Raw genomic sequence first — 144179 nt, forward strand, 5'->3', positions numbered from 1 at the left:
GTGCCCAAAATATAGGAAACTAAAAAACCATCGCTTCATTTTATACCAAATTAAACTGTCCTTCCATATTATTTTTTTTATTTTTTACACCAAATTAAAGTGTTCAATGAGTACTTTAATTTGGTGTAAAAAAATAAAACAAATTGTAATATATAGAAATATATTATTTTAGGGTTTGAAAATGCACGGGATCTCACGTTTAAAGTGGGACGGAGAGAGTATAATTTTTCAATTTGTGCTGTCCATAGAAATTTATTGTCCTTATCTATAACTCATGGTTCTATCCCATGAGTTTTTTATGCTTTGCGTTTATCTCAAAATGGTCCCTATTTGTTTTTGTTTTGATCCGCAAATGGTCCCTAGTTGTTGATATGCATGATTTCTGCGTCACCTTATTGACAGCTCATATAGATTTCATATCTGACACACACAAAAAAAAAACAAGAACGTCACAGATATTTATTTTTATCTTCTTTTCGATCCTTTTAAAAAAAATAACTCGACATGTCTCGATTTATTTATCTATTTTCTAAACTACTACGAGTAGTACTTTTTGAAAGAACACGAAACATTGCTTGGTAAAGGTTTTGAGGGAGATTTTTTAGATTTGGAGATAGATAAATAGAGATGATGGTAATAAGCAGAGAAAAAATATATATGGAGAAAGAAAATCTCTAATGGTTGATCTAGTACTTTTTCAAATTTATTTTAAATAAGCAACAATAACTCCGTTTTTGTAAACTTAACTTATTTTTTTAATTTTTACTTTTCGTAAATTTAGCTTTTTGTCTGGAGTTAATCGTTCATGTCGAGCGAATCGAAAAAATATAAAAATATAGACCATTGTTGAAAAAATTCAAATAAGACGTCACTTTAGACAAGTAAACAGTTGTTTGATACTTTTTTCATCTTTTGTGAATTTTTTTTTTGTTTTCAGTCATAATTTTCATCCAGACAGTTGATTAATCCGAAAGATATCACCCGAATCTATCAAAAATTAAAAAATGCGAACAAAACACACAGAACGAAAAAGAAATTAAGTTTAAAAAATGGACGGACAAGCAAATGGGACGGAGGGAGTATGAGATTATGATTTTGCTTGCGGACAAGTGTTGATGAAGATTAGAAACGAAGTGCAGTAGGTGTAGGAAAACCATTAGTCAATAAAATTAGAAGTTCATTATCATTGATGAGGGATAACATTTGTAAATAAAGTTTTTTTTTTCAATCTATAGAAGAGATCATTTTTGCATTAGATATGAGGTACAGAGTATAAACTCGGGACACTATATTAACTGTGAGAGTCCACGAGACAACCAAACCCAACAACTCAACCATTGCGAGATGGCTATGAGGATATGGTCGGATTGGTTTGAAACTCGTGTCAATCTCACCAAGACCAGATTTATTTTCATCAGCTTCTCACCCATGCACTCATGAACGGTTCGTTTCATCCACTTTTTTGTTCCGAATTTTTTTTTCTAACTTGTGAATTCAAATATCGTACGATGCTCAGAAATAGAAGGAACGAAAACAAACACGATTAATTTGGTTTATTGGTTTTTAACTCTTTGCCACTGAGAAATGAAATGGAATTGAACTGATTCTGTAGCTCAAATTCTTTTCTGAATCCTCAAAATTCATGTGCATCTACAACCTGAACGCGATTTCCCGGAATTTGGATGAGGAGTTACGGAACCTAAATGAAAGTAGTAGATTTCAAGTTATTGTGATAAATTCGTTTCAAGAAAAAAGTTATTATGATAAATTTAGAGTAAAATGATAAACATTCATATTATAGGGCCGAAGAATGGGGGAAGCCTATGGACCAAAACTGCTACAACGAAACGAAGCCAATTTAGAATGAAGGGTATTGGGGACGCGGATCAGATCCTAAAATGATGCGAATTGTGGAGAAATCAGTATTCGAATTACAAAGGAAAAAAAAAAGCGTGGAGATACAAATTCTCAACATAACACAGCTCTCAGAGTATCAAAAAGACACTCATTCGTCGATTTATAGCAAGAAGCTCTGGAGTCCTCTTACCAAAGAACAATTAGCGAAACCCCAAACCTATGCAGATTGTATCCATTGGTGTCTTCCTGGAGTTCCTGATGTTTGGAATGAACTCCTCTATGCCCACCTTCAAAAATATTGATGTTATTCAGAACAAAAATCGGCAATCTTCTTGGAGTTCCTAAGTACCGTTCGGTAAAGGCACTTATTCTTTCAATACTTATTTTCTGCTTTACGAGACAGGTCATTCTCTCACAATACATCACCTCTCATTCAAAAAACAAGTTATTTCCATCTAACAAAATGGGGCCTATTGTTTATTCCTTGTTTTGCTCTCATTCATGACCTTAGTCAAATAGTCCTTCCAAAAATAATCCTTCAATCATGCTCTCAATATTCCTTGCTCTTGCGAATTTTAGTAGTTCGAGTTGCTTTTGAAAGACTTTTTCATGCTTGCGATCACGTTCATGCACGCGCACACACATTATTGTGACTTGGGTCGTGAAAATGCCCACTTTTGTTTGAGTTTGAGCCAAGGCGCGGACACGGGGAAGAACATAATCATGCGATTAGTAATGGCCATTTCAAATTTTTAGTTGAGGACTTTTCCGTTTCCGAAACCTTTCCTATAGTTTGAAATAGGGTTGCACACGGTTCAAATTGGTTTAGTTATCTAGAAAATTAGTAACTTGACCATTTCAAACGATTCCGGAAAATTGGAAACAAGAACCTAACCAATATATGCAGAGATGGATTTACACTTGGTCTTATGGGGGCCAAGGCCTCCGCATCGTTTCGGGTTTTTTTTTTAATGTAAGAACACATAGATATTATATTTTGTATGGGTATTAGATGTTTTTTAGGCATTTAAATGCTTTACACGGATATTTTGTACGGGATCTCTAAACAAAATCCCTCACTCTACGCACGGTTTTTCATAAGTTTTTCTTTCAATTATTTATCTCATTTCTCTTTTTATCTCTCTGCACTTATTACCCAAAAAACCTAAATCAAACAAACTATTAAATTTCTAAACCTTGAAATTTTAAAATCTTGTTGTTCATAGTTTGGCCTCCACGTTCACCGAATTCTGGTTTCGTCCCTGAATATATGTATGGAACCTAACCGAACCAAACCCCAAGACCGGTCCGATTTTGGTTTGGTTCCGGTTCTATCCAATTATCAAACACTTATATTCATAAAATATGAACTCATAAAATTAAAGAAATATGATGTAATCTGTTGGAATAGGAAAGAAAAGAACAAAATAAAAAGCTTTCCTAACAAATGAGATTTCATCTCTAACTAAATTAGATTTAGCAAGAAAAATACTAACCTACCAAATCAAAATATATATTTAACTACACACACATATATATTTTTATATTTATCTTAGTTTTAAACGGTCTGATTCAGTTCTAATCACGGTTCTTTAATTGAAAACTAGTAACCGAACCAAAATTAATGATTCTTATTTTTTTGAACCTTAACTTGACCGTAGAACCGCAGAACCTAGACCAAATAGGATGGTTCGGTTCAGATCCGACCGATTTTGCGGTTCAGGAGATTTTCTTGAGCACCGCTAGTTTGAAATCGTATCTCTACATGAATTACAAAACAACAATTTAATTTACTAGTTGTTTCCTTTCTAATTAGCTTTGAGTTCGATCCCTTCTAAAATTCAGAAATAAGGAATCAAAATAAGATATATATATATATACACACAAATTATCAAGTGAGGGATCCCTCACTTTGTTAAAATGCGGGACTTTCATTTTTCGATCAAATTTTGAAAATCCAAACCGTTCAATGTGTGCAGAACGTGATTTTAAGGGTCCTCGCGAGAAATCAGCAAAAAAAATGACCGGGAAGAGCTTCATCCGAGCAGTTTTTTTTGAACCGTTCAATGAAAACTGCTCAAATGAAGCCCTTCCCGGTCATTTTTTTGGTTGATTTCTCGCGGGGACCCTTAAAATCACGTTCTGATCACTTTGAGCAGCTCGGATCATCGAAATTTAATCGGGAAGGAAAGTCCCGCATTTTAAAAAAATAAGGGATCCTTCACCGGAACCTGACGTCATCCCGCATTTTAAAAAAATAAGGAAAGTCCCGCATTTTAATATGTATATATATATACATACATATTGCCAATATTGTATAAATCACAACTCCACCCCTCGCGGGGCTCGAACTCCTGCCACCGCTAAGGGAGGAGGTGAACTTTCCACCTGTGCTATCATGAAAGTTCTAATTAGAATAAGATTAGGAAACACCAATTTTAGGTTTTCTTTCATTCCTCTTCCAAATATTCATTTTTTCCAAATATAATTATAGTCCTACTACCCGTAAATCTCAGCTATAGAAAAGATGTGTGTACAAATCCAAGTGTCAAAAATATAGAAAATTCAAAAATCGTCTCTCCATGTTATACCAAATTAAACAGCCATTCTATATTTTTTTTTTTACACCAAATTAAAGTGTTCAATGAGTACTTTAATTTGGTGTAAAAAATAAAACAAATAATAATATATATAGAAATATATTATTTTAGGGTTTGAAAATGCACAGATTCTCACGTGTAAAGTGGGACGGAGAGAGTATAATTTTTCAATTTGTGCTATATGTCCATAGAAATTTATTGTCCTTTTGTCTGACTCATGGTTCTATCCCATGAGTTTTATATGCTTTGCGTTTATCTCAAAATGGTCCCTATTTGTTTTTGTTTTGATCTGCAAATGGTCCCTAGTTGTTGATATGCATGATTTCCGCGTCACATTATTGACAGCTCGTATAGATTTCATATATGATAAAAAAAAAAAGAACGTCACACATTTATATATATATATATATATATATATATATATATATATATATATATATATATATTATCTTCTTTTCATTCCTTTAAAAAGAAAATTGTTAGAACTGTAACTCATATGTTAAGTATGAAGAGATACTAAGGAGTTTCAGAAAGAAAGCCAGATGTCGGAGCAGAGTGGAACGAGTGGAGCGTTAGGTTACAGGCCAAATAACTGGTTAGGATTAGAATAGAGTATGTATAAATACTTTATGTTGTGAACCCTATTTCGATACTTTTTATTTTGCTCTTTGTCGTAATTTTGTAAATCAAGACTTCTCCTTTTCCATAACAACCTTTCCTATAGTTTGAAAATAGTATCTCTACACGAATTATGAAACATCAATTTTAGTTGTTTCCTTTCTATTTACCTTTGAATTCGATCCCTCCTAAATTCTGAAATAAGGAATTAGAATAAGAATTTTTTTTCTTCCAATATATTGTATACATCAACGGGAGTTAGCGAGGTGTTAGTATGTTAGTCTACAGAGGTTCAGAGGTTGTCCATAATTCTGAAACTCAACTCCACCCCTCGCAGGGCTCGAACTTCTACCTCCACTGAGGGAGGAGATGAACTTTCCACCAATGCTAGCGTAAAAGTTCTAATCAAAATAAGATCAGGAAACACCAATTTTAGGTTTTCTTTCATCATTCTTTCAAATATTCATTCTTTCCAAATATATTTTTAGCCCTACTACCCGTAGATCTCTGCCGTAGAAAATATGTGTACAAATCCAAGTATCCAAAATAGAAAATTGAAAACCTGTTGCTCCATATTATTATTTTTTTATTGTTTTACACAAAATTAAAGTATTCAATGAGTACTTTAATTTGGTATAAAAAAATTTAATAGTAATATATAGAAACATATTATTTTAGGGTTTAAAAAAGCACAGATTCAGTGGGATGGAGGGACTATAATTTTTCAATTTGTGCTACCCATAGAAATTTATTGTCCTTATCTCTAACTCGTTTTGGGACTGCTTTATAAATCACATGCATATCCCAGAGTTTTGAGAAATTTTTCGGTGCTGGGTGGGTATATTCCACATCGTCCCGCTCGGCACATTCGGGCTATCCAATACATTTTTGGACGGTTTGGATTGAAACCTTCTCTCTCCTCTCACCCTAACACTTTCTCTCTCCGAATCCGAGCCGTCCAAAAACGTTATCACAAAGGATGGCTCAGATGCGCCGAGCGGACACCACGTGATACCCATCCGACATTGAAAATTTTTCCATGAGTTTTATATGCTTTCCGTTTATCTCAAAATGGTTCCTAATTGTTGATATGATTTCCACGTCACCTTATTGACAGCTCGTATAGATTTCATATCTGATAAAAAAACAAGAACATCACAGATATTTTTTTTTATCTTCTTTTTTATCCTTAAAAAAAAAAAAAAAAAACTCGACATGTCTCAATTTATTTATCTATTTTATTACTTTTTGAAAGACAACAGAACGTTGCTTGGTAAAAGACTTGAGGGAGGTTTTTTGGGTTTGGAGATAGATAAACAGAGATAATGGTAATATGAGGAGAGAAAATATATAGAGAAAAAAATCAATATCTTTCTAACAAAATTGACAGCTCGCTAGCAGAGACGGAACCAAGATTTCTTCAACGCGAGGGCCAAACTATGAACACTAACTTTTGAAAATTTAGGTTCGGGAATCTAATAGTTTATTTGATTTGGGTTTGAGGAGATTTTTTGGGTAATGAGTGGAGAGAAATAAAAAGAAAAATGAGAGAAATAATTGAAGGAAAAACTTATTGGCGAACATGCACAGAGAAAGAGATTGGATTGTGAGAGCCAAAACAAACATAGTCTAAAGCATTTATATTTTTAAATAACACCATATACAAAAATATATATATATGGTGGCTCTTAACAAACAAAAAATAACTAATCTGAATATTTTAAAAACAAGTAGAGTATAGTGCGGATGGTGCATCCCTTATATCCCATGCAAATAAGAAGAGTGCGATTTTCGAAAGCACTTATTCTCTTTCTTAAGTTCTCTAGAATAGAGTAGATTAGATTTAATGAATAACAAAAAAATTATTTTAATATATATATACATATATATATTTAAATTTTTTTTTAAAAAAAAAAATACCCGAAACTACGCTGGAGCCGTGGCTCCCATAAGCCCTCACGTGGTTTCATATCTGCTCACTAGTACTTTGGGACCTAAAAGGTATAAAAGCCGTCTCTGATTCTTAACATGTAATGGTGAGAGTGAAATACCAAGAATGCCATGTCCTTTGACGGAAAGACTAAACAGCTTTATGTAGGGTTCATGTAGACACACATTTTAAATATTGGGGCAAAAGTGGATAAATGTGTCAGGATGACATTGACAGCTCATTAATAAATTGGGACCAAAAAGGTAAAGAATAAAAAAATAAAAAAAATAAAAAAAATAAAAAAGGCCCTTAAATTTACTACTGGTTTCACTTGTCACAATTGACATAAATAACTTGAGGTCGAAGTATGCTTAAAGTTCATAACTCAATGTATTCAGATTTCAGCAACTAATCACCAAATTCAACTACTTTATACCTTTTTCGTTCTAATTTAAATGCTTCCTATTAAAATTCATACAATTTTAAACTCAAAAAAAAATATTTTTATATATTTTTATTTTTATTTTTATTTTCTTACACCAAATTAAAATATATTGCCCAGAATAACTATAATTTGGTTCTTCACTTCCGAGGTCACCCCACATCTAGATCGAGCTACGAGTATGTTCACTCACTCTCCTGTGGTAACTCAGAGCTGCTTTTCTTCTCAGTATGAAATGAGTTGTTTGCAACACAGGGAAAGGGAAATGGAGAAGAAATCCAACGGTAAATTAAATACGGCAGGGAGCAATCCCACGGTAACCTCCAAGCCCTGGTTAATTGGCTACTGACCGACTTCGCTTCATTCACTCAAAATTAAGGGAATCCGGATCCGTAAGTGACCGTTTTTCCCGCGAAAACGCAATGAGGAGTAGCACCTTTGACTGAACTTCCCTGGTATAGCCCGACGGTTCTATATATCAGCTGACTTTGATGCTTCCTTGGGTCAGGTGAGACAAGTCCCTTCTTCGCTATGCATGCGAGACTGGCAACAAGCCTCGAATACTTAAATTTTTTGTAAGAAAATAAAAATAATAATATGTAGGAATATGTTTTTTGAGTTCGAAATTGCACGAATTTTTGTATGAAGCATTTAAATTAGGACGGAGCAGAGTACCATATTTTTCCCGTAAATACAACACATTTCCAGCACGTTACACTCAATTCCTGCACTTATCAGTGGTTTCCAGCTGTTACAAAAGCGATTTTGGCATCGAACCTATAGTTTTCAGCAACCAGTACACAGATTCAGCACACCTCAAATTCATACTTCCAGCACCTAATTTCAGTTTCAGCAACTCTAAACCCAGTTTTCACAATAAATGATTTGATTACAGCAGTTGAGTTCATTTTCTCACACAAAACCAGATGATACCAATTCCGAAAACCCAATTCCCACTGTCTAGCTAACCACTTGAGTTTTAATTCTTGAGAAACTTACAACAAACCAAATCCCCTTTATTTGCGTCATGATTTTGTTCTTCAACATTAATGGTAGAACTGTGGCTCATATATGAGAGGTACCGAGAAGTTCTATAATAAGAGTCACTTGCGAACGTAGTGGAGTGGAGCGAAGCAGAACGGAATGGAGCGATAAAACAGATTAGGGCAAGAATAGAGGAGGTATAAAAGTTCTCTATTGTAAAACCCTATGTACTGTGATCATCAATAAAAAAGATTGCTCTCTCGCTCCCGTGGACGTACCCGGTTGTATATTGCTGTGTTGATTTTTTTACTATTTTATACTTGTGAATCGTGCGTGTGTGTGTTTCGATTCTAACAATTGACATCGAGGGTTATATATTGGCCTTAAATTGTTAGAACTCTTTTCTTTTTCTTTTTTTTCCAAAACGATAACATGTGATATTATAGATCCAAGAAACAGTACATCAAGAGGAAACTCCATCCATAAATAAGGGATCAAGAAACCCAATTGGAGGGGGCTCAGTCTAAATACTACACCCAACTCCAACTAAATCCATCGCTCTTAACAGACGGAGCATTGCAGAAAACAATCAAAAAACACCCACACAAGAGTGATAGAAGCCCCATAAACGGGGAGAATCCCACACAGGGAACACCAAAGAAGAGAACCAAAAAGAAAAATCGGTAACGAAACGTGACGGAGTCCGCCGTATCAGAGCAGACTTCATCCACCAACCTAGATCTCCCACTCCGGCAGGGGGAGGACGACTTTGGCAACCACGATCTATAAGGCACTACCTCCATAAGCCGTTAGAGGAGGGGAGGCGGATGGTGGTTTGATGAGGAGGAGGATGAGGGTGAAGGGGGAAAGAGAGAAAACCTCCGAGATCTAGGATCGGGAGATGGAAAAACCCCATGAGAGGGAGAAATCCTATCCCTCACGTCACCTATTGGAGAGTCAAACCCTGGGAGGGAGGGAAAAGAGGTAGATCGGGGCGGCGGCTTCTTTAGGATTCGAAAGAGAGCGAGGGGGGGCCTTCTCACAAATATTATTGGTATACATAAACATAGAAACGTACAAACAAGTAAATATGAGAGAATATGAAAATAGTAAAATTATAAAGAGGAGTGCTGGGGACAAAGAAAATTGGCAAAGAAAATACCCTTAAAGTGTATACGAACGGCTCATATTCACTGTGCAGTGCATCTAAGCCGTTCATGTACACTTTAAGGGTATTTTCTTTACCCATTTTCTTTGTACCTAACATTTCTCAATTATAAAAGATGTTATCTATGAGAATGAGAGTAGCTATGGTTTTAGATTCTTTATTTCTTCAAACCTTCAATTTTTTTTTTAGGAATCTTCTTTTTCCAATTGTATTTTGGGTTCTTGAAAATGAATATTACTCCTACTTTTTAGCCTCTATATATAGATGCAGAATATTCAACAAATGAAAACATTCTTCAACTTATTTGGCACTTAAAAATGTAATTTACTTATTCTGTCTGTACTCAATTGTTATGAAGTTACCACGTACCATTGGAAATATATTCGTGATATAATTAGCATGAGATTAATGTTCAATATTTTTAGGTATTGTTTCAAACAGTTCCAAAGATAAATATATACTGCATAATTTTTTTAACAAAACAAATGAGTATTTGAAGAGTACAAATAGAAATTGAAAATTGTGATTGAAGAGTTTGTGTGTGTGTGTGTGTGTCATAATGTATACTTTAAATGCACTTTTCTGGAAAAAAAAATTATTTAGTAGAAATCTTCAAAATAAAAAATTTGTGTTGCAGATTCTCTTATCAACGGTATGGCACTGATGAATTTTTACTCTCTCGCTCTCTCTCTCTTTCTCTCTTTGTAATTGAAATCCAAATTGTGACAAAAGATGGTGGCAACACGTAAAGAGCACGGATCTTGCTACTGGTATAGCAGATTTTACAAAGACAGAGCGTACAGCGCGCGTTTGGGCCCGTTTTGGGTCCAACAAAGATAATCGGAGCCGCTCATTTTGTTCAATATATTTTGTTTAAGATCCTTGTAAAAAATCAGCTTCATCCGAAAACGATAAGAGTATTTGCAAAGCGTCCAAAATTCCCATAAAAGAATTCTAAAGTGATTTTGGACCCTTCGCAAATGCCCTTATTGTTTTCGGATGAAGCTCATATATTTTTTACAGAGACCTTAAGCAAAATATATTGAACAAAATGAGCAGCTCCGATTATCTTTGTTGGACCCGAGACGGGCCCAAAAGCCGCTCCGTACGCGCTGTCTGTGTAAAACCTGCTGTACAAGAAGCATTTCTGAAAGAGCACTTAGCCAGCATAACACGTAGGAGAGGAGTCCTGAGGGTTAGTTTAGATAGTTGGTAGGTGTGGTCTCCACACAATTGTCAGGGTTCAACTCTTGAGGTCGAATTTTTAATTCGGGTATAAATGACTTCTCTTTTACCAAATCGGAGTGAGAATTAGTCGAAATGCGTACGTGTAAGTTAGTCGGACACTTCTGACTGGAACCAACAAAAAAAAGTAAGAGGGGACGTACTAAGCATGTTAACTGCATTAGAATTCTCCATGGGGAAGAGTCACAAGCGGCTCTGAGCTGAAACCACAAAGGCAACAGCTTTAGAGTATCCGTACCAGGCTTTTTATATTTTGAACCAATTTACCTTTTAAAAAGCTACTTTATTACTTTAGCTATCCAGTTTTAAAATGTCTCCTGCATCAGACTCTCCATATAAAAACTATTCCATTAAAATATTATTTCTTTATTCTAAAAAGAAAAGACAATAAAAAAAAGTGAAAACCTTTTTTTTTTTTTTTTTGGTCAAACGGGAAGGAAATTAAAGTGGGCAAAAGCATTTTCACCAACCCAACCAGCAAACAATTCTCTCTCTCTCTCTCTCTCTCTCTCTCTCTCTCTCTCTCTCTCCCACAACCCAAAAAATTCAGCAAAGAAAACCCAGCCCTGGTTCTTCTCATCGAAGGCAGGTGTTCAAAGGCGTTCTTCTCATCGAAGTAATCAGACCCATCAAGCCTAGAAGGATCAAATACCCCTCGATCGTTGGGCTCCAACTCCCCCAGTACCCGATCTAAGATGAAGGTCAAACTGAACCGCCGTGGATCACTTCGAACCCCTCTCTCAAAGTCGAACTGTTGAGAGTTTGCATATATTACAGTATTTTATTGGCAAACAGGTGAACAGTTCCTCGTGTATTTCAATGAAGAACTGTAGCTTTTCTACTTCTTAGGCGACTTCCACGAGCCTGATAACGCTGGGTTTTGGGGGATTTTCTTGGAGATGGCTCGTTACTTTATTTTAGAAGAGATAGAGTAGAGAGAGATGTGGATGCCCTTAAGCCCCAATTTTTTTTTCAGATTTTAATGGCCCCTCCGATTTTGGCGTCCTTTATCTATCTATCTAATTAAACACAAGGATGTGAAGATCATACAAACACAAGTTGAAAGAAAGACTAATATTCATTTGATCCAAGGGTTGATAAGAAACTTTGCAAATGTAATTTAAGTGCCCACATTCTTTGAAGTAATTGCACAAATGAACTTTGCAAATATAATGTAAATGCTCATATTCTTTGTAGTAATTGCACAAATGTCACCGATATTCCAATTTCAAAACCTTATACGCAAATTGATAGTTCTTTGTAGCTAGCTTAAAAATTTAGTTGGAGAGTGCCGTAAGCACGAGTAATTATCTTTCGTGCCACTAAAAAAAAGATCACATACTACACACTAATGAATCGATTTAGTGTTTGAGCCACTAGCTGGCAAATGCCTCAGGTACGAGCAATTTCAACCGGGGTGCGTAGTGCCATAAGTATGGACAAGAACTAGTACTATATATTTTAAACAAAAGTTATGGTTAGTGAGAAGGGCCGTGGTTGTGACACGTGCTACTAATTTAGGAAGAATGAAAAATCATTTTAATTCAAGTTCTTAAACACACGTACGTTAAAAATCATGCATCAATTGAATGAATTTTCGATCTCTTCCATGAATTTTATGTCCTTTTTCCAGCTTCACCATCTCAGAACCTAATGGACAACCTTATGAAGGCCCGAGAAACTTTTTTATATCCCAGGTATATAAGGCTTTTGGTATCTCTTTTCGGTCCGTTTTCAATTTTTAGGTCACTTCCCAAGCACAATTTGATAATCGGCTTCGTTCATTTTGTAGGGCTTGACGAGAACATTAATCCTGTCAAAAATTATGATTATCGGACTTTAGTAGATATATGATCGGCAAATGTGAAAAATGCCATAAAACAAAATTTGGGTTCTGATCTAGTGTGTTTTTGGATCCAATTTTTGTTTTTTTGCATTTTTCATATGTGCCGATCATGTATCTACTAAAGTCCGATAATCATAATTTTTTGCAAGATTAATGTTCTCGTCGAACTTTACAAAATGAACGAAGCCGATTATCAAGGTGTGCTTAGGAAGTGAACTAAAAATTAAAAACGAACCGGAAAGAGATACTAAGAGCCTTGTATACCTGGGATATAAAAAAGTTTCTCATGAAGGCCCATAGTGAATTGGGAGATGGTGCTGCGCACCTTTGAGCCGTCGGATAGTGCATCCGACAGATCGAATCTCATCTCGACAATGAACGGCTCTTGATCTTTATCACTAGTTTACTGACAGTTTTGTCAAATGAGATATCCAGTACTCCGGAAATCCTAACTCTTCATGATATAACCCAATAAATTAAATGCAATCAAGATGAAAGAGCTAGCTTTTCATGTGAAGTCTAGCTATTAAATCCAACAGGTCAGTCCATGTGAAGTCTAGCTATTATATATAGTATATATATTCTCCATACCATTAGCTTCAAAGAGACTAGCTAGATGATCAATTGAATGCAATCAAGATGAAAGAGCTACTTTTCCTCAAGAGAGAAACAATGATCCTTTCGCGTGCGATCGATCCGAGATGGATAATATCATCATGAACCTAATAAATTAACTTCGGTGAGATTATGCGCGTAATTTTTGTCTTATAAATAGGTCTATCAATGGGCCGAATCCAATCCGGATCCGACAGATTCGAATCTGATCCGGATTCGATAAGACCCGAATCCGATCTGAAAACTTTTTCACTTCAAAAATTTTAGGCATTTTTTTTATAAAAAAAAATATTTTCCAAAAAAAAATAAAAAATAAAAAATAAAAATACAACTTCTTAAACATTTTTTTTTCAAAATAAAATTTTACTTTTTTTAAACAATAAAGTTCGGATTCGGATTTAATCTGATCCGATCCAAATCCGATCCAATCCGTATTTGGATTACCGGATTCGGATTATCGGGTTATCGGATCAACGTTATCATATTCGGATTCAGATTTTTTAGATCGAATCCGGTCCATTGATATGCCCACTTATAAATATGGCATTAATTGTATCGATCCTATGTATCCACCATCTCCGGTATAATTTTTGGTCTCTAAAGTAAGCTTTTGAACCACATATTACGTACAAAGTTCACTATTGTAGAGGTTTTTTTATTTTTTTTTATTTTTATCAAGGTTCCGAGTTAAAATATGTGCTTTTCGCGAGAAATTATTCTGTGTCAAGTGGGTATCACGTGGTGCTCGGCACATCCGAGCCGTCCGATGCGATTTTGGATAGCTCAAATTTGGAGAGAAAAAAATGAGAGAGAAAGAGGAGGGATGAGAGGAGAGAGAAAGTTTTAATCTGAACCGTCCAAAAGTGCATCGGATGACTCGAGAGTGCCGAGCGAACACTATGTGAAATATATCTGCTCGGCACTGAAAAATTTCTCACATTTCGCTCATGTTTCATCATGAAATAATCTTGAACGGGCTCACATTTGTTGCACAGGACAGGCCCGGGGTCCCATCGATCCAATGATTTGTATAGGTTTTGAGGAAAAATCAGTACAACGTTTGGAAAACTAGCACCGAGGCTGCCTCCATTGCCTATAAAAGGCCTTCCCATTTCCCCACATCTAACACACAAGCCATAACCAAAAACAGATAAAACAAAGACACAACCACCAAAAAAATGAGGATTGTGGCATTAATTTCCCTCTCTCTCCTCTCCATACTTGGAGCCTTGGCTCAACATGAGCAATGTGGTAGCCAAGCAGGAGGAATAGTCTGCCCGGGGGGACTATGTTGCAGCAAATGGGGCTTCTGCGGTACCACACTGGCTTACTGCGGCGATGGGTGCCAGAGCAATTGTCCCTCCCCGCCCCCGCCCCCACCCCCGCCAGTGACCCCGCCCCCACCCCCGCCAGTGACCCCGCCCCCGCCCACACCATCGTCCCCGCCCCCGCCACCTAGCGGCGGCGGCGGCGAGCAATGTGGTAGCCAAGCAGGAGGAATAGTCTGCCCGGGGGGACTCTGTTGCAGCAAATGGGGCTTCTGCGGTACCACACCGGCTTACTGCGGCGATGGGTGCCAGAGCAATTGTCCCGCCCCGCCCCCACCAGTGACACCGCCCCCGCCAGCGTCCCCGCCCCCACCACCGTCCCCTGGCGGCGGCGGTGACATCAGTTCTCTTATTAGCAAAGACTTGTTTGAGAAATTGCTGGCGTACAGGAACGATCCGGCTTGTGAAGGGAACGGGTTTTATACTTACGAGGCGTTCATTGCTGTTGCCAGGGAGTTTAGTGGTTTTGGAACCACCGGAGATGATGATACCAAGAAGAGAGAGATTGTTGCGTTTCTGGCTCAAACTTCCCATGAAACTACTGGTACTTTTTTTTTTTTTTCGTCCAAGCAATTTATTACGACTGTTTGTTTGACGGGACTAATCATGTATCTATTTGAATATGTAGGTGGGTGGGCAGGAGCTCCGGGTGGACAATATGCATGGGGATACTGTTTTGTTACGGAACGAAACAAGGCGGATTATTGTACACCTAATCAACAATGGCCTTGTGCTCCTGGGAAGCAGTACTACGGCCGCGGTCCCATCCAACTTACGCAGTGAGTACCCTGACAGGGATGGAGCTAGGGAGAGGCCATTAGGGGCGGTCGCGCTTGCAAGATGAAAAAAAAAATACTCAACTATAATATTCAAAAACAAAATTTTCCTATGAAAGTATATGTGCTAGCCTAATGGCAGAGCCAGAATTTTGAACCTAAGGGGGCTGGCTTGATAAACATATTTTTTATCGAAATATACACTTATTATATCATAAGGTTTTTGCTTTCCTATACATTATATTACATTTATACATTAAATTGATTCTAGCCTAATGCAGTTAAATTGTATACCAATCATTTTGTTTTTTTTCCGTAAACTACTTCAACTGTCACGTGCTTGTTTTTTATTTATGAAAGAATTTGATAAATGAGAATGTAAAATAGCCGATTTTTTATCCAATCAAATCAAAATTATTAATATTAAAAGTAGTTATCCACAAATATTTATCAATAATATTCAAATTCAGGTATATACAAAATAAAAATTTTGAAACTCAGACGTTTGGGGAGTCAGGGCTCGCCCCTCTAGTATTTTGGAAAAAAAATCAAATAGTAGTAATTGTTGAAATACAAGGATACCATAAATCTTGGGGGCGAGCCCAAAAAAAAATTTTAATTTCTAAAGGCTAAGGGTTTAAATATAACAAAACATAAATCTTAGGGGTTAAAATTGTGAATACTCAATTAATAAACTCCCAGTATGTCTCCCAAAAAAATCTCCAATCGTTAACAGTCCCTTTGGATGGAGAGATTTCATGAGAAAAGAAAGAAAAGGCTTATGGTTTCTTGTGAAATTGCTAGTTTGGATGAAATATTTTGGTGAAAAATGGAGGAAAAAATTAAAAAAAATGTTTTCATTGACACTTCTCCTTTTTACACACCATCTCACCAAAAATGGTGTGATTTGTTGTAAGAGGGTTTCACACGTTTTATTTTTTGTCCTAAAATCTCTATGGAAAACTAGACCTATCTCTCTTAGCACAAAAATCCCTGATAGTTATGGGAATTAAAATAGGAATGAAGGAGAAGAAATTTTGGAACCCTTAGGAATCCTGGTGAAATCTAAACTGTAATTATGTTTTTACCCATTGTTATGCTAGACTTCTAGTTCTTACTCAATTTTTTGTCTCACATTCGCCCCCGTGTAATGAAATTCCTGACTCCGTCCCTGGACTACCCCCTCTCTCTCACTCTTCCATCCGTCCCAAATTTAGGTCTATCTTTACATTTTAAATGTCATAAAAAATCAATTTTAATTAGTCAACGAGAAAAAATCGGTGTGTGTATATTCCCTTCCTTCCATATTAAAAATTCAATCGTAAAAGTGGTGTAAAAATTAAAGTATGTTTAATCTTTGTAATTTTATGATTCGGAGATAATTAAAATTCTTTTGCCTAGCAAAAAAAAAGTACATTAAAATTCAAAAATCACATTATTGCCTTTCAAAAAGAAGGATAATTTTTTTAACATAAAAAGTACGTCATACTTTGTGAAGAGCAATGGCGTCGGCTAAAAATGTTGCAATCCCACAGAGGGACTTTCTTTCTTGAGATGAATGGAGTAGTTTTTTTAGTGAAACTAATTCTAATACGTGACACAAATAGGAGCCATTACGGTCTCATTTAGTGATCTCCAATCCATTCACTTTGTAATTAAGTCTAGATGCATTTTTATCATTCGGATGCAAAAATCGAGTTAATCGAACATCTTTAAGGTCTTGATAAAATCACATTAATGGTCATAAGAGCAAATGACAGTTAGTCTGTGACCGTCTATTTCTTTCATGAATATTGTGCTTCATTCAGGTTTATCCCCGAAATACAAAATATAGAGAAATATTACCACAAAGGTTTGGCTTACCAAAACTCCCAAAACAGGAAACCTAACCAAGTTTCTCTTGCTCTCTCCATATGCAAAAGGAAAAACCAAAATCAACAAAATTTTTGTCAAAGAACGGGGCTAAAGACAAAGACAAATCTTCTTCATAAATTTGACCTAATCTCAAAAACTGAGCAGATTCCCCAATTAATTTGCCTATGTACTGACTTTTTTTTGGCCTTGACTTTGGCAGCAATTACAACTATGGTCCAGCTGGAGTAGCCATAGGAAGCGATCTACTAGGCAACCCAGACTTGGTCGCAGCCGACGTCACCATTTCTTTCAGAGCAGCCTTCTGGTTTTGGATGACCCCACAATACTCAAAACCCTCCTGCCACGATGTCATCACCGGCCAATGGACCCCGTCGGCCGCCGATTTGGCAGCGGGTCGGCTCCCGGGGTACGGTGTCATCACCAACATAATCAACGGCGGGCTCGAGTGTGGACAAGGGTTTACTACAGCACAACAAGTGAGCCGGATCGGGTATCTTATGCATTTCAGTGATATTGTGGGAGTTGGTTATGGACAAAACCTTTATTGCGACCACCAAAGGCCCTTTGGATAAGACCCAATAACATTGCAGAAAACTGTTCCGTGAGATAAAATAATATTGTAGAGTCCAACTGTATGGACCCTACATAATACTGTGATCTAAGGATGAAATAATGCCACGGCCGGCAGGAGTATTGAAAAATTCTTAAGTAGTCTATGTTTATCGCTGAATAAAGATGCATGTAGGAATATTTCAGAATATTCCAGTTAGGTTGTTTGGCTGTGTGTAAGCTTGTTGTTATCTTTGTTGGCTTGTTCTGTGGCTTGATGTTCTAGACTCAAGCTTTGCTTTCTCCTGTGTTGTGTATTGTGGGTTTTCTAATAAAATCTTCGTACCAAAATAAGAAAAGAAAGAATATATTTCAGAATTAATGATGGAGTGTAGCTCCTGCTGCTGCTGCTTCTTCAAAATTTCCATCCTTTTTTTTTTATGTTTTCCGTTCAATATACACATCACAAGGTAATTTGCTTTTGGTGTCAATAAGTGAGATTGTATTTATATAAGCCCAGTGACACTAATATAAAATAGTTCATTTCAAAATTATTGGACAAAATCAAACTCATCATCTAACTAATGCAAAAAGATAAAAGTATAAGGCAATCCTTCACGTCAACCCGGACGATGAACCTGCATGGCGCACATTCTGCCAAAACTTCATCAATTTCTAGCAGTCTCAAAAAGAGATAAAGTACTATCCAAAGATAAAAAACAACAAGTATCTAGACAATGAAGTACGAACACACCAATGAATTTTTAAAGCTACAGATCTGATTGGTTACCACTAGTTGTCCCGCCAAAAATATCATGTAGGCTAAGAGCATTGTTGGCATGGATATAATTGTGAAGCAACATCATCTCCGAAAGAACCTGACCTATAAACAAAATATTCATCCAAAGAAGAAACTAATTACTCTCAAAAAATCGAGACAAAACTCTCTCAAATCAGACAACAAATTCGTTGATCTGAAGAGACAGAAGAAAATAAATACTAAAGTGTAAAAGAAGCTATTTGTACTAGTTCCATGGCCTTCCCCTTTCACCGCCATCCAAGAGTACATAGTGAGGGGAAAGAGGGAAAAAAAATATTCTTGACGGTTAGGGTTTTTATGGATATGGTAGATCAGTGTACATACATTTTTCCTTCTCCTCTATAATAAGAACCACTTTGGTTCACTTTTTCGCTTGCCAACATTTGCCTATTTTTCCAATTTTACCACCTGATTGGGGGCATGCAGCTGCAGTCACTTTGTTTGGTTGAGATTTTAGAAAGTTATTTTTGAGAATTGAGTGGTAATGAGTGGAGAGAGATAGAGAGAGAACTTTATTGAAAACTGTGTCGAGAGTTAAAAGTTACTATCAAAATGGTGAACCAAGCGGAGTGACTGTGTTGTCCAGTTGGGCGGAATTGTAACTTCGCAATGAGGGGCAATTTCGTATATTTTAATTCCACGTGTGGACAACAACGGCCACGTTGCGTGAAAACTGAAAACGTCAAGCTGTCCACTTCTCTCTCTTTCACAACACACCCACACACACAGGAAAATGGAGAGAGAGAGAGAGATACCAAGCCTCAGGCAGATTCGACGAGGTGATCCGGCTGGGTGTCGAATTAGATGCATGTGTACGTATGAAGGATCCTTCAACATCTGTACAATTTCTTCACGAACTTCTCCCTCAGGTCAATCTCTCTCTCTCCCTCTCACTCACGCTTCTGTGTAGGACTGTAGCAGGGTTCTCCTTTCTGATTTGTGGTTCAAAGCTGGTGTGTCGCGGCCACCCATCCATCGTCCTCTGGTTAACTTGTACAAGTTTTCAGCCTAGGGTTTCCTAATTCCTTGAGCTCGATTCGGTCGGGATTTCGGAGCACCCAGGTATCTCTTTCTGTGTGGTAATCATATCTCCGGTGTGTTGATTCAAGCATTTGTGTGTGTCCATTTTCGACTGCTAGTCATACGAAAAAATGTATTACACTGGCTTTGTGTTGAGTTGGATCAGAAGAAAAAAGGGGGTTTGTTTTGGAGTATCTTTTTGGGTGTTGCCTTTGTCCATTTCTTTTTTTGTTGGGATTTACTTTCTGGGTTTCAGCGTCTTCTACGTGCTTGGTTTTTGGACTCGTGTTGTCGATCTTGGCTTACTAGGTTTGGTTTGGGTTGCATGTGCTGTTTTAAGCACTTATGTGGGTTTGATTTTCTGTTCCATGTGCTGTTTTAAGAGGCTTATGAGAAATTGAACCCAAAAGAATGAGGCTTATAAGCAAAGAGAGAAGGGATATTTCCAAAGGTGGTTATCCTCTCTGCAGAACAATGAGCAGATCATCTAAGCCAATGATTTCAGCTCAATCAACAGCCCTGTGTGTGTGTATGTGTGTCCACCCGCTCGACGTATAAAAGAAGATGTCCACTACTTTTTTTGCTTTGACAATCTTTTCTGGCCCATTAAAATGTTTCCTACAAAGCACCGTTACTTGGCATTCAAGCGTAGTAGGTCCCCATTGTTATGGAAAGCAATCAGTTGTGTTCTGACCTTGAATTGAAGCTTTTAGGATTTGTTTGCTGAATGATTAAGCAAAAGTAGCTTCATCTCAACTAACCCATGATTTGCATTTGGGGTTTACTGTCATTGGTTAGTTTAGTGATTTGTAATCAACCTTTTTGTTTCAGTTAAGCCCAACCCACCTGGGTTAGGATCTTAATTGTTTTGCACGGTTGGAAAGCAGGATAGTGGGGAGTGATCATGCTTGATTGGTTCAGCTATGGATATTTCGATTTTGGATTAATGGAGGTAGGTTTGTGAAAAAGGAGGACATAGGTGGGGTGAGAAATGGGGGCAATTGGTGGGAGGAGTTGACTAAGTAGGAGAAGATGCAAGGGGAGGTGAGAAGTGGTGATGGTGAGGAGAAGATTCTTGTGTTGGTTAGATTGAAGCCTTTGAGTGAGGAGGGGATTGCTAAGAATGAGGTGGTGGATTGGGAATGCATCAATGAGAATACCATTTTGTTCCGGAACAGCCTGCAAGAGTGGTCCCAGTTTTGGACTACTTTTATATTTGGCAAGAAAATTTCCTAAATTTCTTCCAATTTGCTCCGATTCACATGTTTATTTGCATTTTAAATGTGAGATAAACCGGTGATGAAATGATCTAGGTTATTCCTCTGTCAGGACACTAACGCCATATGTTTCAAAACTCTACTCATGATTAAGCATTCATGAACTACTATGTACCCAAGTTTTCAAACAGACTGAAGGATAAAAATGAATAAGGGTAATCTGTCATGGCTCGATCAGAGGTTCTTAATTCACTAACAATTTGTAGAAAGAAGGCCCTTCGGGCAGTTTTTGATGATAAAAAAAGTGTTGTAGAAGTAGATGTTTCATAAGTGCACAAAATTTTATTTTTCGTTGGTCGTATTGTTTTCTTATTCCAATCTTCATTGTTCTTGTTTCTGTTTCATATTGGTATATAGATAGAGTATTTGGTGGCGACAGCAAGACCAAGCACTTTTATGAGGAAGGAGCACACAAAGGAAATTGCTCTTTCAGTGGTCAGTGGCATTAACTGTGAGTATAATCTTCATGCTGTTACTTTCTGGTTATTATGACCTCATTTACAAATTGAATGAGATGAGAAAGGTTTTCACTTCCACATTTTCTCCATTCAGCAAGTATTTTTGCTTATGGGCAAACAAGCAGTGGAAAGACGTACACCTTGATTGGTATAACCAAATACACAGTAGCAGACACCTGAACTCCATTGGCCCAGCTGATTTTGCACAGGTTTGTGCTCTGCTTCCTTGAAGTTCTTATGTTCCCCCTTACAGAGTATGCACAACATATCACATAATATAAGATTGTTGTTTCACTCCTCTTTTCAGGCATATACCAAATGGTCTTCGCAACTACTTCCCTAGTGGTGGTGTAAGCACATGGATTCTAATTAGGCATGGTTTCAGAGCTTGGCCAATTGAAATTGTTAATTTCCAATTTGGTGAAGGTTGGGATACTTTCTCTGAAACCCATAACCTAAAGTCGGGTTTAAAATCACCATCGCCGTGTCAACGAAAGTTAATTTTCCATACTGCAATCTTTGATGAAAGTGATCAAGAACTTGTTTACCGGTGGGCTGGTCCAAATCTACAGTGGCGGGAATTTCACGATCCACCAGGTCATCATGCTTCCATTTGTTGGGATAAAACATTCTGTCATCAATAAAATACAATAGTTCTGCTTACTTTAATTCTGTGAAATTTGATAGTTCTGCTTGCTTTAATTGTTTAACCTCATTGATTATCGTCATTATCTTTTCGTTCCTTTTTGTCACTTCACTGTAGTTAACTTGCGTACTGCTTGCTTGCCTTTTACCATTGCAAAAGAGCAAACTATGTTGAAATTTGGGTATTGGTATCTTCCAGGGTAGAAACTCCGCGTGGTATTTAAACAATCTCATCTTTACTTAGTTTTGCCTGGTGTGTTTATCAAATTGTACAAACATGGAAGGTCCTTTAGCTCTCCTTTTGTTTGTGTATATAAAGTTCCAGCCCGTTAGAATTAGAACTTCTGTCATCCACTAGGCTTCCTAATCTTATGCACACTTCTGCGGTTCTTTTGTTTGCAACTGCTACGTTGTTGGTTGTCTAAACCTATTTTGCTTTGTTGTTGTTTGCAACCGCTAAGTTGTTGGTTGTCTAAACCTATTTTGCTTTGTCTACTCACTTTTATGTTGAATGCAATCTGTCAGGGCAACTTTCCTTGTGCAATATCCTTGCACCTACATCCTTCGTTATGTGAACCTATTTTGCAATTTTAACGCCATGCATTTGACAAGCCATTTTCCTAGCGTTGTGGACTCACATTTGTGGTTAGGGCTCTAGCATTAATTTGTGCACATTAATGGCAATAGCTACAGTCTGAGTCCATCCATCATATATTTTATTGTTCTACTCTTGCATTAATTTTATGGTTCTGCTAATATAATGCATGCTTATGATTTTCCTTCATGAACCACTTCATGTTCATAGCGACATCAGGGACCATATGAACTGAAGCATGGTTTTCCTTCACACTCATGAACCAGTTCTTATTCAGGATTTCCCTTTACGAACCACTCGATATTACAGTTTTGCATGCCCTTTTCCCCTCCTTTTACACTTTTGGTTGTAATTAAACTTCAAAAATCCAGTTCTTACTAATCTTGCCTATATCATAACACTCAACATTCACCCATCCCATACGTATAACTGATGCAAACACTTGGTCAAACTAATGCTTATAACTTCTGCTATGATCAACTACATCTATAATAGTAAGAACCACCATAAAAAGATCACCACAACGGAAATGATGGACGTGCTTTGCACGTCGCCATGCATCTAGTTGTGTTTAAAAAAAACACTTGTGTATGTTTTTGCTTTCTAATGCATGCATCTAGTTGTGTTTAAAAAAAACACTTGTGTATGTTTTTGCTTTCTAATGCATCCAATTTGTAGTTACGATTGGAGACTTGTAGTCGATTAGTCTTGTAGTTGATTAGTTACATATCTTATACTGTTAGATTCTACACCCAATTGAAATATTGGTGAATATTTTGAGGGCTAGCCCTTTCAAACAGGTTTTACCTAAGCTTTATCTAGAAGGGCTGTCATTAATTAAGGGCCAGTGGAAAAAAAAAAATTATGACTTTTAATTGGTAACACTATTTGTATGCAATATAGATTTTGTTTGATAGATTTCAATGAGCTTTTTTTAATGCAAAATCATCTAAATGAATATAAGTTGTAAGATATAATCAATTGAAAAATGACACGGACTCTCAAAAGAGTCTAAAGAATTGGGACGGAGGGAGTAGGAATCTTTGTCAGTGGGGAAAGAAAATCAACCGATGGCGTGCATATGAGCATCTATATCGGTCTCAGCTGATTTTGGACCAAAAACTACTGTTTTTACTTTACCTATTCATTTTTTCACAATTACATAGAATTAGGCTCTCTATTCTAACCGCATTGTATTAAACTATACCGGGCAAGAAATTGATGATTTTTTTGATTTTTGCAGGGCCCATTACGGGTCCAATAAAGATTATTCAAACTGCAAGTCTTTTTTAAAATATTTAGAGACACAAACCCCCACTACTCCATTTAGTTGTCGGCAATGTTGTGTGAAAAATAAATACTCAAGAAAAGTGAAGTGATGTGAAGTAAATGAAAGCGAAATAAATTTTAGTATATATGTTATCTTAACAAGAAATGTTTTAAGGGAAAAAAAAATTCCTTCATTCTAGCCAAACCTATTTTGCAAGAAAGTGTTTTGTAGAATGAGGGTGTTGTGGTGCATCCGTCGCACTACAAATGGCACGAACGGCTTGTATTTAATCATTGTGGTAATTATTACTTAAAAACACGTCGTGTGTGTCTAAATGTTGTCGCAGTTTCCCTAGACTACTATATAGCGAAACCATGTCGGTTGCGACTCTAAAACATAGCCCGCCCTTATTGAACAAGTAATTCTCACTCTGCCCTTGATACTTTTTTTCTTGATAATCGGATGTTCGGTTCAATTTGCGCATTCCTCGACATGCATGCCCCTAATACTTTTCACACTAAGTTGTTTGAGTCAATAAGAGTGCTTGAGATGGAGCTTCTAGACATTGGTTTCTCGTACTTATCAATTAGGCGTGGGGCTGCGGCTTGAGCTTAAATCACTGGACTTTAATTTAGCATCCTTCAAGTAAACATATGCGAAGATTTTACAGCTAATATGTTCAATTTCTTTATACCTAACCAGAAGCCGCCATTCTTTGGGGAAGGAAAAAAAAAGAAAAGAAATTGGGGCTCAAGACAAGAAGTTTCAATGCAAAGGTTATTTGTACTACACTCATATGATGTATGGGCTCCACCCCATTTAAGAGATGCGTTACAAATAATCGTTGCATTGAAATTTTTTCGCTCAAGACAACCGCCTTAATTGCCCAGTTTTTCGTTGCGCCTACTTGTCCCAAACTCCTTTTTCCATGTAGTAATTTCAGCTGATAATAGTAACATAGCTAACAAGGGAAATGACTAGTGGCAACTCTAGGAATTTTTAATACAGTATTCAAAAATTACCTTAACTCTACTAATTGGGCATATGTTTGCAAAATTTCATATACTAGTGTAAATTCGACCAGAAAATACAAAAGTACATAAAATTCAACAATTTCTATTCTCAAAATTTCATATTAATTTTGAGCCAAGCAAGATTAAAACAGCGCATGGTTACAATAATATTTTTTTTTAGCAAATTGTGTACCGGATAGGGTCGAATAGATCTTTTTAAACATATGCTCTCGTTTTTCGAGATATAGAGTTAATTATCGTTCAAATAAAAGCCAGTGCACGATACTGATCCCAATTAATACTTGAGTGGTGCTAATAAATCCCGACCAAAAGGGATTCCGATCGGATCCCGACGCCCCGCCAGGCACATTCCGGTCACAAGGCGGCCGATCCGCGCCGTCCAAAAATTCTAAAAATAAAAAATCGAGTGGGCCTTTGCGAGAATCAACGACAGCAGATGTGTGTAGGTGCTCGATTCATACACTCCATGTTTTTGTATATATCCGGCCATCGGACGGCCGATCTGAGCCGTCCAAAAATTCTAACGATCCGAGCCATCCACCGAAATAATTGGATCGAACACCTAAATACATCAAATACCGTTGATTCTTGCGAAGGCCCACTCAATTTTTTTTGAATTTTTGAACTGTTCGGATCGGCCGTCCGGTAGCCGGAGTGTGCCCGGCGAGGCGTCAGGATCTGATCGGAATTTGGGAGTCGGGAACCCTAGACATTTCGTTGATACTTTTCTCTGTCGCTATTTTTCTAACATTCGTCATTAATAGTATGTACCTTATTTAAAGCTAACGTAATAGGTGTTCAATTATAAATTACTTGAATTGATTGATGTTCATAGCATATGATATGACTAATTGTTAAAAAAAAAATCTCCATGTTTAGTACATGTGGAGCCGCCTAGGGGAATGGAGAGTGCTTGGTGGATGGCCCATGCGGTGGGCGTAGTCCGACTGATGATGCTTACTACTATAACAGGGAAGATTATCCCACGATTTCGGCTCCTATTTAGGCGTTAGGTAAAATATCCATATAAGATAAGGGACAGCTCAAAATAAAATACTGAACACTAAATAAGGGATAGAGGGAGTATTTAGAGAATTCTTGCTTTGAGCTTAAATTCGAGGTACTACTATTTTTTTTTTTTGGATTAGAGGGTTTTCTTTTCTTTTTTTTTTTTTTGATAAGTAAAATTTTTTATTAGAACTCGACAAAAGGTACATCGAGTTAACCAGAGGGTACATCTGGTTGACATTATCTGCTCCGTTTTCGATTGTCATTTATATGGGTTCATTGAAATCCTGGCCAGATGGTTATCTCTATTATAAAACAGAAGGTGTGGGGACAAATTGTTGAAATAGCTTAGATTCATTTGATCTAAAGGCTGTAGTACATCCTCCCACTCTCCGGTTAAGTGTCCATGATTTTTATCTAAATCACACAACTATCATCCCTTTCCAACCAGAATACGTAATACCGTAAGCACGGGATAGCACTAGTTTTTTTATATGACAGCTTCTTACCGGAAGTCAAAGGTTTTTGGCATGGACCTGTCACTTCTTAGACTGGTCCAATACACTTAGCTTTTTGTTTAATGTGGATTACGGGCCTCATATTCAATTGAGGTATTATTTTTTGATTGGAGGGTTTTCTTTTCTTTTCTTTTGTTTGATAAGCACAAATTTTTATTAGAACTCGACAAATGTTACGTCAAGGTAATCAGAGAATACATCTGGTTGACATTATCTGCTCCGTTTCCGACTATCATTTATATGGGTTCATTGAAATCCTGGGGGTTATTTTTTATATGACAGCTTCTTCTCGGAAGTCAGAAGTTTTTGGTATGGACTTGTCCCTCCTTAGACTGGTGCAATAAACTTAGCTTTTTGCTTAATGTTGATTACGGGCCTCATATTCAGTTGAGGTGATTATTATTATTTTTTGATTGGAAGGTTTTCTTTTCTTTCTTTCTTTTTTTTGGATTGGAGGGTTTTCTTTTCTTTTCTTTTTTTTTATAAGCAACAAATTTTTATTAGAGCTCGACAAATTAAGGGTACATCGAGGTAACAGGAGGGTACATCTGGTTGACATTATCTACTTCGTTTTCGAATGTCATTTATATGGTTTCATTAAAATCCTTGCCATAGGGTTATTTTTTATATAACAGCTTTTTCCCGGAAGTCAGAGGTTTTTGACATGGATCTGTCCCTCCTTAGACTGGTCCAATAAGCTTAGCTTTTTGCTTAATGTGGATTACGGGCCTCATATTCAGTTGAGGTGAATATTAATTTTTTTTATTGGAGGGTTTTCTTTTCTTCTTTTTTTTTTGGATTGGAGAGTTTTTTTTTCTTTTTCTCTTTGTTTTTTTTGATAAGCAACAAATTTTTATTAAAACTCAACAAAGGGTATGTCAAGGTAACCAAAGAATACATCTGGTTGACATTATCTGCTCCGTTTCTGACTGTTATTTATATGGGTTCATTGAAATCCTGGCCAAATGGTTATTTTTTATATGATAGCGTCTTCCCGGAAGTCCGAGGTTTTTAGCATGGACCTCTCCGTCTCCTTAGACTGGTTCAATAAGCTTAACTTTTTGCTTAATGTGAATTACGGGCCTCATATTCAGTTGAGGTGAATATTATTATTTTTTCTCATACTAATGCTAAGTGAACCAGTCTTCCAAGGATCATTTCTTTCCTTATTTGTGTGATATTCTTTTCTCAAGAGACAACTTTGATGTGTGTGTTAAATTATCAGTTTGTCACTAGCAACCCTTAGTTATAGATCTTCATCAAAGCACCGTTCTGAATTTAATCTTTTTTATGGTATGTATGTTTTTTTCGCAATCATGGCACATCATATATCCAATTTATATAGTTCTTTGTTTTTTCTAATTATCATCCAATTTATAAAACGAGATTGGTTGGTATTAACTTATGTTTATCAAGAGTATTACTGTATAATTTAGTTTTTCCCTGTGATCATATATCATCCCTTAAACAAATGACTTGGCATACTAATTGAGCTTCTGTATACATATCATTCTTTTTTAGGATTGGAATTGAGAAGCCTCGAAACTCAAAAGGATCAATATGCTTGAAGATTTTAGTCTTGACATATTTCATTTTTTTTTAAAGATGTCTCCTCAAGGCATGCATGTTCGTTAATGTCTATCATTTTTTATTTTAATCGGTGTTTTTTTATTTGATCAAGTTTTATGCGTTTGAGTTTGTTCTATGCATCTTACTTGGTTGAATTTGTTGTTCAATATTTATTTGCGTGTGCTAAGTGTGAAGGCACGGGCATGCGCTAGTGTGTGTGTGTGTGTGTGTGTGTGTGTGTGTGTGTGTGTGTATATATCGGGGCGTTTCAGTTAAAAACTACTCAAAACAAGCACTTTCCGCTCATGTTTTTTGCTAATTTCTCACGAGCACCAGTAAAATCACATTATGCACACATTGAACAGTTCAAATTATAAAAATTTGATCAGAAACCATGAGATTGAGATTTGGGGTGTTTTTTTTAGGAGTTTAATTAGTTGTCCGTGAAACCGCCCCTTCCGAAGATAACTAATTAAACACCTAAAAAAATATCTCATAGCTTCCGATCAAATTTTAATGATTCGAGCTGCTCAATGTGATCAGAACGTGATTTTAAGGGTACCTGTTAGAAATCAACAAAAAAAAAACCGGGAAGGACTTGATCTGAGCAGTTTTTAGCTTAGATTTGATGAACTATTCAGTTAAAAACTGCTCAAAACAAGCACTTTCTGGTCATATTTTTTGTTAATTTCTAGCGGACACCTTTAAAATCACATTCTGCACACATTGAACGGTTCAGATCATAAAAGTTTGTATGTATATGTATTGATATATACATGATTTAGATACACCAAATAAAACTAGCCTAAGTCATAGTCAATTAATTTCTTAATCTAATACTCGAAATTTCGATGATGAAACAATATTCCTATTCGATCCAAACAATTAAACAGAAATTGGCAAATTGTATTCATCTCATTCTTTCCTGGTCGATATTAGGCACTCTTTATTAGCCACTATTTTCTCTCTTAATAATTCTTTCTATACTATATTCCTTACATAAGAAAAGAGTTGGTTTTAATACTAATAATGATTGATTTAATGTCTCTCGGAACTCAATTTAAATAGTTTATGAAGATAAATATCTTAGTTTCATGCGAACCATGGTCAAAACCGAATAGTATTTTTATGGTTTGGATTGGTTTGGTTTTATACATTATATGGATTGATTTGGTTTTCTAAATTCACAATCCGTAGGTATTGATTTGATTCTTGGTTTACTATAAAACTGAACCAATCTGAACGATGCTCAACCCTACAACAAAGTGGCATGTATGCATTGTGCCTCACTGACACAAATTTCTGGCTTCGCCATGACGATAAGATTAATTATGTGGAAATTAGTAATTGAGATGCGTGAATATAAGATGGTTGAATAGTCGATGTGGGACATATCACAAGATTAGCCCTTCCCCCTCCCCTATCTCCATTGCCTATAAAAAGCCTTCCCATTTCCCCCCATTTAACACACAAGCTAGAACCAAAAAACAGATAACAAAAACACAACCAAAAAAATGAGGATTTTGGCACTAATTTCCCTCTCTCTCCTCTCCATACTAGGAGCCTCGGCACAACAAGATATCAGCTCTCATATCAGCAAAGCCGTGTTTGAGAATATGTTGAAGCATAGGAACGACGCAGCTTGTCAAGGGAAAGGGTTTTACACTTACGAGGCGTTCATAGCTGCTGCCAAGTCGTTTGGTCGTTTTGGAACTACCGGGGATGATGCTACCAAGAAGAGAGAGATTGCTGCGTTTTTGGCTCAAACTTCCCATGAAACTACTGGTAACTTTTTTTTTTTCTTCTGTCGAAAGTGATTTATCACGGTCTATTTGTCTGCTAGGACTAGCACACAAAAAAAAAAAAAAAACTCATCATAGATGTTACCGAGTTAATGGCAATTGGATAAGTAATACCACACAGCTCTAGTAGTATCGTATACCGTAAACTTCATTGGATTTAACATGCATGTTGAATTAAGTCGGGTCGTAAATATTTTAACCAAATACCGGGTATTTTGTGAACACCGATGGCGATGGATTAATTGGATTAATCATATGTGTATTTGGATATGTAGGTGGGTGGCCAACGGCTCCGGACGGACCATATGCATGGGGATACTGTTTTGTTACGGAACAAGGAAACCCCCCGGATTATTGTGTTGCTAATCAACAATACCCTTGTGCTCCTGGGAAGAAGTACTTCGGCCGTGGTCCCATCCAAATTTCATAGTGAGCACCATCTCTCTCTCTCTCTCTCTCTCTCTCCAAATTTCATAGTGAGCACCATCTCTCTCTCTCTCTCCAAATTTCATAGTGACCACCATCTCTCTCTCTCTCTCTCTCTCTCTCTCTCTCTCTCTCTCTCTCTCTCTCTCTCCAATATTTCGGTCCATCTTCTTTTCATAAATGTCCTAAAATAATTCTCAATTTTAATTAGTCAATGATATATATGGTGGGTACATATTTTGTTCTCCTTCTACCAATATTCAAAATTCAATCAGAAAAGTGGAGGAAAAAATATATATATATACTTTGTGATGATAATATTTTTAAAAAGAAGGATAATTTTTTAAATATAGAAAGTCATACTTTGTGAAGAGTGCAATGATGTCGCTTAAAAATGTCGCAATCCCAGAGAGGGAATTCTTTCATGAGATGAACAGAGTTGTTTTTTTTGGTACGTTTGGATTTCAAATCAAGAACTTTCCATGTGATATTCTCCTATGTGACACAAAATTGGAGCCATTATGCTCTCCTTTAGTGATCCAAGTCATTCACTTTGATATATTTAAGTCTAGTTGATTGAATATCGTTAAGGTCTCGATCGAATAATTGGTCATAAGAGCAAATGACAGTTAGTGTGTGGCCATTTATTACTTTCATGAAAATTGTGCTTCATTCAGGTGTGCCGCGAAATTCGAAATATAGAGAATCCTGTTCCGCTAACGAAAATAAGAAAAATAAACACTATTTTTCAGTTAATCATGATGTATTGTGAGAAAATGACCAACCTCGCAAAGCTAAATGAGAAATAAATACTTAAAAAATAAGAACCTTAGCAGAACGAAGCCTTTTGGCTCACCAGAACTCCCAAAATAGGAAAGCCAACCAAGTTTCTCTTGCTCTCTCAATATACAAAAGGAAAAAACCAAAAATGAATAAAAATAATTTCAAAGAAAAGGGGCTATAGGCAAATCTCTTCTTCATAAATTTGATCTAATCTCAAATCTCCAAAGTCTTACCACTAGCAGCATATTTTCCATGTGCAAAAAATGAGCACATTCTCCAATTAATTTGCCTATGTACCGACTCTTTTTTACCTTAATCGACTTTGGCAGCAATTACAACTATGGTCCAGCTGGAAGAGCCATAGGAAGCAATCTACTAGCCAACCCAGACTTGGTAGCAACCGACCCCACCATTTCTTTCAAAACAGCCCTCTGGTTCTGGATGACCCCACAATCCCCAAAACCCTCCAGCCATGATGTCATCACCGGCCGATGGACCCCGTCAGCCGCCGATTCGGCAGCAGGTCGGGTCCCGGGGTACGGTGTCATTACCAACATAATCAACGGCGGGATCGAGTGTGGCAAAGGATCTACTGCCCAACAGGAGAATCGGATCGGGTTTTTTAAGCGATACACTGGTATTATGGGAGTTGGTACTGGAAATAATCTTGACTGCAATAACCAAAGGCCTTTTGCGTAAGACCCAATAATATTGCGGAAAACTATTCCGTGAGATACAATAATATTGTAGGTTCCAACTATATGGGCCCTACATATTATTGTGAAATGACGAAATAATGCCGTAGTTGTACTGAATAATTCTCAATACATAGTAATCCCGTTTTTTTTTCTTTGAGATAAATTGCGGCCGATAAACAAATAAATAGAATAAGAGAATTATAATTCTCTTCTTTTGAACACGAATGTGATGCTTCGCTGAATAAAGAAAAATCAGTCTAATGTGATGCTTCGCTGAATAAAGAATTATAATTCTCTTCAGAATAATGGAGTGTGGCTGCTGCTGCTTCTTCTTCTCCTTCTTCAAATTTTCCATCATTTTTATTTTCTGTTCTCCGTTCAATATACGCAGCACATGGTTATTAATTTGCTTTTGGCTATGGTAGATCAGTGTACATATACTTTGTGTTTTAAAAAAAGAAAAATCACAAGTGTGTATGTTTTTGTATCCTAATGCATTTTTTCTTCCGGCGAATCCAATGCAGGGGAAGGGTTGATGTACGCAGCCTTACCTCTACAAGTAGAGAGAATGTTTCCGCGACTCGAACCCGTGATCTCCAGGTCACACAACTTTACCGTTGCGCTAGACCTATGCATCTAGTTTGTAATTGCGGTTGGAGACTTGTAGTCGATTACAAGCAGGTTTTACTTCGGCTTTAAATGGGCTATAGGGGCCGGTGGGATTGGTTTAGGATTGGTTTCCCAACAGTGGCTAGGAATTTTTTGAGAGGGGCAAGAAATTCAACCGATGGCATTCATTAAATTTTCAATTGGCAATAACAGCAGTAAAAACATCCTCAAGAACACCGCTACCGGAACTTGCATCTACTTTTGTGGAAAAAAATAAAGCCACCAAATCAAATTTTGTTGAGCAGAAACTCAAACCCAACCAACTATCAGAACCAAGAAATAGTTTATGGTGATCTGAGATTAAGTGTGAGAGAGTAAGAGAGATCAATGAAATAATAGTTCATGACCATTGCAAAAGGATTTGAAAGAGAGAGAGATTAGACGGGGCTGGAAAAAGATACTTCTTAGGCTTTGTTTGTTTGGATGCAAAATATTTTTCTGGAAAATATTTTACTTATTTTTTGGTGTTTTGTTGTGCGAAAAACAGGAAAATATTTTACCTGGTAAAACTTTTTGCTTCATATGACCTAACCCTGTGTTTTCTCATCAAAGACTACAAAATTTTGTATATAATACATACGTACATACATATATATAAACATACATACATACATGCATCATTTTAATTACAACTATCAACCAAACACCAGAAAATAGAAATGAAACTTTTTATTTTTTGCAAAATCATTTTACAAGAAAAAACTTTTATATCGAAAATATTCTATTTTGAAACAAATGGAGCCTTAGTGTTGGTCCTCTAATTGCTACCTCCAAGAAATTTAGAGGGCTCTTCGATTAATTTCGTGTTGTCTATGGGATCAAGAGTGCGGAAAACATGTAAATTAAATCTCATGAAAGCCATAGGAAGCGATCTACTAGCCAACCCAGACTTGGTTGCAGCCGAAGCCACCATTTCTTTTAGAGCAGCCCTCTGGTTCTGGATGATCCCACGATCCCCGAAACCCTCCTGCCACGACGTCATCACCGGCCAATGGACCCCGTCGGCTGCCGATTCGGCAGCAGGTTGGATCCCGGGGTACGGTGTCATAACCAACAAAATCAATAGCGGGCTCGAGGTGGACAATTGTATAGCTAGCACTGCTCAACATGTGAGTCGGATCGCGTTTCTTATGCATTTCAGTGATATTATGGGAGTTGATTATGGAGATAACATTGACTGCAACAACCAAAGGCCCTTTGGATAAGACCCAATAATATTGCGAAAAACCGTTCCGTGAGATAAAAGTAATATTGTAGGGTCCAACTGTATGGACCCTGCATAAACTGTGATCTAATGATGAAATAAAGCTGCGACATGCTGATGTATTGAAAAATTCTTAAAACATAGTTTTTCGCTGAATAATGATGTAAGAATATTTCAAAATATTTCAGTTAGGGTGTTTGACGGTGTGTAAGCTTGTTGTTAGCTTTGTTGGCTTGTTCTGTTGCTTGACGTTTTAGAGTCATCAAGCTTTGCTTTTTGTTGTTTTTGGGGTATGCCTTTGTGCTGTGTATTGTGGGTTTTTTTAATAAAATCTTATCTTGCCCAAAAAAAAAATAATTCAGAATTAATGATGGAGTGCGGCGGCGGCGGTGGCTGCTTCTTCTCCTCCTCCTCCTCCTCCTCCTTCTTCTTCAAATTTTCCATCCTTTTTACTTCTGTTTTCCGTTCAATAAACATAGCATAAGGCAATTTGCTTTTGGATATGGTAGGATTTTCTTTTTGGTCAATAAGAGAGATTATATTGATAAGCCCAATAACACTAATATAAAATAGTTCATTACAAAATTATTGGATAAAACCAAACTAATCATCTAACTAATGCAAAACGATAAAAGTATAAGGCAATCTTTCACCCCACCTTCAAAAATGTTAATCTAAGTCAGAACAAAAATCAGCAGGGTGATAGTTACTTATTTGTTTATTCCTTAGTCATATAGTCCCTCAAAAAAATCCTTCGATGGCACTCTCAATCCTCGCTCTTGAAAAATTTTGTAGTTCAAAATGTTTTTGAAAGACAATATATTTCATGCTTGCAGTCTCATTAACCCACACAAACTAACATTATGTGACTTAGGTCGTGAAAATACCCACATTTTTTTGTTTGAACTAGTAACTTCCTTTATAATGTCCTCTCTCTCTTCATCCTCTCTCTTTCTCTAAACCCTTTCATTTGCTTCCCTTTTCTCGGCACCGCTGCCTGGGGGGAGGTGACGCCTTCTTCCCTCCTCCCCCGGGCTTTTGTTTTTCGTTTCTCCCCGTCCCTTTCCTCTCCGATCGTCAACAGGTTCACTCCTCTTCCTTCCCCCGTTCGCGACTGTCAGTTCTCCTTTTGTGGTTTCCAGTTCTGCTTAACGGCGAGGTTGTTGGGGGGGGGGGGCGGGGGGTGGGGGTTTGTTCGTGAGGCCACCCACCGTGTTCTACTCTTGGGTAGTTCTGGTCCGGGCCTAACGGCAAGTGGTGGTCTTTCGTTTCAGGTGCTATTTTCCGGTCCGAGTTCATGGGTGGCGGCAATAGGCGGCGTCCCAATGCTGATCATTGGTACCACTGTGGTCAGTTGGCTTAGATCATTTATGGGAGCCGAATCGATGGTGTCTCGGTGGTCGTTGTTGGGTCTCCGGCTGCGCACGGGGGCTCTTGGCAGAGGGCTTGTTTGCTGTCGTTTGATGGTTTCGATCTGCGGTTGGTCTGTCGGTGCCTGAGGTGTTGGTCGGCGATCTGGATCCGGGAGAGGGTTGGGGTTTACTGTGTTGGCTTAGCCAATGTACCCTATGGGCTTGGTCGTTTGGGGCAGGGCCTATGTTTCCTATGGGCCTCGCTCCTTAGGTGGTGTTTCAGTGGCGGGGGGTGGTAGGTGGTGTTGGCTTCTGGCGGTAGTCCTACTAGCGGTGGTGTATTGACTGGAGTGGGCGGCAGCATTGGATGTAGGCGGCGATGTTTCTGCTATAGGGTTCAAGTTGTGGCTGTGGGCAAAATAGTTTGGGCTTATTTTGTTTGGGTTAGGCCCAGTTGTTGAGTTGTGTTTGTATCTCTTGGGGCCTTGCCCATATTGGGAGTGTTTGGGCTTTTCCAAATGGTTTTTTTCTTCCAATCCTTGATTGGATTTTCCTTACCTTCCCCCATCTTGATGTACCCTTTGTCAAGATTTCTAAATAAAATTTTGTTGCCTATCAAAAAAAAATTTGCCATAAAGGCTACAGCTTCAACATTGGGGCATAAGAAACAAGAAGATAACGAAGAAAGGGAGGGGAGGGGATAAGAAACCCAACATGCGGAAGTCAGCTTGAGCCCAAAAGAGGCCGCTTTAAGCCCCAATTTTCTCTTCCAACTTTTAAGGGCCTCGTCGATGCTTCAATTCCTCTGGCTCAGAAGTTTGTGAACTTTGAACTCAATGGCTCCTTATTTACCTTCAAGGCTACGTACTGTGAGTTTAAATTTTCTTTCTGCACCAATACTGTTGTGCCGAAAACGAAATTGAAAATATAAACAAAACAACAAGCGAAAATCAAGAACATAAGATTTACGTGGTTTTCCAAACTGGGTACGTCCACGGGAGAAGAGCAAGAGGATCTACTATAAACGGGGAGATAACACACAGAGCCGGCTATACCCGTAACTCTCGTTGAAGCATCCAATTACAGATATCTAGGGACAAATGGAACCCGATAGGGATACTAAAACCCTAGGTGGAACCCAATAGAGCATAAACCAAAACCCTAATATCTAATCTTCAACATGAGAGACCCCCTGGGGGCCTCTCCAAAGGGATTCACTCAATAAATCCAAACCCTAATGAAGAGAATAAGGCTATATTTATAGCCACAAAGTCCTTCCTAAAATCAATATATGCCCAAACAAAATTTCTTGCACCCAAAGTCTAAACCAACAAGGAAACAAATCTTTTAGGAAATCAAATATCTTTTCGACCATCCTAAATTCAAGGCATATTTTCAACAAATCTCCACCTTGACTTGATGGGAGGTGCCCATTGGAAGATAGATGCTCAATTTGGAGGCATGTGCGACTGGGTTTTCTAAGTCGCGTTTACAAGGTCAAGCAGGCATGCTTGAGCGTTGCTCGTTTGTAACATTGGTGATTGCCCCGTGAGGGGCTTTTAGGGGAGATGAGTGATTGAAGGAGAGGATTGCCTATAGTGTTGAGTTCGAGGATTTGGAGGCATGTGCGACTGGGTTCTCAATACTATAGGCAATCCGGCAATCCTCTCCTTCAATCGCTCATCCCCCCCAAAAGCCTTCCACGGGGCAATCACCAACGGCACAAACGAGCAAAGCTCAAGCACGCCTGCTTGACCTTGTAAACGCGACTCAGGAAACCCAGTCGCACATGCCTCCAAATTGAGCCTCTATCTTCCAATGGGCACCTCCCACCCAAAGCATCCCTCCCGGATACACACGAAGATCTGATCAAACTCCACATGGAGTTAATTACCGACTCCACCACAGAGTTACTTACCGAACGAGTATATCGATAAATATAGTCTCCTCCTCTAACTCTTGACAAACTTTATACATCTCCTCCAACAAAAAAACCCTTGAATAATCCTTGTTGAACAAACTTCTCAACTTTGTAACAAGTCGCCATTGAAATGATCACCAATTGCATAGTCCACAATGGAAAACGAAAGCCTTGAATTGAAAACCTGGAGCTCTGATACTAGTTTGTTGTGTCGAAAACGAAATTGAGAATATAAACAAAACAACAAGCGAAAATCAAGAACACAAGATTTACGTGGTTTTCCAAACTGGGTATGTCCACGGGAGAAGAGCAAGATGATCCACTATAAACGGGGAGATAACACACAGAGCTGGCTATACCCGTAACTCTCGTTGAAGCATCCAATTACAAATATTTAGAGACAAATCTTTGGCAGAATCCGATAGGGATACTAAAACCCTAGGTGGAACCCAATAAAGCATAAACTAAAATCCTAATATCTAATCTTCAACATGAGAGACCCCCTGGGAGCCTCTCCAAAGAGATTCACTCAAGAAGTCCAAAACCCAATGAAGAGAATAAGGCTATATTTATAGCCAAAGAGTCCTTCCTAAAATCAATACTTGCCCAAACAAAATTCCTTGCACCCAAAGTCTAAACCAACAAGGAAACAAATCTTTTAGAAAGTCAAATATCTTTTCGACCATCCCAAATTCAAGGCATATCTCCAACAAATACTATGCAGTTTTTTTTTTTTTTTGGGGGGGGTTGTCAAACACTTTAGTTTCTTGGATTAAGGAGATAAAATCCTAAAGAATGAACATTCTAATATTTAGCTTGATTCGGCTCGTTTACATCATGCTGAATGAGTAACAATTTTAAAAATTCACATCGTCGTTGGACTATATACTGAGGAAACGTGAACGAAAGTCCCAGGTCCAATTTGACGGATCAGAAACTACAGAACAGTTCGGTTCACCCACTTTTTTGTTCCGAAATTTTCTTTCTAACTTTTGAATTCAAATGTTGTACGATGCAAAGAAATAGAAGGAACGAAAACAAACCCGATTAATTTGGTTTATTGGTTTTTAACTCATTGCCACTGAGAAATGAAATGAAATTGAATTGATTCCATAGCTCAAATTCTTTTTCGAATCCTGAAAATTCTTGTGCATCTACAACCTGAACGCGATTACCGGAAACCTAAACGAAAGTAGTAGTTTTCAAGTGATTGTGATAAATTCGTTTCAAGAAAAAAGTTTTTGTGATAAATTTAGAGTAAAATGACACGCATTCATATTAGGGTATCCACAATGCTATAATCAAAAATTGATAATCAAAAGTTGTCATATCAACTTTTGATTATTCATTTAAGAGATTGTTAAGGTTAACAATATGGATGTCTACAATGACATAATCAAAATTGGATAGCTAAAACTTGTCAAATCGTCTTTTCAAACTACAAAAAGCTAAAAATAGTGAATAGTAGAAAACAATTTTGAAACTAATAAAAATTATTTACTAGAAATTGAAAATTTTTTTGAAACTTTCTTTTGGAAAAAAAAACTATTTTTCTTATAAAAAAAAAATTTTAGTAAAATATTTTTTTCCCGAAAATATTGTTCGAAAAGAGAGGAAAAGGGGAGATAAAACATTTTTGTATAATGATTAATGTATTTGATTGAGAATATGTAGGATCTATTAAATTTGGTTATTTTTAAAAGGTTGCTAGTTTTGTTTATCCAAAACCCAAAATTTGATTATTTCTAAGGAGGTTGTTGAGTTTGATTATAGCATTGTGAGTCATATTTTGCACCAATATTGTTAATTTTAAAAACATTTTTCTTTTGATTATAGCATTGTGGATAGTACTCTAACAGGGCCGAAGAATGGGGGAAGCCTGCAGACCATAACTGCTACAACGAAACAAAGCCAATTTCGAAAGAAGGGTGTTGGGAATATGGATCAGATCCTAAAATGATGCGAATCATGGAGAAATCAGTATTCAAATTACGGAAAAAAGGCGTGGAGATACAAATTCTCAACATAACAAAGCTCTCAGAGTACCAAAAAGCGCTCATTCGTCGATTTACAGGAAGCACTGCTGCACTGGAGTACGTCCGCTTACCAAAGAACAATTAGCGAAACCCCAGAACTATGTTGATTGTATCCATTGGTGTCTTCCTGGAGTTTCTGATGTTTGGAATGAACTCCTCTATGCCCACCTTAAAAAATATTGATATGATTCAAAACAAAAACCGGCAAGAGTCTTCTTGGAGTTCCTAATGTCTCACTCCGCTAAAGTTCTTATTTTTACGAGACAGGTCATTCTCTCATAATATATCACATTTAATTCAAAAAATAAATTATTTTTCTTAACTGAACGGGGCCCATTGTTTATTCCTTGATTTGCTCTCACTCATGACCTTAGTCAAATAATCCTTCAAAAAAAAATCCTTCACTCGTGCTCTCAATATTCTTCGCCCTTGCGAATTCTAATTAGTAGTTCGAGATGCTTTTGAAAGACCCTTTTGTAGGGGGATGAAAACAATTGACGCTTCGGATCAACTGGATTGCAACGGCTTATTCGTGCCTCTTCACCGGAACCCTAGCTCGACGTCTGAACCCTAATCTGCAAAATAGACAGGGGGTGAGTGCACCTTTGCCTCTCGTGGCAAAGGCCCTCCGATGCCTTTGTTAGTATCACGTACTAGCAGTTAAACCCTAATTATCAGTAGGAAAGCAATAATAATGCAACGTATTGCGTACCTCTCACCTCTAGGTTTTCCTCATATTTATAGATTCATGGATGCTTGCTGTCCAAGCATCCTTATTGCCATAGGATCCCTAACTCGTATAGGAAACCCAGGATATCAAGGAGTCTCGTTTCCTTTATCAGTTTATGGAAAAGAGTCCTTTTAGGATTCTTTTCCTTTAAGAGCCGAACATCCCATACTCGTTGGGTATCTTTCTCAGATCCTATATTCTTGGGATCTTTATCCCTATATGAGACATGACTATTCTGGAATCTTCCAGAGTATTCTCTCTGCTCCTACTCTCGATTGGAGTTCCATCTTTGTTCGGCCGTCTCATAGCCGAACAGACGGCTTGGACCAGTTACCTCACATGTAACTGGTCCTTGAGCCCGTACAACCTTCCTGGACCATTGACTTCTCATGTCACTGGTCCATATTGCTGAACACTTGTTTAGCATGATGACTGTCCTGTCTATATTCAAACTATGGTCCTACGTACCATTTATTCGGATATCGATTGCATTGTTTTCAACCCGTGATCACTCGTATCACGTGCTAGGTTTTTTACTACAACTGTTCGGCTGTATCATAACCGAACAGTCTGCTTGAAGCCATGACTTCTCATATCACTGGTCCATATCGCTGTTCACCGAACTGCCCGGCGATAAGTCCAGTCGTATTTACCTCGTGTTCCCAAACATCACGTGTTTGGTAACTAAATGTATCTGCTCGGGAATACCTCCCTACAATTGCTCCCCAGCTTCATGTATTTACCACTGTTCGGGGGTAATATATGACGCTTAGAATCAGAATTCTATCAAGACCAAACTCTTTTGATCCCGTGCAGTCATAATTTCAATACTTCATTGATGCCTTTTGGCGCCTATGTCATTATACCATTTCGGGATAAACGACTCCACGTGGCACGTTTTCGTATGCCTAGCATTAACTTCGAACTGACGTTCTATGAAACGGCGTCAGAACGGTTTCTGCTTTCCGTTACTTTTTCCTGTAACGGTGTGAGAGGAGACGTTTCGTCTCCGTCTCTTACCCTTAAACCCCTGAAAGGGCTCTCTTTGGTTTTTCATCCAAAACATTCAAACTTTCAGTTTTTCTCTTTAAAGCTTTCCGCCATTGCCGCCGCCTGCAAACTCGATTGCACTCCAGGGAATCGTCACAATATTCTCGTAAGATTCTTGCTCTCATTCCCCTTCTACTTCTTAGGTTTCTATCTGAGATCTCATTCTCAGATTTGGTGGGTCATTTCTAGGGTTTCAATTCGAATTTTGCAGCTGAAAACGTTAATCATCGTCCCAGACGTACACCAAGCAACATCCGAACAGAGGACATTAACAAAGTTCTGAAATATAAAGGCGTGCCTGGTACCCGAACAGCTGGTCGGGGTCGTGACGCTGACGTACTTCTGGGATACGATCCTGCATACAGAGGTGTCATCGACAGGAGGCTCGCTCATCCTAGCACCAGCGCTGCCTTTACATCGACTGCTCCTCAGCCTAGGAGCACAAGAGCTAACGCAGGAGTAACTGTAGCTGGTCAATTGGGTGAAATCCCTATTTCCGAAGGTGTTCCATTACCTCGAGTTAGAGTTCGAAGATCCAGACAGGTCATTCCTCTTCAACCCGAACAGCCAGTATTGAATCTTGACACCAGTCAATCATCCTCTTCAGGTTATTCTCAATTTTCTCCTAACTCAAGCACCATGACACGTCAGCCTTTAAACCTCAGCTCCCTCCTCACCGTCTCTTCTCGGGGACGGGGATCTGGTCGGGTAGCTTCCACAGGGAACGCCCCCCCTGCACCCCGTCGCAACAGAGGAGGTTCGAACCGCTCCACTTCATCTCGTGAAGTGGAGACTACCATAGAGGCCAGTGATGCTCACAGAGACAAACGGCCTAGATCAGAAGACCCAACTGGTACTGCGTCTCAAGCAGATACCGAAACACATCACCCCGTTTCACCAACTACCCAAGTACTTCCTCAAACATGGACTCCTCTATTCACTAGAGGAGACCGTCCCGTTCACGTCGGGGACAGTGCTAGTTCGTCGGAAACAGCACTTGCTCTGGCCCAAGGATTGTTACTCCCTGTTGACTTACAGAAAGAGTCTTCGTCTCCCCCTGATCGGCTTGTGTCCACTGGTCTCGTCAGTGGAATCAAGGTAACATAAACTTCTCTTTTTAAAAGCTCCAATGTTGTAATATTTAAGAGAAAAGTTACTTACGTTTTGTTATTTGCTTTAGTTTATCCAAAAAATGGTCGTACTGGGCCAAAAATTCCAGGAAGCTGAAGCCGAGAGGATCAGGCTTTTAAATGACAACACCAGGCTAATCCGAACAGTTACGAGATTAGAGAGGGAGAGAGATAAAGCTAAAGCAAATTTGTCTGAAACAAAGGGCAAGCTTGAGACCACAGAGGAGAGCCTTCATCATGTTTTGGCCGAGATGGACAGCACCAAAAAGGCATCCTTTGAAGATGGTTATCAGAAGGGTTTCGACGCCACAACATCAAGTTACGTCGAGCAGATGCCTGATATTCAAGATCAAATCTGGGTTGCCTGCTGGGAGGCATGCCTTACAAAGGCAGGAGTTGCTGAGGACTCTCCCCTATGGGTTGAGAATGATCTACCAAGTCGCCAAGTTGCAGCTCAAGCAGATGATGTTGATCAACAGATTGACAATTTTGCAGATGTTGATGAAGATATACAAGTTGAATCACAAAATGACGTGCAACCATCTGTTCAGGAAATGACCACTGAGATAGTTATCCCAGAGGTACAAACTGCTGCTGCTGTTGCTGAGGCTGCCGTCCCTCCTGAGGTTCAGAACCTAGATTAAGATAAATCATCCGGCTGGTCTTGCATGACCATAGCCTTCTTTACCCTGCGTGGTAGCAGTACTATCAATACTTTATTTTAAAACAGGTATTCGGCCCTTCGTGGCATAACTTTTTTTGCTCGGCTTCCATGTTTGCTGCATCTGTTCGTATGCAATTTCAATCTAAGTATTTCGTACTGTTTAAGCATCGTTTATGTGCATAAGTATTCGTACTTTAAGCAAATCCTACAAACACGCTTATTTTGTATTGAGTTTAAGTTTCACGTACTTAAAAACATTTGTTTCCCAGTGTCTCGTACTGTTTTAAGTTTAGTACTTTACAAGTGTATTCATACTTGTTAAGTATCACGTACTCACACAAAATCGCCTAAGTATCACGTATTTAGAACATCACACAAGTGTTTCGTACTTGTGTTTAAGTTTCACGTACTTAACTAAATGTGGCTTACATTTAAGTCAAGCCAATATAAGTTCTTAAGTATCACGTACTTAAAACACCATATAAGTATCTCGTACTTTGAACGTCCATACAAGTATTTCGTACTTGTATTTGTTAAAAGAAAACACACAAGTATTTTCATACTTGCTAAGTATCACGTACTTTAAGAAAATACATACAAGTGTGTTCATACTTGCATTCAAATGTATACCCAGGTTTCACATACTTGGGATTCTATACAAGTGTTTCGTACTTGTATTTGTTAAGTGCCACGTACTTAAAAATGTATAAAACTTTTAAGTTTCACATACTCAAAAGGTATACCCTGCTCCCCAATACGAATAAGGAGAACCAAACTCGTAGTTCGTATTTAAATACCACAACAGTTATTCGAAAGAAGTGATTTTATTCATAATCTGTAAAACGCAAAAGGGCGTTACTCGTACCCTTGTTTTAAAAAATAATCAAAACTAGAACAAAGGAATTATATTCGTAATTCCCACACAATCACGTAGTGTAAATCCAAAACAGGATTTAATACTTCTAAACAAAGAACTTTCGTAAATTATGAACATTCCAAGGCCTTGGAATTGGATCACCATCCAAATCCGCCAATCGATAGGCTCCTATGCCTATAATCTCAGTTACTCTATATGGGCCCTCCCAGTTGGCCCCCAGCTTGCCTTCGTTAGCCACCTTGGTGTTGCCGAGCACTTTTCGTAGCACAAGGTCCCCAACACCAAATTCTCGAGGGTGAACATGCTTGTTGTAGCTTTTCATCAGCTGTTCTTGGTAAGAAGCAAGATGTACCAAGGCTTTTTCTCTCCTCTCCTCGGCAAGGTCAAGCTCGATTTGAAGGGCCCTGTCATTGCCTCCACTCTCAACCAAAGCTGTCCTGTTGGTCGGCAGACCCACTTCCAGAGGTATAACAGCCTCTGTTCCAAATGCCAACGAATAGGGGGTCTCTCCCGTAGACCTCCTAGGCGTTGTTCGGTGAGCCCACAAAACTAACGGTAACTCATCAGGCCATTTTCCCTTTGCTTTGTCCAACCTCTTCTTTATCCCATCTAGGATAGTTTTATTGGATGCCTCTGCTTGCCCATTACTCTGAGGGTAGGCTGGGGTGGAATAAAAATTTCTTATTCCATATTGGGCACAAAAAGTCTTGAATTTCTTCTGAAATTGGGATCCATTGTCTGTAATCAATGAATAAGGAACCCCAAAACGAGTGATGATGCTTTTCCACACGAACCTTTCTATCATAGGCTCAGTGATTTTGGCCAGTGGTTCTGCCTCAATCCACTTTGTAAAATAGTCAGTTGCAACAAGCAGGAATTTTCGATTCCCAGTTGCTTTGTGCAATGGACCCACGATATCCATCCCCCATTGAGCAAAAGGCCAGGGACTTGTTAATGGCACCAGATCTTCGGCGGGTGTTCGAATCATTGGTGAGAACTTTTGACATTTCTCACAAATCTTTACATACACCTTTGCATCTTCTTGCATGTGTGGCCACCAGTAGCCTTGAGTAATTGCTCGGTGGGCAATAGATCTGCCTCCAGCATGGCTCCCACATGTTCCCTCGTGGATTTCATGAAGGAACTTCTGTACCATCTCAGGATGTACGCATAGCAAATAGGGACCCGTAAAGGATTTCCTATACAACTTACCCTCTGGGGACAGCCAAAACCTAGCAGATTTGACTCTTATCTTGTGGGCCTCCTTTTTATCAGAAGGGAGTATCTCGTCTCGTAAGAACTCCATTATTGGGTCAATCCAACTTGGTCCTTGGTTCACGTCCAAGACCAAGTCTACACTCCTCCCAATGCTCGGCTCATTGAGGTATTCTACTGCCACCCTTCTTTTAAACTCTGTTGGTACTGCTGCAGCCAACCAAGCTAAAGAGTCTGCATGAGCATTCTGTCCAGAACTTATTTGCTCAATATATACCCTCTCGAAGGTATCAAGCAAGTCTTTTGCTGCCTGCACGTAGGCTACCATCTTTTCATTCCGAGTCTCGTACTCTCCGGACAGTTGATTCACAACAAGCTGGGAATCACAATACACCCTGACCCGTTCTGCTTTAAGGGTTTTCGCACTTCTTAACCCAGCCAAGAGTGCTTCATATTCAGCCACATTATTCGATGCACTGAATCCAAGCCGAACAGAGAGTTCAATGAGAACTCCTTGAGGAGGAAAGAGGACAACTCCAATTCCAGAACCAGTATTGCACGCTGATCCATCAACGAATAACTTCCATTCTTTGGGATCCTGTTCGGCTACGGGTTGATCCTTCAAGGATGATGTCTTAGCTGCCTGTTCCTTTCTCGTAGGAGGCAAAGGAGCAACAGTGGGGGAAAACTCTGCCACAAAATCAGCCAATACCTGGCCTTTAATTGCTGTACGTGGCTGATACTCGAGATCATACTGACTTAACTCTACGGACCATGTCGAGATCCGTCCCGAGAAATCTGCCTTTCGAAGCAGTGATTTTAATGGATACTCAGTATAAACCACAACCTTATGGCTTTGGAAGTAGTGTGGCAATTTCCTAGTTGCTGTCCTAAGTGCCAGGACAAGTTTTTCTAATGGCAGATATCTCGTCTCTGCATCCAATAATGTCTTGCTAACATAATAAATGGGGATTTGCTCGATCCCCAAATCCCTCAATAAGACTGCACTAACTGCGTGCTCGGAAACAGCTAAATACAGAATTAAGGACTCACCTGGCTGTGGAGTTGACAATAATGGGGGTTCGGCCAAGTACTTTTTCAGGTCTTGGAAGGCCTGCTCACATTCAGCTCCCCATTCAAATCCCTCCCTCTTTTTCAGTAACTGAAAAAAGGGTCTGCACTTGTCACTTGACCTGCTGATGAATCTGTTCAATGCTGCTGCCATTCCTGTCAGCCTCTGGACTTCCTTGGTAGTTTTGGGACTCTGTAATCTCTGCAAAGCATCAATTTGTTCGGGATTTGCCTCTATCCCCCTTATGGTTACCAAATGGCCCAAGAACTTTCCTGAACCAACTCCGAACGCACACTTCGAGGCGTTGAGTTTCAACTTGTATTTCCTCAAAATGTCAAAGACTTCTCTTAAATCAGTGATATGCCCTCCTTTTTCTCGACTTTTCACCACCATATCGTCAATGTAAACTTCTAAAGTTTTCCCAATGAGATTTTTGAACATGATGGTTGCAAGTCTTTGGTATGTAGCCCCAGCATTCTTCAGTCCAAACGGCATGACACTGTAGCAGTATAATCCTCGAGGTGTGATGAAGGAAGTCTTCTCTTGATCAGGTTCAAACATAGCAATCTGATGATATCCTCGATATGCATCGAGAAAACTCATTCGCTCGTAACCAGAGGTTGCATCAACCAACTGGTCAATCCTGGGCAAAGGAAAACTATCCTTAGGACACGCTTTGTTTAGGTCTGTGAAGTCCACACAGACACGCCACTTTCCATTCTTCTTCTTTACCACAACAGTGTTGGATAACCACTCTGGGTAGTAGACTTCACGTATTGCCTTGGCCTCCAACAAACGATCGACCTCTTCAATCACTGCATCTACATGCTGTACGGCAGCCCTTCGTTTTTTCTGAATGATTGGCTTGTGTTGAGGGTCAATGTTTAAATGATGACAGATCACGTCTGCATCCACCCCGGGCATTTCCTCTGGCACCCATGCAAAAACATCAATATATTCTTTTAGAAATCTTACCGACTCAGCCTTTTCGTCTGCTGGTAATGATTTCCCAATCAAAAAATATCTTTCAGGATCAATCTCGTTGATCTGAATCTTCTCCAGGCCCTCAACTACTTTTTCAGCCGGGCTTCTGCCAACATCCTCGATGGTTGGTTGATCTGGTACTTCTAGTGTGTGAACATGGTGGACCTTCGGGGCTGTTTTGATGATGGAAATCAAGCATTGCTGTGCCACCTTCTGGTTTCCTTTAAGGACTTCAATCCCATTTGATCCTGGAAATTTCACCATCTGGTGATAAGTCAAGGAGACTGCTCTCATTTTGTGCAACCACGTCCTCCCTATAATCGCGTTATAGGAAGATGGGACATCGACTACCAAAAAGTCTGTTCTTAATACTACTGACCCAGCCCGAACAGGTAGAGTCAGTCTTCCCAGGGGCCAAACTGCTCCTGCACCGAACCCAATTAGAGGTGTTGTTGATTGTTCCAAGTCCGATTGGGCCAGGCCCAGCTTCTTGAATGCATCGTAGTACAACACCTCTGTACAGCTCCCCGAATCCACTAGAATTCTTTCGATGTCGTATTCCCCAACTCGTAAGGTCACGACCAATGCATCATTGTGGGGTATTTGGACCTCCGCCAAATCATCGTCACTGAATGCCATGCTCTCATTGCATGCATTAGTCTCTCGCCCTCTCTTGTTTCCCAACCGCATCACGTGCTGATCATGCTTGACTTGTCTTTGCAACAGCCTCACCTCACTCCTCGTATAAGGTGCAGCCAGTCCATGTATCATATGGATCACGCCTTTAGGGTGCTGCTCGTAACCCAGTTCCATGGCCTTCCCTTTCTCTTTAGGGTCCTCCTGGATAAACTCCTTGAGATAGCCCCGAGAGACCAAATCATCAAGGTGCCTCTTGTATACCTCACAATCCTCGGTCATATGGCCCCAATCCTTGTGATAACTGCAGTGCTGATTCGTAGCACGTTTTGCATCTTTGTCTCCGCCTAGACTTGGGGGCCATTTGAAATATGGCTGATTCTTTATTCGATAAAGAATCCTGTATATTGGCTCCTTCCAAACCGTTGTGATAGAGAAGAAGGACTTGGGGTCAGGAGTTTGCTTGTCCTTGTATGGCTCTTTCTTAGCCTGCCCGTACTCCCTTCTGTCTTTGTAAGACTTGGGTTCAGGCTTATCCACCTTTTTGGCAGGTGCCTTCTGCTGTTCGGCAACCGTCCTGCCATCCTCACGGAGTATGTCATCCTCCATTCTGGCTCTATCCGTTCCATCAATTTAGCCAAGGTGGCTACTGGATGTTTATTCAATGAACGGCGCAGCTCTCCCCGAACAGGCAAACCAGTTTTGAACGTAGCAATTGCATACTCTTCACTGCAACTTTCAATCTCGTTAAAAGTTTCCCAGTACTTCTTTGCATAATCCCTGATCTGTTCGTTCTCCTCCTGCTTCATGGTGGAAAGACTCTCAAAAGTTTTTGGGGCCTTTCTGCTCGTTAAGAACCGAGCAGTGAATTCTTCTGCCAACTGCCTCCATCCTCGTATGGATCGTGGGGCCAACTTATGAAACCAAGATAAAGCCACCTTGCCAAGACTGGAGGGAAACATCTTGCACAAGATGGAATCATCCCCCTCATGCATAAACATGGCCTGTTGGTAATGCTGTATGTGAGCTACGGGATCCGTATTTGTCTCGTAAAGTACGAACGCACCGTGCTTCACTCTGCTCGGCAACCTTGCTTCTTGTAGCCTCTTTGTAAAGGGAGAGGCTGCAATATTACTCAGGGCCTTGCGTGCTGCTTCTCGTGCAGTCACTGTCCCATCCTCTTGCTCCTTTGACTTGTGGGCCGAAGCCTTGACCCAATCAGCATCAGGTCTCTCGTACCTGTCTCGATGATGCTTTCTCGTGTCCTCTTCCTCGGGGGTAGAACTCCGGTCTCTGCTCCTCCTTTTTTGTGAAGAAGTCTTTCTCTCCGGTGTTCGGCTTCTACTTTTTCTTCCCCTTTTTCGTGGAGAAGCTTCGTGACGCCCTCTAACAGGACTTCTGCTCCTTCTTCCTCGTGAAGGATCCTTTCTGTATTGTACCATAGCATACCTACTGCCTCTAGAATTTCCTCGAGACAGGCCAGAATCCTCCGGATGCTCCCTAATTCTTTCCAATTCTCTGATCTCATGCTCTCGTTTTTTAATCAGACGAGCATACACCTCGACTTCTTGCCTCTTCCTATCAAGAACGTCGTCACTATGGTGCACACTCCTGGAGTGCGCGATTGATTCATCCCTTTGATGGGATTTACTCCTTCTCGTGGATCTCGAAGCCGTCTCTCCATCTCCTCTATTTTTGGAGTTATGATGCATGGTAAGGGGTCGGTCCTTACTCGTGTTCCTTCTGTGCCCACCCTGGGGCTTTCTCGGAGCCCCAGGTGGTGATTTGTCCCTTCCCTCATCTAACACATCTTTTGGTTCATGCGGCGTTGCTGGAGTCACTTCCACCATGGTCGTATTTCAAAAGGGAATTCTTTCGTTTCCCACAGACGGCGCCAATTGTAGGGGGATGAAAACAATTGACGCTTCGGATCAACTGGATTGCAACGGCTTATTCGTGCCTCTTCACCGGAACCCTAGCTCGACGTCTGAACCCTAATCTGCAAAATAGACAGGGGGTGAGTGCACCTTTGCCTCTCGTGGCAAAGGCCCTCCGATGCCTTTGTTAGTATCACGTACTAGCAGTTAAACCCTAATTATCAGTAGGAAAGCAATAATAATGCAACGTATTGCGTACCTCTCACCTCTAGGTTTTCCTCATATTTATAGATTCATGGATGCTTGCTGTCCAAGCATCCTTATTGCCATAGGATCCCTAACTCGTATAGGAAACCCAGGATATCAAGGAGTCTCGTTTCCTTTATCAGTTTATGGAAAAGAGTCCTTTTAGGATTCTTTTCCTTTAAGAGCCGAACATCCCATACTCGTTGGGTATCTTTCTCAGATCCTATATTCTTGGGATCTTTATCCCTATATGAGACATGACTATTCTGGAATCTTCCAGAGTATTCTCTCTGCTCCTACTCTCGATTGGAGTTCCATCTTTGTTCGGCCGTCTCATAGCCGAACAGACGGCTTGGACCAGTTACCTCACATGTAACTGGTCCTTGAGCCCGTACAACCTTCCTGGACCATTGACTTCTCATGTCACTGGTCCATATTGCTGAACACTTGTTTAGCATGATGACTGTCCTGTCTATATTCAAACTATGGTCCTACGTACCATTTATTCGGATATCGATTGCATTGTTTTCAACCCGTGATCACTCGTATCACGTGCTAGGTTTTTTACTACAACTGTTCGGCTGTATCATAACCGAACAGTCTGCTTGAAGCCATGACTTCTCATATCACTGGTCCATATCGCTGTTCACCGAACTGCCCGGCGATAAGTCCAGTCGTATTTACCTCGTGTTCCCAAACATCACGTGTTTGGTAACTAAATGTATCTGCTCGGGAATACCTCCCTACACCTTTCATGCTCATGCTCTCGTTCACGCATGCGCCCGCACATTATTGTGACTTAGGTCGTGAAAATGCCCACTTTTGGAACTGGTAAAGTGCCATAAAGGCTACAGCCCCAACATTGGGGCATAAGAAACAAGAAGATTACAAAGAGAGGCCTGGAGGGGAGGGGATAAGAAACCCAACATGCATGCAGAAGACAGCTTCTTTCTTCTAAGAGTTTGAGCCAGGACGCGGACGCGGGGAAGAACATAATCATGGGATAAGTAATGGCCATTTCAAATTTTGAGTTGAGGCACATCTGTGGAATAGATCAAGGCAATTTTTCAAATCAAAACTTTTCCGTTTCAATAACAACTTTTCCTATAGTATCTCTACACGAATTACGAAACAAAAATTTTACTAGTTGTTTCCTTTCTAATTTACCTTTGATTTTGATCCCTTTTGAAATTCAAAAATAAAGAATCAGAATAAAATATATTTTTTGGTGCTAGTATGTTTGTCCACAAAGGGTTCAAAAACTGTCCATAGCCTTGAAGCTCAACTCCACCCCTCGCAGGGCTCGAACTCCTACCTCCACTGAGGGAGGAGTTGAACTTTCCACCTACGCTAGCATGGAAGTTCTAATCCGAATAAGATTAGGAAATACCAATTTTAGGTTTTCTTTCATCCTTCTTCTAAATATTCATTCTTTCCAAATATATTTCTAGCTCTAATGCCCGTAAATCTTAGCTATAGAAAAAATATGTACAAATCCAAGTATCCAAAATCTAGAAAATTCAAAAACCATCGTAGAAAAAATATGTACAAATCCAAGTGTCCTTATCTAGTAACTCATGGTTCTATACCATGAGTTTTATATGCATTGCGTTTATCTCAAAATGGTCCCTATTTGTTGAATTTTTTTTTTTGTCAAATGGAAATATTATAAAACACTAGCGAAATCGAGTCATACTACGAGTAACATATTACAAACCATCCTAAAATAGGATAAACAAGAACCAACTAGGTTCTAAGATAGTCAACTCCCATGGCATCCACAAGGACAAATTCCCTCGCCACAAACGAAATGGCCTTAATGACAAACAAATCTTCATCTTCTTATTGTGACCCCAGACGAGCAAGGTAATCCGCAACTTGGTTAGCTTGTCGGAAAATATGAGAAATGGTAGCATTTGTCCTACCCGCTAGTTTCCGTGCTTCCTCAACTATATAGCAATGCGCATGGTCCAAAGGGGTGCCTTCGTTACATAATTTCACAGCAACACTTGAGAGTCCAACTCAATAATGACATTCAACAACCATTTCTCTAGCATGATGGAAAGGTCCCTACTTGTTGATATGCATGATTTCCGGGTCACCTTATTGACTAGTGGCTGTATAGATTTCATATCTCTGATAAAAAAAATAAAAAAAAAAGAACAATAAACGACAAAATCATGAGTAGAATTATTTGCTTCATCCCTTACGAGAAGGTGTTTTGCTTCCTGAAACGGCGAGGCATATCTGGCATTCTAACGACGGCGTGGTGATCGATTGATTTTCCAATTGTGTATGGTCCTGACTGCCATGCATGCTCGCACTCTCTACCGTGGCTAGCTTTGACAGTTTTTTTTTTTTTGGACCGGCTCCTTCTCTTCTCTTCTTAATACGTATGTTATATATGTACAGCATTTCATAGTCAGAAAATGTCACAAGAGTTCTAACAGCCAAGCCAATTGGAGTTGGGTGCGAGCAATATCTGGCCACCGATAAGTCACAGTAGTGTGATTTTGATTTCTAACGTTTGAGAAATGGATGGTAGTTAGAGAGAGAGAGAGAGAGAGAGAGAGAGAGAGAGAGAGAGAGAAGTAGATGGGGAAATGCATGGGATCATGTGAAAATATCCATCAACACTTCACACAAACCCCACGAGCAGAGCTACCCTCTCCCTCTCATCTCACTCACTCATTCACTTCTCTCTCTTGCCTGCCTGCCTGCGTGCCTTCTATTTCAACCCTACTCTTCACTCACCTCATTTCATCTACTCTCTCCACATCTCTCTTCTTTGTTGGGGGTAACGTTATGCAATACATTATATACTTTCTCCATCCCAAAATGACCGTCTCATTCGTAAATCGAGCACTTAAAAGTAAATCGAACACTTAGTGACTTGTGGAAAATAGTTTGAATTATTTTTGACGAAAATTCATTTTTTTAAAGTTCTTGATTTGCGTACTGGAGACTAATTTTGTAACAGAGGTAGTGCATGACAAGATGTGGTTAGTCTTAATTTAATTTGCAACTTAGATAAAAAACGACAATCACAATAACTTCTAATAAGAAAAAAAATGTCTCTTTCAAATTATCCTATTAATGTGTCATTATTTGTATTATTCTTGTTAAGAACTATTCAGAAATTCTATAATCTTATTGTAGGGCCGGTCTATGCGGGACATAATCCCAACTTAATTGGGCCATATGCCACTGTTGGCAGAGATACTTGAGGACCAATGGTGGCACAGACCCCGTTGGATTTTCAAGTTTTTTTTTGCCTTTTGCCAAAAAAATAAATTCTTTTATTATTACATCACCTTTAAAAAAAAAAAAACTTATTGAATGCTCTTGGGATGCCATACATGCCACAATGTCCTTCTCCTCCACATAGACTCAAAAATAAATGTATGAATTATCTCATATAAATATGTGATGGAGATTGATATTAAGGCTACACGTGGCGAAGACAAAAAAAAATTATTAAATAATTAATTACTCACAATCAAGTCTCAATTTACTGAAGTTTTTCCTCAAAACTATCGCGTGTTTACGGAATTATAATTATTATATAATTATCATAAAATGCAAGTCAAACGAGACTTCGTTTTACATTCTTCTTTATTTCTCTCTCTCTTACTAAATCTATCAATAACTACTCTTACTCTCTCCTTTGTGTTGAAGATAATTCGTTGAGAACTATAAGTTGAATTATTTTACTTATGAAAATTATAAATTTTTATGAAATATAATTTTTTCCCTTCGTTTCCATTTTAAGATACTGTGATAGTTTAACTCTTTTCAAATAGGAATATATCTTGAAAAAAAGTTCAAAAGAAAATCAAGGCATGTTAGATTCTTAAAAACCAAATTGATGTGGGTTTTTTTTCCACAACAAAGTGGTGTGTATGGATTGTGCCCCCACTCAGAGGCGGATCCAGGTGTGGTCATATGGGGGCCACGGTCCCTGCATTGTTTCAGGGTTTTTTTTAATAAAATTTTTAATATTAATATTAATATTTTATTTTGTTAAGAACACCAAGATATTGTATTTTGTATTAATTAAGTGCTATTTAGACATTTAAATGGGAAAATGACGGCAAAGGACATGTTTTGATAATAAATACCCGCCAAGAACAAGTTAAGAAAATTTGTTAATACTGAAAATGTCCTTAGTGAGTATTAAATATCAAAACACATCTGTGGCCGTCATTTTCCCAATTTAAATCCTTTGAAAATGTGTACGTTTTGGATCCCAAAACCCAATTTCTCTCTTTGCACGATAGTCTCCCATAAAATTTTCCTTCAATTATTTGTCTCATTCCTCTTTCTACCTCTCTCCACCTACTATTTAAAAAACCTCCCTCAAATCCTAAATCAAACAAATTATTAGATTTTCGAACCTTGAAATTTCAAAATATTGTTCATAGTTCGATCTCCGCGTTTACAAAATTCTGGTTCCGTTTCTGCCCCACTGATACAAATTTCTAGCTATGCCATGACGATAAGATTAATTCAGTGGAAAGTTGGTTGAATAGTCTATGTGGGATATATCACAAGAATAGCCCTTCCCCCTCCCCTATCTCCATTGCCTATAAAAGCGTTCTCATTCTCCCCCAAATAACACACAAGCTAGAACCAAAAACAGATAACAAAAACTCAACCAAAAAAATGACGATTTTGGCACTAATTTCCCTCTCTCTCCTCTCCATACTAGGAGCCTCGGCACAACAAGAGCAATGCGGTAGCCAAGCAGGAGGGAAAGTCTGCCCGGGGGGACTCTGTTGCAGCAAATTCGGCTTCTGCGGTACCACAGCGGCTTACTGCACCGGCGGGTGCCAGAGTAATTGCAACACGGGTGGCGGCGGCTCCCCCAACATCCCCTCACCAACCCCTAGTGGCGGTGGCGGCGATATCAGCTCTCTTATCAGCAAAGCCGTGTTTGAGAATATGTTGAAGCACAGGAACGACGAGGCATGTCAAGGGAAAGGGTTCTATACTTACGAGGCTTTCATCGCTGCCGCCAAGGCGTTTGGCGGTTTTGGAACTACTGGGGATGATGCTACCAAGAAGAGAGAGATTGCTGCGTTTTTGGCTCAAACTTCCCATGAAACTACTGGTACTTTTTCTTTTCTTCTGTCGAAAGTGATTTATTACGGTCTGTTTGTTACCGAGTTAATGGCAATAGGATAAGTAATACCACACAACTCCAGTAGTATCGTATACCGTAAACTTCATTGGATTTAACATGTTGAATTAAGTCGGGTCGTAAATATTTTAACCAGACACCAGATATTTTGTGAACACCGATGGCGATGGATTAAGGCCCCGTTTGATAACGGTGATAGATTAATGAGATTCGTAAGGAGATGAGATTAAGATTGGAATTGGTAATAAGAAGGGATTGATAATGAGTATATTTGTTTGGGACATGATTCGATAATAAGATTATAATATTATGTTTATTTGAGATGAGATTAGATGATGGGATTGGATTGATAGAAGATATTGGTAATGAGAATGGATTGATAAGGAGAAGAGGTTGGGATGGGATTATTAATACCATCTCCAAGATGGTATTAGCAATACCCCCAAGTTGGGGTATTAGCAATCTGGTGGGATTGATAGTTCGGACCATTTTTGAGAAATCAAACAAGGTATTGATAATATCCCCACTCTAACAATTCAATCCCAACCCCTTGGAGGGTTATCAAACGGGGCCTAATTGGATTAATCATGTGTATTTGGATATGTAGGTGGGTGGCCAACGGCTCCGGATGGACCATATGCATGGGGATACTGTTTTGTTACGGAACAAGGAAACCCCGGGGATTATTGTGTTGCAAATCAACAATACCCTTGTGCTGCTGGGAAGAAGTACTTCGGCCGTGGTCCCATCCAAATTTCATAGTGAGCACCATCTCTCTCTCTCTCTCTCTCTCTCCAATATTTCGGTCCATCTTCTTTTCATAAATGTCCTAAAATAATTCTCAATTTTAATTTAGTCAATGATATATATGGTGGGTACATTTTTTTTCTCCTTCTACCAATATTAAAAATTCAATCAGAAAAGTGGAGGAAAAAGTACATATATACTTTGTGATGATAATTTTTTTTAAAAGAAGGATAATTTTTTAAATATAGAAAGTCCTACTTTGAGAAGAGAGGAAATTCTTTCATGAGATGAACAGAGTAGTTTTTTTTGGTACTTTTGGATTTCAAATCAATAACTTTCCATGTGATATTCTCCTATGTGACACAAAATTGGAGCCATTATGCTCTCATTTAGTGATCCAAGTCATTCACTTTGTAATATTTAAGTCTAGATGTATTTTATCATTCAGGTAAAAAAAAAATCGAGTTGATTGAATATCGTTAAGGTCTTGATTGAATAAATATTGGTCATAAGAGCAAATGACAGGTAGTGTGTGGCCATTTATTACTTTCATGAAAATTGTGCTTCATTCACGTATGCCGCGAAATTCAAAATACAGAGAATCCTGTTACATTAATGAAAAAATAAGAAAAACAAACACTTATTTTTTAATTAATCGTGATGTATTGTGAGAAAATGACTAGCCTCGCAAAGCTAAGTGAGAAATAAATACTTAAAAAATAAGAACCATAGCGAAAAACGAAGCCTTTTGGCTCACCAAAACTCCCAAGTAGGAAAGCCAACCAAGCTTCTCTTGCTCTCTCAATATGCAAAAGGAATAAACCAAAAATGAAGAAGAAAAATTTCAAAGAAAAGGGGCCAAGGCAAATCTCTTCTTCATAAATTTGATCTAATCTCAAAAGTCTTCCCACTGGCAGCATATTTTCCATGTGCAAAAAATGAGCACATTCTCCAATTAATTTGCCTATGTACTGACTCTTTTTGACCTTGACTTCGGCAGCAATTACAACTATGGTCCAGCTGGAAGAGCCATAGGAAGCAATCTACTAGCCAACCCAGACTTGGTCGCAACCGACCCCACCATTTCTTTCAAAACAGCCCTCTGGTTCTGGATGACTCCACAATCCCCGAAACCCTCCAGCCACGATGTCATCGCAGGCCGATGGACCCCGTCGGCTGCCGATTCGGCAGCAGGTCGGGTCCCAGGATACGGTGTCATCACCAACATAATCAACGGCGGGATCGAGTGTGGAAAAGGATCTACTCCGCAGCAGGAGGATCGGATTGGGTTTTATAACCGATACAGTGGTATTATGGGAGTTGGTACTGGAAATAATCTTGACTGCAATAACCAAAGGCCTTTTGCGTAAGACCCAATAATATTGCGGAAAACTATTTCGTGAAATACAATAATATTGTAGGGTCCAACTATATGAGCCCTACATAATTTTGTGAAATGACGAAATAATGCCGCAGTTGTACTCAATAATTCTCAATACATAGTAGTCCCGTTCTTTTTTTTTTTTTTTTGAGATAAATTGCGGCTGATATACAAATAAATAAAATAAGAGAATTCGAATTCTCTTCTTTTGAACACGAATGTGATGCTTTGCTGAATAAAGAAGTAGAATATTTCAGAATGATGGAGTGTGGCTGCTGCTTCTTCTTCTTCAAATTTTCCATCCTTTTTATTTTCTGTTCTCCGTTCAATATACGCAGCACATGGTAATTAATTTGCTTTTGGATATGGTAGATCAGTGTACATATATTGTGTTTAAAAAAAAAAAAAGCACAAGTGTGTATGTTTTTGTTTCCTAATGCATTTTTTTTTTCGGCAAACCCAATGCAGGGGAAGGGTTGATGTACGTGTTACCCAAATTATGCAACCTAGAGGGGGGGTGAATAGGATTGCTAGTAATAATTACCAATAAAAATTTATCTCTAACAATATATGCAAACAATAAGTATGCAATCAAAATAGAGAGATAGAGAGATAGAACCCGTTTATAGTGGTTCGGTCCGGATTTGTCCACGGTCCGGCCCTACTCCACTTCTCCTCAAGCAATTACTTGAAGGTTAGACTAATCTTTAAAAGATTACAACTTGTAAGTCTTGCGGGTGCTTACAAGAACCGAATGCCTCTAGCTTTCCCGAAGAGCTAGCACAACCGCAAGAATTTTCTCCGAAAACTTCTCAAAAACAATAACACCCAAATTCCAACCCGAATTTGGTCTTCTAAGCTTTCAAGTGTTTGACTCAAACACTCACTTAGGAAATACAAGTATGTGAAGAAGGTATGAAAATTATCGCTCACGACTTGTACAAATTTTCTCTCAAGAATAATATGAAAGTGGAAGAACAATGAGAATTTTTGGCTTTGATCTTTTGAGAATTTGCTCTTGCAATAATATGGAATGTTGTAGCTTGTGTATCTTCTCATTAATGAGTTCTTGATGCCTTATATAGCCATCCATATGCTTCCTAGCCGTTGGAAACTAGCCGTTTGAAACTAGCCGTTGGAAACTAGCCGTTGGAACTAGCCGTTGGAAACTAGCCGTTTGAAACTAGCCGTTGGAAACTAGCCGTTTGATAGAGTGGTCATCCGGGTGGTCGTCCGATGGTTTCCGGTTGTCACAGCTTTCTGTTCAGACAGCCGGCTTGTCAGCCGGTTCGTAAACCTGTGGCTCACAATTTCATCTAAATAAATCCGTTAAAGCATGTATTGAGCTCAATAAAGTCTTTGTAAATATAAATCATGAATCCAAGAGACTTTATGCTATATTTCAAGGTCACGAAAATATTTAATTCGGGAATCGACTTTTCGATAATTTTGTATTTGCCGAATAAAAATATCATTGAATTAATCATCAAAATAATTAATAGAGATGCATATAAATTTTCACAAATTATAATGCATACATTTTTCAACAATCTCCCCCTTTTTGATGATGACACAAAATGATAGTTTTTATTCAAGTAGGAGTTATGCCAATCTCCCCCTTAATACATGCACCAAAGCAGTTATCTATGATCAACGAGTAATAGCAATAATCATCAGATCATAGCAAGCAATTTTTTAAATTTGCCCAAAATGGCAAGATAGATCAATTAAAACTTGGCTTTTTCTCCCCCTGTGACATCATAAAAAAAAACTAAAAAGAGAAAAACAATAGGGCCATGGTTCCAGCACCATGCCGCTCTTGCCCTGTAGCACTCTATCTTCGTTCATTGAGAGCTTGGCGTCCTTGATTTTCGTATTCTCGAATAATGGCTGCTACAACGGCAGCTATAATGCCAATCCAATACCACAGAGTATCCACATTTACATTCCATCCGAACCATGGTGGTATTCTCATGGTAAGTAACGCACACAGCAGAATGAAGATAAAGAGTTGCATCCAAATGGTTTGGATAAACAACCTGAACTCTGCTCGTTCGGCATCTCTTTCGTAAAACTCAAACGGTAACCCTTGCGGTATGTTTGCCATTGCTTGATGAGAGATTTAGGCCGAGAGAGAAGGAAAGATAGATAGATGAAGAGATAGAGATTGTGTTGTTGAATTTATAGAGTATGAGAGAAGTGTTTGGGGATGTGATAGAGATACGGCGCCGAATAGAGATAAGAATAGGTGAAGAGATAGAATAGGATAGGGAGTGCGGTAGAGATGCGGCGCCGAAAGAGATATAGAATAGGGGATGCGGCCGAATTGTTTGAAATTTGAGATTGAGGATAGGGGATGCGGCGCCGATTAGGACAAGAATAGGAGAAGAAAATTGTGTTCGGATAGAGATTGTGTTGTTGAAAATTGTGTTCGGACATCCGGCTGACAAATGCAGGTTAAGTCCAGAAAACGTTTAAGAGGAGTAGCATTAAAGACCATAAAACTGTTTTTCTGCATACCAAACACAGGAAAATGAAACATATGATAAAATGTTTGAAGGGTGATTTCTTTATCAAGATCATTTGTACTTTCCATCAAGTATGATATTTACGAATTCAATCAACTCAACATTGAATCCAAAAAAAAAACTTTTGACATCAAGAACACAAAACTTTTTCATAAATGATTAGACATGCCGAGTTCTCGTCGAATGAAACAAAATTGTTCTTCACCAAGGGGTTTTGTGAAAATGTCCGCCAATTGCTTGTCGGTACTAATAAAGTTAAGTTCAATATCCCCTTTTTGAACATGATCTCTTATAAAATGATGTCTAATCTCAATATGTTTTGTTCGAGAATGTTGAATCGGATTCTTGGTTAAGCTAATTGCACTAGTATTATCACATTTAATAGGAATATGATCATATTGCAAATTGAAATCCTCCATTTGTTGTTTGATCCACAATATTTGGGCACAACAACTTCCGGCCGCTACATATTCCGCCTCGGCGGTAGATAGAGCTACGGAATTTTGTTTCTTGCTATGCCAAGACACTAGAGAGTGCCCTAGAAATTGGCAAGTCCCACTTGTACTTTTACGATCAACTTTGAAACCTCCAAAATCCGCATCCGAATAACCAATTAAATCAAATGCAACTCCACGTGGATAAAACAATCCTAAGTCATGAGAACCGCCAACATATTTAAAGATACGTTTAATAGCTTTTAAATGCGATTCTTTAGGACATGATTGAAATCTAGCACACATGCAAACACTAAACATTATATCCGGTCTACTTGCAGTGAGATAAAGTAATGAGCCGATCATACCTCGATACATCTTTTCATTGACGGCCTTACCATTCTCATCTTTGTCTAGCTTAGTTGATGTGCTTATTGGTGTGCTCGTTGGCTTTGATCCTTCCATGCCAAACTTCTTAATAAGTTCTTTCGCATACTTGGCTTGGTTGATTAGGATCCCCTCATTAGTTTGCTTGATTTGAAGTCCGAGGAAGAAGTTAAGCTCCCCCATCATACTCATTTCAAACTCACCTTGCATACACTTAGCAAACTCTTTGCACATATTATCATTAGTGGCACCAAAGACAATATCATCAACATATATTTGAATAATGAGCATATCTTTACCTTTGGCTTTAATGAAAAGAGTAGTATCAATTTTTCCACGAGTAAAGCCATTGTCAAGCAAGAATGAGCTAAGTCTATCATACCATGCACGTGGTGCTTGCTTCAAACCATATAGAGCTTTTGAGAGTTTAAAAACATGATCGGGGTATACATGATCTTCAAAGCCGGGAGGTTGTTTGACATAAACTTCCTCATTTATGAACCCATTCAAAAATGCACTTTTCACATCCATTTGATAAAGCTTGAAATTTTTGAAAGATGCAAAGGCAAGCAATATGCGAATAGCCTCTAATCTAGCTACCGGTGCAAAAGTTTCTTCAAAATCAATACCTTCTTCTTGATTATAACCTTGAGCAACAAGTCTAGCTTTATTCCTAACAATATTTCCGGATTCATCTAGCTTGTTACGAAAAACCCATTTAGTACCTATAATAGAGTGATCAAGAGGCTTAGGTACTAATGCCCAAACTTTATTCCTTTCAAATTGATTTAACTCATCTTGCATGGCCAAAATCCAATTTTCATCATCTTGAGCTTCCGGAAAGTTTTTAGGCTCAATTTGAGAAACAAAAGCTTGATTTTCACAAAAATTTCTATGAGACGAGCGAGTGGTTACCCCTTTCGAAACTTCTCCAAGAATCAAGTCCTTTGGATGGTTTTGCACGAATCTCCAATCCTTGGAAAGATCTTGGTTGTCTCCCATGGCATCTTGAGGTTGATTAATAACTTCATCTTCTTTGATTTGAGAGCTTTCTACTTGAGTATCACCATCAACTTTTTCTTGAATTTTCAAGTCATGAATCTCATGTGTAATTTCTAAGTCATCATTATCAACAACATCCTTAGTAGCACAAGGATTAGATTCATCAAAGGAAACGTGAATAGATTCTTCAACAAGATTAGTGCGCTTATTATAAATTCTATATGCTTTGCTAGTAAGAGAGTAACCGATAAAGATGCCTTCATCCGATTTTGAATCAAATTTACCCAAGTTATCTTTTCCATTGTTTAATACATAACATTTACAACCGAAGGCATGAAAGTAATTAATGTTGGGTATTCTACCATTCCAAAGCTCATAAGGAGTTTTCTTGAGGATAGGCCTAATTAAAACTCGATTCAAAATATAGCATGAGGTATTAACGGCTTCCGCCCAAAAATATTTTGGCAAAGAGTTTTCACAAAGCATAGTGCGGGCCATTTCTTCCAAAGTACGATTCTTTCTCTCAACTACTCCATTTTGTTGAGGAGTACGAGGTACAGAAAAGTTATGACCAATACCATGTTCATCACAAAACTTTTCATATAAAGAATTGTCAAGTTCTTTTCCATGATCCGTACGAATGTTAGAAATAACAAATCCTTTTTCATTTTGAACTCTTCTACAAAGTTTAGTGAAATTAGGATAAGCCTCATTCTTATGAGCTAGGAACATCACCCATGTATATCTAGAGAAATCATCAACAACAACAAGACAATAATAGTTTCCACAAAGACTTGGAGAGCGAGTTGGTCCAAACAAATCCATATGAAGTAATTGCAAAGGTCTAGTAGTTGAAACAACATTTTTGGACTTAAAAGAAACCTTGGTTTGTTTTCCTTGTTGGCAAGGACCACAAAGTCTATCTTTTTCAAATTTGATTTTAGGAAGACCTTTTACCAAATTTTTTCTAGAGAGTTTTGAAATAGCATCCATACTTGCATGTCCTAGGCGCCTATGCCAAAGCCAACTATTTTCACTCAAAGCGGAAAAACATTTTATATCACAATTACTTAAATCATTGAGATTAAAAACATATACATTTTCAAATCTTTGTCCAACGAAGAGTGTCTTGTTGCTTTTGACATTTTCAATGATACATTTGGATTTTTCAAAGATAACACGATTTCCTCTATCACATAATTGACTTATGCTAAGAAGATTGTGTTTTAAACCATTAACAAGTAAAACATCTTCAATAATAGGAGAATTACCTATATTGCCGATTCCTATGATTTCACCTTTGTTGTTGTCTCCAAATGTGACATGTCCACCATCTTTAGACGAAAGAGAATTGAAAGCCCTCTTGTCACCGGTCATGTGTCTTGAACATCCACTATCAAGGTACCAACTTCCTTCCTTGAGAGAACTTTTGAAGCATACCTACAATAGCACATCAATTCTTGACTTTTGGTACCCAAATCATCTTGGGTCCTTGAAGGTTAGCATTGATACGGTTCTTAGGAACCCAAACCTTTTTTGCATTAGAAGATGAGTATCCTTTCATAGGACATGTAGGAGAAATATGACCAATTTTACCACAATAATGACATGTCAATTTAGAATGGCTAGAAGGAGGAACATCTTTTTCAAAAAGATTTTTGTGTTGAGTGGGATTATAACCAATTCCGGCCTTGTGAAAAGAAACCATTTGTTTTCCAAGAAGAATGTCTAAACTTTCTTTTCCATTAGTGAGTTTTGAAAGAGAATTAGTTAAATCATCAATTTGTTTTTCTAAAGATTCGTTTTTGGAAGTATCCTTCAAATACTCTTTTTCTTTTTCCAAAGAGGTTCTTAAACTTTCATTTTCTTCCTCCAAAATATCTTTCTCTTCAATTAAATCATCTATTTCTAGTGAAAGATCTTTAGCAACCTTTTTAAGAAATTTGTTTTTAGAAACAACCTTTTCAAATTCTACTTTCAACTCTTTATAGGCAATAAATAATTCATCAAAGGAATAGGATGAGTCGAGATCTACCTCGTTTTCTTCGATGGCCATGAAACACAAGTTAGCGACCTCTTGTTGCTCATCGTCCTCATCGGAGCTACTATCGTCACTATTGTCCCATGCGGCCATCATAGCTCTCTTTTTGTCCTTCTTTGAATATTTTTTTGCATATGGACATTCACTTTTGATGTGGCCGGGCTTCTTGCACTCGTAGCAAATGATTGGATCCTTTTTACTATTTTCTTCTTTGCCTCCATCTTTTCTTGAAAATCCTCTGCCTTTGTGAGATGCTCTATTTTTGAGGAGTTTCTTGAACGTTTTTGTGATGAGCGCCATTTCATCATCCTCACTTTCGTTGCTTGAATCCTCCTTGCTTTTTGATTTGCTTGTTGTACTTTTGAAGGCAAGATCCTTAACTTTCTTCTCTTTTTCACCATTGAGGTTGTGATGCATTTCCTCCGTCATGAGAGATCCCATGAGCTTGTCCATCGTGTATGTTGAGAAATCTTTGGATTGTAGGATGATGGAGGTGGTAGTGTCCCAATTGGTTGGCATGGAACGGAGCACCTTCCTTGTCATTTCGGATTGACTGTAAATCTTTCCAAGAGCTTTTAAACCGTTAGTAATACTAGCAAATCTAGCAAACATTTGAGATATAGATTCATCCGGTTTCATTTTGAAGAGCTCATAGCTATGCACAAGAATATCAATTTTGGACTCCTTAACTTGACTATCTCCTTCATGTGACATTTCTAACTTATCCCATATTTCTTTAGCCGATTCACATGCGGAAACACAATCATATTCATTGGGAGTAATAGCACAAAAAAGAAGGTTCATAGCTCTATAGTTCTTTTCTATTGAAGCCTTTTCCAAATGACTCCACTCATAATCTGGTTTAGGCATAGTCTCTTCTCCAACTTTCTTAGTAGGAATAATGGGACCATTTTTGATAATTTTCCATAGATCATAATCCGTGGATTGAATAAAGATCATCATTCTATTTTTCCAATGAGAGTAATTTTCTCCGGTGAACAAGGGAGGTCTATTGGACGATTGACCTTCGATACAAGAAACATTACTAGTGGTTGCCATGGATCTTAACTCTTAGATGGTTAAATCTACAAACAAGAGCCGAGGCTCTGATACCAATTGTTACCCAAATTATGCAACCTAGAGGGGGGGTGAATAGGATTGCTAGTAATAATTACCAATAAAAATTTATCTCTAACAATATATGCAAACAATAAGTATGCAATCAAAATAGAGAGATAGAGAGATAGAACCCGTTTATAGTGGTTCGGTCCGGATTTGTCCACGGTCCGGCCCTACTCCACTTCTCCTCAAGCAATTACTTGAAGGTTAGACTAATCTTTAAAAGATTACAACTTGTAAGTCTTGCGGGTGCTTACAAGAACCGAATGCCTCTAGCTTTCCCGAGGAGCTAGCACAACCGCAAGAATTTTCTCCGAAAACTTCTCAAAAACAATAACACCCAAATTCCAACCCGAATTTGGTCTTCTAAGCTTTCAAGTGTTTGACTCAAACACTCACTTAGGAAATACAAGTATGTGAAGAAGGTATGAAAATTATCGCTCACGACTTGTACAAATTTTCTCTCAAGAATAATATGAAAGTGGAAGAACAATGAGAATTTTTGGCTTTGATCTTTTGAGAATTTGCTCTTGCAATAATATGGAATGTTGTAGCTTGTGTATCTTCTCATTAATGAGTTCTTGATGCCTTATATAGCCATCCATATGCTTCCTAGCCGTTGGAAACTAGCCGTTTGAAACTAGCCGTTGGAAACTAGCCGTTGGAACTAGCCGTTGGAAACTAGCCGTTTGAAACTAGCCGTTGGAAACTAGCCGTTTGATAGAGTGGTCATCCGGGTGGTCGTCCGATGGTTTCCGATTGTCACAGCTTTCTGTTCAGACAGCCGGCTTGTCAGCCGGTTCGTAAACCTGTGGCTCACAATTTCATCTAAATAAATCCGTTAAAGCATGTATTGAGCTCAATAAAGTCTTTGTAAATATAAATCATGAATCCAAGAGACTTTATGCTATATTTCAAGGTCACGAAAATATTTAATTCGGGAATCGACTTTTCGATAATTTTGTATTTGCCGAATAAAAATATCATTGAATTAATCATCAAAATAATTAATAGAGATGCATATAAATTTTCACAAATTATAATGCATACATTTTTCAACAGTACGCAACCTTACCCTTGCAAGCAGAGAGACTGTTTCCGCGACTCGAACCCGTGACCTCCAGGTCACACAACTTTATCGTTGCGTCATGCCTATGCATCTAGTTTGTAATTGTGGTTGGAGACTTGTAGTCGATTACAAGCAGGTTTTACTTCAACTTTAAATGGGCTATCAGTAGGGGCTGGTGGGATTGGTTTAGGATTGGTTTCCTAGAAGTGGCTAGGAAATTTTTGTGGGGGGCAAGAAATTCAACCGAACTTGCATCTTCTTTTGTGGAAAAAAATAAAGCCACCAAATCAAATTTTATTGAGCAGAAACTCAAACCCAACCAACTTTCAGAACCAAGTATTATGATGATCTGAGATTTAGTGTGAGAGAGTAAGAGAGATCAATGAGATAATAGTTCATGGCCAATGCAAAAAGATTTGAAAGAGAGAGAGATTAGACGGGGCGGGGAAAAGATACTTCATAGGTCCCGTTTGTTTGTGTTGGATAAAATGAAATTCTAATTATTAAAAAATTATTTGGGAGTGAATTAAAATTGACTCCGGAACAATTAATCACATGATATTTGGTTGAAGTATGGGTGGATCTCAAATTCATGTTGGTAGGAAACAAAAGAATACATGGATTTATAGTTAAGTGGTGGACCCATTAAACTTGTAGTCTTGTAAGGGAAACTGTTGGAAAGATTTAAGGTTAAAGCTTAATTTCTAACGGTAAAGAGGTTTCCAATGGGTATGACTTTTCATGGGTAATTGCTTGGCATTACTTGGTAGGTTGCCGAAATGGTGTACCTTTTGGTTGACATCCGTTGGCCGTTAACCATCGTGTCCCAATTGATTTGGGTTTTCCGATCAGTCACTTCCCTTCTATGAAATGTCACCATAAACTCTATAAAAGGTCTCATTTGCATTCTTTTTAAACACCGGAAAAATTACAGAGCATACACATTGCATTCATATTGAGTTTGAGAGAGAGTACTGCACAAGTTTGCGTTCCCCTATTGAACAGATTGTAGTGCTACTTCTGTTCTTCGAAAATCGGGTAATCCTGGGAGGCAAACGTTCAAGAGACCTAAGAGCACCGGTGTGGGGGACGAATTTGCTTTAAGGATATAGTATTATTCATAAAAATACTAGCCTCGATTGCCAATTTCCGGACGCCGGAAATTGGTTCAGTAAGTTTCTAATCTTGTTTATTTTTGGTATGTTGCATATTTCCAGTGATAAACGGATCCCGTTTCCAACAGTTTGGGCGTAAAATAATTTTCTGAAAAATATTTTACGTACTTTTTGGTGTTTGATTGTGCAAAAACAAGAAAATATTTTACCTGGTAAAACATATTGTTTCATATGACTTAACTCTGTGTTTTTTCATCAAAAACTACAAAATTTTGTATATAATACATACGTACATACATATATATAAACATACATACATGCTGAGATTCGTTATTTTCGGTCATAATTGATTTTCAATCCGAACAGTCCAAAAACACTTTGGACGCACGTGATTGACCTCTGTAAAGCCTTCTTTACGGAATAGTTTGCAAATAAAATTTTCTGGCTTCTACAGTAATATTTTTTGTTAATAGTGTAACTTATTTTGAACTAACGTATTAGATGTTCAATTATGAATGACCTAAATTGATTGATGTTCATTGTGGATGACCAATTTCGCGTCAGGTTCATATAGTGGAGCCGCCTAGGGGAATGGATCCGGATCCCATGGGAATCTACCATTTGTGGTGGAACACGGAACCGGGTCGTACTGTGCGCAATGGCACATCACGCGTGCTGTGTAGAAAAATATGGGCATGTCGTCTGATCCACAATGGTCCAACACCCTCTGCGTCTAACTGTGTAAGTAGGCGTGGGAAATTCTGATACGACACGAGAACACGATATGAATTTGTCACAAACTTGGCAGATTAAGGTTGGTTATTTTATGACATTGAATATGAATATGACACGATACGATAACACAAAAAGCTAAACAAATCAGGTTAGGATTGAGACAATTCTGATACGAAATGAACACGAGGTGGGGTGGAAATTTATGAAAGAACACGATAACACGACACAAGCCAAACACGAAGTTAGCAGGTTAGTGTCGGCTATTGCAAACACAGAACACAAATATGGCACGATACGATAACACGATTCACACGAAAAATTTAACAAGTCGGGTTAGGATTGAGAGAATACTTGAACAAACATGAAATGACACGACACCCACCCTACATGTAGCCATAATCCGGCCCCGTTCGGCTAAATAAGCCAACTGGCTTAGTTTTTTACCCTTATTCAAATTTTTTTTGTATTTGTTAGTTTTTCGTCAAAAAACATTGTCATGACGAAATGAATCTAAAAAGTAAAAAATTATGATCGAAATTTATTTTTTTAATAAAGACGAAAAAATTGACTTATTTTTATCTTTATTAAAAAAATTAGGTTTCGATCGTAATTTTTTACTTTTTAGATTCCTCTTGTCATGACAATGCAATAATCCCCAAAAAATTGACGGAAAACTAATAAATACGAAAAAAATTGAATAAAAACAAAAAAAATAAATCAATTAACTTATTTAACCGAACGGAAAAAGTATATTTATATTAGGGGTGGCAAACGGGCGGGTTTGGGTCAAATTGGGTAAGTTGTTAGTGGGTTGGGTCTTTAATGGGTCATTGACCCATTTAGACCCATTAACTATGAGTCTAATTACCCATACCCAACCCGACCCATTTATTTCAAAGCAAACCCGACCCGCCCATTAACCCAATTACATATATACTAAAAATTCTGATCGAAAAATTAGAAAAGTAAAAAAAAATTATGATCGAAACTCATAAATTTTTTCAAAAAGACGAGAATAAGTAATTTTTTTTGTCTTATTGATTTTTTTTTGTTTTTATTCAAAAAATTATAAGTTTCGATCAAATTTTTTTACTTTTCCGATTCCTCTCATCAAAACAAATTAATAAGTCACAAAAATATGACACAAAACAAAAAAAATGCAAAAAAAATTTGAAAAAGGACAAAAAAATAAGTCAATTTTTTAATCCAAACCCTTTGCGGGACTACCATGAGAGAAATTTATTCACGGCGGAGCACAATTTCACGGGTCCATTCGCGCAATTAATAGATGAGATGTGTTTTCAATTTTGACTGGTCAAAATAATTGTTACCGGTCACAATTGATTTTTAATTCAAATCATTCAAAATATTTTTGAACACGTGTAATTTAGAACAAAATAATTGAATAAAAGAAAAAGAAGGCCATGATACTAAGGGTTTGGGGGGGGGGGGGGGGCGGCGGGGGGCAGAGGAGAGAGAGAGAGGGGGGCTCCTGTGGGGTGGGGGGGAGGGAGAGCGGCACCAATTGATGGGTTTGGATTTGGAAAAGAAATCAATTAAGAGATGAAATTTGGTGGATTACTTTCATTGCCTATTGGGTCATTTAAGTTGACCCAATTGATGCCCAATTATGACCCAACTAATAATGGGTCAGCTGGGTTTGAACCCATTCTTACCCAACTAATAAATGAGTTGGGTTGGGTCTATTTTCTAGTTGATGGGTCTGAATTTGTTAATGGGTCTGGGTTCAATTTGCCACCCCTAATTTATATATAGTCTGCATCACATTACTTGACATCGATAGACATTGAATGACCCATGTCCTCTTAGAAGTTAGAGCCTTATAAGTGGTGAATTACCGTAGATGAAAATCTAGCTCATCTTTTTCAATTTATCGGATATAAAACTCAAACTCAAATCCTTCACGCATGTTGCTTTCAAAACACCTATCTCGGGTGCACTGATATGATGGGGAAACGTTCACTTGTCTTAACGGTTCCGGTTCCATCACAAAAGAAATCTTGAACCGGCTCACATTCGCCGCACAGGACAGGCCCCGGGTCCTACCAATGAACTTCTTTGGTTCTACCTTGGTTATAATTGAAAACTATTGGCTTGACCTTGACTAGTGGGTTGATCGACACATGGCCTTCCCATCAATTCTAGTAATCGAGAGATTTTTCAGTGCCGCGTGTGAACCAGCCACGTGGTGCCGAACACACATCTCGACTGTCCAAATGTATTTTGAAAGGTCCAGATTTATTTGGACTTAAGAGAGTATTTTGGTAATTTTACACTAAAAAATTATCCAAATAGATCTGAATCAGCCAAAACACGTTTGGACGCCCGAGGTGGTGCTTGGTATCAAGTGGCCCGTGCCCTCCGACACTGAAAAACTTCTCTTTGGAAAACTAGCACTGAGGCATTGTCCGGTTGGTTGGTAGATTCGCTTCCGGTACAATTAATCTAGATTGAGTTTTTTTAAAAACCGAGCCTCGAGAAAATAATTTATTGTGAATCCGGTAAGTCCAAACCGGAGAAAGAATAAAGAGTTGTATTATTGGCAGAAATTGGTTTCGAATTTCAATAATGCTACGATGACAACAAAAAATTTACATCTTTACAATAATTGCCAAGTCATCAGTGGGACCCACAATTTCACCCAACACAAAAAATAAAATAAAATAAAAGGAAAACAAAGAAACCAATACCAAATTTGAAAACCAACGGAGAGTGAGGGAGAGAGAAAGTAAGAGGGAGGAGGACTGGAGGAGCACCACCACCGGCGACACCCATTACCACCGGCAACTCCCACCACCACCGGCGACCTCCACCACGGGCTCCACCCAACAGTTGATTAATGCATCTCCCTAGTCTCAGTCTATCCTGTCTCAAATTCCTCAGTCATCTCTTCTTTCAACCCACGAATCTAAGGACTTTAATTGTTTGTTTTTTTGTTTAATCTGCAAGGCCTTTATTGATTGACAAAAAAAAAAAAAAACGAAAACTAAGAAGACAACAATACAATCCAACCTTGTCGTTCTCTGATTTAACCAATTTTTCAAACCAAACGGAGGAACATCTCGTCTCCGGACTCCGTATATATCAGTAAAAATCAACATGAAAATTAGAATATGAGGGATGAAAATTAGACAACAATACATCTCGTCTGTTTCTATAGATTTAGAGAAAGAGAAACCCATGGCAAACCAAGAATAATCCGGAGAAAAAAATTATGGAATTAAACCCATAAGATGACGGAGGTGGAGCCGGTGTTGGTAGTGGCCGCCAGTGGTGGTCGGTGTCGCCGGTGGTGGTGCTCCTCTAGTCCTCCTCCCTCTCACCCTCTCTCTCCCTCACTCTCCATTCGTTTTTCAGATCTGATATGGGTTTTTTTATTTTCCTTTTATTTTTAATTTTTTTTTGTGTTGAGTGAAATTGTGGGTCCCACTGATGACGTGGCAAATGTTGTAAAGATGTAAATTTTTGTTGTCATCATAGCATTACTGTTCAAATTTTAAGTTACCTACTGTACAATTTATTAAGTTTTGTGGGCCGGTCTATATGGGACATAATTCCAACTTAACGGTTCCGGTTCCATGACGGAAGAAATCTTGAACCAGCTCACATTCGCCGCACAAGACAGGCCTCGGGTCCCATCAATGACCGGTTCTCCTTTGGTTTATTGGCTTGACCTTGACTAGGGGGTTGATCTACACATGGTCTTCCCATCAACTCTAGTAATCAGTACAAGTTGTACAACGTTGGAAAACTGGCGCCGAGGCTTTGTTCGGTTAGTTAGTAAATTTGCTTCCTGTACAATTAATTTGGATTCGATTTTTGAAAAATCGGTCTGCGAGAAAATAATTTATTGTGAATTCCGTAAATTTTGACCGGAGAGAGATAAATTGATGTGCTCAAAAATTGATCCAAACATCGCAAGCTGATCGTGGAACGAAGAGAAAACATTGGAAATTAAATTAGAAATGGGACGACATCAAAGCTCACGAGTCATGTTCCCATGGGCAGAAGTCACGGGGAAACTACCTATATATGCCAATAACACAACTCCTTCCAACTTTTATTCCTCCTTTTTCTTTTATGTCTCAGGTACTGTTTCACTTTCTTTTTATACCTTTTTTTTTTTTTAAAAAGAAGTAATTTCAAGCTTAAATATAATGAAAATGAAAAATATTTTTTAATTTTTTTGTACCGTTTAAAAGATCTTAATGAGATCTATCAAACGAGATTTATCATAAGAGATCCATATTGATAAAAAAATTATTTGCATAAACATATAATTTTTGAATTTGAAATTACCTTTATTTTTTAAAAATTTCTTTCTTAGAAACCGGAACGGGGCCTCATTCGTGTCAACTTCGCCAGTTCTATATAGAGCTATCTACCTTGCTTAATTGAAAACTATTGGCTTGACCTTGACTAGTGGGTTGATCGACACATGGCCTTCCCATGAATTCTAGTAGTCGAGAAATTTTTCAGTGCCGTGTGTGCACAGTCTACGTGGTGCCGAGCACGCATCTCGGCCGTCCAAACGTGTTTTGGACAGCTCAGATTTGTTTGGATTTAAGGGAGTGTTTTGGTAATTTAACACTAAAAAATTATCCAAATAGATCTGGATCATCCAAAACACGTTTGGACGGTCGAGATGGTGCTTGGCACCACTTGGCCTGTGCCCACCTGACACTGAATAACTTCTCTTTGGAAAACTAGCACTGAGGCATTGTTCGGTTGGTTGGTAGATTCGCTCCCCGCACAATTAATCTGGATTGAGTTTTTTGAAAAATCGGGCCGCGATAAAATAATTTATTGTGAATCCTATAAGTCTTGACTTGAGAGAGGATAAGTCGATGTGCTCGTAAGTTGGTCCAATCGTCGCTAATAGCCAAACAAAGAGAAAACGTTGGAAATTAAATTAGGAATTAATGGGAAGACATCAAAGCTCACGAGTCATGTTCCCTTGGGCAGAAGTCAAGGGGAAACTACCTATGCCAATAACACAACTCCTTCCACAATTTCTGCCTACTTTCTCTTTTATGATTCAACTGGCAGCGTTCTCCTGCACTTAAATTTAATTTAAATTTGAAAATTGTCTTTATTTTAATTTTTTCCGCATTTGTTAGTTTTACACTAAATTTTTGTGGACTATTGATTCATCTCAATAGAATGAATCGGAAAAGTAAAATTTAGGCACTTTTACCCAAGTATTTTGTCTTTTATTTGAAGGAGTTGTGTTATTGGCAGAAATTGGATTCAAATTTTAAGTTACCGACAATTTACTACTCCCTCCGTCCCTAAATAAGTGTTCGGCACGCAAAATTAGGCTTTACAAAATATTTATATTTTTTTATTAAAATATTTTAATTTTTTTATCACAATCTAATAGAATTCATTGCTATTTATTGATTTGTAAAAAAAATTGATTTTTTTAACGAAACAAATGTATCTTTTTAAAGGCTTAAGTTTGCGTGCCGGACATTTATTTAGGAACGGAGGAAATATTAAGTTTTGTGGGGCCGGTCTATATGGGACATAATTCCAACTTAACGGTTCCGGTTCCGGTTCCGGTTCCACCACGAAAGAAATCTTGAACCGGCTCACATTCGCCGCCGCACAGGACAGGCCCCGGGTCCCATCAATGACTTCTTTGGTTCTACTTTGGTTTTATTGGCTTGACCTTGACTAGGGGGTTGATCGACACATGGTCTTCCCATCAATTAGCGCCGAGGCTTTGTTCGGTTAGTTAGTAGATTTACTTCTCGTACAAATAATTTGGATTCGATTTTTGAAAAATTGGGCGGCGAGAAAATAATTTATTGTGAATTTTGTAAAACTTAACCGGAGAGAAAATAAGTCAATTTGCTCGTTAGTTGATTCAGATATCACTAGCTGATAGCCGAACAAAGAGAAAACATTGGAAATTATGTAAATTAGAAATGGGACGACATCAAAGCTCACGAGTCATGTTCCCATGGGCAGAAGTCACGGGGAAACTACCTATATATGCCAATAACACAACTCCTTCCACAAGACACAAGTACTTAGGTCCCATTCCTTTTCTTTTTAAATTTTTTTTTTCGAAAAAAGGTAATTTTAAACTCAAATATAACGAAAATGAATAATAGTATTTCAACTTTTTTTAGCATCGCTTAAAAGATCTCAATGAGATCTATCAAACAAAATCCATATTGGTAGAAAAATTATTTGCGTAAACACATGATTTTTGAGCTTGAAATTACATTTCTTTTCTAAAAGTTCTTTTTTTAAGAAATCGGTTTGCCATTCTTCTTCTTCTTTTCAAAATTCTTTTTCAAAAAGAAAGTAATTTCAAACTCAAATATAATGAAATAAAAAATATTTTTAATTTTTTTTGCACCGTTTAAAAGATCCCGATGAGATCTATCAAACAAGATCTATATTGGTAGGAAAATTATTTGCGTAAACATATGATTTTTGAGCTTAAAATTACATTCTTTTTTTAAAAGTTCTTTTTTTTAGAAATTGGAACACCCTTCTTTTATGTCTCATTCGTGTCAACTTCGCCAGTTTTATATAGAGCTGTTCACGGTCCGGATTGGATCGGATTCCTATGAATCCAATCTTAATCTGTATCTCACAGATTTTAGAAAATGCAATCCAATCCTAATCCAAAAGTCTCACGGTTCGGTTTCAATCCGAACCGTGAGTCACAGTTCGGTCCTGGTTTTATCCACAGATTTCCTTCCATAAAAATAAAAGGATGCTACTGCCAACTAAAAATGCAAAGTGCAAACACTTATTAGTTATGACATTCCATAACATTACATTTATTATCCCTTAAGTTTTATATATCGTCACATTAATGTAAAATTGTTTTAAAAAAATCATAAAAATTAGTAAAGTTAAAATTATTTATAAATATTACACATACACATGTGTGTGTATGTATATATATGTATATATATATTTATTATTATTTTTAAATATCTCACGGTACTGTTTGGTTAATCCACAGTTTTGAAATGAAAATCCAATCCTAATTCTATTTTAAGATACTATGATAGGAGTATATCTCTTTTCAAATAGGAATATATCTTGGAAAAAAGTTCAAAAGAAAATCAAGACATGTTAGATTCTTAAAAACCAGATAGATGTGGTATTTTTCACAACATGTGGCATGTATCAATTGTGTCCCCAATGGTACAAATTTTTGGCTATGCTATCGTTCAAGTTGACGGTATGATTAATCCTATGGAAAGTAATTTAGATACGTGTACATAAGTTGATTGAATAGTCTATGTGGGACATATCACAAGAATAGCCCTTTCCTCTCCCCTATCTCCATTGCCTATAAAAGCCTTCTCATTCTCCCCCAAATAACACACAAGCTAGAACCAAAAACAGATAACAAAAAAACAACCAAAAAAATGAGGATTTTGGCACTAATTTCCCTCTCTCTCCTCTCCATACTAGGAGCCTCGGCACAAGATATCAGCTCTCTTATCAGCAAAGCCGTGTTTGAGAATATGTTGAAGCATAGGAACGACGCGGCTTGTCAAGGGAAAGGGTTTTACACTTACGAGGCGTTCATCGCTGCTGCCAAGGCGTTTGGTGGTTTTGGAACTACCGGGGATGATGCTACCAAGAAGAGAGAGATTGCTGCGTTTTTGGCTCAAACTTCCCATGAAACTACCGGTACTTTTTTTCTCCGTCCCAAGTGATTTATTACAGCCTGTTTGTTTGATAGGACTAACGCAAAAAGAAAAAAAAAATTCTCATCATAGATGTTACCGAGTTAATGGCAATTGGATTAGTAATACTACAACACAGCTCTAGCAGTATCGTATACCATAAACTTTATTGTATCAAACTTGTTGAATTAAGTCAGGTCGTAAATATTTTAACCAGACATCGGGTATTTTGTGAATATCGATGGCGGTAGATTAATCATATGTGTATTTCGATATATAGGAGGGTGGCCAACGGCTCCGGACGGACCATATGCATGGGGATACTGTTTTGTAACGGAACGAACGAACCCCCCACCGGATTATTGTGATGGAACTCCACAACAGAAACAACAATACCCTTGTGTTGCTGGGAAGAAGTACTTCGGCCGTGGCCCCATCCAAATTTCACAGTGAGTACACGCACTCTCTCTCTCTCTCTCTCTCATCCGTCCCAAAATTTTAGGTACTGTATATCTTTTCTTTTTAAATGTCCTAAAATAATTCTCAATTTTAATTAGTCAATGATAAGATGGGTAGATATTTTTTTCCCCTTCCTCCAATATTGAAAATTCAAATCGTAAAAGTGGGAGGAAAAAGTACTTTAAAGTTCAGAAAACACATCATTGCATTTCAAAATGAAGAATAATTTTTTTAATATAGAAAGTCATTGCATTTCAAAAAGAAGGATTTTTTTTTTAATCGGCAAGTAAAAAAATCAAGTTGGTTTAACATCTTTAAGGTCTTGATCAAATCACATTGGTCATAAGAGCAAATGACAGTTAACGTGTGCCCTTCTATTTCTTTCATGAAAATTTTGCTTCATTCAGGTGTGTCCCGAAATTCAAAATATGGAGAAATACTACTACAAAGGTTTTGGCTCACCAAAACTCCCAAAACAGAAACCCAACCAAGGAATTGGGGGATGATCAGGGCTGTGCAGAATCGTGCTGCGCCCCTTCGAGCCATCGGATCGTCTATTCGACGGCTCAAATCTCATCTTGCAATGAACAGCTCTCGATCGTTGGTTGCCGAAATGAGATCCAAGCCGTCGAATGCATGATCCGATGGCTCGGAGGTGCGCATCTCACTGCACAGCACCAACCCAAAGTCCCCATCGAAGTTTCTCTTGCTCTCTTCACATGCAAAAGAAAAAACCAAAATGAATGAACTTTTTGTCAAAGATAAAGGGGCTAGAACAAATCTTCTTCATAAATTGTACCTAATCTCAAATCTCCAAAATCTTCCCACTTGCAGCATATTTTCTACGGTGGTACTACGCCTACCGTTTTATTTCATTGCTCAACATTCACTGCTCAACATCTCACCATCCGTCTCGGCAATTAATAATCTGGAAGAGTTCTTTAAAATTCAAACATTCCAAAATACTTCGGGACAGTAAAATAGAGAGTGGTGGAGAAAGCTGTAGCAATAAAAGTTGAGCGGTGGATGTAAACCTTCCTTATTTTCCACGTACAAAAACTGAGCACATTCTCCAATTAATTAGCCTATATACTGACTTCTTTTGACCTTGACTTTGGCAGCCATTACAACTATGGTCCAGCTGGAACAGCCATACGAAGCAATCTACTTGCCAACCCAGACTTTGTCGCAACCGACCCCACCATTTCTTTCAAAACAGCCTTCTGGTTCTGGATGACTCCACAATCTCCGAAACCCTCCAGCCACGATGTCATCACCGGCCAATGGACCCCGTCACCTGCCGATTCAGCAGCAGGTCGGGTCCCGGGGTACGGTGTCATCACCAACATAATCAACGGCGGAATTGAGTGTGGAAAAGGGTCTACTACCGAACAGGAGAATCGGATCGGGTTTTATAAGCACTACAGTGATATTTTGGGAGTCGGATATGGAAATAATCTTGATTGCAATAACCAAAGGCCTTTCAGCCCGTAAGACCCAATAATATTGCGAAAAACATACTATTCCATGGGACACAGTAATATTGCAGGGTCCAATTATATGGACCCTGCATATTATTGTGAAATGATGAAATAATGCCGCATGAGTACTGAATAAATCTTAATACATGGTAGTCCGTTTTTTTTGAGATAAATTGCGGCTGATATACAAATAAATAAAATAAGAGAATTAGAATTCTCTTCTTTTAAACACGAATGTGATGCTTTGCTGAATAAAGATGTAGAATATTTCAGAATGATGGAGTGTGGCTGCTTTTTCTTCTTCTTCTTCAAATTTGCTATCCTTTTTATTTTCTGTTCTCCGTTCAATATACGCAGCACATGGTAAAATTTGCTTTTGGATATGGAAGATCAGTATGCATATAATTTGTGTTTAAAAAGAGGGAAAAAAAAAACCACAATTGTGTATGTTTTTGTTTCCGAATGCATCCAGTTTGTAATTGCGGTTGGAGACATGTAGTCGATTACAAGCAGATTTTACCTCGGCTTTAAATGGGCTATCAGTAAGGGCCGGTGGGATTGGTTTAGGTTTGGTTTCCTAGCAGTACTGGCTAGGAATTTTTTCAGTTTTGCAAGAAATTCAACCGACGACATGCATTAAAATTTTCAATTGGCAATAACAACAGTACTAAAAACATCCTATAGAACACCATTACCAGAACATACATCTACTTTCGTGAAAAAAAAATGAAGCCACCAAATCAAATTTTGTTGAGCAGAAGCTCAAACCTAACCAAGTATCAGAACCAAGTAAATAGTTCAGTGGTGATCTGATATTTAGTGTGAGAGATCAATGAGATAATAGTTCATGGCCATTGCAAAAAGATTTGAAAGAGAGAGAGAGATTAGATGGGGCGGGGAAAAGATACTTCTTAGGCTCCGTTTGTTTGGGTGTAAAATATTTTACTTATTTTTTGATGTTTGGTTGTGCAAAAAATAAGATACTATTTTACCAGGTAAAACATTTTGCTTCATATGACCTAACTCTGTGTTTTCTCATCAAAGACTACAAAATTTTGTATGTAATACATACATACATATATATAAACATACACACATTCATCATTTTATAACTATCAACCAAACACCGGAAAGTAGAAATGAAACTTTTTGTTTTTTGTAAAATCATTTTACGTAAAAAAACCTTTTACATCGGATAATATTTTACTTAATTTGAAACAAATGGAGGCTTAGTGTTGGTCCTCTAATTGCTACCTCTAAGAAATTCTCTAAGAAATTTAGAGGGCTCTTCAAGTAATTTCATGTAGTCTATTGGATCAAAAAAGTGTGGAAAACATGTAAATCAAAACTCATGAGAATTTTTGGACAATTTCAATGGTAGAGCGGCAATTGCACCCGTAGCCCCTCCACGCTTGTCTCCCCGCATTATTCGAAATATGCGTAACTTAATTTGGACAACTTGAGTTACCAAACAAAATAAGCCTCGAGCTATAATAAGCTACCGAAAATGTTGTACAAAATTTAGAAATTTATCACTCTTTTGAGGTCAGCTCATACATAGATTAACTTGGTCTTGCTTGATCAATAGGGACCATCCAGTGGACGATGATATTTGTCGGGTACACCTGAGGCAATAAAAAAAAATGATAGCTGTGGAAACTTTGCAAAATCATTAGTCAGCTTTTAGTGGCCAAAAACAGAGTAAAAGTTTAGTCTTCACAGGGGTGCTAGAAAATTCAAAGGCAATGACGCGTTTTGGGTGATAAAGGAGTCGCGACACGTACGCTTCAATAAGAATCTTGAAGTCAACTCCAACGACTTAAATCAGTAGTTGTGTCCATCAAACTTTCCAGCCATTGCTGTGATTACCACGAAAGGGTGGCCTATAGGAGTGTAGTGCAACATCTGATCAAGTCGTCTATTTTTACGATCGATAATTCAAATTTAAAAATTTTAAAGTATCATGAATGTAAAATAGAAGTTACCCTTTTCAGTTCACATAACTTTCTTGCTAACCGAACACCTAAAAATTACGGAAAAGTCGGTTATTATACATTTTTGCACATTCCATGCAACTGAACGTGGCCTAAAGAAAAAAATACATATGTAAGTGCGCCAACGAAAGAAGAAACCAAGGAGGACTTAGTCAGTTGGTATGTCTCTTTCTGTAAAGGCATAGTTTGAGCCCCGGGAGGTGCCGTTTGGGGTTTAAGGTTATGAACAGTCTCTGATCTCCTTTAGACTAACATATGTGCCAATATATACAATATTGGGAAAAAAATGAAAGGAGAAACTACAAAAGCAGTCACACTCTGTTTTTTTTTTCCCTCCATATTTTATAGTTAGCGGGAGTTAATGAGAAATTAGTCAATGAGAGGGCTCAGAGGCTATCCATAATCTTGAAACCCCAAACACCACCCATCGTGGGACTCGAATGACGCGGCGGAATTCACGAGAGACTAGTTAGCGTACTAGTCCAAACGAGATAAACAACTCGTCGCAACGAGCAATTCTTGCGCACAAAAAAGCAAGAGAAAATCTCTGCAATATTATTGATAAAAGTTATAAAAGTTGAATAATTGAATAGGTTACAGCCCTTTTTATAAGACCCTAACCCTAGAAATCCTACTGTAAAAGAAATAATAAATCATGCCAAAACAAGCGGCATTAAATAAAAGATATTTCCTAATTAATTAAAATAAAATTCTAATTCTTGTAGACCAAGAATCCTAATAAAGGTAGAAATCAAAATCAAACTGAATACGGAAAGTTAATAATTCTAACCTAAACGAAAATATTCCTAATCAAAATCTTATTCTAAAACAATAAAAATAAAATACAAAAATTCTCCATTTTTGTCCTACATCAGTCTCATTTTCTTCAAAAGAACTCAACCTCGAGTTCTCATTAGAAACTTGCCACTTTCCATTCCAAAGAAATAGATATTTGGAATACTTCAACCTCTTGTTCGTCTTCCAAAAATCATTTAAAGAAAAGTATTTATGCAATGATCTTTTCTCTTCGTACTTCAACTTGTTAACAAGATGTATTAGACGAATGTTCGGAACCCAATCAAATTGTTGCACACTAAGAAAATCGACAAAATTAGCATCATTAATTCTGCTTTGCCCGCAATCATGTTTTGAATCCTTTCCATGAATGTATTCTTCGACATCATCGTTGGCTGAATCTTTTGAATCTACTTTTTCGAACACCAATTTACTTTCGTCAATGTCGCTAACCAAAATCTCCTCATTGACACTAATATTAGTATCAACCACCTCCAATGGACAATTATTTTGGTCATCAACAACTTGATCACCAACATCGATACCATTTTTTTTATTATCAACTTCAATTATAGTTTCCTCTTTTTCGCTAATACCAAGGTCAAATTTCTCTTTACCGTCAGCTTCAATGTGCCCACAATGACTGCATTCAACATCGACCTCCACTGTTTCTTCGATGTTGGGCTCAACAAATATCACCTCCTCTAGTTCAACTCGATCTCCTTCCTCTTCTGCGATCTCATATCCATCATAATAGCTGGAACGTGATGAATCTGAGATTGAAAGATTTTTATCGGTTTGTTGACGCTTTGAGTGACCCGAACCCAACAGTCTCAGTGATGTGTCCCTCGAGTTTTCAGTAGCCGCAACGGTATAATTTTTATTACTTGAAAAAGAATAAGACAACTCAAGATTATCTCAGGACAATCGCTTGGACTCAAGATTTCTTCGATACTCTTCATATAACATCTGACCATGATGCGATTGAAGAAATCTATCACTCATCAATCGTCTCATCCTGAGCCATGTCTTGACTGGTTGTTTATACTGGCGCTCCCGATTATATTGCAATTGCTTCCACCATCTAGAAGCATAGCCTTGTAATTTACAAGTCACGTATCTAACTTCCTTTTCTTCCGGAATTTCCATATACTCAAGAAACTTATCAACTTTACGAAACCAATAAATTAAATTCTCAGGATGGCAATACCCATTAAAACTAAGAATTATTAGTTGTACCTGAAAAGTTGAAAAGTCGTCATCTGTGCGGTAAAACCCTTCAAACCTTGAATGTCGCTTTTTCGACTGATATCCATAATAATCCTCAAATAACTCGTTTTCAGATTCATCCTCACTATCAAGTTGATAATAAGAATATCTTCCGGAGACGTTTTGATTAATAGGTTGGTTGCGGGCAAATCCCTCAACGCTGTTCCTATCAACTTTGCGTTTAACAGATTGACCATGGGCAAATCCCTTAGTGCGAGTCCTGTTAAATACTTCACCACGACGAACGTCACTGGGTGTGTCTTCAACTTTGTTTGGTGCCATCGAACCAGGCAAAGCCTTGCTCTGATACCACTTGACGCGGCAGAATTCACGAGAGACTAGTTAGCGTACTAGTCCAAACGAGATAAACAACTCGTCGCAACGAGCAATTCTTGCGCACAAGAAAGCAAGAGAAAATCTCTGCAATATTATTGATAAAAGTTATAAAAGTTGAATAATTGAATGGGTTACAGCCCTTTTTATAAGACCCTAACCCTAGAAATCCTACTGTAAAAGAAATAATAAATCATGCCAAAACAAGCGGCATTAAATAAAAGATATTTCCTAATTAATTAAAATAAAATCCTAATTCTTGTAGACCAAGAATCCTAATAAAGGTAGAAATCAAAATCAAACTGAATACGGAAAGTTAATAATTCTAACCTAAACGAAAATATTCCTAATCAAAATTTTATTCTAAAACAATAAAAATAAAATACAAAAATTCTCCATTTTTGTCCTACATCATCGAACCTTGATCTCCACATAAGGGAGACATGAGTAAACTATCTCAACAAGCATGGTTGAGTAGCCTATATATGGGGGACATATCACAGGAATAGACCTTTGCCCTCTCATACCTCCATTAATTGCTTATAAAAAGACCTTCCCATTTCCCCCCCATCTAATAGCACACAAGCTTGCTAGAACCAAAAACAGAATACAAAATCACGACCCCAAAAAATGAGGATTTTGGCACTAATTTCACTCTCTCTCCTCTCCATACTTGGAGCCTTGGCGGTATCACCGACCCCTAGCAGCGGTGGCGGCGGTGTCAGTTCTCTCATTAGCAAAGCCGTGTTTGAGCAGATGTTGAAGCACAGGAACGACGCAGCTTGCCAAGGGAAAGGGTTTTATACATACGAGGCGTTCATCGCTGCTGCCGATGCGTTTGAAACTTTTGGAACTACTGGGAGTGTTGCCACTAGGAAGAGAGAGGTTGCTGCTTTTTTGGCTCAAACTTCCCATGAAACTACTGGTAAACTAGTTTAATTTCTGTCCCAAGAGATGTTAGACCCTTTATCTTTTCTATAATTTTAGTTACATGTTGCGCGGAAAAATATGACCATTTAAGATAAAATGATCAGAAAAATAAGATTTTCGCACCGATTCAAACGGATATATTGAAAATTAGAGCATTTAATTTTTTTACTGCCGTGAAGAAGTTAATCTCCTAAAATAGGCTTTGGTGCATCTTGTATATTTTTGCACTAATTTGAAGAACTAATCGAAGCATTTACATTAGTAAAAAAATTATGTACAAAAATACTTTTGTGATTAATCCGAAAAATTATATATAGGTGGGTGGCCAACGGCTCCAGATGGACCATATGCATGGGGATACTGCTTTGTTACGGAACAAGGAAACCCCGGGGATTATTGTTTTGCTACGCCACAATACCCTTGTGCTGCAGGGAAGAAGTACTTTGGCCGTGGTCCCATCCAAATTGCATAGTGAGTACCATTTCTCTCTCTCTCAAGTTTCTTATGCTTTGAATTATTTAATTTTTTTTTTGGTAGAAATACTGTATAAAATGCAATTTAGAGAATGGTCAGTTCGGATCAAGAAAAATTAATATCGCAATGTCTTGCATTTATATACCATAAGAGATTTGGAGCAAGCCTTTATATCTTTTTCAAAAAAAAAAAAAATATTCACGGCCAAATCTAATTATATGACCTTACACTTAATGCACAACATGTAACTAAAATTTCATTAAACGGTGCCGCCCCTATGTTTGAATCCTAGCTCTGCCACTTTCACACACACGCCGTCACAAAATTTTGGCCTCTTTTTTTTTTTTTAGAATATTCCACATAGAGCAATTCATCCACTAGTTAGTGAAACACTGTTACATAAGCATGTTGTATAAAATATTATGCACGTTGTTGCATTCTTAGCACTCCTCTTCCCAAGGCAGTTCTTTCATTCTCACCCATATTGCCACACTTTCCCTCTTGCAAGGTAATGTATGGGCAAATAACGAAAATCAAAAGGAATCAAGATTGATATATTCTATTTTGACAAATTAAGAAAGGGCTAAGACAATCTTTTTCCCCCTAAATTCGAGCCAAGGTCTTGTACACATCTTCCCACTTGCATAGATATTTTCCTTCGTGCAAAAATTCGAATACATTTCCCAAATTTGCATATGAGTTGTCTTTGTTTGACCATGACTTTGGCAGCAATTACAACTACGGTCCAGCTGGAATGGCCATAGGAAGCGATCTACTAAACAACCCAGAAAGAGTCGCAACCGACCCCACCATATCTTTCAAAACAGCCCTCTGGTTCTGGATGACTCCACAATCCCCGAAACCCTCCTGCCACGACGTCATCACCGGCATATGGACTCCGTCGGCCGCCCATTTGGCAGCAGGTTTGGTTCCAGGGTACGGTGTCATCACTAACATAATCAACGGCGGGATCGAGTGTGGAAAAGGGTCTACTACACAACAGGAGGATCGGATCGGGTTTTATAAGCGATACAGTAATATTATGGGAGTTGGTTCTGGAAATAATCTTGACTGCAATAACCAAAGTCCTGATTTCGTCGAACAAAGTAGATCTCCTGGGTCAAGCAATGTATTTGTTCTGCAATGTACTATGTAGTTGTGAATGGTGAATTGGAAGGGTTTTTCAAAGGGAAAAAGGGATTGAGAGAAGGAGATCCCAAAATCCCTTGCTTTTTCCTTCTAGTCATGGAAGGGTTCTATGCAATTCTAAACAAGAGATTTCTTTACTTGTCATCCAAACTGCAGTTCTTTGTATATACTTATCACACTTGGCTTTTGCAGATGACTTGTTCCTCTCGGTTGGAGTTGACTGTCATTCTATAGGTGTGATCAAGGATGCCCTGGACAGCTTCTATCACTACTGATCTGGGCTAAAACCTAATATACTGAAAAGCCAATGCTTCTTTTCTACGGTTACTGAGGAAACTAGAGCTGCTAGATCTTGATTTGCTTCCCATTCTAGAGGGGTCTTTGCCTGTTAGAAACTTGGCCGGGATTCCCTCTGTTTTTACAAGACTAAGATGTGAGGATTGTATTCGGTTAAGGGAAAGGCGTGGTGATGTGCTCTGCATGGTTGGTTGTGTTCGTCTTTGGTTTGGTGGGTTTTGAGCCATTGTTTTAGGGTATTTGAAATGAAAACCACAAGTTTCGGTTTTTCGTTGGTAGTTCATGCGTACGATCTGAAGCAGACAGTACTGCCACGTGTGGTCAAATACCCTAACAAATTAAACGAAGTTAAGTTTTACGTATTGAAATATATATGTCCCAAGTGTTTGAATGTTCTACCCCAATACCCGGATATGTATTTACCCAAAACAAAATACTAGCCGGATATGTTACGTGATCAGTTTAATAGGACTTAAGTAAGTTTTGACTCTTATGGCCAACCCCATTCTCCTTCGTGATCTGTCACAGCATATGTACTTCTCCGTTTTGTTGTTTCTTCTGGGATCGAGGTCTCGAGTTTTTGGGAACAGAATAGCTTAAGGAACCTATATGGTTTTATTTGACCTCTCACTTCATGGGGGTAAGCATTAAATTAAGTTACATGTCCATTTCTAAATCTCGGGCCGGGTTTTCAGGAGTACGTTTTTTTTCTCAGTTGTGACATATATTGTGATGGTGGCTGAACTTGTCCAGGACGTTCGTTACACCTTCTTGCCTTAAGGCAAATGATATCATCAGATTCTGGTGCTAGTCGTTGGACCAGTGGTAGCGTTGGTTAAGTAATTAACAGCATTCCTGACTCCTGTGATCTGTAGAAAGTAGTAACAACTAGCTAGTTTGGGGCTAGTGACCCGATTTTCCTTTTGGCAACGCGGTCGAGTGATTTTTCACCGACCGAGTAATGTTGAACCAAATATTTGTAACGTTCTGTACTGGTACTGTATTTCAGGCAAGTGTTTGGATGTAAGAAGTGAACGAATGAACTGCAGGTGATTAGATGCAAGCTTTGTTACGAACGTTGAGTCATGAACAAGCTTTTGTTTTTCCCGGTACTTCGAACTCCATTTGGCTGGATTACTACACGTATTCGGTCCGACGCCATAGTGAAAGAGCAGAAAGGAGAGAGAGAGAGAGACCAATGATGAGGGCTTGATTTAGTAGTGAAAACTCGGACTTGATTGGACAAAGTCCAGGTTCATGTCCTCATAACCAGGGGTGGAGCCAGAATTTTCGATAAGTGGGGTCGAAAATTTGAACTATGTATGATTCACTTTTTCTAGTTGCTATTTGACAGGAACAATCAAATTAACAAGTAATCAAAAAGTAGATATATATTAATAACAAGAACAACGACAAGCTATTCACGTTTTGGGGATTTTTGTGGGTGGAAATTTTATTTTGACTAATCTTTTTCCTAAGTACAAAACCCTTATATATCGGTTGGGGCAAAAATGAATTTTAAAAGGGGCTCAAATGAGTAAAAATTAGGTGAAAATTATACCAATCTCTAAAAAAATTTGGAAGGCAGCAAGGTCAGTTGTCCCCCCTTGACTCTTAATCTCTCTCCGCCCCTGCTCATAAAACTCCTTATTGGGCTAAACATACTTCTAACGCCACCATATGTGGTGAGACCTTAACTTTGATTCTGACATACTTGTAGTAGAATACCCAATACATAGTGTAGTGTGACGGAGTGATATACTTACACTTCTATTTTTTCCCCAAGAAAGAGAGAGAGAGAGAGAGAGAGAGAGAGAGAGAGAGAGAGAGAGAGAGAGAGAGAGAGAGAAGTTTATTCTAATGAAAACTCCAGCCAACTTAACTCAAAGAAACTCGCAATTATTCTAGGGCCTTTTATATTTTTTAGCTGTCTTTTCAACAAGAACAAATATGAGTCCATGACATAAGCCCATCTAACCAACTCTCTTCGGGTCTCAAATATTGGACCGGCCCAATTATTGGATTCTATGTCATTTGATGGCTCGCCCATCTATGTAACTTGCAACTTGCAAGAGAGAGTATTTACTAGTATGTAGTGCCCTCCGGTACCACGTGGCGATGCTCAAAAGCCTCTCCTCACCACACATTACACTAGAGTCTACAAATTTAATTTTGGTTTCCGTAGAATTTTGTGATTGATGGTGCCTCAGGAACAATCAATAATATCAAACCACCATATTTTCTTTTGGAAAATTAGAGGTGAGTTTTATTTTTTAAATTCGATTTCATCTCAACCCTAAATATTGTTGTCAAATCTGAATTGACTTTGTTATGGTACATTATTTTTTGCTCCTGTAAACTATGCAAATTGTATATGTGAACTGCAACTATGGGTACCACAACTGTATATAAATAATACATGTAACACGAGAAATATTTTTGTCCAAAATAACAAACCGAGAATATATCAGATAACAATAATATGTGATGTAACTAATTTGAGACGAAACACAAAAGAAGGGGCCGCCCTCTGAATTCCCCTTTTTTTAACAACGGGATCCATCACTTTTTATTACTCCATCTGTTCCATAATATTTATTTGGTTCACAAAATGGAGAAATAAAAATAATACAATTTTTGTAAGAAAAATTGGAAAAAAATTCAACAATTTACTAGATCTTGACGAGTGCTTTTAACTTATGAAAAAAATTTGAATTTTTTTTTGAAAGAAATATATTATTTTATAGTTTTTATTTTGCGGACCGAACAAATATTATAAGACGGAGGGAGTAACGTCTAAACCCAGCAAAGCCCTAACCCCAAAAAAGTGCAGAAGAACTGAAGAAGAAGAAGACGACGATCACGAAGAAGAAGAAGAAGAAGAAGAAGAAGAAGAGAGAGAGAGAGAGAAAGAGATGGGTAAAATACCTCCAGCGGTTAGAACAGTTCCATTTCCAGCATCATCTCTACTCAAGAACCGTCAAGCTGTCGTACAATCTGAAATCCCAAACCCACTTCCCAAACCCCATCGCTTCCCCAACAAAACCCCCAAGAAAAATCCCCCCCAAACCCCTAAACTTCCAACAATCTCATTCACCTCCCCTAGCCTCTCCGACGCCAAAACCCTCTTCAACTCCCTCATCAACTCCACCCCAGCCGACCTAAAATTCCACAACTCCCTCCTCCAATCCTACGCCGCCGTGTCGTCGCTCGACGATGCAACCTCTCTCCTCCGTCACATGAACAAGACCCACGCCGCCTTCTCCCCAGACCACTCCACTTACCAAGTCCTCCTCACCAAATCCTGCTACTCACCCGATCCCAACCTCGCCGCCGTCCGGAAAACCCTAACCCTGATGGCCGCCGAGGGTTTCCCACCAGATAAGGCCACCACAGACGTTGCTGTACGCTCCCTGTGCAACGCGGGCCGCCTTGAGCACGCCGTGGAATTGGTAAAAGAATTCTGCCTCAAAAACTCCCCTCCAGATTCAGTTACTTATAATTTCCTTATCAAGCATTTGTGTAGGACTAGGACTGTGAGTAGTGTTAATGGTTTTATTAAGGAAATGAGAGAGAGTTTTGCATTAAAGCCGGACCTTGTTTCATACACGATCTTGATCGACAATGTGTGTAATAGAAAGAATCTAAGGGAAGCGACCCGGTTGTTGGGGTTGTTGAGTGAGGACGGGTTTAAGCCGGATTGCTACGTGTATAATATTGTAATGAAGGGTTATTGTATGTTGAGTCAAGGTAGTGAGGTTTTGTGGGTTTACAAGAAAATGAAGGAAGAAGGCGTGGAGCCTGATATGGTGACTTACAATACTTTGATTTTCGGGTTGTCCAAGTCGGGGAGAGTTAAGGAAGCTAGGAAGTTTTTGGGTGTTATGGCGGAAATGGGTCTTTCTCCGGATGAGGTTACGTACACGTCTTTGATGAATGGGATGTGTAGGGAGGGGAATGCTTCGGGCGCGTTGGAGTTGTTGGAAGAGATGGAAGCAAAGGGTTGTAGTCCAAATTCGTGCACTTATAACACTTTGCTTCATGGGTTATGTAAGGCTAAGTTGTTGGGGAAAGCAATTGAATTGTATGGTGTGATGAAAGCAGGAGATGTGAAGCTGGAGACAGGATCTTACGGGACTTTTCTGAGGACGCTTTGTAGGAATGGTAGGGTTGCTGAGGCTTATGAAGTATTTGATTATGCAGTGGAGAGTAAGAGTTTGAAAGATGTTGTTGCTTACTCGACATTGGAAAGTATTCTGAAGTGGCTGAAGAAAGCTAAAGAGCAAGGACTTGCTGTTTAATTGGTATGTTTCTTAATTTTGAAATGAATCCATCACTGGGCTTTCTTTCTCCTTTCTTTTGTCAGTTATAAGATTTGGATTTCGTCTTTTAATTTACTATTTGAGTCATCAGTAATCCCAAACCCTTCACTCCAGTTCAATGCATTTCAGTATATGTGTGAGGTTGCTAATCTTTAAACTTTTTAGGATGGGAACAGGGAAGCATATGCAATCAGCCTTTGGTATCTTGTAACTTTAGGAATTACGTTTAAGCTTCTTAGTATAGTTCACAATATTTCAAAATATATATTTCCTAGAGCCAGTTAGTGTTCTATACGGCCTACGTACTGTGGGACCGAAAATCTTTTCAGAATGGCTGCTCTGATCTCTGTGTTATTAAGACTTGATAGTTTAATTTTGCAGTTGGTTCACGCTTGCTTTGATTATTGAATTTTATGAAGGATGTGGAATGGAGTGTTTATGTGGTATTGTTTTATGACTAAACATGGAGGGAAGAAATATAAACGAGTAAAGTGCCTGCATGAAAAGAAGTCCTTAGGATGCAATACCTGGAAATGAGATTGATAACAAAGCAATCATGGTTAATTGGCTTTTTACTCATTATCCTTAGATTCCTTACCCTCAACTGTTGTTGATTTTGCACTTTCTATGTAGCCACAATAGGCTAGTTAGTGTTCTTGTTCAACACAAAGCCTCCTGGGTTTTCTTTCTTACTTTGGGATGTCTGACAGGAATTGAATTGATTTCATCTAAATCTTGTTTATGTTGCCTATTTGATCCTTTTGCAGCTTTGTATGTCTTTTTGGTTTCATTTATTCCGTGATTTTTATTTTATGGGTGTTGCCTGCTTAGTTGGCTGGCATTGGACAAACTTCCTTTGGAATTTGGATTAGTAGGATGGAAAAGGAATGTCTGTTGCCCTGAAACCATCTTGTTTTCTCTTCATCTGGACAAGTGGAAAGTTGTTCCTAACACTCACCTAATAGATGAGAAATGATACTTAGATCTGAAAATTCTCACATGTTTGTCGTCTAATTTTCTTTTCCATGAACCAAACATGAAAGTAAACCCACATTTACATGTGTCGTGATTTGTGAGCTGCAACCATTAGCTTGTCCATCCAAAACAATGGTTCACGAGTTTCAGATGTTCAAGTTTTAGTCAAGTAGAGAAGTGCCCCTAGACCGCTTACTAAGCACCGTCTTGGTCAATCGCCTCTGACCACAACCAATGCCAGAAACCACCTCGTTGTCTCTCAACCCAACATCACCTGGCATTACCAACCACTATTGAAGAACCCAGAACTACATTACCCTCTGAACCTACTATGTCTACCACATATGACCGCCACCATAAACCACCGGATTACCTACTCCACCCCTTAGGGCCTTTAACTCCCAGTTCAATTCTGTTGCCTTGTTGGATCAACCTCCTCTGACCACAACCAATGCCAGAAACCACCCCGTTGCCTCCCAACCCGACATCACCCGCCATTACCCTCAACTATCGAAGAACCCAGAACTAAGTTACCCTCTCAATCTACCATACCTTACCACAACTTACCCCCATCATCTAGTGGATCACCAACTCAACCCCTTAGGGCCCTTACCTCCCAGTTCGACACTGTCGCCTTGTACAATCAACCCTTACTGTACCACCATCCACTGAGGTTGCACATCACGTAACAGAATCCCAATGACCACCATAATTGACCCACCAGCACACATCACATTACCCTCTCACACTTGCAATAGTTAAGTCAATGTAACTTACTCGTATACATGCTTTCTCTCTCATTACAATGATGACTCCGGAGGCTGGAAAAGGGTTGCTCATCCTGGATTTCCTTCTCCTAGATAGTTGTTGAGATCTGTTGTTGTTTCAATGGAAGTTAGGTATTATTGTCTTTGTAAACTTACAATTTCATTGGAATCCTAATTTAGTGATTACTGACACCCGTTTTGCTTCTCTTACTTTTCTTTTCTTGTTAGTGTCTGCGATTGGCAGTATGAAGTTGATTGATTCTTTTATCTTTAGTCATGTTTCTCCATAGTATTCTACTTTGTAGACATTTCCTTTCTGTTTTGGAGACGGGGTCAAAATATATCCTCAGCAAATGGAGAATTTTCAGGCCCTTGGCAGGGACTATTTGTGGATTGGGACCATACATATTTTCATTCATTACCTCCTTGGGTATTGCAGGCTTCTATTCATCTGAAATGGGGAACAGAGCAATTCGGCCATCGCTTCAGATTCACGTGACCACATCTGAAATGGGGAACTGAGCAATTCAGCCATCCATTTGGATCGACTTCTGAGCTGGAAAACCGAGCAATTCAGCCATACGGTTGGATGCACACCAGTTAAGTTGCAGTCAAGCATTGAATGCTATTAGAAGGTGTGCTGCGGCCATGGCATTCCGACGGTTGGGGTCTTTATAGTCCTTAATCAGCTTTCGGCTTGTAGTCCTCTATCAGCTCCTCTTAAAGTCATCAGACTGGTTCTTTTACCCATTTTTTGGCTTGTCTTATGGCGGCATGGCGTTATGAAGGCAATATTTGTCTTTTCTGTTTCTTATTACAACTCCTGAAAATTGGAGTTTGGAAATTGTGATAGATTTAGCATTTCTCGTAATGCAGTGTACCATTTCCCAATGAATTTTCTAGAATGTGAATTCACTGTACCATTAATTCACTGATTATAGGCCTTGCAGAATTCTGTGATGAAGTTGTGTAAGTAATACTATGTCAATTATTTGTACATGCTGTAAGGTTGAAGCACTGAACATACACGGTCAAGTGTAGCATATGGGGCATGTTTATTTCATCGGGTATGAATATCTGATTGAAATATATACTCCAGAATTATTTCATTACTCAAATTCTAACTTCGTACCCACTGATGAACTATTCTGAATACTCCCATAAGACCTCCTGGTCCTAAAAGAGAATGTCAGAGGAAAAAATCGTCACCGAGACTATCTGGGATAGACAGATGACACGATACAGGGAGCATGAGGATATCGGGCGCCTTCGTGCGAGTATGGACTAGTTCATTGCAGTACTCAAACACGGAAAAGTTTACCCAAATTCGTTTACATTTCATCAACTGCTACTGTTCGTGATGCACCACCTTGTTTGCTGGTTTAGGATTACCCACCAAATTGTCTGATCAGTTACCTACTCAAATACACCTTAATTATTGGTCATTCTATTGCCCTGCTTTGTTTTCCGGTGTTGTCATTTACCTGAACGGATACGTTGTACTTGCACTAGGGCTAGTATAATAAGAAGTTTGCGTTCTTGTAAACTTACAAGTCTGAAACTTATTTCGGTATTTTTATTTTTCGTAACTTTTTATTTAGCTTTTTGTCTTAAGTTTTGGTATTAATCGTTCATCTCGATGAGACAAATCGGAAAAGTATAAAAATACGGACGGATGTTGAAAAAATTCAAATAGGACGACACTTTAGACAAATAAGACGGCACTTCACTACTTCTTGGATAGTGAATAAGCATGGAGACAAGGAGTATCAAGGTATCTGCAGTGGTAGATACTATGCATGTGCTGCAATAGATCATGGGTATTGCATTCTGTAAGCCTAATTTTCTATTAGCTTGTGCCAAACAGTCCCCCACCCCTCCTACATGCACAGCCCTTTGTTTATTCCCAGACCAATTTCCAAAAGATACTTTTTGTAGCCTTGTCCCCTGAAAGGACCAACTTCTCTGCCAACTTATGCCATCTACAAGTCATAACCATTTTCAAATTAGGTTCCCAACAAAACCTTCATTTTTCACCAACCATATCTGGATCCTAGACTTATAGCAATTATTTGCTGACATTTAACATTCTATCTTGTCTAGACTTTGTCGTCGTTCTTGTGGGAGTGACTTAAGTAGTGGTACTGTGATACGGATCTAGATTGATATCAGACAGTACCGGTCAACATATTGATAAATTTCGGTATCAACCTATCGAAGGAAATTTTTTTTGATAAGTATCGTCTGTTACATATTGCACTGGCCATTGGGTGATCACATTTTGTATCTTCTTTGCCATTGTTCAATTACAAAATGGTCGACGATAGCAGCTGATATAAGGCCATATAATATAACCAATACTGATACGTATCTCGATACTGCAATATAGAATGCTAGTATAGATTAGCATCGATATTGATATATACGTGCATGCATTGCCAGCTATTGGTGTCTATATAAAAAGGAAAAATGTCAGTGGAAAACATAATATCTCACTGGTTGAATACTTGAGAGGGATGGTAGCAAGGCAACAGTGATGACTGAGGGAGGCAAAGAGGCATACAGCTCTCATGCCCTGTTCCCTCTGTTTCCATCCTCAGAATCAATACAAAATAAGTATTATAATCTCGACGTTTCTCAGTTTCATAACCATAATATTAAACAAAAAAAACCAGAGATTGCCGGTTGTCGGCCCGAATCGCGACATTATTGTGAATCCATAATTCACAGTTGACACTCCTTGCCAATGTCCCATAAGAAGCCTTGTCCTTTATACAAGTACAATGATACACCATTGACATTTGAAGCCTCACTTGATTTTTTCATCCTTCTTTAGCACAACCAAAGAGAGCAAAAGAGAAAATGGCAAGCTCTCCATCATCAACTTCTTTGCAGTATCAGTTCAGGTCTATCAGCTTGCCTTCTAGATTACATCCTCATAATTCCAGAATTGATGTTGAACTAAACAAGCTAAAGACCTGGCAAAGTTCATTAGTTTCGTCCATGGTTCTAACGAGTGGAGAGACTATTAGAACTGGATTGGTAGGGCTCGCGGGTTTGTACAGTTGCGTCGAAGAACTTATCCCCTCCCCTATCGCCCAAGCAGCCCTCGTCCAACATCGAAATGGAGTGCTAGTGGAAGAAGCTCTCGAGGGGTCCATCGGCTTTCTTGATTCGTGCAATGTGGCACGAGACTTGTTGTTGACGATGAAGCAAAATGTGCAAGACCTGCAGTCAGTTTTGAGAAGAAAGGGTGGAGATTCGAGCATCGACGGGAATATTACTGCTTACAAATCCTCCCAAAAGGAAGTAAAGAAGGAATCCGCGAAATGCATTAGAGCATTGAAGAAAATGGAAAAACAAAACGATTTGTGTTCTATCTTCGTTGTGAACTACCACTTATCAGATGTGATTAGAGTGTTGAGAGAGGTTCGTATTGTTACGATCACTGTCCTCCGATTTTTCTTCTTGTTCTTGTCTATGGTTGATTCGAGGCCAAGGCCATCCGGATGGCCATTGATCAAGATGTTAGTGGTTACAAGGACAAAGGGGCTCAAGAGTCTCAATCAAATTGGGAGTGTTGATGCTGCTTTGCAATCGTTGCACGGATGCGTTCGAAACAACGATCCGAATTCCAATGTGCAAATAACAAGAAGAAGATTAGAAGCACTTGGGGATAGCATGGAAGGACTTGAAACCGGATTAGATTGCCTCTACAGGCAACTGGTCCGGAATCGAGTTTCCCTTCTTAACATCTTAGCTCAATAGACCACACACAAGCCAATGTTGTACATCTTGATCGATTGGTGATTGCCGATTTTGAAGTATTTGGCAATGTTCTGAATCCATTTTTGTAAGGGATTGTTGCATCTTCGAAATGCATATACGTACATACATGGTGAGATCGAAATGGTTTTTTAGTTTTGGTTCAATTTTTTTTTTTTTAGCAACGTACGTAGTATATTTGGAAGAAATTTGCTATGATATAGAGCTCGCGGATTGGTAGGGCTCGCGGGTTTGTACGTAGTATTTTTTTTTTTAGCAACGTACGTAGTATTTTTTTTTAGTTTTCTGTTTCATGTGTATATGGAATGGAATGGAATGGATTTTAGTTACTTTTAAAAAGTTTTGGAAAAAAGATAACAAAGATTTGAATTATCCCCCTTCATTTTCAAATCATCAATTAAATCCCATTTAATTAGGAAACCATAATCACATGAAACCTAATTACATGCCACCTATTTAGGCAACATCTGTTATGCTATGCATATTTCTATGTAAGGGTACAATTGGTATTAAAAAAGAGAAAAGATAAAAACATAAGTGCAAAAAATCAAAGAATGAAAAGTTACGAGGAGTGATGCATAAGGATGAATATTTAAAAAGTCCTTCAATTAAATGACAAGATCTAGCATCTACCATACATAATTAGGGATATGAGGTGTTGTGTTTGATCTGGTGCTCTCCGGCCAGTGGATCTCGGGTTCTACTCTTGGGCTTCCCTGAGCTTGATCTGCAAGACAGAACACCGTTAGTGCCTCAATGGCTGGAGTCAGCCGGAAGACACTCCGATGCCTTAGTCAAGTCTCCTATCAACGAGAGGAAAGTACAAAGCTCTAGTGTATTGTTGCATTTTTGCTCTGTTTTTGGTCTAAAAGATAAATTCTTTACACCACCGCTTTAAACATTTGTTTCCTCCAAATCAATTATATTGCGCCAGGTCGCCATGTTCTATTAATTGGGATTACTGTTTTGCAACATGGCGAGATATAAAGAATTTATTCTTTATCGGTTAATTGTGAGTTTTTCTTTCTTTCTCCTTCATTTTCTCACCTTATTATGCCCTTGATCAACTTGGGAGAGAGAGATTGTAATTGTCGAATGTGTTTTGAGGATTTAGAGAAAAGGGGTTCCCAGAAATAAAAGGAAGCAGTTTGGATATATGGGACACCTGTCACTTTTTTAGGGCCCAAGCATATCCAATTCTAGGGGCAGATGGCAGCTTCTCACATCCTTTACAACAGTTAATTACAAGAAGGATATTGCGACATGAAACTTCGGTGAGCCGTTTTTATTGCCGAAGTTGTTCGTCGATCCCTACAAGCAAGTAGGAATAAGCCCCGGAAAAAAAAGGAGTTATGACTATTTTTTACAGATCAAAAGGGACGCATCGCAGCAATAAGGGGAATTTCCTTTTTTAGTTTAAAGATTTTATTAATCAATTGTAAAGAATACATAGATTAAAAAAAAGAACAAGAGCAAACGGCATCGCAACAAGAGCATAAAATCCCAATCAAATTGGCACCTATACCTCCAACAATCATATACCCACCCGAGCCCCAAACAGATACACGGCTGACAAGAAGTCAACAAATGAACCCAGGCATAAACTAGTCCCTTTAGACTGCCTGTGAGCAAGAGAGTGGAAGTTATGTACTCATGCTTTAATGAGTTGTAAAAGAAAATTCACTTTCTTACACTTGTATTTTCTTGCTAATCAAACACCAACAAAGTGTCGTTACTTTTTTTTCCTTGTATTTTCTATCATTTCTATCATTTTCACTCTATTCAAATGGATCATAGCAAATTGTTTATAAACCTAGGTCATCTAGGATTTTTCAAATAACCAAAATCACAGTTTGAAATTCATTTAAAAACAGCACCAACTGGTTCTGTACAGTTCGGTTAACCAACGATTCAAGCGAGATTGTCATCCCTATATTAGAGACCAAATTGACACTTCACTTAACACTCTAAGGACCAACGACAAAATTAAGCCACAAATAAACAAGTATTGAGGCGAGAAGAATCAAGGTCTCTGCAGGGCTAGATACTGTGCATGTGCTGCAATTGTGGGTATTGTTGCATTCTTTTAAGGCAAATTTTTTTTTTCTTTTTTGTTTATTCACCCGCCAATTTTAAAGAGAGAAAAATGTTGCCTTGTCTCTCTTCAAGAAGTACCAATTTATCCGCCAGCTTATGCCATCTAGAAGTCATATTAGGTTCCCAACAAAACAATCCTTTCCCATCAACCAAATAAGGTTTATATTTGTTTGTACCACAATTAAGATTTCTATTTTTACCCGTCGATCAGGTGACACGTGGCAGGGGTAAATATGAGCAAATGTGAGGATAGAATGGACTTAACTTAATGATTCAGAGTAGAGGTGAATCGATGGTGAAACTATAAAAAGTCTTGTCCATCGATTGGCCTACACGTGGCGTATTCTTTTGGCATTTTGGACCGTCGATCGGGTGACAGGTGTCAAATGGACGTGGATCCCATGATTCCACGATTGAAGAGGATGGAAACCGCAATCAACGAGACAATTTTCTCAACGTGGGCATGATCGGCAGTTGAAGGAGGTTCATAATCAGAATCCGAGAAGTTTTCAACTGCCACTTTGGGGGGGAAGTTTTGAATTCAAATGTAATGTAAGAAGGCCTATTTAAGTACAAGTTAGTAGCAGTTTCAAGGACACACAAACAACGCCAATCAGGCCTTTATCTTTTCTTTTCTAGGAGTAGAATTAACTTGTAATTGTTCACTCAATCATCTCGATTGATTGTTCTTCTACTTTGAGGGTTAATAAAGTCCATTTTGTTAATCTTCTTCCATACTTCACCCACTTCCACTACTACAATAAACCATAAAGATCACAGTTATTGGGTGTGATTGTAAGTTTTCCATCACACTCTTGCTACCGTGATGGATTTGAGTGTGATTGTAAGTTACTCTCTTTTATCACAGTTATAAACTGTGATTGAAAGAGAGAAACAATCACGGCCAAAAGGTGTGATCGTTTCTCTTTAATCACGGTTATAAGCCGTGATTGTTTCTCTTGGGCGTGATCATTTCTCTTTTTTGGGTGTGATTGTATGTCACTTTAGATCACAGTATATAACCGTGATTGAAAGTTCAAAATGATCACACAACCATAAACTGAGATGAAAAATCATTGCGCGTGATCTTTTTTTTGTATCTACTAGACCATCTTTTCTTATCATTGCCAAGTTTCGAACCCACGCACCCTTAGTTGATTTCCCAAACTATTACCACTAAGCTAGCTAAGAACTTCTGTTACATTAGGAAAAACAAAAATATTTATATTTACTTCCTAAAATGAGAAAACTTTTATTTCCTTAAAATTTACTGAATTTTTTGAAATGCAATTAACAAGATATTAAAATATATAAAAATACGGGAATGACTTCGGTGTCCCCGGTCATTTTGGGGACACCGTAACTTTTGGCATAACAAAACCATTATGAGTATAACCAAAACCTATTATGAGCATAACCAAAACCATTATGAGCATAACAGAACCATAGCAAAGCATAAATTATTTGTTATGCCTTGGTTGGGTTTGGTTATGCCTTGGTTGGTTTTTTGGATATTCCTTGGTTATACCTTGTTTGGGTTCGGTTTTGCTTGTAATGGATTTTAGTTATGCTCATAATGGTGAAGTTATGCCAAAAATTACGGTGTCCCCAAAATGACCGGGGACACCATAGCATCATCCTAAAAATACATTTATAAACATTGTTTAAAAAATTTTAAAAATATGAAAACAGATCTTTTGCCAATCAAAATTAGTTGTTGGTCACCAAAAGATTTTTTTGGGGCAAAAAATTTAGTTTTAGCTTGTAAATTTAGTAGTGTGCGCTTTATATTTCTATGAAAATTATCATAACCTACAGATTGAAACATTATAGACAAACTTTAGATTTTTTTTTTTATAAACTAACCATTTCACATGAATTTTGTGTTTATATTGAATTTCAATTTCAATAGTGGCTTCTCAATTGGATTTTAATCCTTTTTCAAATAAGGCTAAGTCATAATAATATAATTGCTTTTTTACCTAATGTGTCAAACGTATACTTGGAAGACATCCGAAATAACTAAATTTCATTACTACAGTAAACCATAAAGATTACGGCTCGCCCACGTGAAAATTGGGCACTAGTGGAACAGTCCACCCGTCGTCAAAGAAACAATTGGGCACTGGTGGAACCAAGTTGTAGGATTTGCCTTCTCTCTCTCTCAATCTTTTTGGGCATGAAGATGAAGATGAAATGTAAAGATTTTTTTGGATGGGTGTAATTAAGGCTTATCTTCTTACCTTTTGTAAAAAAGAAAAAAAAATAACTTTTCAAAGTTCTTAAACGACGTCGTTTTTCTCACATAACTTTTCAAAGTCTGCCTAAATGAGTACTAGCCTGCCCATGTGAAAATTCAGACTGCGCGCCAAAATAGGTAGGTTTTTTTATCTCACCACAAGAGTGAGATCATTTATCTCACTTTTTTTTTGTGCTAAAGTTTTTTATCATGTTACAAAGTTGAGGTCATTTCTCTTTTATCTCGGCATAAAAGTGAGATCTTTTATCTCATTTTTTTCCGCCCTAAAACCTTTTATCACGCCACAAGGGTGAGATCTTTCCTCTTTTTTATCACGCCACAAGGGTGAGGTCTTTTCTCTTTTATCTCGCCACAAGAGCGAGATCTTTTATCTCATTTTTTTCCCCCTAAAATCTTTTATCACGCCACAAGGGTGAGGTTGTTTTTCTTTTATCTCGCCGCAAAAGCGAGGTCTTTTATTTCGCACTAAAACCCACTTTTTATCTCAGCTTTGGACTTAAACTGAGATAAAAAAATTTAAGCACCACTTTTTACCGCGCTTTCAATAAAAACTGTGATCTTTGTGAATCTCCTTAGTGTGACGCATATCTATTATTGTAGTAGTGTTCATTGTTTGTTTCCAAAGAAGTCCTGAAATACGGCAAGGAACCAAACTCCACTTTTCACACCCACATTCCAGCAAGCTTACAATACAGTTTCCCGTCGATTGGAAAGAAAACAAGAATTTTTGGTAACAATTTTGGCGCTAGAAGGAGGGCCCATTACTAATTTGGAAGTGAGTAATGGCACCAAAGACTAGGAATCAATTGCCAACAGATGGCAACAATGACAATAATTCTGCCAACACTAATGGTGGAAGTGATGCAAATGGAGTCAATACTAGGAATCCAGACCACAGAAGTCCAGAAGTAGGCCAACCAATTGGTCTAGAAAATGAATCACGTGACTTGGTCCAAAAATTTGCAAGAGTTTTAAATGATCCAGAAAGTGAAGTAGCCAAAACTTTGATGGCTATGTTTAAGGCAGCAGTGGTACAAAATCAACCAACGGTGGAAGTCCCAGTTAACGTACACGTTAACCCTGGACAGACTAGTGGATATGCTAACCGAAGTACTGAAATACCTTCTACGCTGGTATTTGAAAATCCAATTTTTGAAACTGTTTTTACTGGTATGAATAAAGTTCCAAATAATGTTAGCAATGGTCAAAATCAGAGCTTTTATCAAAGTGTACCAACCACTGTCCCTATGGGAACAGAGACTGGGAACATTGGAAATAATGCCCATGGAGGGCAAAATGCGTATGCAAGTATTTTTAGGAATGATAATAGGAATATTCCAGGTATGGCTAATGGTGATCCAAATCTTTATGGATATGATCCACCAAACGTAAGAAGACAAGATTATCCATATGGATATGATATTAGGCCTGAAACTCTTGTTCCTCCAAATCAAACTGGAAGAATTCAAGAGCCTTATTTAATGGCTCAACTCACGAATATTATGCAAGACATGTATGGCCCTGGATTACGGAGAATTGAAAAACCCATGTTTAGAAAACCATATCCAAATTGGGTTGATAATATTCCTTTTCCTAGGCATTATAGAATCCCAGATTTAGTTCTTTTCAATGGAGAGGAAAATCAATCAACAATAGAGCATGTTGGGAGATTTTGCCTGCAAATAGGCGAAGCGGATTTGGATGAGGCTCTGAAATTAAAATTGTTTCCTCATTCTCTTACTAGAACTGCTTTTTCTTGGTTTATTAACTTGCCTCCAAATTCTGTTCATTCGTGGAGGGAGATGGAAGAACAGTTCCATACTCAATTCTTTAGGCATGCACCAGAAATTTCAGTAGCAGACTTGGCTAAAATCAAACAAAAGCCTTCAGAGTCTGTTGAACAATATATGAACAGATTCAAAAAGATTAGGAATCAGTGTCATTTTTACATTCCTGAATCTGAAATAGTAAAGATAGCCCAAGAAGGGCTAGATTATGATTTTAAAAAACATTTTACCGGGACTGAATTCAGAGATTTATTTGATTTTACTTCCAAAGCCATAGGATATGAGGCTATTCTTATGGAAGGAGAATACAGGAAAAGCAAATCACTTGGAACATATTACCAAGATATAGAGGGTGATGTGGAAATTGATGTAGCCCAAGTGATTGGAAAAACACCAATTGTTTGTGATACTCTGACAAAGGCTGAGAAGCCTGTGAATATGCCCTCATCTCATCCTAACAGAAGAAATCAAGCTAATTTTAGACAATACTCATTTGATTTGTCCAAAGCTGATCAATTGTTTGATGAACTAATTAATCAAAAGTTTTTGACTTTGTCACCAGGGCATATGATCCTTCCTGAAAAGGATAGAAAAGGAAAAGATTATTGTAAGTGACATAACTCTTTCAGACACAATACTAACAACTGTGTTACATTTCGGAATTGTGTGCAGGATCTGATCCAGAAAGGTCTGTTACAGTATGCTAAGGGAAATAAATAAGTGATGGGGATTGATATTGATCCTTTTCCCTTGGTAGAGGTCAACATGGTGACTGCCAGAATGAAGAAAGAAAAAATGGCATCCCACATTGAAAGAAGGATTCAAGAAGAAAAGGAAATTATGGAAGGAGAAGAGGAAGTTCAGATGAGGCAGAAGTTTGAGAATTATTTTTGCCTAAGATGTGATGAGGAAATCAAAAAAGGGGAAGAGGTTGTCGCAGAAAAAGAGTACAATGGTACCTATGCTAAAGGTTCCATTAGATTCAATACCATGGGAAGTAGTGATTTGCAGATTTATGTAGGACCAAAGTTGATTTTTGAAGGTGAAGACCCTGGAATTTTTATACCCTCTAAATCACTCAAATGGTATGGGGAAGATGATGGACCATTCCTATTTAAAGGATATCCTGTGATTCCAGCATTACCAGGGAAGCCAGATAAGGGCCTAATATATCCACCTTCATTTATGAATGGAAGGGGAAGAGGCTTTTACCCAAGAGGTATGAAATCAAGGGGAAGAATGCCTTTTGTCAGAGGTGGATATCAAGGGAGGATGGTAATTCCACCAAATATGGAGCATCATGGATGGGATACAGTAAGACATCCTAAATTCCCAAATGTAAGGGAATTTGAGCCCATTACCAATACTCAGAAAAGAAGGTTACAAAGGAAGATTTCAGAAAGAGAAAGGAGAGATCAACAGGTGATGATGGATTCAACACAGTGGCTTGAAATGAAGGCTAGAGCAGTTCTAAATCGGGCAGCTCCCATGGTATGGACTAGGGAGTCCACTGTACCAACTGGAACAGTGCCTAAACAACAGGTAAAGGAAGCAGAAAAACCTGGGGGGCAAACGATCAAACCAGCCATCACCCAAAGGCTTGGGGGGCAGAGCTCAAGTGTTTCTCCTGTTCTATCAATTAAGGAGCAAAAGGCAGAATTCAAGAAGAGTTTAAAGAAGAAAATGGCAGAATTTCAACAAGTATTGTTAGAAGATGATGAGGATGATGATCTTCTGTCAGTTAACAGTTCAGACATGAGGAAAGAAGATTTCAAAGATGACAAGAATGAAGCAGATTCTCAAAAGTCTACCACTTTTGGTCAAGCATTGGATACAATCCAATTCGGGTCAGTCTCCCCTACTAGAGTTCATTGCAACATGATTTTAGTTTTGCCTAAAACTTTTCAGGCAAAACCTAATCAACCCATAAGCTTAGAAGGGGATGTTGAAGACAAAGCAGATGCCATAGTAAAAATAAGTGAGCAAAAGGAAGACTCAAAAAAGAAGTCTATTCAAATTGAGAAAGACACAAAAGGAAAAGACGTGGTTGTCTTGAGGGCTCCTGAAAATGCCTTGGTCAGGCATTTAAAGCCATTATATATTATGGTTCACATTAATGGGCAACCTATTAATAAGGTTTTGATTGACAATGGAGCTATAGTAAACATTTTGCCTTCGAAAATGATGAAGATTTTGAATAAAAATGAGTCAGACTTGATTCCAACAGAAGTGACAGTTGGAAACTTTGCAGGAGGATGTTCACCTGCTAAAGGTGTGATTTCTTTACAATTACAGATTGGAAACAGAAAGATGAATACTACTTTCTTTGTTATTGATTCTTCTTCCAATTATAATGCCTTGTTAGGCAGAGATTGGATTCATATAAATGGGTGTGTTCCCTCTTCTTTACATCAGGCATTAATATTTCTGAAACAAGGAGAGGATAAAGATATCGACGGTATGGAAATTTTCTGGGCAGACAAACATCCATTTAAAGCAGATACCAACAATGTGGAAGCAGGTCTATATGATGAAGACTTATGGCCAATCAAGGTGGAAGGTTCAGAAGTGAAATCGATGGGGATAAGCGTTACTGAAAGCCAATTCCTTAAATACATTACAGATGGTTTTAAAGAAATAAATGGAGATTTTGTTAGACCTAACATGATACTAAGGTCTAGTGGTTCTACATCAAAGGTTTCCCATGATCAGTGACAATCTAAGTCATGTGAATGAAGAGTTAGCTACTTTAAAAGCTACTTTTAAGAGATTATTTTCTTTCATTGTATCTAGCAAATTAGAGGCTGATGAGCCTATTTCTTGTAATTGGGCAGACTGCGTAGTTGATGATAGTCCTTTGTCTGTTAAGGAATTAGCTATGGAAGATCTTAAAGCTGCTCCTGCTAAACTTGATGATTATAAAGCAGAAGTAAAAGATCCATTAGAGGATTTTAATGTAGGAACAGAGGAAGATCCTAGAATTCTTCATGTATGTGCTGCTTTACCTGATGAAATGAAGGATCGTTTGAAGTACTTGTTGTCAGAATTCAAGGATTGCATTGCTTGGGATTATCCTGATATGCCTGGTTTGAATAGATCACTAGTTGAACATAAAATTCCTATTAAAGAGGACTTTGTCCCATATCAACAGATTCCAAGATAGATGACATCTGAAGTTCAAAAAGAAGTAAAGAAAGAAATGGAACGATTATTTAAGGCCAAATTTATTAGGCCTGTTAAGTATGTTGAATGGATTTCAAATATTGTTCCTGTAATCAAGAAAAATGGTAAGGTTAGAATATGCATTGATTTTAGGAATTTGAATACAACATCACCAAAAGATGAGTATCACATGCCTGTTGTAGACCATCTAGTGGATGCAACCGTAGGCCATCGATTTCTTTCCTTTATGGATGGTTATTCTGGATATAACCAAATATTTATTGCAGAGGAAGATACACAAAAAACTGCATTTAGATGTCCAGGATATATTGGACTATTTGAATGGATTGTTATGGCGTTTGGATTAAAGAATGCAGGAGCAACTTATCAAAGAACAATGAATGTGATTTTTCATGACCTAATTGGAAGGTTTATGGAAGTTTATATTGATGATATAGTGGTAAAATCACATACATTTGATGAGCATGTAGACTATTTAAGACAAGTCTTGGTGAGAATGAGACTATATAAGCTGAAAATGAATGCAATGAAATGTGCTTTTGGAGTTACTACTGGAATTTTTTTGGGATTTCTGGTTCATAAGAAAGGGATTGAGGTTGATAAAGATAAAGCAAAAGCTATAATAGAAGCACAGCCTCCAACAAATAAACAGGAACTCCAACAGTTTCTAGGACAGGTAAATTTTCTCAGGCGATTCATCTCCAATTTGTCTGGAAAAACTCTTGCTTTTTCCCCACTTTTAAAGTTAAAATCTCAGAAAGATTTTACATGGGAAAAAGAACATCAGAAGGCTTTTGAGTTTTTGAAGCAATCATTGGTAAGGCCTCCTGTTCTGATGCCACCAATAATTGGAAAACCTTTGAAATTGTATATATCAGCAGGACACCAATCGATTGGTTGTCTTTTGGCTCAAGACAATGAAAATGGTCATGAACAAGCCATTTATTATCTTAGTAGGAGGTTAAATGAATGTGAAATAAAATACAAGCCTATTGAAAAGCTATGCTTAACATTATACTTTTCTGCCATCAAACTGAGATGTTATATGTTACCATTGACGGTGCATGTAATTGCACAAACGGATGTCATTAAATATATGTTAACAAGGCCTATATTAAGGGGCAAACAAGGAAAATGGTTGTTATCATTAATAGAGTATGATTTACAGTACGTGCCTCAAAAGCAGTAAAAGGGCAAGCTTTAGCTGACTTCATAACTAATCATCCTAACATATTAATAGAAAAGGATGAATTTGAGATACATATGGTTGAAATAAAACCATGGAAGTTGTCATTCGATGGCTCCAAGACTGACAGAGGAGTTGGAGCAGGTGTAGTTTTTACATCCCCAAAAGGAGAATTCTTACAGTTTTTTTTTCAGTTAGATGAAAACAGGATTCTGACCAATAATCAAGCTGAGTATGAAGCTTTGATTATTGGTTTAGAGATTGCAAAAGAATTGAATATTAGGTATTTAAATGTTGCAGGGGATTCACAATTGGTAATTCGACAGATAACAGGTGAATATAAGTGTAATCATCCTTTATTAGAATTACAACTACAGAAAGTTAAAATTCTGATAACAAATTTTGATGAAGTGCATTTACAACATGTTTATAGATTGGAGAATAGTGATGCTAATCAGATGGCACAAATTGCTTCTGGAATTAGGATTCCAGAAGGGCAAAGTGAAAAATTAATAAAGGTCCAAAAGAGATTCTTGCCTTTCTCTATTGAAAGAGATAGCAATGATTTTGATGTTATGGAAATAAATCTGGTTGATGATTGGAGGGTTCCAATAAGGAAATTTCTAGAGAACCCAAAGGAGAAAACAGACAGAAATATAGAGCAAAGGGCCATAAACTATGTTATAGTAGGCAATGATTTGTTCAGAAAATCTTCAGATGAAGTATTATTGCTGTGTATTGATAAATCCCAAGCAATGACGGTTATGGGTGAAGTTCATGAGGGAACTTGTGGTTCTCACCACTCTGGAGAAAAAATGAAATGGTTACTCAAAAGATATGGCTATTATTGGCCAACAATAAGGAAAGATTGTATCTCATATGCTAAGGGATGTCAGAAATGTCAGCAATATGGACCTATTCAAAGGGTTCCAGCTTTTCCTTTACAATCAATTGTTAAACCATGGCCTTTCAGGGGATGGGCAATTGATATGATTGGAGAAATAGTTCCTCATTCTTCTCAACAGCATGAGTATGTAATGGTGGCTACGGATTATTTTACAAAATGGACAGAAGCTATCCCATTGAAGAATGTAGCACAGAAACAAGTAATTGATTTCATTGAGGAGCATATTTTCTGTCGATTTGGTATTCCTGAGACAATCACAGTTGACCAAGCATCTGTGTTCAATGGTCATGAAGTAATGACTTATGTTAACTCATATGGAGTTAAAATCTTGAATTCTTCTCCCTATTATGCCCAAGCAAATGGGCAAGTAGAATCTACAAATAAAATTATTAAGAATACTTTATCTAAAATGATAATTGACAATCCAAAGGATTGGCATAATCTACTGCCAAGAGTGTTGTGGGCCTATAGGATTTCAAAAAGGGAGAGCACCTGGGCTACACCATATGAGTTAGTATATGGCCAAGCCGCAGTTTTACCCGTCGAAGTTAATATTATATCTCACAGAGTGGCTAAGCATTATGGCCCAAACAATATGGATTTTGAGGAAGCAATGTATCAAGAATTAGATGGACTGGAAGAATCCAGAATAGATGCTTTAAACAACATACAAGCACAGAAAAGGAATTTAGAAAGAGTCTACAATAAAAGAGTCCATGAGAAATCATTTGCAGAAGGTGATTTGGTTTGGAAAGCAATTTTGCCTTTAGATAAGAAAAAGAAAGGGTACTTTGGTAAATGGTCTCCAAATTGGGAGGGACCATTTCGTGTGTTAAAAGTTCTAAGAGGTGGTGCTTATCAGTTAGAATCTATTCTTGGAAGTGTCCATGAAAGAACAATCAATGGAAAGTATTTAAAGGCATATTTTCCATCCCCTTGGGAGTTAATTGATGAATGAAAACATAAAATCGACGGATGGACAAATAATTCAAACTTAAACTGACCATCACTGAAAGCCTATAAATTTAGGCTAAACTTTTCATTAGAATAAAACAAGTTACATTTCCTGCTCATAAAAGGAAATGAACATAAATTTCCTATTTAGAAAGGAAATTCAGGCATTGATAGGGTTACCCTCAACATCAATCCGAATGATCTCAAAATAATGTGGGAAACTCCAAGTAACAAAAACATGGAATTTTTCCCAAGCATAAGTCAGGAATGAATGCTCTTTGTCCCTAGCCATTGCCTCTGCATCCATCTTTATCTTCTTATCTACTAATGGCCTCATGGCCATTACACCCTTTTCAGCTTGAGCCAAGAGGTGAGCTCTCTTGTGGTTTTTCTTCCGAAGCCAGTTTTGATGCTTTTTGAACAGAGCTTTTGAGGAGTTTGGTGGCAGTTCCCAATTAGAGTGGTTTAAGTCTAACACTTTGTTATGAAGTTTAACCACTTTGTCATGTTGAACTTCATAATCAACCCAAAATGGATCATAGAAAGCAGCAGTGCTGGTCTTCATCCAAAGCCTTATAAGAGGCAGTGCAGATTTGAACCTATGAAGATGGGTAGTAATGAGGCTACTCTCATAAAATTGAAGGGTTTCACATGCCCATAAGAAGTTCAAATAGGGGACATATTCCTCTAGAATGTGAATATCCAAAAAGGCAAAAGCAGCCAGTAGCTCTTTGGCTGTAGTTTCGTCAGAATCTCTATAAATCGAATACCCAACATGGGCTTGAGATAGTGGAGGATTATACCTCAAATTCTCTAACTCTTGAAACCAATCAGGGTTCTCAGGTAGGGGGGAGATGTCAGGTTGGTCATCAGAAAAGCCAACAGGGAAAAGTGGCTTTCTAACCATTTCCTTCCAATAAGCTTGTTGATTTTTGGCCCTCTTGAAAAGGGATTCATGATTCTCCAAGCTTGGTTTGCCACCTGCCTCTGCCAGCTGAAATGGCATTGGCCTATATGGCATAGAAAGTAGTGAATCCAGTAACATTGCCTGGGGTTCCTCTCTGACCGAGGGAAATTGATAACTGACTTTGACGTGTGAACGTCGAACACTCGAATTAGGATATAGAGGAGGATCCTCCATTCTGATGACAACCCTTTCAGTGGGTGGATTGTTACCCCAACTGGATGGAGGGTTAGAAGGCAAAGGATCATCCCAGCCTGAAATGGCTGTAGTGGGAGAGAGTGGCCGATCGACGGTATCAAAAGAAGGCGAGGGAGTGCTTAAATCGATGTCCATGGTGCTAATTTGACTATGAAGATGAGAAGTCGATTGAAAAGAAAAGGATCGATGTATAATCATTCCACAAAGGTCCAATTTATAAGGAAAATATGAACAACGGTTCAGTTTCCAAGCAGTTAATTAAAAGCAGTTATTACCCATGATCAGCTCCCACTAACAGGAAATGGAGGAAATGACGGTTGGTATTTTCCATGGTTTGTCATTGGTTTATCCCATCGGTAAAGAAGGTAATACTTAGCCACAATTTATATCAATTACCAAGGAATGGAATAACTTTGGTTAGTGGTTTCGGGATTTCCTATGAATTGACCCTATCAGTGGGTTTGTTTTAAATTTTAAAAGAAATGAGTAAGCAGGGTTGATTTTCCCTATCGATTAGGGACGTGAGTTGCTAAGAGATTCTAGTAATTTGGATAAATACAGGAATAAGACAAACAAACTTTGAAATTAATACCAATATTTCAAGAAAAGAAGTGTAAAAGCCTGCAAACAAGGCTAAACATTGCAAGAAAATACAGAATCCAACTAATGAGATGCCTGAAACATAGAGGCCAAAATGATAAGTTGTATACAGATTAATTATTGGTTCCTGAGTTTGGCTTCTAAGAGCAACTTGGAGAAATAGCTCCACTTGCTGTTGGTAGCATTGTATTTTTCCTGATATTTCAAAAGATCAGTGTTGGCCATAGCAATGATGGCCTTAGTGCTTTGCTCATCATAGGAGACCTTGGATAATTCTTGACTGATCAACTCCTTGCGTGATAATAAGATCTTTTGTTGATTGTCAAGCTGACTCAAACGAGCAAGAAGGGCTGCCTTTTCGTCCTCAATCTGTTGCAACTCATCTTTCAATTGATGTATATTGTTCCCCATTTTGTCCAAATTAGCTGAGATGGCTGCAAATTGATTAAGGGTTTCCTGTTTGCTCTTCATTTCTTTCTGACAGTAGGCTGTTACTGTCAAACTCTCCTTTACAATTGAGCCAAATTCTTCAAGCTTGATTTGCTCAGACAGTGGGAAAACTTTCTTGGATATCAAACAAGTGATACAGCCAGAAAAAGCTGCAGAGTGTTTAGTGGCAAGCTCCAACAGTGGAAGTTCAAGTAGCCCGAAAAAGGTTTTTATCTCATCTTTTGTTTCCTCACTAAGCTCAGATGATGGTGGAGAGGTCAGAGATTCAGAAAATTCAGAAATGGACTTGGAATAGAACTCAGAGTATTGCTTGGTTTTAGTCAGCATGAGGTCCAGGTCAGAATTTGGTGAATAGGTTGGTAATTCAGCATCAGCCCCATGGGCAGGTGAAGAAAAAGTTATTGGAGTAGTAGGGATGAGGATCAACTCTGGAGTGAGGGCTTCCCTTTCAACTTGCTGTTGCCCTGAGAGTTCAGTAGCCTCAACCAATAGTTCTACAGGCTCTGACACAAATTCTCCTTGGATAGGAGAACGAATTCTTAATTGATCAAAAGGAGGCTCCCGTACTCTGTCTCCTTGAGTAGGAGAGTGGATTTCTGGTTGCTCAACACTAGTGGTTCCTTGTTCCACAAGGGGATCAACTCCCAGAGTCACAGGGGAATTAGGTGCTGAGCTTAAGATGAGCTCAGTAATTGGATCAAATGTTTGAACCTCTGGAAAGGTTGATTCGTGGTCCATTTCAGAAATTTTGACATTTTCATCCGAAGTTGGTGCTGGACATGTTAAAGGTAAAGGGACATTAAATGGAAGGTCAAATTGAATAATAGAAGAAGAATTGACAGGAATTAATTGGTTTGTAGTCAAACCTTCATCTTTATTGCATTCATCATCTGATTGGGGTGCCAATTGCAGTCTCCTCCTTGTTTTCTAAATGTGAAAGAAATAAATCAATGGAGGAGTAACATATGATATCTATAGTCCAAATTGACAGAAGGATGAAATTTTTACCCTTTTAAATGTCACCAGTGTCTCAGAATCTTCAGCAATTTCTGGAGAACTGGCCTGTCGATCAGGCAAGTCAAGACCTTTCATTGCATCCGCCATCAGTGGGGGATCTTGCAAAGCACTTCGAGCTTGAGAAGTCCTGCTTCTTTTCCTAGAGGGAAGTGAAACCTCAGGTTGCTTCCCTTTGTCTTGGCCTTTTGGGCCTCTTGAGACATAAGCTTCCTCAGGAACTAAAACAATGAGAAATAGTTAATAAGGTTTAGGACTCTATGTCTACAAAAGATACCTGACGAGGATTCTTCAGGATCAAGTCTCAAGAGACAGTTGCTCAGATCTTTATTGAAGATGGTGGGCTTGATGCAGTCCCAAAACAATTTGAATTCCAAAGTAAGAGAAGGTTCGGCCACAAAACTTGCTAGTTGGAAGCTGGCCTTGATGCCTTGAAATTGTCCAATCAGTTCTGTAATTAGAGAGGTCTGGGTCACAATTGGCCTCGTTTTGGCTAAGTCCTTAATCCTCGGATGTGTATGAGGGACAGGGATCCCTTGTGACAGACCAAATTGCCGAGCACACTGGTTTGGCATATAAACTTCGAAGCTGCAATTGGAAAAACGTGTGGTGGATGGGGAGAATCCTATCGACAGGAATCTTGATATCAAAACGCTAGCCCAAAATTCATTAACTGTTTGGGCTGGCACCAAAAATTTGAGGATAGGTTCAATCCTTCGTGATGACGAGTACCGACAGTCCTTAAAAGGCAGCCAGGTAGGAGAGTCCTCGAGATGAGGGCTATGGAAAGCTGTGAAGTACCTTTTGAAGGATGAGTCTTCATGCTTGGGCTCATGAGCTAAAAAATATTCTGCGTAGCTCAAACACTTGCCCCCATCTTTCCTTCTTGGAAAATAACTTAAGGGTTTAAGAAATGGAAAATAGGCATACAGCCATGCCTGGAGAATCCAAAAAGGGCCACCACAGTTACTGGTGATCTTATTATTTGTGAATGTCCACAACCCTTTATATAATGTCCCTAGTACAAAGGGAGCTAAAGCAAGCTGTGCATCTTGAGCTAGGCAGATAGCCAAACGGACATATTCTTTGGTGATCTTTAAACCAGACACACATAGCACGTATTTATTGAGCCAATACAAATAAAAGGCCACTTTCTCAGTAAATGATGGTTCTCTGAGAGTAGAAGTGCAAAAAAGAGATATAAAGTGTGAATAACTCCACGAATTATCAGTAGAGGCCTCAAACGGTGGATCACAAGGACGATGATCCAAGGCAGCGTTAACTTCTGCACCTATACACGGTAGGCCAGTCAAATGAGCAATGTCTAAAACTATGGGACTCATGGGGCCGTACGGAAAAACAAAGGTGTTGGATGAAACGGACCAAAAACAGGCGGCAGCAGCAATCAAATTAGGGTTAAATTCAAAAGCCTGTGTGGATAGGTCTATGGTTTCGTAAATTCCCATGGCACGCCACGAGAGGTGTAAGTATCCCCTCATACGGTCTACCCACTTGGTCCAAGATGGAAATACAGAGGGCCATGATCGGATTGTCCCTCTGGTATTCCAGCCAGTGCGATGGAGACCTGGGAGCGAGAGGAGCAAGGGCTCATCAAAATTCACCGGATAGTAGGTTGGTAGTGAATCAGGAGGGGTTGGAGAGTAAATAGGGCCTAGTATGAATCTAGAGGGACAACCAACTACAGGAATAAAATAAAGAGGAAACTGTGGTGCCTCCCGTAGGCATTGAGGATACCTTGGGGGATAGGACTCTGTTGGGGTTTCCGTTTTCTGAGAACTCGATGTTTTCTTCTGAGTTGACTGAGGAGACGACGATTTGGAGAAAGCTTTGGAAACCATTGCTTTGCCTTGAGGAGCTTTCTTGCGCGCCATCGATTCGGGAGTTGATGGTTTCAAACGATGCCCTAATTTTTTATAAACAAGAGAATATATATACGTTGGAAGAGCCCCGTGTGTTAATCATGCCTTTTGGAAAAGGCGAAGGAATTATTTATTCGAGTTAAAAGATTTTTTAACTCAAACAAATAAGGGGGGCATTGTTTGTACCACAATTAAGATTTCTATTTTTACCCGTCGATCAGGTGACACGTGGCAGGGGTAAATATGAGCAAATGTGAGGATAGAATGGACTTAACTTAATGATTCAGAGTAGAGGTGAATCGATGGTGAAACTATAAAAAGTCTTGTCCATCGATTGGCCTACACGTGGCGTATTCTTTTGGCATTTTGGACCGTCGATCGGGTGACAGGTGTCAAATGGACGTGGAACCCATGATTCCACGATTGAAGAGGATGGAAACCGCAATCAACGAGACAATTTTCTCAACATGGGCATGATCGGCAGTTGAAGGAGGTTCATAATCAGAATCCGAGAAGTTTTCAACTGCCACTTTGGGGGGGAAGTTTTGAATTCAAATGTAATGTAAGGAGGCCTATTTAAGTACAAGTTAGTAGCAGTTTCAAGGACACACAAACAACGCCAATCAGGCCTTTATCTTTTCTTTTCTAGGAGTAGAATTAACTTGTAATTGTTCACTCAATCATCTCGATTGATTGTTCTTCTACTTTGAGGGTTAATAAAGTCCATTTTGTTAATCTTCTTCCATACTTCACCCACTTCATTGTTTGTTTCCAAAGAAGTCCTGAAATACGGCAAGGAACCAAACTCCACTTTTCACACCCACATTCCAGCAAGCTTACAATACAGTTTCCCGTCGATTCTCCGTCGATTGGAAAGAAAACAAGAATTTTTGGTAACAATATTGCATATTTTTGAAGATTTATATTGAAAGAGATACGTAATAGAAACAAAAGAGACAAAAAGAATAATGAACAAACAAAATGGGACGGAGGGAGTATCTTGTCTAGACTTAGTCGTCGCTCGTGTGGGACTGATTCAAATAGTGGTATCGGGATACAAATCTGTGTCAATGTTGCCTGTCGAACAGTATTGGTTTGATTTATATGTTGGTGAATTTCGCTATCCGTCCATCCCAGGCAGGGGGTGATGCTACCATGTCCCGAGAGGATTCAGGCCAACCTCCTTGATGCAAAAAAAATGCACTAAAATTTTGTATTTGTTTTACGTATGATTTGATTTTTGTGCAATATTGTCAGCATTGAAACATTCATACGTAGCTAAAAAGTAAATGAAAATACACTTAAACTTATGAGTGACTGGATGATACTCCTATAGTCCTATAGTTCAAGAAAACAAAATAAACTCAGAGATCCAAAACTTTCAATAAAAAGAAATATCGGCTATGTATCATATAAATCGTTACGTAATGAGCATTTGGACTTAACTATGAACGGGCCAATACAATCCTATATATGACTACATCACCGATAATGTACTCCGACACCGTAATTTAGATCCATGGTACACACCGGGATTGGTATTTGTTGTAGACATGCATGCATTGCCAGCTATTTCAGTCTATATTAGTATGAAAATTGTCAGTAGAAAAGCATAACATTTCACTGGTTGAGTACTTAAGAGGATGGTAGCAACAGTGATGATTGAGCGAGGCAAAGAGGCATGACCATGAAATTTTTTAGGAAAAAAAAGACAGAGCTTGCCTGTTGTTGGCCCAGATTGCAACATTATTATCACGAAATAAATCACAATCGACACCCATTGCCAATTTGTCATCTATCAGAAGGCTTTGTTCTTATAAAGACGTTACGATACACCATTGAAACCTCAACGCTCACTTGATTTCTCAGCCTTCTTCGTCAGAAATACCAAAAGAAGCAAAAAGAAAAGACAAAAAAAGAAAGAAAATGGAAATCTCACCTTCATCAACTTGTTTGCAATACCAGTTTAGGTCTGTCAGCTTGCCATCTAGACTGCAACACCCCCAGAATACCAAAGTTGAAGCTGAACTAACCAAGCTTAAGATCTGGCAAAGTTCTTTAGATTCCTCCGCGGTTCCTACAAGTGGAGAGACTATTAGAACGGGCTTAGTTGGGCTCGCGGAGTTGTACAATTGTGTCGAAGAACTAATCAACTCTCCGATCACCCAACAAGCCCTCGTCCAACATCGGAAGGGAGCACTAGTGGAAGAAGCTCTCGAGGGGTCAATCGGGTTGCTTGATTCGTGCAATGTGGCACGAGACTTGTCGGTGATGGTGAAACAAAACGTGCAAGATCTGCAGTCAGTTTTGAGAAGAAAGGGTGGGGATTTAACCATTGAGAGGAACATTAGAGGCTATAATTCCTCCAAAAAGAAGGCGAAGAAGGAGTCCGCGAAATGCCTCAGAGCATTGAAGAAAATGGAAAACCAAATCCAGTCGCGTTCCCTCTCTGATGTGATGAATTACTCCTTATCAAATTTGGTTAGAGTGTTGAGAGAAGTTAGTATTGTTACGATCTCTGTCCTGGAATCGTACTTCTTGTTCTTGTCTGTGCCGGATTCAAGGACAAGACCGGGTGGATGGTCGCTGATCAAGAAGTTAGTGGTTACAAGGCCAAGAGGGCACAAGATTGTCAATGAATTTGGAAGTGTTGACGTCGCTTTGCAATCAATGCACGGATGCATTCGAAACAACATTCCGAATATCGATGTACAAATAACAAGAAGGAGATTAGATGCTCTGGCGGATAGCATGGAAGGACTTGAAACCGGATTAGATTGCCTATACAGGAAACTAATCCGGAATCGAGTTTCCCTTCTTAACATTCTAGCTCACTAGAGAAGAGATAAGCCAATATTGTACATCTTGATGTATTGATCATCACAAATTTTGAAGGATTTGCTAATGTTATAATCCTATTTTTGTATTGTAGCTTCTTCGCAAAGTATGTTGCCTTGAATTCTTCCAAGATTCTTCCTTTTCCATTTTCTCAAGATTTAGTAGAGTTGAAAAAAAATTGGTCTGGAATGACAGAAAAATCTGCAAATCTTCTTCACTACCTTGTCTTTGGTTTAGAATGAGTGACGTGGTTTCTGATGCAGTAGCCAAAGAGGAGGAGTTCCATTTTAAGCATGCCAAGGCCCATTTCTACTGACCGGTATTTTCGTAATATTAATGATCGTGGAATTAGGTGACGGGCTTGCTTGGGTTCGATTGGAAACGGGCCGACGGTCAGAACACAGGGCCTATGGCCCTGTGCCGTGTGTTTTTTAGCCTTTTGAGGCCGTTTAGGCCTCCGTTTGGGCCTTCGAACCATTTCGGGCCATTCTTTACGCTTTAATAACTTTCCGTAGGAAAGTCCAATTCAGCCTATTCTTTTTTCTGATGTTTTGTTTTCCCGTCTAGTTTGTGGGTCCGAATTAATTTCGGTATTGTTTCTTTATGTTTTCTAGGGTTCTTTATATTCCGTTTTATGCCTTAGGGCTAAACAGTTGATTAATGATAAAGAAAAGAGTCAGAGAGAGTTTCTCTAAAATATTGAGTTTGTGGTTGTCCTTATTGCTTCGATCATCAGTTTTCTTATACGCTTCCCTGCATCAGTTTCCCCATTGATTCAAATGTTCTTCGGATCCCCCATCGAACAAGTAATATCTTTTCCAAGTTTGTTCAAGATGAAATAACCATGCAAGATATACCTTGGATATTTGAAAATTTGCGTGACAAAACTCTATGTTCATGGTGACGATCAGACCTCCATATTATCTTTGCAAGATGGTGTAAGATCGACAATTTGACCAATAATATGCAGCATTAAGTTATGACTTTTAGCCCATTTGATTGCGGTTTAAAAATAACCGGTTCAATTTTGGAGCAAGATTATGCATGAACCATATATCCGAAAGACTAGCAAGTAGCAAAGACCTACTACACCTCCATAATATTCCTTTTTCCAAGCTGGCAAGCTCCATGCATCAACATGCGAAGTTACTAGACATATTAGGTCCGTAAAATTAGAACTTAACAATACATTTGTATCACGAAGGAGTCATTTTTTTTTTGATAAATTAAAATATCTGAACCATCCATTGCGCGCGGCACGGATGGCTCGGATTGAATCTAAGTGCATACATATCTAAACTGTCTATTGCTTGGTCAAAATTCAAGCCATCGATTGCCGAGATGAACGGCCGGATCGACCGCTCGGCACTGCTTGGCAAGGGGCGCTTGGCAGCATCCCATCCCCAATCTATGTAATTAAGACTTAAGAGTGATTAGTGATAACACTAATCATATTAAGATTGAACTTTTTATGGCCCATCACATGAAATTAAACTAGTATTTTTTGAATTGAAAATCGTCGCATGCTTGGAAATAGATCAAAATCCATTCCTCCCTCTCTCTCTCTCTCTGATTGCTAGTCCTCTGCATTTGGGTATTGTTTTTGATCGGCCACTCCTTAGCATGGTTAATTGTTAAATAAAATATGGAACATGCATGCATTGCCAGCTATTAGAATCCAATTAGTACCTAAAATTTCAGTGCAAAATAAACTACTTCATAGGATGAATTCTTGTTTAGAGGTCTTATTGTACCGATTTCATCTTTTATCTATGATATTGAAATTTTCGATAAAAAAATAATAATTCTTATTTAGAGGAGGCAATGAGACAATGTACAAAATTTTAAATTGTCTTGTATCATATCACCCGTTACGTAATGAGAATTTGGACTTTCATTACTGTTACTTACCTACGTAAGGGCCTATACAATACGATATATATGACCATCGATCACCATCTCACTACAATAACGTAATTTAGAACCATGGTACGCACCGGTATCGGTATTTGTTACAGACATGCATGCATTGCCAGCTATTTGAGTCTATATTAGTATGGAAAATGTCAGTGGAAAGCATAATATTTCAGTGGTTGATCAATACTTGAGAGAGGATGGTAGCAACTAACAGTGATGATTGAGGGAGGCAAAGAGGCATACAGTTCTCATGTCCTGTTCCCTCTCTTTCCAACCTCAGAATCATCACCAAATAAGTATTCTTAGCTCAAACGTTTCCCATTTCATGGCCATGAGTTTTATTTTAAAAAAAGACAGAGATTGCCTGTTGTTGGCCCATATTGCAAAATTTTAATCACCAAAAAGAGAGAGTTCACAATTGGCACACATTGCCAATTTGCCGTGAGAAGGCTTCGTTCTTATAAGTACATTGATTTACACCATTTGAAACATCAACCCTCACTTGATTTCTCATCCTTCTTTAGAAAAACTACCAAAGAAAGCAAAAAAGAAAAAATGGAAACCTCACCTTCATCAACTTGTTTGCAGTATCAGTATAGGTCTATCAGCTTGCCCTCTAGACTACACCCCCAAAATACCAAAGTTGAAGCTGAACTAACCAAGCTTAAGACCTGGCAAAGTTCTATAGTTTCGTCCACGGCTCCGACAAGCGGGGAGACTATTAGAACGGGCTTGGTTGGGCTCGCGGAGTTGTACAATTGTGTCGAAGAACTCATCAACTCTCCGATCACCCAACAAGCCCTTGTCCAACATGGGAAGGGAGTACTAGCGGAAGAAGCTCTGGAGGGGTCCATCCGGTTGCTTGATTCGTGCAACGTGGCACGAGACTTATTCTTGATGGTGAAGCAAAATGTGCAAGATCTTCAGTCAGTTTTGAGAAGAAAGGGTGGAGATTTAGCCATTGAAAAGAACATCAACACCTATAATTCCACCAAAAAGAGAGTGAAGAAGGAATCGGCGAAATGCCTCAAGGCACTGAAGAAAATGGAAAACCAAATCGAGTCGCGTTCTCTCTCTGGTGTGAATTACCATTTATCAAACGTAATAAGAGTGTTCAGAGAAGTTATTATCGTTACGATCTCTGTCCTTCGATTACTCTTCTTGTTCTTGTCTATGCCAGCAGATTCAACGACAAGATCGGGTGGATGGTCATTGATCAAGAAGTTAGTGGTTTCAAGGCCAAGAGGGGACAAGATTGTCAATGAGTTTGGGCGTGTTGATGTTGCTTTGCAATCAATGCATGGATGCATTCGCAACGACGACATTCCGAATATCGATGTTCAAATAACACGAAGGAGATTAGAAGCCCTTGGGGATAGCATGGAAGGACTCGAAAGCGGATTAGATTGTCTGTATAGGAAATTAATCCAGAATCGAGTTTCCCTTCTTAACGTTTTAGCTCAATAGAGAACACATAAGCTAATATTGTACATCTTGAACTTTTGTGAAGCATTTGCTAATGTGATCGAATCCTATTTTTGTAAGTGTTTGTAGCTTCTTCGCAAGATTCGTATACTGCATTGAAATCCAAATTCATTTTTTTCTCTTCTGTACTACTTACCAAATCACATCCACAACTCGATTATCTGAAAAGTCATTCGGCCGAACTCCCTCCATCGATTCACTTGTATTTTCCCCTGCATCAATGAGCGAGTGCTTCTTCTGGCTGGATACCGAAAAATCTGCTGAGATTCTACTTGTTTCTTTTTCTCAAGATTTATTTGTAGTGTAGTAAAAAACTTGGTCTCAAATGACAGAAAAATCTGCGAACCTTCTTGACTACCTTATTATCTTTGGTTTCAAATGAGTGACGTACTTCTCCTATTGATTCAGATGTTCTTCTCATTAGATTGTTAACCATCACTCATCACTCATCTAAAAGCTTAAGCTAAACTTAAGCTGTTAGAGAGATATACGGTTCCAAGTAATCTCATTTCCAAGTTTGTTCAAGATATACCGTTTAGGTAGAGGTTGAAAAGGTTGAGGTTGAATGATCAAGATCATCACAAAGAGTATTGGTAGAAAAATAATCAGACACACTATGAAATTAAGGAAGTAGTGTCAATGTTAACCCAAAAACTCATGAATGGACACAAATCCGCCAACTCTAAATTCTCCCAAATCCATGCCAAATGAGTCCAAAATGGCAAGAAAAGGCTTTTTAAGAACACAAACACATTGTTTTTTTCTTCAGATGATAGGATACTTCATTGATAATAACGAAGAAAATAGATAGAACGGGAAGCTATCCCAAGAGAGGGGATATAGCAACCACAAAGGAGGCCTAAACACCACGCATAACATTTAGTACCTCACACAACCAAATGCGCAAAACAGATAGAGCATATCTCCAATCTGCGCAACACCAGACAAGTGACTACCGAAACTAACAAGACACCCATGTAGGGGTGAAGGAAGCCCGCACAATGGAAGAGAAAACAGGAAGAAACGAAAACACCAACAAATATAAAACCTACAATAGACCCATACCCCTAAATTCAGTTGCCCCAAAAACGTCAGTCAAGACCGGCAGTCCGGAACCTCAATTAGCACAGCAGCCACACCCTACCGTACTGCAACATCAACTGCTAGCTCTCTCTCAAGAGAGTACAACCTCATTAGGGGGCGAATCTATGCGTTGCCCAGAGCGATGAGGAAGGGGCCGGAACCTCAATCGCCACAGCAGCCACACCCCACTGTACAACGACATCAACTATGTTATCTCCGTCTCAAGAGACTATGACCTCATTTGGTTGAGTTAAAAAAAAGCAAAAATCATATTATGTAGTATTACCACACCATTTTTCTACCGTCGCACCAAAGTCAACCATCCACCCATAATTACTTTGGCCGCAACAAAATGTATTATTATTACCACAAAAAAATCATGAACGCCACACACACTTTTTCCTTTTTTTACACCCTTCTCTAGGCATATTAAATAGGTAAATTATAAACGTATATATGTAATGGGTTCATGGGCGCGCGGGTTGGTTTTAACTCTATCGGACCGCTTATTCACCATGGCTCCTAAAACCAATTGGTGGTAAGAAGGGTTTTAATTAAGTCTTTATGGCATTCGACATCACACCCACAAGTCTGTTTTTAGAGCGGTCGCAAGGAATGATATTGTGTAACCAAATCCATGGGGACACTCTAGGCCCAATAATCCCTCCCTCACGATGACGATCCCGCGACTCGAACCGAAGACTCCCTGGCTTTGATACCACTTGTCGAACTGCTTATCCACCATCGCTCCTAAAACCAATTGGGGGTAGGAAGGGTTTCAATTAAGTCTTTTAAGACATTCGACATCGCACCCGCAAGTATGTTTTTAGAGCGGTCGCAGGAAGTGACATTGTGTAACCAAATCCATGGAGGCACTTCTGGCCCAACAAACTCAATTCATATGGATCGGATTGGGTATGGGTAATAATACATAGCTATTAGCAAAACCTCAATTATTGAAAATCGTAACAACCCTTGAGTAGGAAATATCCACCCTGTTAATTACACATTGGTTGATGCTGCCAAGCATCTCTCTGTAGAGTAGTGCAGAGCGGCCGATCTGGCCACTCATCTCAGAGGGCTCGGATCTTAATCGAATAATGGATGGTTCAAATTTGTATGTAATTTTTATGTGCTCAGATTCGATCCGAGCCGTCCATGTCGAGATGAACAGCCGAATTGACCGCTATGCACTCGCTTGGCAAGGAGCTGCTCGGCAGCATTAATTACTAGCTTTAATTTTCAAACACCTCAGTGGTTGTAAATTTAACAATCCTTAAGTACAAAGCGAAGATCTAACTTTACCTAGGGTACAGATTGTTTTATGTATAGGCAAATTCTTTTGTCTCATAGAAGTCAGATCCAATGATTTTGATGCTTGTCGATGCATGTATATTGACTTCTACTACAACATTCCAAGCAGACAATGCCCCAAAAGATATTACCAGTAGGCACCGAAGGTTCATGTCTATGCATCTAATTAGTAGTGATACAACCTGGGTGGTAGTTCAAGTGGTTGAGGTAGCCAGGTTAAAACCCTCCTCCTTCCATCAGTTCTGAGTTTGAGTCGCCTCAGGACCAAATGGTTGAATTGTAGGGGTCTCATGTCCACCTACTCCTCTGCATGGTTAATTGTTAGAGAACATGCATGCATTGCCAGGCTATTAGAAACCAATTAGTTTATGCCTAAATTTCAGTGAAAAGTAAAATATTTCAGAGGGTGAGTGTTCTTGTTTAGAGAGGAGGCAATGCGACAACACACAGCTATTAGGCATGTACCCTCTGTTAGCAATTGAGGAGTAATTACCATTTAAGTAATCTGTCATTAAACTAAAGCATCAGAGATTGCCGGTTGTTGGGGAGAGAGAGAGAGAGAGAGAGAGAGAGAGAGAGAGAGAAGGAGGAGGAGGAGGAGGAGGAGGATTTCACACATTGAAGAGGCCATGGAAACTTATTTTTTAACAAGTGCACTGAAAGGTCTATTAGCTTGCCTTCTAGATTACACTCTCAAAATACAAAAATTTGATGTTGAACTAAACAAGCTTAAAACCTGGCAAAGTTGATTAGTTTCGTCCGTGATTCCAACAAGTGGAGAGACTATCAGAACTGGGTTGGTAGGGCTCGCGGAGTTGTACAATTGTGTCGAAGAACTCATCCACTCTCCGATTACCCAACAAGCCCTTGTCCAACACCGAAATGGAGTACTGGTGGAAGAAGCTCTCGAGGAGGTCTATCGGGTTGCTTGAATACTCGTGCAACGTTGCACGAGACTTGTTGATGATGAAGGAAAATGTGCAAGACCTTCTGTCAGTTTTGATTCGCACGGATCATCTTTGATGTATTCTAGGCACGATTCGTCAACTTTATATGTGGCCTCTCACACTTTTCGATTGCAATCCCAGAGAAAATGAATTAAAACTATTTACTACATCACATGCGCCTCAGGCGCATTTAAGTTGCGGCCCAGGCGCATAGAGGTTTTCTCTCTTGATGTGCTGCGCCTCAGGTGCATTTACGCTGCGCCCCGGGCGCACTTTGTTAATTCTACCTAAATCGTTCATCTTGTGCGTTCTTGTCATTTGGGACTTCTTGTTCGCCATTCCTTGAGACTTCTAAGCTTCCAAAATAATGTTAAACTTCTTGCAATCGGCTTTGACAAATTATGCACAATCATGGAAACTTTGAACCCATTAATTAATATGGAGCAAACATCGGGATATTACACTTCTTGACAATCAAAATTCATGAAAAATGGTAGAAAAAGAAGACTAGACGAGTCTATCACGTTTTTAGACGGATGAAGTATTAGCGAACGAGATATTACCGATGAGGGAGAACGTGATACTCCTTCAATCGTCCATACGAACGGAAGGTCCAAAATCGAGTGTTCAAACCTACCTTAAAGATAACATTTCAGTCAAAAAGAAGGCATTGAATGAAGTTTTCCAAGTCCGCTAGAGCATTGAAGCAAGTTGGAAACAAGGTACGGTCTAATTCAACTACATTAGATATAGTACAATGAGAAGTAAGCGACATCACTCTTCTGTCATGCTTAATAAGAGAAGCTCGTAAAATTTTCTGTGGTTTTAACCATTTGTCCGGTCGTTAACTTCAGGGTCCCGGAATTAGTCGAGTTGCACGCAAACTCGCTCAGGCATCCAGTTATAGATAAAAGGAACAATGATGTTATAATTGCTGTTGAAATGGTGCATAGGACATTAGAGTCACTGGCTGTTTGCTTGAACGAGGGCTTTTAAATGGTTGAATTAGATTGCTTTTGTAAATGTTTGATCCAATTCTGAGTCACTATCCTTAATCTCATGACTGATCTCTATGTATATCAAAAAAATTCACATCTCTTGTAGGAATTGTAAGTTGATGCGCCAATGCACCTCAGGTGCAATTCGCGTGCGCCCAGGCGCGACCAGGTTTTTCCCCCTTGATTGAGGCGCATTTGATGTGCGCCCCAGGCGCAACAGAGGTCTTTCTTCTGGCTGGCGCACTATGCTCATTGGCACTTCTTGTTCGCAATTCCTTGACATTTCTTAATGTCAAACTTTGTACAATCGGTTTTGCCAACGTACAATAATGGAAACGACTTAATACATCCCCAAAAATATAGAGAAATTGACATAACAAAAGCATGTATGACAGTCAAATGCGTGCATTTTGACTCGTTTCGTGATGTGCTTTGGTCCATCAATTAGCTTGCCCTCCAGGCTAACCTCAACTTCTCTTCTAATTGAAGACGAGTTAAACAATATAAGGAAGTGGTAACTATCGTGAATTTTGAACTAGAACTCGTGAATTTTGAACTAGAACCGTAGGAGCAGAAAGGATTTAAATTTGTCCACTTCGGCTTGCAAAATCGTGCAAATTCGTCGATGAGCTCATTCACTTGCTAGCCACAAATTATGCTCTTCGATCTTTCAATGACCCGCCATTTGCTGACCCGATAATCTTTTGCAAGTCATTAACAACATAGCCAAAAATACTTAGCAGTTAAGCCCAAGTTGAACATTGGGATATTGCACTTCTTCACCATCATAATTGTACGTGTAATGTGAAAAAACCAATAGATCGGGTCTATCACCTCTCTAAACAGAGGCAGTGCCACGCAAAGGAGACATTATTGATTGTGACAGAGAATTCAATATTCCTTCAATCGGTCTTACAAGGAAGGTCCACAATCGTGCGTTCAAGGCTACTTTAGCGCGCTTAAATTTCGTTGAGGAAGATGGCTGAGGGATGAAATTTCCAAGTGCATGCATATATTGGAGCACTGAAGCAAGTTGAAAAGAAAACAGAGTCTCATTCAACTATGTTAGACCGCTTAGTGCTAAGTAAGCAGTATCATCGGTTCTATTTTAGAGCTCCAAATTTTTCTTGGTTTCCAAAACCGTTCTGGTGGTATTTCCGAAATCTTTCCAATTGCCCTTGTCATTTTAATCTTTGGGGGATTAGTAAAATTTTCTTTTGCCGATCAAAAAAAATATTTCTGAAATAGTTTTTGGTAGTATTCTGGCATTCCAGGACACATCTCTGTTCAGATTTTTGTCATGACTCCGTAGCACTGCTGATCTGGGAAAATTTCATGGCTCACGGAAAATCTGCTCATCAGGTTTGGATAGGTTTTTAACCACAACCAATCTCACAAAATAGTTTAAAATGATCGCAATAGTAAAATCAAGTGACGTCACTTCAGAAACATAATCTCCATTTGATGCACACATCCCTACTTCTAGGATACTCGTTCATTCTGTAAGAGTGTCCACAAGGTTCATAGGGCTCTCCAACCATTTTATCATCAGGATTCACTTAAAGTGAGACTTGTGGTGACCGGTGAGGGTGCATGAGAGATAACAAAGGGAGTGGAGCTCTGAGGGGTGCTCCTCAGGAGAATTTTTTTTTAAATGTTATTGCATATGATCCAATAATAGTTAAGTTTCTCTCAATTCATGTGTAAACAGAATTTCCCATCAATCTGAATTCTAAGAAACAAAATTCTCATAAGCAGAAAAATGTCATTGCAGTTTGCCTCAAAAGTTCGGTCAGAAAATTCTTAATTATAAGTTAGTATCTAAATTAATATATTTACTGGTCAATAGAAAACAACATTATGCTTCCAAACAACATAAGCTTTTAGGATAAGTATTTGTGACTTGACAGTATCAGACTCTGGTTGGAGAGGTTAGGATTCAAATCTCTCTGTTTGCATTTTTAATTCTCTGTTTGAAACGTGCTTCTCCCGGTCGTACTCTTTTCACTCTACTCCCTTGGTCGAAAAATTTTTCCGCTCTATCTGCGTATATTTACATCTTCACATGCAAGACGAGATTGCAGATAGGAGAAAATGTTGAACTTTATCAACATTAATTGTTGGATCCAATTTCGAATACTTAATTTAGACCTTTGAGATAATTTGTAACAACACATTCCTTTCACACATACATAATGTTGATTATGTATTTTTATTAATGATCTTGAGGTTTATCCAAAGGAGACCACCTTGAAGTACAGGCTGTATATTCTATCAGCAAACACAAGGTAATGTGGTAGTAATGCCGCAATGAAGGGGAGACAAACGGGAAGAGGAAATGTAGACAACAAACTATTCTTGCATAGATTTGGTTACACAGACCGCATTCGGTATTTGGTTAAATTTCTTTTCTATTTCGATTCAACATGCATAGGATATATTCTCCCGCGAAGTATGACATTAAATTATCCTATGGGGCCGAGCTATTAGACATAACTTCTAGCCCGATGGGATTACATATTATATAGGACACGTTTGATTGTCGAATTAATTTGAAAAAAGTTCGAAACAGATGGAAATAAAAATGGAGATTGAGGGACATGTGCGGTCCATGGGATAATAGATGAGATTACCAGTACTTTGGAATTAGGACGGAGAATGAGATGGGAAGTGCCGATTTTTTTTGTTTACACCCTCTATCGACAGGCAAGGAACTACGATTTTTTTTGTTCCTGCGACGACCCAAGATCTACTGCCCAATGCTCTTTCGGAGTCTAAACAACATACCCAAAAATACTTATGCGGTTAAGCCCAAGTTATTTGATGATAAGGGGTAGTCCATTATATTCCCATTGAAACTTCTAGCCCATGAATATGGAATGAGCATTGGGATGTTACACTTCTTAACCATTACAATCGCGTAATGGTAGAAAAAACACTAGATCGAGTCTATCACATTTCGAGAAAGATGCAATACTGGAAAGGAGATGTTATTTATGATGAGGGTCGAGAGAAGGTTCACAATCGAGCGTTAATTCAAAGCTACCTTAGCACTTATTTTGTTGAGGAAGACCGTGACGGATGAAATCTCCAAGTGCATACAGTAGAGCATTGAAGCAAGTTGAAACAATGTAAGGTCAAGTTCAACTATGTTAGACGTACGCAAATCATTGATTCTTCGTTTGGAGCTCTGATGTTTTCCTTGTCTAGCCCTTTGGGGAGGACGAAGCTCGACAAATTTTCCTTGGTTTCCAAAATCGTTTCTGTTGGTATTCTGTCAATCCAAGAAACTTCTCTGCTTGGATCTGTGTCAGTACACCGTAGCACTGCTAATATATGAAAATTTCGGTATTTCTTAGCATGTCAAAGAGCAATTCTGCAATGGTGTTTATGCCAGTTGCAGGAATTTGTTCTCCTCCAAAATCATGGGCTTTAACCCAATCTAGATATACCTCTCTAAACATCTATGCTAGAAGATGAATCAGGACTAAGTTCTGGGGTTGCTTTATAACAAAAGTATGCCCTCAAATAGAACAAATACAACGAAATTACACTTTTCAAGTTACTGAAGCATGAAAATTCACGTTCTCTATAAAGGAATCTTCGAACTTGCAAACTGGCCCTGTTCGTTGGGTGCTTGTTCCAAGTACTTCACCAAGGTCTCGAATTTGAGACTTGACATCTATCAAAGGAAGGTAAATAAATAAATGAATCTTCTTGACTCCAAAGCCTTGGTAGCTTGGATCAGAAGAACTTGAAAGTAATTTACTTATAGAAACTAACAAGTATGCTTTGTAACTCAAGAGCTTCTCTATTTTAGAAATTCATGGCTCACGGAAATCTGCACATCAGTTTTGGACAAGCTCAACCAAAACAGAATCGCCCCACCAACTGCATATGAGAAACAAATTTCTAATGAGCAGAAAAATTTCAATGTACTTATCCTCTAAAGTTTCAGTCAGAAAATCTATATAATAAAACAGAGCTGTGTTTGAATCCAAAAGACAACCAACGCTCTAGATTTATCCTCATGTCTACATAAATCTCTACCCTTCATTCTACTATGGCATTTTTGTAAATATTTGATCCATCCAAGAGTTATCATAAATGGCATTTTGGTAAAACTAGGATTAGATTTCCAAAATTTGAAACGTAGAAACGCAGACATTCTGTGAAACCCTAACCGTATTCCCATACCTCACCCTCCTTCTGTCTCCCTCTCTTCGATCGCTCTCCTAGCTCCACCGACTGGTGCGGCAAGCCACCACCGACCGGCGCGCGATCAAGAGCAGCATCACCTTCCTCGACACCTCCGATTGCTACAGTTCAGACACCAATGAAGTACTCCTCCGTAAGGTGCTCTCTCTCTCTCTCTCTCTCTCTGTACCTTCCATCTTCTGATCTACTGGGTGGCAGCTCTTATTTTTCCGACTGCCTCATCTACCACCATGTATTCAAGTAAGCCAAAATATTCCCAAACCGGAAAGAGCAAATCCACCCACGCATTATTTTCGAGTTCAATTGATCTAAGGTAAATTACTAAACCTGGTTAGCATTATTGGAATTCCAGATTAGGGTTTTTATCTTGGATTTGAATTTGGTTTTCGAATTTGGCTTTTAACCTGTTTAAAAAAACTGCGGCTGCAAACTGCAGAGTAATGGGTTTTCAAAAGGAACGAAGGGTTGACAAAAGTGTCGGCGGTCAACATCAGAACTTCAGGTTGGCATTCCGCCAGCAAAAGGGGTACATTTATCTATAGATATGTATTGATACTTATTTGTCTTTATAGTGTAAAGGCCATTATCGAGTCATTTGATTCGAGCAGCTTATTTTTTAAAACTTAAAGCTTCAAAAACTTGGATTTGGCTATGGGTGTGTTAGTAGGGATGAGTTGGGGGAAGCAAAACCATTAAGTGATTTGTTTCAGGCATTGGGCGAACCATGGTGAGCTTAGGGATGGTGAGGAATTAGATTAAAAGCTCCACCTATGGTTGATGCTTGATTTTTTTTCCACGAATAGTGTTATGAATTTTGTGCTCAAAGCCAGTTAAAACTTCCATATCGGTGATTTTTCCCTTTCTTATATTTTGTTATGTCAAATTTTTTTTTATCAAAAATCTCATGTGGTGTCGTGGGCCTAATTTAAAATTTTCTTTTGTTATTATTCTCTTTTCAGGTACTATTCTTTTACGATGTGGTGATCTGTCGGAAAGTCCTAGGTGCTCATTGGATAAATTAGGCCCTTTACTCCTTTAGTTTTGATGATGTTATGAGTTTTGTGGATTGGAAAAAACATTCACGTATACTGTACTTAATCAAAAGGCGGACAATCAGTTCCACTTCAGTCATGATTAGTAGGCGGCGGCGGAGGGAGTTCTCCGGCAGCAGCAGCGGCCAAGTGGTTGTTTCTTTAGCAGCAATTGTTTAAGCCCAGAGGTGTGCGGTGTGGATTTTCGATGGCGAGTCTGAGTGTTTGCACCAAACGGAGCAAGTACTACGATTTTTTCCTCTCATCATCATTTATTTATGGAGTTCAATTCTTGCTTCATGTTTGATTTCATTTGTCTAAATCCTTGGTATTGTGATTCAGTTGTGGGAAACCATCAAAGGGAACTGCATTTCAATGAGTGGGTGACCCTTCATCGGTGATCGGAGCAAAGGTTTTACGCCTCTCTCTCAACCATCTATCTTGAACTGCATTTCTAAAATTCTAAAATTCATAGTGCATGCTATAAATCAAACTGTTGATACTGTTGAAAATTCATAATGCATTCTAAAATTCATACTGTTCTGATTTGTGGAACTTGACTGACTACTTAGTAGCCATTGTTTCATACTTGCGTGCTTGATAAGTTATTTTCATGTTCAGATTGGTAAGCCGTGTGGGTCTGGAAAAGATGCATATGTAGTGTTTGTTAAAAAGCCTATATGAAAGAACGCCAAGATAATGGAGAGCAAATTGATTCTTTTGGGAGCAAAATGTTTTTGTTTCGTGGTTGTTAGGATGTGATTAGTGGCGAAAGTTGTGATGGCAATACCAATTTAGTTCCATGACATGAGCCTCAAAACTATTTTTCAATGATGCAGTTTTTGCGATTTTTATGGATGAGAAATGTTAAAAGCTGAAAACTATGACCACATTTAGATATGCATATCAAATATGTGGTTCATGTATTGAAATTGGTTCTCCTTCATTCATTTTGTGATAGATTTGTAGATGGATGATTTCTACATTGAACCCAAAATTTTATCTTTCGTGCAGGAAGCGACTTTTTAACACACGTCTCCCCCATCCTCCACCCACACCACCGCTCACCTTGCCCCTGATCAAAGACAAAGAACCTCCCCTTGTAGCAGTAGGCCCGTCCACCGATGACCACCGACATCATCCCATCACCACCATGGAGTGATTCGGCCCCTCTTATTTTCTATCCTCCATCTCCTCTAGTGAAATCACGGCAACGATAACAACCAGGGGTAAAAACGTGTACTCATTCAGTACCTTTCTTATTCTTTTGGTCAATCCTTAAGTTGGGTTTCTAACATGATTTTTAATCTTCATAAGTAGAATTCATGTTTTTGTTAAACTTTGCATTCATGGTGTATAGATGAAAACTGAATAATTAAGATAAGGCCCATTCCTTCTTTTTATTCTTTACATGGCTTTTAGTTCACTATCATGAACAATTAACAAAAAGAATTATGGGCCTTCAGAAATTTATTTGGTTTGTTATTGGCTTTTACTGAGGAGTTTTACTGATAGTTTCTCTGCTTTATTTAATCCCTTTTGAATACCTTGCCTTCCAGCATTAGTATCAAGTGTGGCATGCATAATGGCCTTTGTAATGACCATTGGGTTGAATAGTTGTGTGAATTGAAGAGGCTATTTGTTTCGAGAGAGTATTAACTGAGTTACTCAAAAACTTAATGTGCCCATATGAGAAAACTTGAAATGGACGAAGAAATAGAATAAATCATTTCTCAAGTTCTTAATGTGTCCAATTTCATTTGGGCAAAATTTTGATTTGGTTTTAATTGTTTCAGGTGTGAATAAATCATTTCTCAAGTTCTGAACTTAATTGCATAATGTAGTTCAACGTATTTTATTTTTCAGATGTGGAGATATGGAAGGTTTCGAATGGGGAAGGCATGTATAGGTATATTGGCTATGAGGCTGCCCTTTTTGATGGCACTTAAAAAATGCTTTTTGAAAAACTGGTGATTCTACATTCCAATAATTGCATATTGTGGTTCAACGTGAAATTGAGTACTTGCAATGCTCCAAGGGTAATCAAGAAGTTGTTGGCTTTGGTGGTGTGCTTATGGATGACAAAGGAGCATGGAATTCAGGAGTGCATCCTCGGACAAGGAGAGACTCAAGTAGAAATGGAGATGGATTTGCTGCAAGTAGTGAATCTAACCAAAGAAAATCCAGTTCCTCATTGCCCTCATAGGAATCTGATTGAGAATTGTCAGATTTGTCGTAAGAGCTCTATGAATCACACTCCACAATAGGGGAACAAATTAATTAAGTGACTGATGTTCTGGATTATGTTGGCGAGACTCAATGGTGGTGTTAATATGAAACATTCAATTGTGATTTCCAAAAGGGAAATCTTCTTGCAGCTAACATTGTAGTGGCTGAATGTGAGAGGCAATGCGGCCTTTATGCGGTTCCTGTCATTTGTTAATATGAAACACTCAATTGTGATTTCCAAAAGGGAAATCTTCTTGCAGCTAACATTGTAGCGGCTGAATGTGAGAGGCAATGCGGCCTTTATGCGGTTCATGTTATTTGTGTACATACCAAAAAATAATAGACTTGGTCATGTCCCCTTTGAAGTGTAACTAAAATGGGCATGTGTTTGTTTTAGTCTTATTGCGTGTAATTAGTTACTTCTTGCTATGGTCATTGGCATCAAAATGGGAAGGAGAATGGTTAATAGAACATGTTTGTCATTGGTAGTTCTTTTTTAATAGGCAATGTTATGATTTTTACCGTCATGCAGTCTCAAGGGAGAGCCCGGTGGAATCAAGTGGGGTACTTTTTTCACTCTCATGGTACATAATTTGAATAAATGGACCCTATTGGAAGTTTATTTAAGAAAATGACTTATAGGAGATTTTGTCTTTATCGGTGGGGTGGTAAATTCCAGAAAAATGGCAATTCGATTTTGTTTTTTCCAAAATGTGTCGCGCCGTGCCTGAAAATGGCAATTCGATTTAGTTTTTTTCAAAATGTGTTGCGCCGTGCCTTCAGGCACGGGCATTCGCTAGTACATAATAAGTCAGTATCCAAACTAAAATTTGTTCCGGTGAATAGAGTGGAGACACGCAAACAGCACGGATTTTTTTGGTTAAATGGAAACTTTCAAAGAAACTAAAATATATATACTCCTGGCCGCAAAGAATTACTAGGATTTTTAAAATATATATACTCCTGGCCGCAAAGAATTACTAGGATTTTTTCACACACCTTCGATCATAACTTCTCAAATAGTGACATGCAATAAAAAAGCAAATGAAATAATGGATGGTGAATATTTCCTGAATCCTATAGCACATGAATTGCAGGCATGTAGTCCATCAATTTCCACATTTGGGTGGTGGATTCCACTATCTCATGCTAAAAAAAGAATAGGAATCGAGTGAAGAAGAAATGAACAACAATAGAGGCAACTATGAGTTGTTCAAATGCTTTTTCTGGTTATTCATTATAGTTTTTAATTTATGTATATCATTTTTGCTAATCTCAACTCACTAGGTAGTGGATAATATAGACTTAATAACAAAAAAATTAGATGTATTATGAGTGTCTTGTGGGGTTGTTTCTTGGGATGAGAAGAACAAGAAGTTAGATACATTTCTTAACTATTGAGATATTTTACAATGTTTTGAGATCATAACAGTAGGCCACCATTATCGCAGAGTGGAAGTGTGGTGGTAGAGGTCGTGAAGTGAAGGTGGTGTAGGTGGTCAACTGATCATGGTGGTGGAAGGATTGTGTAACGGCAACATTGTTGGTGGCAGAGGGGTGGTGGTGCTCCCATGATCTTTTTAGTGGTCTGTTTTCTACCAATTTTTCATAAACTAAAACTTCCGGGGGCTTTGTTCGTTTGCCATTTTAGTTTAATTTTAGTTTTGTTTTCCAATCATTACCCTACTACTTTCTCCAATCATTACCCTATTTTTTCAATTATTACTTTCACATCTCTCTCTATCTCTCTCCAATCATTACCCATATCTTCAATCATTACTCTATTTCTCTCTCCACCTACTACCAAAACTAAACTAAACTAAACTCTCAACCAAAGACTTATTTTTATGTCTGGATTCTACTATCTTTTAGTACTTTAAAAACCCTCTTTATCGATATATAACAGCTCTTTATCCATTTTAAAATAAAGGTGATGCCAACGTTAGTTACTGGAACGATTTGCTTTTCGACTCACTAAGGGTAAAATAGTCATATCATTTGGTATACAAACAATATTGGATCCGAACTACATAGGTTAAAAAGTAGACTCAACAAGTTTTCTAACGATTCAAACTTTGCGAAAATCAGAGTTCGAAAGTGTTCGGGAGAAGCCCGCATTTTGACAAATTTTTGATCTTCAATGCGCATGAGGCGCATCTTATTGCACCCGGGGCACACAAAATGGCGCCTAGGCGCGGCACCCCCAAGTGTTCGGGAGAAGCCCGCAAACTTGCCAGTAAGAACCCCGTAATTATTCGCTAGTCAAATTGGCAGAATTAATGTTCACTGGAAGTAAAAGAATTGGACTTGGACTTATGTCTACTAGGTGGGCCCAATGGTTCACAATCAGTTTGACTAAATGGTGGGCCTCTGCCGCCCCTGTAGAGGGGAACCCAAACTTTGGAGAAGTGTTTTTGTTTGGGTGGCCTTTAAAGTAAAGGACACAGTTTTTTTTTTACTTAGTGCCCCATGTGGAAGACGATATCAAACTATAGCAACATTTGAACCATCTGTTAAATACAGTAGTTGGAGAATTTCTTGTCGTCCTATTTTGAATAGTTAACAGTCCAGTTTAGTGGTATTTATCATGGAAGTGGGCGGACTCAACTCTTTCAGTCCTTAATTTACCAGTACAATCCTGTTTTCCATATGATGTACCCTGCTTTTTGGTGGAATTAAGGTTCTATTTTGATTGGATTCTTTTCATTTTGAGTTTTATACCCTAAAATACCTTCACATTGGTCAATAAAATGTCGAACTAGATTCTGGTCTCAGCGGCTCGGCGGCCACATGGTAGTGAATTAATGGGTCATGCTAGTGAAGCAACTTACAAGTTTTTCATGGAGTAACTGTTCATGTACCATGGAGGGCCGATTTGTGTATCACCGACCATTGCTTTGTTCATTTACAGCGAATTTGAGTATAACTATAAGAAAGCACATGAATTAGCCCTTTGTTTCTAAGAAATTACTGGATAATAAAAACTTGCATATGGGGATAGTGTGTGTGTAGGCTTTCTTTCAATTGTTTTGTCTGCTTTGTATTCATTTTTTTATCCTCAATGAAGCATATAATAGGGATTAGTTGTATTTTCAGAACTTTATCGATGCTATTATTTTAACTCCTTGCAGTTTTTATCGAATAGAAGTCATGAAGGCTCATACATGAAAATAAGTATTTTGGCCCAACCAAAAGATGAATGATTGATACTCCATTATTATTCTTAAAAGGGCAAAGTATGGATTACTTCCCTATGATTTGGTCATTTGGCATGTGAACTCCCTGAGTTTTACTAATGACCAATTCGTCTCCCTATGGTTTTGGAGTAAAGTACAACTCTAATTCCGTTAAATGGAAAATGCTGATTGACACTCGTACTCTTTTACTTTTTTTGGGATAAGTTACTTCTCTATCTGTTCTCTCTGTATCTCCTTCTTGCATAAGAAAGTAAAATTGACAAAAAATAATTCAATTACTTTTTTGTTCAATTATGTTTGTCCAACTGGTTCATTTTACGGTATGTTTTTGTTTGGAGTGCCTTTACGCACAGGTCATGCACTACTTTAAGATAGAGAAGAGAAAGAATAGATGTATACCGATTTATTCTGTTCTCTATTCTCGTATATTAATGATTAGAGACATCAACTGGCTTGAATTAAACACTCAGTAATCTCAGAACAATCATTCTACCACCACACCCAACTATACACCCAATCACATACCCATACTCACAATAGAAGTGGGGCCCGCACACACTACACACCCATCCAGTGTGTGTGGGACCCATCCTTATTGTGAGTGTGGGTATGTATTTGGGTGTGTAGTTTGGTGTGGTGGTAGAATTATTGATCTCTGAAACCATCTCTCACCGTAAAAAATATTTCCATCAATTGGCTACGAAGTCTGCAATTCAAACATTCTCGAAATAATAGCTTCCTTTAAAAAGAAGTCCTATTCCAGGTTATGTAAGCTTCCTTTAAAAAGTCGTACTATACCCTTTCGATAAAGCTCAGGTGCAATTATATATTCTGTCACATTCTAGTGTTTGTTTTCTCTGTTAGTTTACCAAGGTAAAAATGGCCGGAAATGGAGGAGGGCCGGCGATTGGGATTGATTTCGGAACGACTTACTCGTGCGTGGGGGTTTGGCAGCACGATCGTGTTGAAATTATAGCAAATGATCAAGGAAACAGGACGACACCATCTTATGTTGCATTCACCGATACGCAGCGTTTGCTCGGCAACGCTGCGAAGAATCAAGTCGCTGTGAATCCTACCAACACTATTTTCGGTATGTTCTAAGCTCTAAATATTCCAGCTATTTTCATCCAATTAAATTAATGCATAGTCTTTTGTTGCTTCTATTGCACGTTTCGTGCCTCACTACAATGGTTTAACACTTTTGGGGACGACTATTATTTGTTAAAAATTTGGTGGCTAAATACATTTGGAGACCACATTCCACCGTCAAGGCAGTCATGTAGAAAGCGCCGTCAGAAAAAGATAAAAAGAGGCTTTTAGCAACAAAATTTTGTAATCGTCTCCAGAAGTGGTCTTCTAGAGCTGGAACTGCATTTCGCGAGTTCTTTCAGCAAACAAACAAAGGAAGATCAAATCGTCATCCGAGGTTAGGGCTTTCGAGAACATGCATTGATTACATTAGTAGAACATCAAAAAGATGTTTTGGGAACGTATCTGTATCCAATCAAGGAGAGAGGTTGTCGAAAGATCGAGTGGAGAGTAAGCGATCTTTTGAGACGATCGTCTAGGGCTTTTGACACTAAATCACATTTTGGTTGAAAAGAGAGTGATAATTTTGGATACTAAAGACACTTTTGGAGTCCAAAATAATTGTCCTTAAAATTGTCTCCGAAAAGTTAATTTCTTGTAGTGCCTTCTACTGTATGGTGGTGTTATTTCTTCATTAATCTATGCCAAACAGTGCCTTCACGCGCTTTAAAGCCCGCTACATCTCAATTATGCATGTTGTTATGTAATAGATAATTTGGCCTACCTTTTTTTTTTGGGACTTTTATTTGTCTTTTCTGATTTTTTGTAAGATTCAAGTTAAATATTTTAGATTATTCATTCGTTTCGACGAGAGAAGTCTAAAAAGTAACAAAACTATGACTGAAACCAAAATAAATGTTCACCGAAGACGAAAAAGTTTGAAATAGTTGTCTTTTTTATCTGTAGTGTTGCCTTATTTGAACCTTTTTTTTGGTTAATTCTGGCTCTACCTTAGTTTTACTAAAGAGTTATCCAATCGCTTGATTTTCAAAATTGTAGAAGTATTAAGGTCTTTACCGAGCTACTAATGTCTTTGATAATTACGCAGATGTCATGGTTAGTTTTCTCATTCTGAGTTAGTTTGAGTAGTAGCTGATAAATATGTGCTATGAGGAGACAATTCATTTATTCGTTTTCCCCTCAATTATCAAAGTTACTTTATTCGTCCTTTCTTTTATCTCAATTTAGCCAATCTCTTTAGAATTTGATCATCATTGCTCACTGCATCTTTCATGTGTAATACCAATAGCGCAAATTGGATATTGTCTTGTACGTAATAACCTGGTTAGAATTTTTAGTCTGAAGTTGGACCGATTTGAATTCGCCATTCACTTAGTTAAAATTTTTCTTTTGGGCAAATTTTAGCTTGACCCGCTTGTACTTTGAGCAAGTTTCTGATGCACCCTTTGAGCTTTATTTTTACAAATTTTCACCCCTTGAACTATAGAACAAAGTGAAAAATGTTAACCTTGCCGTAAAATATAACCAGAAAGTGATATTTTCTCTATTGGCAATAATTTTTCCTTCAAATTGACCATATAGCACTTATTTACTGTTGACAAGCTTTTATAACTCCAATGTAAGGCATGTTAAGAGCAAGTTTACCAGATTCGGTAAAACCCACCCCGTAGCTATTGTGGCTAACCAAAACCAAAAATAGAAGCTACAGTAGATTCGGTAAACACAAAGGGAGAATACATTTTGCTACAGTTCTTCGCTTCTTTTACAGAAGCACTGTTCATCAGCCACCCATTATTTTATTGGTTTCCTCTCTCTCTGCCTTTCTCCTTCCCCACGAGTCCACGACTTCACCTGCAGAATCCCTCACCATATCACCTCCTGAAAACAACCAAGGGAGAGGTGAACTGATCTGTTTGGTTGCAATCCGTCGCCGCCGAACCAGCACGCCGTTGTCGCCGTCAAGCTCACCTCCTTTCCCTCTTTCTCTCAATCTGGGTTTCAATTGACGTTGGTCTTCAACGGAGGTGTGATGTCGACTTTCAATGGCGAGGTCTGGCGACCTCTATCTCACCCAGTCCGGTATTGTTCTAGGGCTTCAAACCCAAAGTGGGAGGAGGAAGAAAAAAAAGAAAAAGAATGATCTTTTAATAAAGAATAGGTAAAATAAATAGGATTGGTGTGGTGGTGAAAGAGATGTGAGTAGGTAAAATGAAGAAATTGCACTGTTTATTAGCATTTTTACCTAATAATTGGTAAACTTGCTCTAAGTTGCCAGTTGTCCCAAAAGCTTAAGCTTTTAGGAAATGAGCCCAATAATGTATATTAAGCTAAATCTAACACCCTCTCTCATGTGCAACCTAGTCTTGTACGTGGAGATGAAAATATTGATACATACTGCGAATAAATGCAAATGGGAGAAACATATTGCAAACAGAGCCAGTTGTCCCAAAAGGCTTAAGTTGTTAGGAAATTGGCCCAACAATATATATCAAGCTAAATCTAACAAGGCAAGGTAACCGACTTGTCCAAAAAATGTGGGGGGTTGCATGGACTTGGCAAAACAATTCGATTTGATGTTTATGAAACAAATGAACTAACCAATACAGTTTTGAATTTGGGAATAAATAAATATTCGTTAGTATAAAGCTGAAAGGCAACTAGTTCCTCTCCATCGCATTCTGGTATTTGTTAATCAGCTAATGTATTTCTGTGATTTTTCTGCTAGTTTACCGAGGAAAAAATGGCCGGAAAAGGAGAAGGGCAGGCGATTGGGATCGATCTGGGAACGACTTACTCATGCGTGGGGTTTGGCAGCACAATCGTGTTGAGATTATAGTGAATGATCAAGGAAACAAGACGACGCCATCGTATGTTGCATTCACCGATACTCAGCGTTTGATCGGTGGTGCTGCGAAGAATCAAGTTGCTGTAAACCCTACCAACACTGTTTTTGGTATGTTCTGAGCTCTAAAAATTCAAGCTATTTTTATCCAATCACATGCATACTCTTTCAATGCTTCTACTCCATGCTTCCTGCCTCACTGCAATGGTTAATTATTAACACCTTTGGCGACTAAATTTATTCGTCCATAAAAGTAAAAATTATGTGGCTGAAAACATTTGGAGACCATATTCCACCGTTAATGAAGTCGTGTAGAAAGTCCTGTCCATGAAAGTTAAAAAGAGGCTTTTAGCAAAATTTTGATTTTGTCTTCAGAAGTGATCGTCTAGAGATGATTGTCTAGTGCTTTTGAGGTCTCAGTTAAAGAGTTTTGCTTGGGTTGGAGAGACAGAGTACTTTTCCAGACTCTTGATACTTCAAAACTAAAGGAAAAATTGCCAATCGAAATAAACACGTTTTAAATCGTAAAATGTACATAACACGTTTCTCTAGTTGTATTCTCTAAAGGGCCTGCATAATCAAATAAGAAACAGGAGCTGCTTGGGACAAAACTTTAGAAACTAAAATCACATTTTGGTTGGAAAAGAGAGCATGATATTTTTGCTCCTAAAGACACTTTAGGAGTCCCAAATAACTTTCTCTTAAACTTTAATTTCTCGTAGTGCCTTCTATTTTACAGTGTGCCAAACAGAGCCTCGCGCGCTTTAATACCCACCACATATTAATTATGCATGTCGTTTTACCAGGCAGAAGTATTGAGTGGTCCTCCAAAAAAAACTGGTTGATACCCTTTTGCAATTTTATCCCTTACTCAAGAAATATCAAAGTTTTTTGTTCATATGGAAATAGATGGAGCAATTTTACTCCCACTTTATTTTTTATTCATGCTAATAGTAGATAATTGGGAGCCCCTAATTTTAAGTAAAATTTGGAGGTTCAAAGCTCAAACTTGCTTGCCTTGCCTGAGTTGCCTCAGACGACCCTTCCTAGATCACACTACTGCTCGAATTTAGGAAGAGGGTAATGTGATTCCTTTTGAAACAATGTCCAATCTAGCGGCATAGATTCATACATGTCCTATATCAGCATATTACAATGTTATACCCTTTTTAGATCTTTAACAGATGCTAAGCGTCTAATCATAAGAAGGTACAGTGACGCTCTTGTCCAAAGCAACATGATGCTATGACCGTTCAAGGTCACACCTGGCTCAGACGACAAACCCATGATAGGAGTAGTATACAAGAACAAAGAGAAACAATTCTCCACGCGCCGAAGAAATCTCCTCCATGGTCCTCGTAAAAATGAGAGAAATAGCAGAGGATTACCTCGGCACCACAATAAAAAATGCTGTCATCACTGTCCCCGCCTACTTCAACAATTCACAGAGACAAGCCACCAAAGACGCCGGAGTCATTGGCAGTCTCAACGTCGGGCAGATAATCAACGAGCCAACTGCTGCCACCGTTGCTTATGGTCTTGACAACAAAGCCGATAGCACCAGTTGGAAAAACGTGCTCATATTCGATCTCGGGGGTGGAACATTCGACGTCTCTCTACTAACCATTGAAGAGGTAAAATCGAGGTTAAAGCTACTGGTGGGGATACGCATTTGGGGGGTGAAGATTTTGATAACAGGATGGTGTACCATTTCGTTCAGGAATTCAAGAGGAAGAATAAAAGGATATCAGTGTAAACCCAAGAAATTTAAGGAGGTTGAGGACTAGTTGTGAAAGAGCTAAGAGGAATCTTTCGTCGACAACTGAAACTACGATCGAGATCGATGCGTTATATGAGGGGATTGACTATTGCGCGACTATTACTCGGGCCAGGTTCGAGGAGCTGAACATTGACTTGTTCAAGAAGTGTTTGAAGCCAGTGGAGGAGTGTTTGAGGGATGCAAAAATGGACAAGAGCAATGTCAATGAAGTCGTTCTTGTTGGTGGGTCCACTTGGATTCCCAAGGTCCGGCAGTTGTTGCAGGATTTCTTCAATGGGAAGGAGCTTTGCAAAAGCATTAACCCTGATGAGGCTGTGGCTTATGGTGCGCCACAGTTCAGGCCGCAATTTTGAGTGGTGAGCAAAATGAGAAGGTTCAAGATTTATTACTGATGGTTGATGTCACTCCACTTTCCCTCGGTTATGAAAATATGAATGGGAATATGAGTGTGAAGATTCCAAAAAACACCACCATTCTGACAAAGAAAGAGCGGGAGGTAACTACTTTCCAAGATAACCAAACCGGTGTTGGCATTTACGTCTTGGAGGGAGAAAGAACTCGAGCCAAAGACACCAACTTCTTGGGCGAATTCACGTTGGATGGATTTCCTCCGGCTCTTAGGGGTGTCCCGGTTATCAATATCTGTTTCGATATCGATGCAAATGGTATTCTGAATGCATCTTTAGAGGACAAAACTACTGGACAGAAGAAGAAGATCACGATCACAAGGGGTACGCTGTCGAAGGAGGAGATTGAGAAAATGGTGCTGGAGGCCGAGAAGTACAAGTTGGAAGACGAGGAGCACAAGAAGAAAGTGGAAGCGAAGAATGCATTGGAGAATTACGCTTATGACATGAGGAACACCATTAAGAATGAGAACAATGTCGCAAAGATTCCTCTGGCTGACATGAAGAAGTTTGAAGCTGCGTTTGAGCAGGCGATTCAGTGGTTGGATGGGAACCAGCTTGCGGAGACGAATGAGTTTGAGTTCAAGATGAAGGAATTGGTGGGGCTTTGCAACCCTATAGTTGCAACGATGTGCAAGGGCGCTGGTGGAGGATGGCCATTCTTTCGGTGGTGGAAGCGGGGCTTGACGTATGATTGACCAAGGTTATTATGATGTTCCAATCTTCATTTTGAGGATTTCATTCATTCCTCTGTCATTGCTTGCAACTAGATGGTGAAACCATGAAAGTGTTGTGAAGATCTTATCTTCGTTTGTTGTAGCTGTAAAATTTTGGGATTACTACTCTTCTCTCAAACCAATCTCTGTAAGTTTTCTGGTGGGATTGCTAAAAACAATATGAAAACAACTAATATCCAGAAGCTAATTCCTTTCAGGCTAATCACGAATTGTAGTCAAGATACTTATCTAGTAATTAGTGAATTGAAGGGAACTGTTAAGGCTATTCACACTAAATATCCAACAATGTTGAGATTTTCAGGGAGCTTGAGTCTAAATAAGAGTAATGAGAAATTAATCATGTAGATATCGGTTGTGAAGTATTCCAAAGCAAGAGTTTTTATCAGTTCCACGAAGAGCTAACCTAAGAGCAGAGTGAGAGGAGAGAGAGAGACTTTTTTCGAGAGGGACAGAGTGAGGAAAGAAAACTGGTGTTCGAGTTTTGACTCTGAAAGTGTGCTCAAAGGTAGACCAAATGAGTCCATTATCGATTGACGGTCAGGATGTCCAGTTTAAGATCGGGGGGTTCAGATCATCCAAGGTATTGATGCCGAAAAACCGATTTTGCGGCATTATCGTCGTTCCCCGTTGTCTTAAAAGGGAGGTCGAGTAGTTGTGTGTGAAATCACAGAAGGTAATAAGTTTTCTTGGGCTGGACAATATTGGTGGGAAAAGAGAAACATTTAAGATAGTAATAGTGAACATAGAGAATATAATTGTTCACCATCCGTATATACGAATTATTCTCTTCCCCATACACACGGTAGTACGGTACAACGAAAACTGATGATAATAAACCGGCGGGAATTAAACATACTCGAAATACTCCATAGCTTCCCTTTAAAAGGTGTCCCATTCTACAGAGCAGCACCCATTAGATAAAGCTCAAGTGTAACTATCTTCACTCTCTAGCATTCTATTTTCTGTAATTCTGTGAATTCTTTCTGTGTGGTTATCGAGGAAAAATTGTCTGGAAAAGGAGAAGGGCCGGTGATCAGGATTGATCTCGTAACGACTTACTCATGCGTGGGGTTTGCCTAGCTTTGTAGTCCGTAGGGTATGTGATTCCCTTCTGAAACAGTATCTAAACCAGCGGCAAAATTTCATGTTTTGTATCCATTTTCTGCGTTGTTATACCCTTTTAGATCTTTAATAACACATTTCTCTGGTATCTCCTAAGTTGCTGAAATTTTGATTTTTCAAGATACTAAGCGTCTAATTGGAAGAAGACACAGTGATGCTACTGTCCAGAGTGACATAAAACTATGGCCATTCAAGGTCACATCCAGTCAAGACGACATATGCCATTTACTTTCTTTAAATTTACTTTCCAACCATTTGTTATATATTGCATAACATTACTTTCTACATGTCACCTTGTTAAGGCAAGAGAACAAACACACAAGCAAAAAGAAACAAGCAATCGAAAGAACAAGACACGCGATCTACGTGGTTCCAACTTACGCAATTTGCCTAATCGTACTCCAAAGGATGTTGAGGGGGTTTACTATGATGTAAAGATGAACAACGTTACAATGAGAGGCAACCCTAACTTTGCTTTTATAGTCCAAGCAAGTTAGCACACCAAAAAACCAAAAAAAAAAAAAAAAATGTTTCTTGGGTCCCGCTGGTCCGGACCAGCTTTACCTTTGGTCCGGACCAAAATTTCAGCAGCTTCAAAATTGAATTCTGTTTGCGGTGGTCCGAACCAGTCTCATGGTGGTCCGAACCAGGGTCGCAAAAACTGATCGTCTTCACATTCTAACAATTCTCCCACTTGAAGACTGATCAACGGCGCTCCCCAAACTTCAATGGTCGTCAACAAACACCATCTATCATCAATGCCCACAACACCCATCTCCACAACCTTAAGCTTGGAGACCAACTGAAGCTTCGCACAGCTTTAGTTTATCAACAATCACAACCGTTGTCAACATATCCGCTGGATTCTCCGCACCACGGATCTTGTCAAGTATCAACTGTCCATTATCAATCAAAGAACGGATAAAGTGATACCTCAATTGTATGTGCTTTGTTCTAGAATGAAAGGCCGGATTCTTGGAGAGGAAGATGGCACTCTGACTGTTAATGTGCAACACTCCTTTCTCAGCCGTCTTCCCCAACTCATCCAGAAATCGTTGCAACCATATCATCTCCTTTTTCAGGTTCCGTGACTGCCACATATTCGGCTTCTATAGTTGAGAGAGCAACAATTTTCTGCAACTTAGAGCCCCAACACACAGTTGTACCACCCAAAGTATACGCAAACCCGGTAGTACTCTTCCGACTATCCATGTCACCTGCCAAGTCTACATCAACATAACCTTGCAACTTCAGGCCAGCCCATGTGAAACACAATGAGACATATGTAGAACAGTAAAGCTACAGTTCCCGAAGGCCAAAATCCCGATCGGAATCCCAATGCCCCACCGGGTACATTCCGGCCACCGGACGGCCGATCTGAGCCGTCCAAAAATTCTATAAAAAAAAATCAAGTGGGCCTACATGAGAATAAACGGCATCCGACGTGTGTAGGTGGCTGATCCAAGTACTCCATTTTTGGCCGATCCAAACACTCGATCCAAACACAAAAATGGATTATTTGGATCGGCTATCTACACCCGTCGGAGCCGTTTATTCCCGCGTACACCCACTCGATTTTTTTTTTAGAATTTTTGGACGGCTCGGATCGGCCGTCGGGTGGCCGGAGTGTGCCCGGCGGGGCGTCAGGATTCCGATCGGGATTTTGGGTCGGTAAGGGTAGACTTTCCGTATGTAGAACCCCTCAAATATCTCATAATCCATTTCACTGCTTCCCAATGCTGCTTCCCTGAATTACTCATGTACCTACTCACTACTCCCACCGCATGCGCAATGTCAGGATGTGTGCAAACCATAGCGTACATAAGACTCCCTATCGCTGATGCATACGGAACTTTACCCATGTAGTTCCGCTCCTCGTTTGTCTTCGATGACTGATCCTTGGTTAGTCTAAAATGACTAGCCAAAGGTGTTCCAACATGTTTTGCATCACCCATGCTAAACCTCTTGAGCACCTTTTTGATATATTCGGCCTGTGATAGCTTTAAAGTCCCCTTTGCTCTATCTCGGATTATTCTCATCCCAAGGATTTGCTTAGCCACTCTCAAATCCTTCATTGCAAACTGTTTCGACAATGCCTTTTTCACTTTGTTAATCTCCCCAATATAGACCATGCGATAAGCATGTCATCAACATATAGCAACAAAATCACATAAGACTTGCCAAACCCCTTGGTATAACAGCAATGATCCGCCTCCAGCTGTTTGAACCCATTGCTGCACATGAAGCTATCAAACTTCTTGTACCATTGCCTCGGAGCTTGCTTCAACCCATACAGGCTCTTGCTCAGTTTGCAAATCATCTTCTCATTCCCTTTAACTGCGAAGCCTTGTGACTGATGCATGTAGATGTTCTCCTCCAAATCCCCATGGAGAAACGCAGTCTTCATATCCAACTATTCCAAATGCAAATCCTTAGCAACAACAATCCCCAATACCAACCGTATTGTCATCAACTTCACAACTGGAGAAAAAATATTGGTGTAATCAATCCCTTCCTTCTACTGAAAGCCTTTGACTACTAGTCGAGCCTTATAGTGCTTGCTACCATCGTGCTCTTCCTTCAATCTGTAAACCCACTTATTATGAAGAGCTTTCTTACCGGCTGGCAATTCTGTCAACTCCCACGTCTGGTTTGTCAACAAAGAGTTCATCTCGTCTTTCATGGCCAACTCCCACTTGATTGAACTCTCATTCTGCAAAACCTTGTCATAATACTCTGGTTCACCAGCATCAGTGAGCAATATGTAGTACAAAGACGATGAAAAATGCTGTGGTAGTTTGCTAACCCTGGAAGACAACCTTCTGACAGCACTAGTTGGCATACTCATCTCTCTTACGGAATAACAATCTCTTCATCTTCCTGGCTGCTGTCTGGCACAAAACCCTCAGATAGCTCATTCAAATCGATCACATCCTTCCTTTCAACCTCTAGCACAGAATCAACCTATTCTGTCCTATCATAACCTGCTCATTGAATATCACATTTCGACTTCTTACAATCTTTCGATTTTGCACATCCCAAAATCGATAGCCGAATTCCTCATCGCCATAGCCAATAAAAAAATATTTATTAGACTTAGCTTCCAATTTATTATGAGCATTAGAATCAACATGAACATATGAAACACAGCCAAAAACTTTAAGAAATGAAAGGTTTACCTCCTTTCCTCTCCAAACCTCCTCGGGCAATCTGAAATTCAAAGGAACCTATGGTCCTCGATTTATCAAGTAAGCCGCAATGCTCATTGCATCAGCCCAAAAAGTTTCTGGCAACCTAGCATGCAGCCTCATGTTTTTTGCTCGCTCATTTAGGGTCCTGTTCATGCGTTCGGCCACACCATTCTGCTGTAGTGTCTCCGGAATGGTTTTCTCCATCCTAATCCCGTTAACAGCGCAATATTCCTTGAACTTTTTGTACTCATACTCACCTCCATTATCTGACCTTAGACATTTCAGTCTTAGGCCCGCTTTATTCTCCACCAAAGCTCTCCACTTCTTAAAAGTTTCAAAGGCATTAGATTTATTTCTCAAAAAATAAACCCATACCTTCTTCCTTGAGTCATCGACGAAACTCATATAGTATCTTGACCTACCAAACGATTCAACAAGAGCGGGACCCCACAAATCTGTGTGGACCAACTC

The 144179-nt window shown here is 38.6% G+C and overlaps 10 protein-coding genes, 1 long non-coding RNA gene and 1 pseudogene across 17 annotated transcripts; 11 read left to right on the forward strand and 1 right to left on the reverse strand.

Annotated features, from left to right (window-relative positions):
- Nucleotides 1-14417: 14417 nt before the first annotated feature.
- On the forward strand, nucleotides 14418-18215 carry LOC131302494 (endochitinase-like). The gene is made up of 3 exons (XM_058329165.1): nucleotides 14418-15177; nucleotides 15262-15412; nucleotides 17484-18215. The coding sequence occupies exons 1-3, from the start codon at nucleotides 14484-14486 to the stop codon at nucleotides 17854-17856; spliced, it is 1218 nt and encodes a 405-aa protein (XP_058185148.1). The 5' UTR covers nucleotides 14418-14483; the 3' UTR covers nucleotides 17857-18215.
- Nucleotides 18216-19003: 788 nt separating this feature from the next.
- LOC131302502 (kinesin-like protein KIN-7C) lies at nucleotides 19004-22077 on the forward strand. 3 transcript variants are annotated; one of them, XM_058329175.1, is made up of 4 exons: nucleotides 19004-19522; nucleotides 21308-21401; nucleotides 21503-21617; nucleotides 21716-22077. In XM_058329175.1, exons 1-3 carry the CDS (start codon nucleotides 19472-19474, stop codon nucleotides 21586-21588), a joined length of 231 nt encoding a protein of 76 aa, XP_058185158.1. In that variant the 5' UTR covers nucleotides 19004-19471; the 3' UTR covers nucleotides 21589-21617; nucleotides 21716-22077. The 3 variants fall into 3 exon arrangements, 1 of the variants encoding a protein (XP_058185158.1); XR_009191758.1 differs by having other exon boundaries at nucleotides 19324-19715; XR_009191759.1 differs by lacking the exons at nucleotides 21308-21401; nucleotides 21503-21617; nucleotides 21716-22077 and adding an exon at nucleotides 20505-20850.
- On the reverse strand, nucleotides 21579-23175 carry LOC131302504 (uncharacterized). Its single transcript, XR_009191761.1, has 3 exons — nucleotides 22532-23175; nucleotides 21724-22480; nucleotides 21579-21624 (listed from the first exon to the last, which is right to left on the reverse strand). It is a non-coding gene; the product is annotated as an uncharacterized LOC131302504 (long non-coding RNA).
- Nucleotides 23176-29497: 6322 nt separating this feature from the next.
- On the forward strand, nucleotides 29498-31874 carry LOC131302500 (basic endochitinase-like). Its single transcript, XM_058329173.1, has 3 exons — nucleotides 29498-29832; nucleotides 30125-30278; nucleotides 31388-31874. The coding sequence occupies exons 1-3, from the start codon at nucleotides 29562-29564 to the stop codon at nucleotides 31755-31757; spliced, it is 795 nt and encodes a 264-aa protein (XP_058185156.1). The 5' UTR covers nucleotides 29498-29561; the 3' UTR covers nucleotides 31758-31874.
- Nucleotides 31875-54020: 22146 nt separating this feature from the next.
- Nucleotides 54021-77023, forward strand: LOC131302496 (basic endochitinase-like). Of its 3 annotated transcripts, none has more exons than XM_058329167.1 (3): nucleotides 54021-54532; nucleotides 55170-55323; nucleotides 56310-56949. In XM_058329167.1, the coding sequence occupies exons 1-3, from the start codon at nucleotides 54085-54087 to the stop codon at nucleotides 56677-56679; spliced, it is 972 nt and encodes a 323-aa protein (XP_058185150.1). In that variant the 5' UTR covers nucleotides 54021-54084; the 3' UTR covers nucleotides 56680-56949. The 3 variants fall into 3 exon arrangements, with proteins under 3 accessions (XP_058185150.1, XP_058185149.1, XP_058185151.1); XM_058329166.1 differs by lacking the exons at nucleotides 55170-55323; nucleotides 56310-56949 and adding exons at nucleotides 75089-75257; nucleotides 76389-77023 and having other exon boundaries at nucleotides 54028-54532; XM_058329168.1 differs by lacking the exons at nucleotides 54021-54532; nucleotides 55170-55323; nucleotides 56310-56949 and adding exons at nucleotides 74466-74812; nucleotides 75089-75257; nucleotides 76389-77023.
- Nucleotides 77024-81639: 4616 nt separating this feature from the next.
- LOC131302499 (basic endochitinase-like) lies at nucleotides 81640-84349 on the forward strand. Its single transcript, XM_058329172.1, has 3 exons — nucleotides 81640-82064; nucleotides 82387-82540; nucleotides 83273-84349. The coding sequence occupies exons 1-3, from the start codon at nucleotides 81770-81772 to the stop codon at nucleotides 83697-83699; spliced, it is 876 nt and encodes a 291-aa protein (XP_058185155.1). The 5' UTR covers nucleotides 81640-81769; the 3' UTR covers nucleotides 83700-84349.
- Nucleotides 84350-86789: 2440 nt separating this feature from the next.
- LOC131302506 (pentatricopeptide repeat-containing protein At2g17670) lies at nucleotides 86790-91050 on the forward strand. The gene is made up of 2 exons (XM_058329177.1): nucleotides 86790-88293; nucleotides 90493-91050. The coding sequence occupies exon 1, from the start codon at nucleotides 86905-86907 to the stop codon at nucleotides 88288-88290; it is 1386 nt and encodes a 461-aa protein (XP_058185160.1). The 5' UTR covers nucleotides 86790-86904; the 3' UTR covers nucleotides 88291-88293; nucleotides 90493-91050.
- A 1865-nt stretch (nucleotides 91051-92915) lies between these two features.
- LOC131303206 (uncharacterized) lies at nucleotides 92916-93821 on the forward strand. The gene has a single exon (XM_058329978.1). The coding sequence runs from the start codon at nucleotides 92916-92918 to the stop codon at nucleotides 93819-93821; it is 906 nt and encodes a 301-aa protein (XP_058185961.1).
- A 19424-nt stretch (nucleotides 93822-113245) lies between these two features.
- LOC131303207 (uncharacterized) lies at nucleotides 113246-114157 on the forward strand. The gene has a single exon (XM_058329979.1). The coding sequence runs from the start codon at nucleotides 113246-113248 to the stop codon at nucleotides 114155-114157; it is 912 nt and encodes a 303-aa protein (XP_058185962.1).
- A 2472-nt stretch (nucleotides 114158-116629) lies between these two features.
- LOC131303208 (uncharacterized) lies at nucleotides 116630-117541 on the forward strand. Its single transcript, XM_058329980.1, has one exon. It carries the CDS (start codon nucleotides 116630-116632, stop codon nucleotides 117539-117541), a length of 912 nt encoding a protein of 303 aa, XP_058185963.1.
- Nucleotides 117542-126116: 8575 nt separating this feature from the next.
- LOC131302507 (uncharacterized) lies at nucleotides 126117-129424 on the forward strand. Of its 3 annotated transcripts, XM_058329178.1 has the most exons (4): nucleotides 126117-126432; nucleotides 126556-126645; nucleotides 128165-128379; nucleotides 129017-129424. In XM_058329178.1, the coding sequence occupies exons 1-3, from the start codon at nucleotides 126350-126352 to the stop codon at nucleotides 128310-128312; spliced, it is 321 nt and encodes a 106-aa protein (XP_058185161.1). In that variant the 5' UTR covers nucleotides 126117-126349; the 3' UTR covers nucleotides 128313-128379; nucleotides 129017-129424. The 3 variants fall into 3 exon arrangements, 1 of the variants encoding a protein (XP_058185161.1); XR_009191763.1 differs by lacking the exon at nucleotides 126556-126645; XR_009191764.1 differs by lacking the exon at nucleotides 126556-126645 and having other exon boundaries at nucleotides 126269-126359.
- Nucleotides 129425-133454: 4030 nt separating this feature from the next.
- LOC131303209 (uncharacterized) overlaps nucleotides 133455-144179 on the forward strand; it is a 14615-nt pseudogene continuing 3890 nt past the window's right edge.

The sequence above is a fragment of the Rhododendron vialii genome, chromosome 10a (genome assembly GCF_030253575.1).
Source record: "Rhododendron vialii isolate Sample 1 chromosome 10a, ASM3025357v1".
NCBI lineage: Eukaryota > Viridiplantae > Streptophyta > Magnoliopsida > Ericales > Ericaceae > Rhododendron > Rhododendron vialii.

Coding starts and splice junctions, on each gene's coding strand:
- LOC131302494 (XM_058329165.1), top strand. CDS start 14,484: ATGAGGATTGTGGCATTAATTTCCCTCTCTCTCCTCTCCATACTTGGA. Junction 15,178..15,261: donor AACTTCCCATGAAACTACTG/GTACTTTTTTTT, acceptor TTGAATATGTAG/GTGGGTGGGCAGGAGCTCCG. Junction 15,413..17,483: donor GGTCCCATCCAACTTACGCA/GTGAGTACCCTG, acceptor TGACTTTGGCAG/CAATTACAACTATGGTCCAG.
- LOC131302502 (XM_058329175.1), top strand. CDS start 19,472: ATGAAGGATCCTTCAACATCTGTACAATTTCTTCACGAACTTCTCCCT. Junction 19,523..21,307: donor TTCACGAACTTCTCCCTCAG/GTCAATCTCTCT, acceptor ATTGGTATATAG/ATAGAGTATTTGGTGGCGAC. Junction 21,402..21,502: donor AGTGGTCAGTGGCATTAACT/GTGAGTATAATC, acceptor TTCTCCATTCAG/CAAGTATTTTTGCTTATGGG.
- LOC131302500 (XM_058329173.1), top strand. CDS start 29,562: ATGAGGATTTTGGCACTAATTTCCCTCTCTCTCCTCTCCATACTAGGA. Junction 29,833..30,124: donor AACTTCCCATGAAACTACTG/GTAACTTTTTTT, acceptor TTGGATATGTAG/GTGGGTGGCCAACGGCTCCG. Junction 30,279..31,387: donor GGTCCCATCCAAATTTCATA/GTGAGCACCATC, acceptor CGACTTTGGCAG/CAATTACAACTATGGTCCAG.
- LOC131302496 (XM_058329166.1), top strand. CDS start 54,085: ATGACGATTTTGGCACTAATTTCCCTCTCTCTCCTCTCCATACTAGGA. Junction 54,533..75,088: donor AACTTCCCATGAAACTACTG/GTACTTTTTCTT, acceptor TTCGATATATAG/GAGGGTGGCCAACGGCTCCG. Junction 75,258..76,388: donor GGCCCCATCCAAATTTCACA/GTGAGTACACGC, acceptor TGACTTTGGCAG/CCATTACAACTATGGTCCAG.
- LOC131302499 (XM_058329172.1), top strand. CDS start 81,770: ATGAGGATTTTGGCACTAATTTCACTCTCTCTCCTCTCCATACTTGGA. Junction 82,065..82,386: donor AACTTCCCATGAAACTACTG/GTAAACTAGTTT, acceptor AATTATATATAG/GTGGGTGGCCAACGGCTCCA. Junction 82,541..83,272: donor GGTCCCATCCAAATTGCATA/GTGAGTACCATT, acceptor TGACTTTGGCAG/CAATTACAACTACGGTCCAG.
- LOC131302506 (XM_058329177.1), top strand. CDS start 86,905: ATGGGTAAAATACCTCCAGCGGTTAGAACAGTTCCATTTCCAGCATCA.
- LOC131303206 (XM_058329978.1), top strand. CDS start 92,916: ATGGCAAGCTCTCCATCATCAACTTCTTTGCAGTATCAGTTCAGGTCT.
- LOC131303207 (XM_058329979.1), top strand. CDS start 113,246: ATGGAAATCTCACCTTCATCAACTTGTTTGCAATACCAGTTTAGGTCT.
- LOC131303208 (XM_058329980.1), top strand. CDS start 116,630: ATGGAAACCTCACCTTCATCAACTTGTTTGCAGTATCAGTATAGGTCT.
- LOC131302507 (XM_058329178.1), top strand. CDS start 126,350: ATGTATTCAAGTAAGCCAAAATATTCCCAAACCGGAAAGAGCAAATCC. Junction 126,433..126,555: donor TCGAGTTCAATTGATCTAAG/GTAAATTACTAA, acceptor TGCAAACTGCAG/AGTAATGGGTTTTCAAAAGG. Junction 126,646..128,164: donor GCATTCCGCCAGCAAAAGGG/GTACATTTATCT, acceptor TCTTTCGTGCAG/GAAGCGACTTTTTAACACAC.